Source organism: Neolamprologus multifasciatus, chromosome 13, assembly GCF_963576455.1.
Source record: "Neolamprologus multifasciatus chromosome 13, fNeoMul1.2, whole genome shotgun sequence".
NCBI lineage: Eukaryota > Metazoa > Chordata > Actinopteri > Cichliformes > Cichlidae > Neolamprologus > Neolamprologus multifasciatus.
Window position 1 is genome coordinate 13,540,883 of NC_140451.1, and position 143,583 is coordinate 13,684,465.

General features: G+C 41.7%; 5 protein-coding genes and 2 long non-coding RNA genes across 17 annotated transcripts; 4 read left to right on the forward strand and 3 right to left on the reverse strand.

The window, feature by feature from the left end:
- Positions 1 to 1,271: 1,271 nt before the first annotated feature.
- On the reverse strand, positions 1,272 to 2,852 carry LOC146505190 (uncharacterized). Its single transcript, XM_085183623.1, has 2 exons — positions 2,676 to 2,852; positions 1,272 to 2,603 (listed from the first exon to the last, which is right to left on the reverse strand). Exon 2 carries the CDS (start codon positions 2,424 to 2,426, stop codon positions 1,272 to 1,274), a length of 1,155 nt encoding a protein of 384 aa, XP_085039749.1. The 5' UTR covers positions 2,427 to 2,603; positions 2,676 to 2,852.
- Positions 2,853 to 10,616: 7,764 nt separating this feature from the next.
- LOC146505191 (filamin-A-like) lies at positions 10,617 to 16,735 on the reverse strand. Of its 7 annotated transcripts, XM_085182273.1 has the most exons (7): positions 14,460 to 16,724; positions 14,286 to 14,339; positions 13,420 to 13,543; positions 12,614 to 12,757; positions 12,408 to 12,510; positions 12,278 to 12,373; positions 11,540 to 12,077 (listed from the first exon to the last, which is right to left on the reverse strand). In XM_085182273.1, exons 4-7 carry the CDS (start codon positions 12,656 to 12,658, stop codon positions 11,911 to 11,913), a joined length of 411 nt encoding a protein of 136 aa, XP_085038399.1. In that variant the 5' UTR covers positions 12,659 to 12,757; positions 13,420 to 13,543; positions 14,286 to 14,339; positions 14,460 to 16,724; the 3' UTR covers positions 11,540 to 11,910. The 7 variants fall into 7 exon arrangements, 2 of the variants coding, with proteins under 2 accessions (XP_085038399.1, XP_085038400.1); XM_085182274.1 differs by having other exon boundaries at positions 12,614 to 13,543; positions 14,460 to 16,725; XR_014877500.1 differs by adding an exon at positions 10,617 to 10,773 and having other exon boundaries at positions 11,892 to 13,543; positions 14,460 to 16,735.
- On the forward strand, positions 10,661 to 11,422 carry LOC146505192 (uncharacterized). The gene is made up of 2 exons (XR_014877505.1): positions 10,661 to 10,776; positions 11,200 to 11,422. It is a non-coding gene; the product is annotated as an uncharacterized LOC146505192 (long non-coding RNA).
- A 33-nt stretch (positions 16,736 to 16,768) lies between the features above and the next one.
- On the forward strand, positions 16,769 to 22,677 carry nsmce4a (NSE4A component of SMC5/6 complex). Of its 3 annotated transcripts, none has more exons than XM_085182269.1 (11): positions 16,769 to 16,901; positions 17,512 to 17,763; positions 17,868 to 17,948; positions 18,035 to 18,165; positions 18,867 to 19,012; positions 20,361 to 20,460; positions 21,713 to 21,803; positions 21,895 to 21,989; positions 22,075 to 22,123; positions 22,221 to 22,306; positions 22,418 to 22,677. In XM_085182269.1, exons 1-11 carry the CDS (start codon positions 16,784 to 16,786, stop codon positions 22,481 to 22,483), a joined length of 1,215 nt encoding a protein of 404 aa, XP_085038395.1. In that variant the 5' UTR covers positions 16,769 to 16,783; the 3' UTR covers positions 22,484 to 22,677. The 3 variants fall into 3 exon arrangements, with proteins under 3 accessions (XP_085038395.1, XP_085038396.1, XP_085038397.1); XM_085182270.1 differs by having other exon boundaries at positions 16,791 to 16,901; positions 17,537 to 17,763; XM_085182271.1 differs by lacking the exon at positions 16,769 to 16,901 and adding an exon at positions 16,938 to 17,447 and having other exon boundaries at positions 17,537 to 17,763.
- A 1,693-nt stretch (positions 22,678 to 24,370) lies between these two features.
- Positions 24,371 to 71,913, forward strand: tacc2 (transforming, acidic coiled-coil containing protein 2). 3 transcript variants are annotated; one of them, XM_085182265.1, is made up of 24 exons: positions 24,371 to 24,828; positions 32,003 to 32,247; positions 33,571 to 33,678; positions 35,011 to 41,070; positions 41,730 to 42,368; positions 45,954 to 46,232; positions 57,508 to 57,614; positions 58,616 to 60,029; positions 61,616 to 61,673; positions 61,779 to 61,986; positions 62,347 to 62,396; positions 62,561 to 62,670; positions 62,946 to 63,099; positions 63,518 to 63,664; positions 63,989 to 64,030; positions 64,863 to 64,922; positions 66,492 to 66,521; positions 67,170 to 67,310; positions 67,408 to 67,484; positions 68,428 to 68,471; positions 69,758 to 69,918; positions 70,015 to 70,121; positions 70,802 to 70,922; positions 71,010 to 71,913. In XM_085182265.1, exons 1-24 carry the CDS (start codon positions 24,718 to 24,720, stop codon positions 71,073 to 71,075), a joined length of 10,539 nt encoding a protein of 3,512 aa, XP_085038391.1. In that variant the 5' UTR covers positions 24,371 to 24,717; the 3' UTR covers positions 71,076 to 71,913. The 3 variants fall into 3 exon arrangements, with proteins under 3 accessions (XP_085038391.1, XP_085038392.1, XP_085038394.1); XM_085182268.1 differs by lacking the exons at positions 33,571 to 33,678; positions 35,011 to 41,070; positions 63,989 to 64,030 and having other exon boundaries at positions 24,401 to 24,828; XM_085182266.1 differs by lacking the exons at positions 63,518 to 63,664; positions 63,989 to 64,030; positions 64,863 to 64,922; positions 66,492 to 66,521 and having other exon boundaries at positions 24,373 to 24,828.
- Positions 28,247 to 32,071, reverse strand: LOC146505195 (uncharacterized). Its single transcript, XR_014877506.1, has 2 exons — positions 31,979 to 32,071; positions 28,247 to 30,445 (listed from the first exon to the last, which is right to left on the reverse strand). It is a non-coding gene; the product is annotated as an uncharacterized LOC146505195 (long non-coding RNA).
- A 5,274-nt stretch (positions 71,914 to 77,187) lies between the features above and the next one.
- ly6pge (lymphocyte antigen 6 family member pge) lies at positions 77,188 to 81,388 on the forward strand. The gene is made up of 3 exons (XM_085182276.1): positions 77,188 to 77,766; positions 79,184 to 79,300; positions 79,925 to 81,388. Exons 1-3 carry the CDS (start codon positions 77,706 to 77,708, stop codon positions 80,110 to 80,112), a joined length of 366 nt encoding a protein of 121 aa, XP_085038402.1. The 5' UTR covers positions 77,188 to 77,705; the 3' UTR covers positions 80,113 to 81,388.
- The last annotated feature ends 62,195 nt before the right edge of the window (positions 81,389 to 143,583 follow it).

Genomic DNA, 143,583 nt, shown 5'->3' on the forward strand with positions numbered 1-143,583 from the left:
CTCCCTGGTCCTGTGTAAAAACAAATTGCCCCTCTTGTTAAATCACGAGTTAACTGTGATTAACCAATTTTGGAAACCTCAGTTCAGTGTTACTAAACACACTCAGGCCTGATTAATTGCAGACTTGTGAATCAAGAAATCAGTTAAATAGAACCTGTCTGACAAAGTGAAACAGGCTAAAAGACCTCAAAAAGCAACACATCGTGTCACCAGCCATCCTCCTGGTCCTCAGTGTTAATGCCCACTTAACTGGGTCCTTCAGTGGAAAGGCTCAAGCAGATGAAGCCTAATATAACAAGACGAGACTGACAAATATTCTATTTGAATGTTTAAAAAGAAAAATATCACAGTATCTGTGCTTTCACTGAGCATATACCTGCATCAATGATGAACTCTCAAGGCTGAAAAGTCCTGGCCTCGGTCAGCCACGGTCCACTCACACGGCTCACATCACCAATCCCTGACTGCTTGATCATAGCAATTGGGCTGCTGGGAACATGACGGCCGTTCTTCTTGATGTTAACAAGGTTCTCACCAATCTCTCTGGGAACAAACGAGATTCCTAAGACAGACAAAACAGATGTTAACAACGCTTATTCTTGTGTGTGCATGCAGCCCGTTTCAGTTGCTCCTGCTTCTTTCTCCGCGCTTTAACTTTTATTACTTTCTGGGATGATCCAGACACATTTATTGTTTCTTTAATCACCACAATAGTTTCAGTTTGTGCTAAAATCTCTTAAAAAGCTGTTTTGAGTGATAAGTTTGGCTTTAATGTGTTAAGTTTGCATTAGATAAGACAATGTACCACTGAACACAGGAGGGATTATTGCTGAAAATGGGTCTCTGAACACCTCTGTAGATATTCTATTAAAAATCATTCATGATTTGTGATCAGTGTTAATATTAAGCATTTATGATTATTTTGATAAATTGCTGTGATTCAATCTGAAACCTAATTTGAGTCTATTCAGAAAACAAGACATTTCTAATTCACCTCAGACTTTTGAGCTGTAGTCTACATTGTAATGATAGTGTATGGTTATTGATTAGAGCAGATGATATGAGACCATCAGGAGAGACTGTTAAAAAGTTATGAGCTGTCTTGATGCAGAGAAAGTGGAGTTTGTCATCCTGGAGCTGCTGCCAAGATTGAATGATGCTCTGCCTCTGTGGTCAAGTTCAGACATAGGCTTTAAGCAACCATGAGCCACTGATAAGCGTGATAGATTAATGTTATGGAGGAAGGAAGGTTCAGGGTTGAGTAGTCATCATCATGGGCTCATCCGAGTAGTCCGACCATCACCTGCTCTGATAGGAGGAAGCTCCAGTATATTACGTAGCTCTTTCGATGCTAGCTGTCTTGGTTGCCCATAACGCTCATCAAGGGCTTTGATGGCTTGAGTGTATGGGTCAGGAGCGTAGGAAAAGGAAATAGCTAACCGTTTAGCTTGATCTACTTTCAGATGATCGAGAAGGACATGATATTTAAAGTGCTCTGTCTCATGAGGGTCAAGCAGGTTAGTAAGGGCCATTCGTAACAATCTATACTGGATTTCATCTTCTCTGGTAAGGTCTGGGAAAGAAGGACCCTCAAGCTTATACACATGTGTTCTAGTGCTAACAGGGTGACTAGAACTAGCAGTAATGGGTACCAAAGGTTTTTGTGCATGCAAACCATCAGATGTAGCTGGTTGCTGCTTTACAGGAGGGTGCTGCCTTGGTTCTTGAATGCAAACAAGAGGTTGAGCGGGGTCTTCATCTAGATGAACAGAAGGTTGAACACAGGAAATCTGGTATGGACCTTGCAGTGGCGTGGCCAGGAAATTAAAAGGAGTCTCATCTGGTGTAGGAAAAACTGGTCTAGGCAAACCACTTGAAGGAACTGCAGCATCTAATATTGTTGAATTAGGGACAGGAGGGCTAGCAGACGGAACTGCACCAGAGTGACGGCTAACCTGTGGGGGCTGAGAGGGTGATTGACATGTTGCTGGATCAATCACTGGGAACTGCTCATGTTGCTGATGCGTTTGGGGAATGGCTTGTAAACCGCATATAGAGGATTTGCTTTCATCAGATGAGACAGTGTGAATTGAAGATCTGGAGGAACTGCGAGAATGGGGAGGAGATAATTGAATCATAAGTTGCCTAATCTCCCTCATCGTCATCAGGAGTTCCCTCATCACCTCATCTTGATTTGTGGGTAAAGGAGCAGGGGATGTCTCTGGCTGACTTTCTGACTCCCCGTCAGGATCCTGCAGCCCATGTGTGTCTGTGTCACTATGCTGGCATTCTGTTTGACTCTCTGTATCGCATCTAGCACTTCTACTTCCAGGATACTGAACGTCATACTGCTGCAGGTGGGCAGGAGGTCGCCTTTCACGACCGGAACATCTCAAATCTTCAGTCAATGGCTGCTGTGAATCCATGATGCTAACACTACTCCGGCTTGGAGGACCATGTTATGGAGGAAGGAAGGTTCAGGGTTGAGTAGTCATCATCATGGGCTCATCCGAGTAGAATGAGAATAAGCAGTCAATTTACAGGTTTTGCCGTTTTATTGAATAATGGGTAAAGGAAGGAAAGACACACATGGACTGCTATCTCTAAAAAGGACAAAGTATGATTTAAGTAACTTGAAACAATACATGAACTCAGGAGACTCAAAGAGTACTCACCTCAGCTGCCGCCCCATGTGGGAGTGAAGAAAGAGTGAGGGGTAGGTGAGTGCAGTCCTTATATAACGAGTGACAGGTGAGTGCAATTAAGGCCAAGCACCACACCCAATCAAAGGTGAGGAAAAGAAACAAGGTGCATTTGGTGAAGTGAATGTGCTGAAAGGTGAGCCTTTACAACAATTAATAAGCATGTATAAAGTGGACTTGTTAAACAGCTCTGGTTGGAGAAAGTCAATGAGCACGCAATAAAGTGGACTTGTTAGGGACAGTTTACCATCAGCCTTGATAAAGTTTAACTTCATTTGTATTTAAAGACAGACTTTAAAGAAGATTATTTGAAAGAGAGTTGAAAAGTACTTTGCTAAGCAAAATTCAATGAGGTTAGGCTGGAGATTGAGACGTTAGTATAACAGGTTCAGTTGGTGATGCATGAAAGAAAATAATTTTCTTCTACAAATCTATTGGAGAATTCTGATTGTAAGAAGTGAAAAATTTGTGTGAAACTGTTTCACACAGTAGAAATTTGTATTCATCGTTTATATTGTTTTTTTTTCTGATTTTAGTATCTATTTGTGAGAGTAGTTTTTATTTGCATGATTTTATTCTGGTTGTATCACATTGTTTCAGTGTGTTATTTTACATTGTTTTAATCCACTGTGGAGTGGCTGGCAATGGGACAAATTAGCTGATAGTGATCACATGTTGAGGCATAGGTGTGTCCAGAGGTGTCCTTTCAGCTGTTTTATAGGTCATATTAAAAGGAAGCAAGCTGAGCACTGGAAGGAGAGAGGCCCTAGATTGGAAAAGGAACGCATGAAGGCCAGGTGGAAAAGAGGGAGCCGCTGCGTGATCGTGGGTCGTGCGACGCCTCGTCTGGAGACCGGTCAGCGTGATGTGGTGACCCAGTCCCGACAGCAGGAACGGCGACAGTAGGAGACAACGTGTGTGATTGACATCAGGGCAGATGTATACCACTGCCTGCATTTGTCAGTAGCGTCTCACTGTTGTTCACTGGGTGCAGCCGTGTTGGGAGAGGGTTGCCATGGCTATAAGCCAGGGCAGCTTCCGGGATGATGGTTCTGGCTCCTATTTGTTTTTACTTACAGGTGATGACGTGAGGGGAGCCGCGGTGGTATCGAGCGACGGACTCCAATGCCGAATGCGAACAGGGCTGGGATTTGATATGCCCAGTGGACGGACGAGACTGGGACAGGAGGCTCCTCGTCTGCCTGACACGAGGCTGGCGTGGACCCCGCTCAGCAAGAGGAATTTCTGTCCAGCTCAAGAACACACAAGAAATATTCGTCCTGGGTTGTGGGACTGGGTGGGATTTCTGTACATGAAGAGAATTGTACTTTGACCAGTTTTAGAATAATCTTATCCAGTCTCAGTGGGAATTTTAGCATATCGAGAAAATTTCATTGTATACTTTATTTCTTAGTATCTGGTTTGTTTTATTCCTGCTGTCCACCTCGTGGAATAAACATGAATGAAACAATACTTTCCTGTCAAAAACAATATTTTAGTCAAGGCTAGCGGAAAGTTTCATATATATCATGAACATCTTTCCTCTTTGTCTTCCTATAGTTTAGTTTCATTTTCTTACCCCAACCGGTGGAGGCAGATGGCCCCTCCCTGATTCTGGTTCTGCCGAAAATGGAGTTTTTCCTTCCCACTGTTGCCAAGTTCTTGCTCATAGGGGGTCATTTGATTGTTGGGGCTTTCTCTGTATTATTGCACAACCTTTATCTTACCATATATTTCAAGTTTATATGTTGTGAATTGGCTTGATTTAAATCAAATTGAATTCATTCAATTAAAACCAAATATAACTTGTAATCCAATCTATTCAAATGTAAAGTCATCTCACTCAATTTGGACTAGCACTGAAAAATACACTGACATCTTCTGTTTCCCAATTAACAGATCAGAGGTTGATGTTTTATTCATGACTCAATACTTGAATGGTTTTATTCTGTTTATAAATAAACATTTAAAAAGGACATTGCTTCATTGTCTGATTCATTCTTTGTCTGTGTCAGTCCTTAATACACACACATGTATACAATAATTCTAGTTGCCACAGTCTCCGGAGATCCTATGCTCTGTTTTCTTATACTTTTCTTCACTGTTTACCTCATTTTGCCCAATAAAATGTACATTTTTGTAAACAATGACTTGTTTTGGCCTATTAAAAAAACTGTCTCCATATGAGGACGTACTTGAAGAGAAAAAGTCACCACTTTGCATTTTACAAATCAAGTAAACAAACACGGGGCTGTTTATCATATAACTAACTTTTAGGTCTGTGGGATGGAAGGATGGGAGCTTTAAATGTTGTGCCTCCATAATTATTCTAGAGTCTTTACAATGTTCAGCCCCTGCTGTGATTTGGTACTACATACATAAACTTGAAATGAATTAATCCACCTGTTCACAGGAGATCACAGGAAGATGACACCAAACATCAGAAGATCTTATTGTGCGCCACAGTAAAAGGGTGGTTTCTTGGGGCTAAAGCACATAATAAACTACAGCAGAAGCTCAAATAAAGCAGGAAATAAGCAGGCAGCACTTGATCTGCTAATGCACGTTTCCCACTTTTATTGTTGCCTCATTCACTAACAGTTCAATGGTGCAAGATTACCATACACAGAATTAGGATATCTGCATGACACATCTATGCTGTACAGCGAATGGATTATAATTATTACAAATACAGTAAACATATTTACATTTTAGTTCAAGCTCCATACAACATAGATATTTACAAAGTATGAAAATGAAACCGGTCTGACAAATAATAAACAGCGTTAATGACGTTTTTTTTTTTCTTTTCTTTTGGTGAACAAATCTGAAAGGGGGCGTGATTAACTGATATTAATTGTCTGAGGTGGAAAATATCATGGCTAGTTTTGCTTGAAAGGCATCAACAGAAAAACACACACAGATGTATATGAGGTACATTTGAGACTTGATCTGTGCATAGGTGCATCTTTGATGTGCAGCTCAGAGATCCACAATCCAACACGTTTCTGTTTCTCTGACCGTCAGGCTGGCTGACCCGAGGTCACGTCAGAGCTTTATTTTTCATCTATATGTAACAGACAGTTGGTACCTCTCCTTCCACGCATTTCATACGACACAGCAGACAGACTGCTGGTTGGTTGACCAGAGTTTTTCAATACCTTTCTGCATTAACACATCTCGAGAGGCGTAGGCGCCAAAAAGTGAATCCGAAGCCAAATGTAGCAGCTGCAGCACGGCACACAGAGCAAATATTTTCATGGGGTAGTATCAGAAATAAGACCTTTGAATATGTAGTCCCTTTAACTTCTTTCCTTCTATTAAACCATTCATTCATTCTTTTTCCTTACGTCCTTCTAACCTTTTCACTGTGTTTTCTTTGCGTCTTTACAACAAGAGTGTAAATTTAATAGCAGTAAATGTCAAGGCTTTCTGATTCTCAGTGAGATAGAGCGAGCTAGAGGAGCAGAGAGGGATGTGTTAAATGAGGGTTAACTACCACACTCATCCCAGAACAGACTAACCCTGTGAGTGAGTCAGTATTTTACTCACTCACTAACTGACACTGGCACTATCGGGGGTTTAGAGGCGGCGTATGTACACAGATTGAGGAGGATCTAAGTATGACGTGGATGACAGAGGAAATCGGGCGTGGCCCTCCTGTCAAAGTTCCATAAAGCCTTTGAATGAAATCAAACGTCGTTGTGACAGTGATGTACACTGTCTTGTTGGTACATATGTATCAATCTAATAAACTTAAACCTACACCATCCTCCCTATTCTGGTATTCTAAACAGTACTTAGCCGAAACCCAAAGACTGCTTGGTTGAGTTAACTTCCTGAACGATCTACAACATATGGTGGAAACCTGAAATTTCTAACATGGCAACCGTCCAAAGACATGCAGCTTGTGGGGATAGGTTAATTGGATAATCCAAATTGTCACTAGGTGCGAATGGTTGTTTGTTCCTGTGTGTTGGCCCTGCGACAGACTGGCGACCTGTCCAGGGTGTACCTTGCCTCTCGCCCTATGATAGCTGGGATAGGCTCCAGTGCCCCCCGTGACCCTGGAAAGGATAAGCGGAAGTGAATGAATGAATGGATGGCAACCTTTTAAAAGTGAAAGGAGACAGAAAGACAGGTGAGAAAGAATAAAACTTAACTGACTTTTTGATGGCATTTTACACAAAGTACTAGTACAGTATCTAGAAAATGTGGGAAAATACTGGCATCATGTACAGTACTTTCTTCTGAAGAAATTATGTTGGGACCCTGAAAAAAAACTTACTATGTACAATAATGGATTTCTATACATTTGACATCAGATGAAAACTTTGGTTGTAAGATTTGGATAATTATTTATTAAAAGCTAGAAATTTTAAATGAGAATAAGAAAGAAAAGTATTTCTTTGTGCCCCCCTTTCCCTGTTAATGCTCTACCTGGCCTTTTTATGTTTCCCTCTCACCAGATAACCAGCAGCTTTTATGGCTCCAACAAACATCAGCTGATACTAGAAAGTAATATTAAATCAATTCTAACAACAGCTTATCAAGTTTAAAGGCGCTTCTGCTGTTTAACACGACCTCCGCTAGTTTCCTCTTTCTGGCGCAAAGCGGGAGATAAACAAGCAAGAAAGACGGGACTTGCGGCAGAAACGCTGATCAGCTGATCATTGATCAGTTTCATGATTGAAGTAGCAGCAGGAGAGGGAGGGGGGAGAATGAGAGAAGAAGAGGCAGCTGACAGCGTAAAGACACAGAATAACTCCAGCTTTTTGTCTTTTTTTTAATTGTAGCTGAAGTATGGGACAAATCCGTGTATTTTCAGCTCAATACGAAACATGTAATATTAACTCTGAATACCAGAGGATTCCGTTTTTTACAGGATGGTAGGCAACTCTACTAACTAACCATATGAATAAAATAAAGTTCACCAGTAACATATAGCACCCACCCAACTGTATAGAAACTCCATCATGCTAGCTAGTACACAGTACGAGTTATTGTAACTGACTGTAAAAAGTTAGCACAACGAAAATAAACTACACCTAAACTTGGTTTGACCCAGATAGACTGCAGGTCATAACTTCTTACCTGAAGCTCATTTCACCTGACAGTCGGACCCGCGGCCGCCTTGGGTCTCTCCACCTCCGCCTCCCCTTTCCCCCATCCACCTGCTGGCTTCCACCACTTGCTAATTTTACTGAAGCTGTGAAAGCTCCACCACAGCCACTACCGAACAATTGAGTTATTTTTACACGTCTGCCAGCATCTGTCCAATCCGCCACCTTTCACTGTTTACACGGTTAAGAAAAAAAGACAACAACAACAAAACATCGGCCCATTTAAAATGAAAAATTACCATCGGCCCACCCAGCAAATACCCAGTATGCCCGATGGCCAGTCCAGCTATGCCCCACAGACAGACTGAGGCCCCGCAGCTAATTTTCGGTAAGTTAAATGTGTTTGTGGCCACTGTCCTTAGCTAGGTCCTGAAATCTAGGCAGCTAAGATGAGAAGTGGGCTCTTCGGGGAAACTTGTTTTGTAAAGTTGGTTTAGCTAATCCGTAGAGGCGAATGACTTGAGCGTGACTAAAGAAATGATGAGAAAAGCACTGTGTTGCTCTTTTGTCCAGTCATTGATGCTAGCTAAGAGGATGTAATAAATATGTAATAAAGGCAAGATAACAGAGATGAAAAAGGAGTGGTTGTTGAGAAATAAGTGGTGTGCAGGCAAAAAAAAAAACAGGTGTGAGTGTGTAAAATTTGGTGAGTATTTGAGTGCAAAAATGTGTGGTCTGCAAATAGGCTGGTCAGGTGATGTGCACGTAGTGTTCTTTAAATAGAAGAATTTTTCCCGTTCTCTTAGCCCGTCATGTGGCGACATGTGGCGGGCTAGCAGGTTAGTAACATACAGGCCCGGGTTCGAGCCCTGGGTTCACCTGGCTCTGTATGTTCCCCTGCTAGGGGGAGGTCCAGGCAGGTGATCTTGGAGTGAAAATTCTAAGGGATGAACCTTGTTCAGCCTGGGCTTCCCCTGACTTTTTTGTTTTGTTTCTTTTTTTTCTTTTACCTGCCAGAAACAAACAGACCTCCTTGTTGTCATGGCTACCAAGGACCACTCTTCTTGTGCCAACAAGTCATTGCCTCACAAAACATTATTTCCTATGTTTCCCTGTTTTTTTTTTTTTTTAATCTCTTGTGTTTTAGACAACAAAAATAAAAGAAAAAGATCTACTGTCACGGACCCGGCTCTGGGGACTCGGGGTCCGTGGGCAGTGGGGACTAGGATTATTGTTGTTATTGTTGTTATCATTATCGTTATCATTATTATTTGGTGTGTTGTCTGCACTGCCCCTGTGCCCATCTGTATGTAGGCAGGTGGCTGTGTTGCCTGTCTTCTGGGGCCAAGTTACAGGCACCTTCAGCCCTGGGGGCGTGGCCTGACTTGAGGGCTGGCCACACCCGAAGTCCTTGCCGCACACCTGCTCCTCATCTGGGCTCGTCGGTGGAGCTATTTAGAAGAGTGATGGAGCTTCCACCGACGCTGGATTATTGAGTTTGACTCCACGTTAATGTCATTAGTACCAAGTCCAGTGAGTACATGCCCGCGGTAGTCGAGTGTCCTGACAAGTTGCTTCTTTGTTTTTTTTCTCCAGGAAGGAGCAGGGAAGACAAGAGCAGCGAGCACGGGGTGCGGGGACACACTGGAGCGAAGAGCACGGAGCACAAACTTGTGGGTGAAGACACGACACGGAAGTCAAGGGGAAAACATGGGGTTTATTCTGTGAACTATTTACACCACAGTAAATAAACGCACTGCCTTCATCACAAAGTCCTGCATCTTGGGTCCTCATTCCCCTCATCCCCACGGTCTGCCCCACAGAACGTGACATCTACAGATTCAGGCTTTTCTTTACCTGTGGTAGTCGCGTAGAATGACGTCATGACAGGCTGCTAGTAACAAAGTGCTTAAAGATTTAAAATTGGTTCTTTCCCAAGTTTTCTGTTATGTGCACACACATTCCTCGACTTAGGTGCTTTTTAGTTCTCCAATAATGGTCAGTGCAAAGTGTTTACACAAACAAAAAACAAACAAACAAAAACATTACTCAGAAAATGGTCAGGTACAAGAACTGGACTAAAAAGGAGTGGAAAAACCAGATAATGTCCAAAGAAACACTTCAGCGTGTGGCTCACGACTTTTGCACAGTACTGTAAATGTTATTAATAATGAAAGATGTCAAAATGTAGCTTTCTCATTTTTAAAAAATTCCTGTACACATTATTCTTTTCTTCTAGTGAAGGTGCCTCCTCCTTCTGACCTTAGGGTAACTAATTTCTCAGACAGTCAATGCTAATGTGCTAAGTCACATTAGCAGCAGTGTTCAGCCTAAAAAATACACAAGTTAAAAGTCATGCATTTGAGTCATGCATCCATATTATTTGTTTATTTATTAAATTATTTTTGAGACACTGTTAGTTGTTAGAAGCCAGTGTTTTAATGATAGGACATATACGACAGTAATGAGATAACCTAAGATATCCAAGATTACCACAAAAACACAAATAGAATCACAGAAAGCGTGTTTCTCTCCCGTTAGTCTTTAGGCCCAGTTACCTTTTACTTTTCTGTGGTCAGTAGCCCTTCATGTCATATTCTGTCTCTATGTGCAATATAGCATTACTAATACAATAACCTGTACGTAAATGAACTTCATTGTGTAATTGATGGCAGTTGTCAAAGTACTAGTCACTTAAAGGTTAAATTTCACATCTAAATTCTCATCTTTGAATAACTAGAACTCTGAGCTATGAAATAAATGTAGTGAGGTTAAAGTATCAAATCAAAGTATCAAATTCTCTGTTATACTTTACATTTATTTTCCCAAAACTTTAAATGAGTTCTGACTGTGTTGGGATGATAGTGTTTGTTGTCTACAGGTGCTGGTCCCTGGTGGAGAGGAGCAGGTGACGCTGGAGTCATTGCAGCCAGATACACGTTACAACATGTTGGTCACCGCTGAGTACCACAACAGAGAAGGAGGCAGCGATTCAGCTCAGGGCAAAACTGGTGAGTCAAACAAGGAAAGATGCCAAGACAGCTCAAGTGCAACTTCCAGTTAAGACCGACAGGCTTACATGCAAAAAGTGCAAATGTCCCATTACTTTACCCTTACAGGAGGACATGCATACTTTAAGGTTTCCACATATAGAAACATCAAGGTTTTTGGGCAGTATTGTTTCTCCAGCAGTACACGTACAGTCATTTTGGTCCAGAGACACAGATTCCTTTCTCTGCATAATGATGGGTTCTCTGAACAATGAGACAGCAGCCAGCACCGGTACAATGACAGTACTGCTCTTGATACTTGGTTGGAAGTTCAAAAATTACTGGGTGCACTGTGTCTGCATTTATTGTCCATGCTAGTGAGCAGATGACATTCTTTGGCTTTGTGTTTTTTGTTTGTTTTCTGGCCTTTTTCTGTCTCTCTAGACACTTTGTGGGTAAGCAGTGCGAGTGTGGTCAGGTCAGACCACTCCAGTATCTGTGTGTCATGGAGACCAGTATCTGCCGTTGATGGATATCCTATTGTAATCCGGGATGTAAAAGGTATTCTGTAATCACGTCTACAGTGATGTGAAAAGGTGTTTGTCCCCTTCCTGATTTCCTAGTGGTTTGCATATTTATCACACTTACATGTTTCAGATCATCAAACTCATTTTAATATTAGACACAGATAAGACAAGTTAATACAAAATGCAGTTTTTAAATGATGATTTCATAGATTAGGGAGAAAGATTATCCAAACCTCCCTGGTCCTGTGTAAAAACAAATTGCCCCTCTTGTTAAATCACGAGTTAACTGTGATTAACCAATTTTGGAAACCTCAGTTCAGTGTTACTAAACACACTCAGGCCTGATTAATTGCAGACTTGTGAATCAAGAAATCAGTTAAATAGAACCTGTCTGACAAAGTGAAACAGGCTAAAAGACCTCAAAAAGCAACACATCGTGTCACCAGCCATCCTCCTGGTCCTCAGTGTTAATGCCCACTTAACTGGGTCCTTCAGTGGAAAGGCTCAAGCAGATGAAGCCTAATATAACAAGACGAGACTGACAAATATTCTATTTGAATGTTTAAAAAGAAAAATATCACAGTATCTAAGCTTTCACTGAGCATATACCTGCATCAATGATGAACTCTCAAGGCTGAAAAGTCCTGGCCTCGGTCAGCCACGGTCCACTCACACGGCTCACATCACCAATCCCTGACTGCTTGATCATAGCAATTGGGCTGCTGGGAACATGACGGCCGTTCTTCTTGATGTTAACAAGGTTCTCACCAATCTCTCTGGGAACAAACGAGATTCCTAAGACAGACAAAACAGATGTTAACAACGCTTATTCTTGTGTGTGCATGCAGCCCGTTTCAGTTGCTCCTGCTTCTTTCTCCGCGCTTTAACTTTTATTACTTTCCCCCTCTGTCTTTTACTTAGGGGTTAATAAAGTATTTGGATTCTGATGAGTCTCATTGTTTAGCAAACTTCTCACTTATCAGACGGACGCTCACCAATGTGAGCGTTACGCAGCATCTTCAGCAGGCAGGGCTCCTCTGGGCCTGAGGGTGTTGTAAGAGGGGCTGTCAGCTGGCTGAGGTCAAGCTCTCCTATGTCCAGTGGAATATCTGCAGCAGAGCCCGCCTTCAGTGAAGTATGTTGGCTGGAAGGCTTTGAGGCCCGTCTTTGCCACTGCAGGGTCAGAGACCTTCACCTTGTTTGGATGACAGCCTGCTCCGACATTCATCTGTGGGCACAAACACCAAAAGTCAAGAGACTTTTCAGTGAGAAGAAAAGGCAAACCTTGCATGCCAGAGTGAAAGTGAGAGAGTGTGTGAGTGCATACTCACCCTGAATGGACTCTCAGGGATGTTAACGTCTCCCCTGGAGACCATCACAATGTGCTTCACAGGCTTACGTGGGGTGTAGGTGCAGGTGTATGTGCTGTTGCTATTATCCTTAACCTGGACATCCACAGAATTGACTTCACCATCCTGTGCAGAAGACGAGGGATTATAGTTCAATCAGATTTAACACACCGTATTTTTCGGACCATAAGGCGCACTGTTGATGAACAGGTCTGGTTTCATACTCGAGGCGCACTGGACTATAAAACGCATTAAGCGAAACAAAACAGCCAGATAAGATAAGTCAAACTTTACTCAACTCTTTCTTCTTGCTTCCTCCACTTCTGTACCATTGATTCATTGATGTTGAAATCTCTCGCAGCTGCTTTATTCTCATGTTCTACTGCGTGACTGACAGCCTTGACTTTGAAATCCGCTTCGTCAGCATGTCTCTTAACAGGTGGCATTTTGGGGTCATTATCCACACACAATACAGTAATATTATGTTGAAGCACAGTACGTATCCGCGAGGCTCCTGACTACGTAGCCGTAATGCTCCGACAATCCATCAAGCGGTGCGACTTCGTGGCTTACCAAAGTCGTACTAAAACATTTTTTGACAGATTTTTGAGCGCCGTGTATTACATAAAATCGGTTCAAGGTCAGTAAGCACAACCAGAATTCATACATAAGGCGCCCTGTCGATTTTTGAGATAATTAAAGGATTTTAAGTACGACTCATATTCTAAAAAATACGGTACATACAATATATTTAACATATTTGTGATCATATACAAAGCCAGATATACCTGGGCTATAATTTTCAGAGGAGCTTTTCCTCCTTGCTTGGCATCAACTGTGAATTCAGTGGGTTTTCCAACAGCCAGACCACTGCTCTGAAGGCCTGGACCGTACGCCTTAACCTAGAGAAAACTATTTTAAACAAACAATTAAAAAAGGAACAAGTCAAAGATCTACTATAGCCAAAAGATCATTTACAGACTATAGCGCTGTGAAAAAATATTTGCCTCCTTTCTGATTTCGTATCTTATTCCATATTTGTCACACTTACACGTTTCAGATCAATCCATTTTTAATATTAAACAAGAATGTCTAATATTAAACGGCAGTTTTCAAGGGGAAAAAGCTATCCAAACATACTTGGTCCTATATGAAAAAGTAATTGCACCGAAAACCCGATACCTTGTGTGTCACCTCTGACACCAAGAACTGAAGCAAGCGTTTGGTGCTAGAGGTCACATTTTGAGTTTGTGAAGATATGTAAGGTAGACACACGTAGTTAGCGGCAGGTGTGTTGTTGATCGGGAGGAAGCAAACAGTTTGTGACCTCTGTGCTGCTATGTTCAATCCTGGAAATAAAGAATCTGAAGGACAAGATGAGTAAGGCTGGAGTTATTGGACTGTATCAAGTTTAATAAGTTCATGCATACCAGTGACATCGCGTCACCCCCGCCAACGAACACCCCAGTGGCTTCAAGCCTAGGCTTAGCCTCTACAGGAGAGCTTTCAGCCATGAAAAGTGTGTCCATCACAAGCCCACCACCATGATCTTGAGGCAACAATCGAGGTCTTGAGGCAACAATCGTGAAAACTGATCTTAACTGAGAGTGTTGGATGTCCTCATTGTTGCAGAGCACATGGACAACATACTCACCTGGTTCTGTGGGCCAGCAGCTTGTCATCACATTCAATCCTGGTCTGAGAGAAACTTGAAGAGAAATAGAGCAACTTCAGAGAAGAAACTGAAGCTAATCAGCACATGCTTTCAGGATCCCCCTTGTACCAACATTGTCTCCAACAGCCTCCACCACAAAGTCAGCAGATTTACCAACAACGCCTCCTTCCAGTCCAGGACCCCAGGCCCTCACCTTCTGCTGGCCAGCCTCAGTGCCAATCTTAACCTCCATGGGACTAAACAGAGCATAGAATGATCAGTCACAATGGCAAGTTGGAGTATTCCAGTCATTGTACTGTTTGCATGCCCATGTGTAGCTGCGTGGAATATGTTCCAGGTGTGGTGGGGTAATACTCAAATCCATACACACCATTGCCAACTTTTACCGTTTACACAGACCCTCAAGACCCTCTGTGAACACAGCAAAATGCCTTTGCATTATTTCTTTTAATCAAATCTTATCTGATCATTTTAGGAAGAAAGAAAACACAAGCGTCCCCGGTCTGTTTATAGTAAAACCAGAAACGATAAATTAATAATTCACTTTAATCATGCATTAACAATTTGTTGGCTGCTTAAACAACATAAAAAAAAAACATAGAGTATAAATCCCTTTGAGGCAATAATAATTTTAGGTTACTTTACAAAAGGAAAAAGGAAAAAAAAAAGGTAGATTTTAAAATCCTTTGTTAATGGACATAATTCTGGGATATTGCATTTCCTCATTTCGAGCTGATTGGAGACCAGAACAGCCAATCAGATTTTTTTTGCATCCAAGTCTGTGATTGGCTGGTTTTGTGGCACAAATATAACGGTGTACAGAAAGGGTTTAGCGCGCACAGGCATTTAATCCTAATGGGCAGCTTATGTCCTATTCAGAATTCTTAAACACCTATAAATTTCCAGCCACACCCAAAGAATATGCCATTTTATTTGATGCAATACCTACGGGTATTATAATGCTTTTTAAAGGTATTCAACCTTGCATATCACCTGTTTCTTTCCCCAACCCTTTAGATTCATACATAGGAAGAATCTGTCTAACAAACCATAGTAAAAGTAATAAGAATATTCATGCTTTGTTCCAGACAGAATCTCTAACTATTCCACATGTGGTATCTTATTGGAATTTCTTTGTAAGTGACATTAACTGGAAAAGAGTATGGACAATTCCTAACAAGTATTTGGTAACGAATAAAGTGAAGGAAGTCTCATTTAAAATACTGCATAAATTTTATCCTGCTAATCATTATATGACAAAGTTCAAAAGGGACATAAATGTGAACTGTGGATTTTGTGGAAGCCATCCTGAGACTGTGCAACACCTCTTCTGGATCTGTTCATACGCTAGAACATTTTGGAAAGACTTCAGTAGATTCATTGCTGGACATCTCTATAAAGACTTTACTGTGAAATGGGGAAATGTTGTATTTTGTTTCTTTCGAAGGCAAAAAAAAGAAGATGTTTACTTTATAATAAACTTGTTAGTTATCTTAGCTAAATTTTATTTTCACAAATGCAAATACAGTAACAAAAAGCCTAATTTTAAACATTACTATAATGATGTTTTATGTTACATAAAATTGATTAGTGGATCCCTTAACAAAAAGGCTATGAAAACTATTACTATTTGTAGTAATTACAAATTATTTGAATGTTTGTAATTCTTTGTATTACACTCCCTGGCATATGTTAATTTTGTTCTGGTTGTATACATGTTCTGTATACTGTTTTGTAATAAAGTTTAATATTTAAAAAAAAAGCGTGCACAGGCAGAAATGTTGAGAGCGCAAGCAACACAATTCGAGCAAGCGCAATTAACTGAGCGACAGGGGCTGCTATTGTGTGTGTGTGTGTGTGTATGGATAATAGCAAACACTGAAATACATTTTTTGCAGCAGCAAGGAATTTTGTTCACTCAAATTTAGCTTTTCTTCGCTCAAAATAAATTTCTCCTCAAAATGCAACACTTGCACCTGCAATTTCTTTTTTACGTGTGCTCAGAATAGTGGCACAAAAATAACGCCATAGAAAGGAGGGGGCAGTGTTTGTACAAAATTCAAAGGAGGGTAGGAGAAATAAGGAGGTGGTCATATCGAGAATAGGATTTGGACATGCTGGTGTGAACACTACACTTTTCATGATAAGGAAAGATAAAACAGGGAAATGTGACAACTGTGGAGAAGACGAAACGATAGAACATGTCATCTTACACTGTCAGAAGTGCAGGTGGAGAGAAGATAACTGACCCAAAACCTCAGTAAGATAAAAATGAAACTAGATCTTATTTATTTACTGCAAAAGGACTCTAGAAGTAAAGGTTATCAGGCCTTATTCCAGTTTTTAAAAGAGGGTAAATTGTTTGGGAGGATTTTAGTTGTTGTTGGTGTCTTGTTTTTGTTTTTTTTGTTTTTTTTTTTTGGGGGGGGGGGGGGGGGGGGGGGGACGTTCACACTCCATACCAGTTGGTGGCGGTAATGCACCATTCAGTTGTTTACCAACTGTCAATAAAATATAGAAGAATAAGAAATCTAGACGTTCATGACGATTTCGCTGACACCCAATTGGCGCGCCTTGTGTCTGTTTGCCTCACAGGTACGTTGAAGCAATTATAATAAAAAACACGGGTGGATTCCTGACACTCACAACGGGCTGTGTATTTGCTTTTAACCAAGACGTTATTTGGCCGTGACAGTCAAACGTCCAACAGTTTAGCTAAGCTAAGCGGCTATTGCTTTTGCTAGCTAACGTCGGCTAACGTTGAACACCAAAGATGTACACGAGTAACGCGAGATATTTAACTTTGCAGGACTTCCGCGTTCGCGTATACAGGCTTGAGAGGGTTCTGTTTTGTTAACTGACCTGTTAAAGCTAACATGACATAGTAGTCTTTTTCAAAAAGCAACTGTATGGTAAGATTTGCTAATCCGCATTTTATATTATATTTGGGCTGGGTTTACCACGTGTAAGCACTAGCGTATGCGGATTTTTATCTTGATTTTTTTTGTGTCTTTGGCTAAACTTTGAGAAAACCGGTGTGGCTACGTTAGGTATATGTACCAATAAAACATCGAGCATCTTGACAACCGAAGCCATAAACAGACCGTTTCTGTACCCTGTCTCCAAGACTTGTTTTAGAAGGTAATAATTAGTCCTGTTCATCGATAGAAACGCGCTTTGTTTATGTTTATTTGATTTCCGTCAGCCTGCTTCCCTTTCACAAAACACAGCCGATCTAGTGCGAGAGTGAAGATGAAGAGATCCAAAGGCGGTGGTGACGAGGAAGCTCCCCGGCATAATGGCTCAGCGGGCCGAAGGAAAGCAGACCAGCAGCAAAGTGACGGGGACGAGGGTGGCAGTGACATCGGCCCAGCCGACCTGCAAGACGACGACAATGACCAGGGCCTGAGGAGAGAAATAAGGAGCAAATACAGAGACCTCATCAGCTCAGTGCAACGTGAGTGACTACAGGCCAGCAGGTTTGGGGATGGCCAAAGTTGTTGATTTGTATGTATTACAAACAAATCCTTGATGTGCTTTTCTTCTTGTTTTGTTGTTCAGAGAACAGGGAAGATATGCTGAGCCCTTCAAACAACAAACTAACAGAGGTTTTAGAGGAAGCAAACAAACTTTTTAAAGATGGTAGGTCTGATACATGTAAATGAATAACACATGCCAGCAGATCAATCCTTTAGACTTTACAGTTTTTTGGGGGGGTTTTGTGGCAGTTCGACAGGCGAGAGAAGCAGCCTTGGATGCACAGCTCCTTGTTGTGGCTACAGACCTGGGGAAGGAGAAAGCCAGCCAGCTGTTCTCCGAGGGAACCGCTTTCGATCCCACTGCTTTTGCTGAGCATCTCGTGAGTATGATTACTGTATCATGTCTGTCCTTCAGTCACCTTGCACGAGTGGTCCATACAGACCTTGCAGTTTTGTACAGTTGCAGTATTTCTGTCTGGATTTGAAACTCAAGCTGCACATGCTTTTCTTTTATCTTAAGTTATGTATAGTTTAAAAAAAGGCAAGGAGGGCAAAACAAAGCTGACAGGAGTTTGTTTAGTGGACTCATTTGATGGCCAGACACAAACCCCAGTAATCATGAATTGTTAAATATCTGTCTGTAGGGCTGTGTGATGTGATTGAAATATATCTGATGATGAAATTAAAACATCTATTGTTTCATATTGTACGCTATCATTTGTTTCGTGGTATCACAAAATACACTGTTTATGGCAATATTTTCTTCTTATTTTTGTCATCGTGTGGATGCAGGCACAGAGAATACCAGCAGAAAGAGTATGGAGAGAGTTTACGGATGAGAAGCAAAAAAATAAACCTTAGACTCAAACATTAGAACAGGCTTTTACCACCACACGGCTTGTAAGAAATACAAAGGAACGCGGTAGCTATAGCAGCTTTGTACTAGTTTTTTTCCTGCTCATTTAAGTGAGTTATACAGACACAAATGCTAATAAATGTAGGAAAATGTGTGATTTTAACACAACTTCCAAAGCATCACATACTGCAGTGGTCATGTGGTGATGTCTATGTTTCTCTACAGTTGTCTTTCATGGGTCTGAACCGACTAGAAGATGATGAAGACGAGCAGCAGAACGCCGCTAATGGCTACCTGCCACAGGACGCCTGGCACCGATTGGCCAGGAGAGCAGAGTGCTGCTTTAGGACAGCACCCTCTTTCCACTACATGTGAGTGATTTAGCAAGTCTGTTTACTAGCTGGGACTGCAGTGCCAGGGTCTTTGCCTGCCAACTAAAAATAGACTGATGTTCTGTGAAGAAGCAAATTAATAACACAGAAATTTTCTTGGGACAAGCGCACGTGGTCTTCTGCCAGTCCATACAAGTAGAATAAGTGGTTCCAGATTTGCTGCCAGCAATCAAAGCATCCTTGAACAGCTCTTTGTCGTTTCCTAAAAACCTTCCTTTCTCTTAATTCTTTTTCTCTTCCACCGTTTGCTCCTCCTGTCTCATGGAGTGCAAATAACAAGTGCTTCAGTGATGCCAGGTTGTGTCATTTGCTGTCATAGCCTGGTTATACTCAGCTTTGTACTTTTGTCTCAAATGGCAAAACAAGTTTGTTGTTTCTACCTTTAACAGGAGGAGATTTCTTGCATATTTTACAAACTATTTTGTGGTGTTGGAATTTCTTGGCTGTTGTTTACGCAGTCTGGGATTGTGTCATTGTTGTGCCTGCTGGGGAATGTAAACACATGACACTGTCCTACCACTCATATCAGGTTGCGGCACTTTTATATCGCATAAAAATTTATGCTGGTATATTATGGATGGTATGATGTGGCACCGAAATTTTACTGCAGCAGGGTAATGCTTACTCAGTCATACTCAGGCTTTTGCAGTCATGTGATGCTATTTTGTCTGCTATTTTGAGAATTTGATGCTGTACGGTGACGTGAATAAGGTCCCAGTCACACAGTCAGCAACCCCCTGGCAACCAGCAGTCGTGATGGAGAGAGATGTGTATTTCCTGACCAGCTGGTGAATGGTTGCTGCCCGTCACATGGTGAAATTGGACACAAAGAGGTCGGCTGTTCTGCTCAAATATCCTTCTTTTAATTGTTTTTCACTGGCAGATTGCTCCAGCTGCCTGTAGATTGCATGCAGGATAGCTTTTCTGTAGACACTTGCCAGCAACTCTCCGAGTGGTCATTTTTTTACTATCACAATGGAGTTAGTTGGTGAGTGTTTGCAGACAAGCTGGTGTCTTCCATGGAAACTACAAAGCAATCTGCAGGACTAAAATGATCACAAGGAGGCTTTTGGTGTGGCAACCTCTTTATGGCTGATTCAACCTACCACTCACCAATCAGTCAGGTGTCCAATATGGTGGACAACTCTCAACAATGTGAGCATAATGTCATCAACGCAACCTCACCTGTGGATTTTACATATGAGAAGTTCTAAACAGAAGGCGCATTGTCAAATTATGGCGTAAGATGGAATAACACAGTGGTTTTATGTGGATACGTTTTCTGATTTTCGTTTTTTTTGTATCTCATCCCTCTGGTTCTTTGCAGGATGGGCTCGTTCTATGCAGAACCACCTCCCCCGAAACAAAGGATAGAACGGCAAAGAAAAGCACCCAGCAAAGAAGCCAAAAGGATAATGCCTACTCAGGTAACTGAAATGACACTTCCATGGCTGCTGTTACCTACATGTAGTTTAAGATAAATGTAGTAGCCACCCGTCCCTGTTTCCATTTTCCACACATACACAAAGTTTCACCACATTATCCACCACATTGTTGGTATTTGGACCAAATGATCCCTGTGAATCTTCTTCTGTTGATTTGGAACCCCTGGAAGTTTATTTTAAAGCTATTATTAGTGATCTTGATTTAAAGTTGGACAGTGATGTTAAATTAGATGGTCAAATCAGAGCGGTGGTTAAGTCTAGTTTTCATCATTTAAGGCGATTGGCAACAGTCAATTTTTTTTCTTTCTAGGCAGCACTTTGAAACAGTGATCCATGCTTTTATTTCATCCCATCTGGATTACTGCAACTCTCTTTATGTGGGAGTCAGTGAGTCGCTACTCTTGGGCCTGCAGCTGGTTCAAAATGCGGCTGCACGAATGTTAACAGGAACTTGTAAAACAGAGCATATAACCCCTCTCCTGGCCTTACTCACTGGCTGGCCGTATATTTTAAAGTTCAACTTAAAATTCTTATGTTCATTTAAAAATCTTTTCACAATCTCTCCCCACCGTACCTCTCTGAGCTTCTTCACCCCTACACACCCTGTCCGTCTCTCAAGTCAGCTGACCAGCTGCTCCTGGAATTACTGAGATCCAGAAGGAATGTTAGGGGGACAGGGCCTTTTCTGTCGCTGCTTTAAATTATGGAATAACTTTCCCTTACATGTTAGAGAGGCCCCTTCACTGTCTGCTTTTAAAATACGTCTTTAAACGTTTTTGTTTTGGCTCTCAGCTCCAGCAAGAGAGTTTTTCTTTTAGTTATCTGACCTTTTTGATTGGTTTTTATTTCTATCTTATGTATTTTCATTATCTGACTCTACTCTGCAACAGTCCATGTCAGCTATGGTCGTTTTAAATTCCTTTATAAATAAAGATGGATGGATGTTTGCATATAACACACCGAGCATTTTAAGGAGTGAGAATAAACCTGAATAACCCATCTCCTTGTCCTGTGTAGTATGTATGAGAGCATGCATTGAATAAGTATTATTTTCCGGAGGTCATCTGTTTAAAATAAATGGCATGATTCTGTAATCTTCATCTTTCAGAGCATATCTTGACTTTTTATTATCTAATTGTATTTCTTACAAATGAAATCAACAGATTTTTAAATTTATTTTTTTAATTTTGTGGACCTATCCCACTTATTCGGTGTGTCATTAAATGTCTTTTAGCTGAAGAAAATGGAAGAGTCGCAACAAGAAGCGACAGAAAAAGAAGTGGAAAGGATTCTGGGGTACCTGAAGGGTTATTACCAAGATGATCGTGAGTTTGAAGTCGACCTCAGAGACATCGCATGGCTGTGTAAACTATTAGTTGCTCACGTGTACTTTTTTCCCCTCTCCTTCTATCACAGCAACCTCATCAATATCATATTACGAGTTCGTCATTGACCCCAGCTCCTTTTCCCGGACAGTGGAGAACATCTTCCACACTTCTTTTCTGATCAGAGTAAGGCATTTACTAAAGATTTAAAGTGAACTCCAGTGCCTCCTGGTGACCATAAGCAGGCATGACAGTTTCATTTGTGTTTCAGGATGGACTGGCAAGAATGTATCTTGATGAGGAGAAATTGCCATGTATAGGTGGGATGATGTGACACTTGTACTGTTCTGACTGGGGGATAGCATAGAAAATGCCTTGAGGTAAATAATGAAATAAAACAATGTTTTCATGTTTCAGCTCCTGTAGAGGAGGGGGAGGTGGAAGCCGGAGGTTCCACCAGCCGTAAACAGTGTATCCTCTCTATCAGCCCAAAGATATGGAAGGTTAGCAGGTTTTGGCCTGAAGTGCACATTAATAAAAAGCATGGTAGCTACAATCATGATTTTGTTTTGTGGCTGTGATATTAATTGTAAAGTTTGCTTTGTCCTTCTCAGGAGCTCATAGATGCCTTCGACATCAGAGATTCAATTATTCGGCCTCCAAACACACAGAATGACTGACAGACTACACCATCTTCCCCACTTAAAAACCTAAACATTGTTCTTAAACGTTTTACTTAATAAAATTCAAGTGACGTGTTATAGTTTTATCAGTTGAGGTCAATGTATAATAATCGTTCTATTGCACATTTGTTTATTTTTTACTGCTTTTTAAGTTTGAATAATAAAAAAGAAATAAATAAAAGTTTTTAAAATTATTTTATTGCAACTCTTGAATATTGATACACAAAAGCCTTAACATAATATGCTTCTGATAATCTGAGCTTTGACATAACACATTGGTAGAAAAAGGTTCAGCTATTTAAGCTGCAGTTTGCAGGAGAAGGCTTCTCTCTGAAAAGATCTTGGCAGCACAGCTTACATTTACAAAGTTGCTTCTGAATCATGGTTAGCAGACACATGACTTAGGTACCTTGCATTTACTCAGTTGACCTTGAACTTCAGTGTGAGGGCATCTGTACAACAGGTAAGATTTAACCAACATGGGTAATGTAACAGGACAATGATCCCAAGAAAGCAGCAAGTATGCAACAGAAAGGCTGAAAAAGAGAAGAATGGTAGTGTGGCAATGATTGAGTCAAAATCCAGACCTCAAACTGACTGAAATGCTGTGGCGAGACCTTAAAAAAAGCAGTGCAAATGCCCGCAAACCTCAATAAAGTGAAGCAACATAAAGACAAATGGGCTAAAGTTGTTCCATAACAATGTGAAAGACTGATGAAGTCACATAGACAGTGATTGCTTTAAGTTGCTGCTGACAGCAGTTCTGCTTGCGGCTAATTTATTTTTCACAGAACTGTATATCATTAGTGCAAGAATGTTTGCAGTAAGGATTGTTTTGATATTTTGTTCATATCCCATAATTTTCTATGACGGATTAGTCTGTCCATGACATAGGAGTCTTAAGTCTTGCGCGAATCAAGGGAAAGGGAAAGTCAGGTTTCTTTTTCCAGTGGTTTTCTTCATGTAAACCTACTATGAAGCATGATCACTGGAGTGCCGGTTTCTGCAGCTGGTCTGATCCCTGGACCATGTCAGAATCATTTATCTGCCTGTATTTATGATGCATGGTTGTCTCAACTGGAAATTTTGTGAGTTGCTCATTTTTAAGCAGCCAAAATGTTATCTTAGTGATATTAGACTGCAGAGTCCGTGCATACTGATGTTTTGGCCAACCTACCCTTACATATTTTTTAACCTTAGAGGTTCTATATCACTTCACGGTGTATTTATACACATACTCATGCACAAGCAGCCATTCAAAGCCCTGGCCTGGCACCGGGAACAATTTAGGCTTCAGTATGTCTTCCAAGACCAGTCTGTTTTTTGCTTGTTTGTATAATTGGATTCCTTACAGTGGAAAGTCATGCTACATTAGACACAAAACAGGCCAGACACAGTGCTTTTCTATTGATCCTCCAAGTTTGGAGAGGAGGTTTTCATCACAGAAGAGACCACTCCCTTCAGGAGAAGAATGATTCATCATAAGATAAAGGTGATCTCTCAAAACAACTTTGTAGAATCTGCCTTTATGCCTCTTTCTAAGGAGAAAAGGGACCCAAACAATGCCTGCAAAATACCTCCAGCATAACAGGGAGCAGCCACTGACCTCCTGTCTGTAGGTGTCAGGAACTCATCAGGTATAGATATATCCCTGTTACTATGCTACAAAAATGTAACAAAAAGGTTGAGTTAAACAATGAACAGCTAAAAGATAAAAGTTCTTTATTCTGTTTTGCTATTGGGTTTCTTTGTTATTCCATATTGGCTGAGTGAATATCAGTATGATCAAATTCATTTGGCTGAATGCACTGATACTATCAAACATACCCATCATGATGATGTACCAGCATCATCTTGGTTCTTTTAAAGAGACAGGCACACTTTGTGCTGCCTCCCATCTCTTCCTCTCTCCCAGCTTTTTTCCCTCCAAAGCAGCGCTTCAATCTGCTCACCCTGTGCACTGATGTAGAGCGAGGCTGCATTAAGACTGGAAAGAGTGGCTTCCTTTTTTCACTCTGATTTGATTTAGGTTGGACTCCTTATGTAATGTAGATTTTATATAACAATGGCTTGAAAATATATGTCAGAGGGACACCATGGGCAATGCAATGCAGAGCGTTTATTAGTCGTTGAGGGACACACTCACACAGACACAGAGGCGTGCACACCCTCACTCTGTAGCTCCTGCAGAGATCTTCCTGCTTTGGCAATGCTGAGTCTGACTAACAACGATGCAGTTCTGCAGAAAGGTGCTTTGCCAGCCGTGTAGTGCCAGAGTCACTTCACCAGAGGAGGACATGGAATACAAGATGGGGAGCTGCATCGGAATCCCACACGGCAAGGTAAACAGAGGAGAGGTGGAAAACTGTGGGGCTGTCAGAGAGTGGCTGCAGCATTGCATCCATGTCTGTGGGACTGAGCAGGGGATAGCATGGGAGAAGAAACATAGCAGGTTTTACTGGTCAAGTGCTGAGTCTTTACTGAGGAGAAAGCGGGGAGAGGGAAGGTGCATTCAAGTGTTGGAGGAGGGGCGATGTCAGCAGTAAAAAAGGAGCTGCGGAGACAGATCAGGGAGTAGGGAAAGGAGGAGCTGAGTATAAACGTGAGAGTGTGAGGCTGATCGTAGACGAGGAAAGATGGGAGACAGACTGACAAGAGAAGGGATTGTTTACGTCTGCAGATTCATTTAGTCCACAGCCTACAAATAAGGAAAATCTATAACAAGTGTGTTTGGTGAACAATGCGTGTACTGTTATTTATAGGGATGATGCTATCAGCACACACTGGGGCGCTTGGCTGAAAATAGCCTTTGAAGATGGCAGATAAGAGGATCCAAAAAACATTTAAAGCCTCTCTGTTGTCAAATCTGTAACTTGAGCTCCTGTTTGTTATTCTTCCCATCTGTCAGGTTGCTGTGTGAGTGTGTTGGTGTTGTCCTTACACGTCAGTCACAGGGAAATCTGTGATAGCTGAGGTGTTGGACTTAAAAGAGGACCACCAGACTGAAATCGAGGGGATCAGTAGATGTTAAGGTGTAGATATTAAGGGATGCTACAGGTGGTTTGGACACTTTAACGCCATCTGCAGCCTCTTACGTGACAAGTGAGGTCTGACATGCCGTCCTCCTCTCCATAACGTGCGTCTTTGTTTACAATCCCTCGGCCCACTGACTCCCTGAGCAGACATGGCTTCCCCAGCTCCAGTTCGGTCTCCTCCCCTCCCTCCCTTGATCCTGTCCCAACTTCTGTCCCTGTCCTGCGTCCAGTGCAAAAAATAGCAACAGAGGAACCGGGGCTCCTCAGAAGACAGGACAGAAACACTGGCCTTGAGTCTGACAGTAAACACAGGTTGGAGGGGTTTGTCAAAGCTGGGGGGCACACACTGTAGCAGAAAAAAGACTTTTGTTTGGCGTGGTGAGTAGTTTTTTGGTGAGTTGCAGCTGTGTTAAAACTTTGGATTATATTACGGTGACATTGTTAAAACCGGTTCTGAGATTAGTGTGACTGTATTCGATTAAGTGTGAGTGTTTACGGTTACTGGTGGGCATGATGGTGAATATGGGTTTAATCACAAATGTATCAACTTTATATGCACATCAATGCTTTGCAAATTTATGAGAAATTATGTGTTGTGTTGTTTAGTTTGGCGGTTTGTTTACCCGCTGATGGACAAACTCATATTTGTCTGACCAAAGACATTCATGGCACTGAGCCAAACCCGTGAACTTAAAAGATTACTCACGTTGAGTGATGGTCAGGCCGTGATGAGGTGAGAAGAGACCTGGCATCAGCCTAATCACATGATTTCCCCTCAGTGCTTTCTGGGCTGCCAAAAAGCCCCGAAACACTGCTGACACTTAAAGTGCACACGTGTCACTATAGGGGCTGAAATTACACCCCAATCACACAAATAGCAAGCAGGCGAGCAGGGCCGATAAGCTGCCACAGCACAGAATAGGTGTGATTTAATATGTGAGGATAGGATGTCCATTTTGTCTTTTATTTTAATGTAAAAATGTGAGACAAAAAATGATTTCAGGCCATGCTTTCACTGCACGGATGGACTATACGGCCTCTGCGTTCTTTTGGAAATCTAGTTTGTGTGACAAAATTGTGCATAAGACTGTAATAAATGCCAACAGCAGTGAACAGGGCAAATATCTATTTATAAAGTCTTGCATATTCAGGTCAGTGCTTTCTGACTAAACACAGAGCTACCATGCAGTCCCTGCAGTCATACAGGGAATGCATGAACGGCCTTTCCCTTTCATGGCTCAGCTGCATTACAGACAACGCAAAAGTATCCTCACGAGACAGGGAGATGATTGTGAGAGAATATTTCTGCATCTGATGTATCCTCCAATGTGCTGATGCATGGATGCTCTGATGCTGGGAGTCCGTTTGTTTCATGTCTTTTAGACATGAGGTTATACAAAGTTACTGCAGCTGGAGATTAATCTGACTAATACACATTTTTAGAACAATTAAAAAATAATTAAACTGTCCTTCTACCAACGAAGCTCCAGCTTTCCCACATTTAAGGCCACATCAGCAGACTTGAAACCTGCACTTTGGTCTTGGTGTAAGGTTCTTGCATCAGACGTCCCTAATCTCTAAAACAACACGCACTAACAATTACCCCTCACTCCACGGAAGTTTAACCTCATACCAAAGACTTTTAATCCTGTGATGCAGGAGTCTGTGACTACTGAGGGACGGCTGTTCAGACTCCAGGTCTCCTTGTTGACCACAGGGGGGTAGCTGTACGCTGATGGTGTCTCTGTTGCTAGTGTCTTACAGCCAGCTGATGTGAGAGGCTGTTGCTCTGGGCAGTTGTGGCCCTGCAGCTGGGTAAGCCATGGGGAACGAGAGCAGCACGACTAAGACATTGGTAAGGGCAAGCTTGCAGACGTTGGATAGCTAGGATCTCTACTTGCTGCTATGCACACCTTGAGCTCTTTTAACTAACACAGTCGCATGATTACTAACTTTTTGCTTTGGTGAAATTCACGGGCTTTGCTGAGGCTTGTCTAATGAGCATTTAGATAAGATAACGTGGCTTGTCTTATTTTGTGATTTACCCTCGTAAAGCTGCGATTTATCTAACGATAAAGATCAGATGTGTTATTTAATGACTCACAGCATGTGTCTTAATCTATGCCCATTGCTACACACCCTAATAATAATTCATGCCTTTATGATGTTTAGAAGGCCGTTGCGTGTCTCATTATTGCAATGTTGCTGTTCTGCACTTCTAATAACAAAGACAAACATACCAGAAAAAGGACACCTATAGAAAAACGGGAATTTAAAATGTGACTGAAGGACTTCAGAAGTGGAATTCTGGATTAACCTAATAGGATTAAATTAAACATTTGACTCATGAGCTATATGCTCCAGCACTAAGTACTCACAGACTGACTGAGCTTAACATGCTACTCCCCTTAAAAAAATAGTGGCGAGTTGTTTTCAGTGCACTCTGCATGCAACTGCTTCTATCTAATGTAAAGTTGTTCCTTTAAAAATCTCTTTGTGAACCATTTCATTCCCTCGTTACAGCCAGAAGAGGGCGCTGCAGAAAATGTTGTTCTGTTGCCACCAAAGGAAAGTCAAAATGACTCCGTGCAGGTACAATGTGTGTGTGTGCGTGCGACTGTGATAATATTAGCTTGTGTGTGGGTACGATATTTGTAGTGCTCACAGGTACGGATGGCTGTGGTTTTTGTTTTTGTTTGTTTTTGTTTCTTTTGGGGGGGGGGGGGGGGGGGGGGTATCACCAGTCAAACTTTCATCATGATCAAGTCACCATAACCATTCATGCCGTGTGAAAGGTGAAAGTTGTTTTTTTCATGGTAAAACCTTTAAAAACAGTGAACTTTCATATCAGTATGTTTAATCATGTTGTGATGACGCACTTGAACCTCATCGAAAGGTCATATTTAAAGCAGGAAGCTGCGGTCAATGCAGGAAGAAATTGTGGCGCACATTCACAAGTTTTTTTTAAACTACTCAACTATTATTGTACGATGTGCAATGAACGTTTATGCATATAAACATTATTTAACATGGTTTCAATGGAGTGTAATATTAGAAGAAAAAGACAGAGAAAAGGAAAAAAAAAGAAAAGCAAGAATATCATAGCATTTATCATTTTAAAGATTTGATGTAAAATTTAAATTTGTTCACGATCATTTGAGGCATGGTTTCATAATTCTGCTTTGCATAAGAAATGTGGCTATACACAAAATAACATTACAGCACAATTAGTCATTTTTGTTTTATAAAATCAGGCCAAATCAGATTCTTCTTGGTTGTTATTTTTATATTTTCATTATTATTAAACTCTAGTCTTATGTCAGTCAGAATTTTAAAATGAGTCTGTTGATTGAGTTTTTATTAAATTCTTGTTTTGTCTTCTGTGGAATAGTTTATCGAATAGGAGCTGTTGTTAAGTTTCTTATCTAGAATTGACATCCCTTGATTGACAGCGGGGTGAGCTGTGGCTCTAAAGGGCATACATGCCCACCTTTACGTGTAACCACAGCTTCCTAGAGCGTAACCTGATCCTCTCTTTGGGGATCACTGCAGGCCTGACTCTTGGCCCAATTCCCAGCCTTCACCTGCAGAGGCACTGTCAATGCTACCAACCACAAGACACAGCAGCAAGAGAAAGGGGGAGGAGGTGAATAGGGAAGGAAGGAAAAGAAAAGAGGGAAAGTTCTTAGACTAGGAGGAGGAGACAGAAGGAGAGCTGAGTGGAAAGAGTTTACAGTAGAGGGGGAGGAGAATGCTCAGCACTTCCACGAGGCCAGCGCAAGTCAAGTTAGTCAGTCTCAGCAGCAGCAGCAGCAGGTTTGGTAGTGTAGTGTTTCTAGAGACCACACACGCACATACACACACTGGAAGAAACAGAGGAGGCTCATGGAAATTTAAAGGGGGAGCGGCAGTGACTCTACAAAGAGGACAGGGCTGTGGAGAGGAGGAGAAGGAAGTACAGGAGAGGAGGAGCGGGAGCGTCAGCAGCATGTGTTGCAGCATGTTTGTGTTCTTGACTGCCCTCCTTCAAAACACAGAGCCCTGCAGAGCCTGCCTGCACAGTGTGAGCATAGTATAAGGGTAGCAGAGGAGCTGCACTGCACTGTAGAGTCACCTTCAGGACAGTGAAGCACACTGCTGGGTAAGTGCAAGAGAGATGAATTGAGATAAAGCTCGTAGGACGTGCAATCAAAGGTGTGTTTTATACAGGAGGGTGGATGGGGTGGATATGTTGAGTCGGTTTTGTGTGTCTGTGGGTGAAGAGGGGACCTGTTCCTTCTTCAGCATTCCTCTTTCATGTTTACAACAGTCATGTGTGAAGCATTAAGGCGTTTTTTCCAGGGCTCGAGCATTGACGTTTTGAATAGAGAGTATTTGCTGCACAGGCAGTAACAGCCAGTCAGCCTCGCAGTCTCTCACTGTTGCTTTTCGTTTAGTTTCTGTGGGTTAAATATTAACAAAAGGTGCTTTCTGCGTAGGGATTGAACAAACGAAAAGAGTAGGTTTGATTTTCCACCTTCTTGACTTTCCACATGTGACCCCCACTCATGACCTTTTAAGAAATGTTGAATGAGTGTTTGCTGTAAACTTTGGCGTGCTTTTCCTCGTCATTCTCTCATTTGAGAAAAGGTACGGGTTGTATGTTTTCTGTCTTGTGCTTGACAGGCAGGAAACAGGAAACTCGACACATGGCAACATACAGTTTTCTCATGACTGTGCTGATCCCAGTGTACATCACTTTTAAGGTGTGAAGGAAGTGTTTTAACACCTGATTATATAAGATTAATCCAGAAAATAGGAGCAGCAGGGAGATCACAGACATTCAGAGTGACACTCATACCTGCAGCAGGTCTTTTTTTTGCATCCAGTTTCTTTTAATGTTTTAGCTTCTCTTCTGCAGCCAGTTGTGTAGCTGAGTTTCTTGCTACAACAAGAAAAAAAGAGTCTAAATTAGAACATTTAAAAATAAACTAAGACGGCATGACACCATTCTTGTGCAAATGCCTTTTAAAAGCCTAGCACACAATTTTTGTGTGTGTGTTTGCGTCTTCATACAAGCACATTCTGTGCTTAATATGTCCCACAAAGGAGGCTCTTTGTGGTCACACAGGTGAGGCCAGTGACTCAGAGCCTGCAGCACAAATTTATTTGTTAATGCGTCTCCAGTTTCCACATTAAGGAAATACAGCACTAAAGCGAAGCTCGAGCGTAAGTTGGTGTTTTTCTAGTCGGTCTTGAATATATTTTTTTGTTTCTGGCTTGAAATAGTTTGCAGCATTACTGTAATCACATCATATGAGTGAAGACGCTAAAGCAAGTGTATATAAGGTAAAACTTGCTCTCGTATAAGTGCTACATTGAATTGATTTAACCTTCGTTTCTGCTTGCAATGACTGCACGCCGGCTATGAGTGATTCATAAATAATCAATGTGCTTTAATACTGAATCTCAGCAGATCCTCAAAGGATAGCATTACCACTGTGTGGCTGTATCCATACTCACACGTAAAATCAACTCACTGGCTAAAATCAGGATCTCTGTGTAAAAAAGGAAACACTAAATATAACAGGCAGGGTTGTGTTACATCTCTACATCTGGACACACGAAACAAATGAAAAGAAATAAGAAAAATAACCTCCAACTCTCCACCTCCATCCACAGACAAGAGCACCACAGCTCTATTGCATTGCAGCTTAGCTGAGTGTTGTGCACCGTGAGGCTGTTATTGTCCTCATGGTGAGTGCTGTGGCTGTGGCTATATCCTTTCCAACTGACTGTTGAACAATCAGGAAATAAAAAGCAGATGAGAGTTCAGATTATTTCATTTACTGTATTTCAGGTTGCTTGGAAAAGTGATTGGCTCAGATAAAGACACATCTGAAGCACTTAGTCGCTGAAGGTGTCATCCAAAATACCTGCTCTTGTCTGTGCTGCTTAATTACGCTTGTCACCATCCAGCAAAACTGGTTTGGCTTTAATGATTATTATTTCAACACCTTGGGAAAAAAATACATTTGTATTTCCTCAGAGGTGTTTGTGAGGTGGAAAATACTTCAGATGACAATATTTTTCAATTCATTAGTTGTTTTTTTGTCCCATTCAGAGGACATGCTCAAATGTGGGGTGTAAACAAAGCTGCAGAGATTAAACTGCAGTGAGCCGGGTTAAATGCTAGGATTTAATACTGGAAATAATCTTTTAATAGCATAAGAAAAGCAAGTTGAGAGACGTATCAGATAAGACGTCTGAGTGGAAGGACGTAGTTCAGCCAGTGTGGCCTTTACATTATAATTCAAACAGAGTTAACAGAGCAGATAACAGAGTTATCTGCTCATGTGATGTCTGGCTTTGAGCATTAATTTGTGGGTGTTCCCGTGTTTGCCCGCGACATGATCACACTTGCTTAAGTATACACGTGTGTGTATGTTGTGTGGCAGAGACTCCTCGTGTAGCTCACTGGTATCCTTCACCGTTCCTGCAGGCTGAAGCTCGAGCCGAGAGTTCGACCCAGAGGGACGACGAAGCGCTACTGACCAAGGTTTCCACCAGCCAGCACAGCCTGCTGTCTCAGCCCGTGCTGCCAGAGATCCCAGTCATCACCGGGGTGGAGGAGAGCCGAGGCACGACCGCAGACCAGGAGGACAAGGAGGAGCTTGAGTTTCCTCACGACCTGCTGCCCAGTTTAGATTTCAGCAGCGAGTTCAACATCTGGGAGTCCTCACTGGGGTGAGTGGAGGGGTTACACACACATACACACAGACTTTTACACTTCAGAAAACATAACTTCCTGGATACTTACTCCAACTCTAACCATAATCACTACTCCTCTAACCTGAAGCCCTGCACTCACCCTAAACAAAATCCTCCCCCTTAAATTGAATCCTTTATATAATTGGTGACATCTGGTGGCGTTACATAACAGATCTGCACCCAAACACAGACTGTACTTGTAACACCGCAACCATTTTGGGATGGTTCCAAGTTATGCCGATTTACAGAAGTCCTTTTAACTACTCTGACTTAAGAATTGAGGTAATGCTTTGGCAATTTGTTTTGCTTTATCACGCATAATCAGATGAGGATTATCAGGTTTGATTTGCTGCTACAAGTGGCAAAAAATCATTGAGACAGAGCTTATTCTCAGTGTTGGTGGCAGAATTGACAGTGCAAGATTAAACCTGGCAGTTTTGTTAATGTCATCATAAACATCAGTGACGATCACAAAATGAAGAAAGACTCATTCTAGAAAGACTCTTTAGTACTGAGGAATGTAAACGGCTACAATTGTTTGGTTTCTTTGTCTACTCGCTGATAAAAGTAAGTATTCTTCTTTTTCCATTAGTGACAAATAGGCCTCATAAATTACTACCCACGCATTCTTTTGCTGACTTTGTGTACCGCAGGTGATTTTAAAGGCCTGAAAAATGAATTTTCCTTTTTCTCCTTCTCACGACTTGAACAGATTCGTGTGTTTGGGATATTTTTTTGTCATGACTTTCTGGTTTTTCTCAAGTTTCTCTTTTTCTAGCTTAAAGTGAGCAATACTGAAAACATATATCTCCGAAAAAAAGAATAGAAATTTGGGGAAAATATCAAAATAAGCTGACATGTTAACATATTTTCTTATATTGCCAGAACTGTCCATCAGTTGTTCCTAATACTTCTCATAATAAATATTAAATGTAGATTCAGTTTGCCCTTAGAGCTTTAATTGTCTGTGTAATAATAGACAATCCAATATATACCCGATATGCTCTGTTAGCTGGAACATCTGCAGTTTCCATGTATTTCCTTCATCGTTACATTTTTTTACATTTAAAGGGAAAAGGGGTCCAACCCTGGACTAGCAAGGAGTAACTAATAAAGTGGCCAGTATGTGCATACACTAATAATACTGTATAATACGTTAAATATTACGTTTTCTTAATTTATGGCTGTGAGGAAACACACTTGTAACAGTTTATTTAATCAGAGTGAAAGCAAACCTGTTGTTGATTTGCTTCATATGTGAATATGTCTGCATATGTGTGTGTGGGTTTGTGTTAGCAGAGCTAAAACCAGCTCAGGTGACAGGAAATGTGAACAGGTGAACCCCCTGCTGGCGGGTCTGCAGCATCACGTAGAAGTCAGTCAACCATTGCTGTTTCAAGATACAAGGTACCTCATAGGTTCAGCATGATGATGGCTAGACGGCTGTCCTCTGTGCTGTCAGCAGAAGACGTGGTGATAAAGAGTGAAATTAGGGAGCATGGAGAGGAACAAGAAGATGGCAGGGTGATCTAATGTTTCTAACTTATGCTCGAGCGTGATGGGTATGATTGCTGTGGCTCTGCAGCAAACACGCCTTAACATGGTCTGATGTGTCAGTGTTGCCTGACGCCTGCTTTTATCTAAAGTTAAATGCACTAATTCTTCTGATGCTTTGATGTCTTCTGTCAACCAGAAGTATAAGTATCATTGCTTGATGTGAATTTGTAAAAATGTACAGGTAAAACAAGTGAAAAGCTTTGAATAACTAGACATATCAAAAGTTCAGAAAGGACCAATCATTTGAAAAAGCAGAGTTCCTGCTAAAACTGGACACCTGCGCACAGTTTAGTCTGTTTTGCTTCTCCACCCTTTAGCAGAGACTGCCAAGTGAACATGTGAGGACAGACGCTGTGTTTACAAGGATTTGGCAGAGTCCTTATGCAGATGTCATGTGTGACTGTGTTAACCAATCCCTCGTAGTGATCCTCGGTGATATTCCTACTCGCTTTATCGGAACTTCTTTAGAAAAGAATGCGTTAAAATAACGAAACTTGAATGCACCATGCTATGACGATTATAGCTTAATAATGATGGTTATTCTCTGTAGTCAGACAGCATGAAAGATTAAAATGGTCCCTCATTTTCCTTTAATGCAGGTAATGTTTTCGCAGTGACTCAGCAAGTGCGGATGAATGGCATTAAAGTAGCACGAATGCTAAATTATAGGCTATAAAACTGTTTCCAATAACCCAGAAACTACCCATCACTGTAATCAGGATGAATGACTTGACACTATTTCTCATTATATATAATCAAACTAATGTATGATGAGACTACAGTAAATAATTTATAGTTCCAATAAGAAATTAAATCATTTTAATTAGATGATAAATTACGCTAGGCTTTTAAGCTTTTGATACACACTGAAAATAACAAAATCATACCAAAATACTGAGATGCTGAAGGCTCGTAGCAGCAGGGTTTGAAATAGGTGAGTAAAACTGCACAAATGCTACTTATTGCAATGTGTTTTGGAGTGCATGTCTATTAACAACCGTCTTGTATTCTTAGAAATGGCTGATATTATTTATTGTAAGAGAATCTGTATGTTAGAAAAGGCATCCCGGGTGCAGTTGTGTGTCATCTGTGCATGTCACAGAGTGCTGTGTCAGAGCATGGCCTTCTACTGGGCAGCTGTTTCTGTGTACTCCTAACTCTGTCACCCTACCCTTGCCTCAGGCCTCACGGCTGCGACCCACTTGTCGCAGATGTACAGCTCTTAACTCAGCCTGCTGCCACACCTTATCCGGGTAACAGACCCCTGGCCCCTTCCCCATCCACATTCTTAGACCGGGAACTCCAAGAGGCCTTCCAAGAATGTGAAGAACAACTGGTGTCACTGGGCATAGTCACTCCCACTCAGCCTTGCAGCCCCGAGCCCGGGACGTGGTGCAATGAAGGGAATACAACCGGAAAAGTGATGGTTAACAAGTCCAGTGAGTCATCGTCTCCACCTCCAATCGTTGTCCAGCTAGGACATAGCAACGGGGGCCATGGAAACAGGAATGCACATGGAAACAGTGAGACAGCAGACAGTCAGAAGGATACAGTTGTGTTTAGTTTTAGGGATTACATACTAGGCACTGAGAATAATGATAGGACAGCAGAGACTGAAAACCTGAAAGCAGAAAAAGAAATTAAGACAGATGAAGAGAAGGAAGCACCCACGCAAATACAATTAGAAATGCCAACAGATTCAGCTGGAGAACAACCAAAACAGGCTGTGTTTAGTGATCATACAAACGATCTAAGACAGGGAAATGCTAATTCCAGTGCGTCTGTGGGGGGGAGTAGCACTGTAGACTCTGATGTAGTGATTAGGAAGAAAGACACGGAGGCAAAGACAGACAAAGAAGAAAATTTAAGTGATGATTTCAGTGCTGGTGTTTGTTTTGAAACAAAGGTAGGTAATTCAGCTATGGAAACATCAGAGCGTAGCCCTCGTTTAAGGGATAGAGACGCATTACCAGAGCTGCAATCAAAAGGACAGACAGGAGCAGGCAAGCACACTGTGGAGCAGGAATCAGACACATACAAGCAGAGTTCAGCTGGTGATAAACAGGCTGCCCAGAACAAAGAGGCAAAGAAAAAGAGACACAGGAAAAAGAAAAAGATGGAGAAAAGCCCGGAAACTGGGCAGGAGGCACGCACAGCAGTGCAATCTGAAAATGAAGTCATAAATGCTGGAAATCCCACAGATTCACCTTCAGGCCCTGTGATTTGTGGGCAACACCCTGACAACAGGCTTGATTACAAGGAGCAGCTTGAAGGAAAACCCACATCCAGCTCCCTACTATCATCTCCTCATAGCAGTCAGGATCATCTTACTGCCTCAGCCTGTTCACCTGCGCCCATGCGGGCTCTTTTGCAGAAGCCTCATCAATCAGACAACCATAATGATGCCCTAAGCAGCATAAATCAAAGCTCCAATGAAAGCCTGCAGTGGGGGCAACATGTAACCGGAGGTGAAACCAGCAACCAAAATATACCCGTGACACATGTCCAAAATACAGCAATCAATCAAGCTGCTTCTAGTGATAAGAGATCAGATACACAAACATGCCAGGCTTCAGTTACAGAAGCAAAAATACTCACACCCGAGAATCACGTCCCACTCTCCAACAGCCGAACTTGTGTGGGAGAGAGTTGCATGGAGAGCGTCCTTGAAGATTTAGCGGTGGTTACTGCGTTGCCACTGACAACACCCACACTGCCAGAAGTGATAGAAAGCGAGGGAGAGGGAGAAAGCGTGAGGTGTGATTTAGTGGAGAGAGTAGCTGCTGGAGCAGTTGCAGAGAGTGAGGAAGGAGTAGGGGAGAGAGGGACAGAAAAGTGCCTCATTTCTGCAGACGGAGAGAGGGACGAAGTCCTGGGCAGCCCTTCTCGGCTCGCATTAATCTGTTCCCAGGCAAAATGCTCACTTGCATTGTCAGCCAAAGAGGGACAGGCTGCAGCTGAGGAAAGCTGCACCAGCAAAATGCCACACAACTCGGCCGAGAGCGAAATCAAGGCACCGAGAGAGGCGACCGTTCGGAGTTCACGCAGAGAGTTGTCACCAGCCGAAGAGGGAGATGCAGAAAAGGAGCCACAGTGCTTAGAGGCTTTTATCAATACTTCTCCCCTTGGGCTACTTACTGGTTCTGATTGTCAGGATCACATTGCTGCGGGATCAAAGAGAGAAGGAGAGGGAGGAGGAGAGGAGGTGGTAGAGAAAGGAGGGCTGGTGAGAGAGCACAGTTCATTCAGCCAGCCAGAAGGCTCTGCTAGTGGGCTGTCATCTGCTCAGACTGAAAGGTGTCCGCCCACTGATGTTGCCGAGTCACAGCTGAAATCACAGAGCTGGAGGGAGTCGATCGCTACCATCACTGAGAGCATATGCACCGAAGAGGAGCGTCTCTGTGGACCCCGCCGGGAGCACCGTGGCGCATCAATTTCACCTCTCCTCCCTGACGCTGAGCAGAGCTACAGTAAAACAAACGGAGGCAGACGGGCCGATCTCGATCAGAAGTTAGTATCAGAGGAAGGGCTGGCTCTGGGACGCACTTTGGAGGAGTCATCCGTCACAGAGACAAACTACAGTCGAGTCTTCCCGTCTTTAACCTCACGCCAGCATTTGATCACTTCAGAGCAAATCCCAGTTAAGCAACAAGCGAGCAACAATCAACAGGTTCAGCCTAGTAGCACAACAGAAGCAGGGACAGTCGAAAGTGCAGCCAAGCTTCAAGTCAAAGCCTATAGCCAGAGCAACAGTGGTAGCACCGCTATGTCTGAAGTCGGTGTGTATCTATGTGACAGGAGTGGAGGTAACAGAGTTCACTTTGTGGATGCAGAGAAGGAAATGGGCAGTTCCTCCGTGGATCTCAAGACCATGCCGGTGCCAGCTCTGGACTGTGCGTCTTTACCCCCGCTGACTGTTCACGAGCAGTTGCGTCATCCTGTTTTTGAGGCCAGCTATACTTTCACAGACTTTCTCAACTCAAAGAAGCCAGACATCCCTATAAATCCAGCTCCTACCAAGGATGAAGCAGCTGCGTTTTCAGAGGCGCAGAAAGATGTCTGTTTGGCTAAAGGGGACACGAGGACTAAAGAAACAAAGGAGAACATTGCCACAGATCAATCACATAGCGACAATTTGAAGACAAACACTGTAGATTCACAGTCGGTGAACAGCTCACAACAGCCTCCACGTCCTGCTGAGGCGACTCAGACTGGTAATAAAGGGTGCTTTGATGTTTTACAACCACCAGGAAGTGCCAGCTCTGAGTCAAATCATCTGACATTTGAACTGGTCACAGCAAAGGCAGAGGCAGAGACAGATGCTGCAATTGTGTGTTTGCCCAAGGAGGAGGAGGAGATTAAGAAGGTGGTGGCAGAGTCTAAAGGTACAGCTGACATTGACCAGCCTCAGGAATCACCTTTAAGTGCTACTCCTGTCATTCGTGAAGAAAACAAAGGGAACCAGCATAACTGTGCACCTTTAAGTGGTGTTGACACAAGTTCAACATCTGAACCTGTGACCTTGACCTGCGCAGCTCCTCTGCAGATGAAGCATTGTGACCCAGCTGATCAGCCTGTTATGCAATTAGGTGAAAAACCTCCTAACGAGCCAGTTAACCCAGATATTACGAAGGCTGGGGAAGGGCCCAAGTCCCCCACAAAGGACGCGTGGGTGACTTCAGAAGTGACGGCGTCTGACGAGTCAAGCACGTTTATCGGGCAGTGTGTCAGTAATCCGGCTTTTGAGCTGCAGCCTCCTGGCCCAATGTTGAGTCACCTGGAGTTCGTTACCGACTCTGATGCATCTGTCTCTGAAAAGGCATATAACTGCAGTGCTGATGGTGACAGCAGCAGTGTCTCCAGAGAGGTGGATGCCCATAAGAGCCGAGAAGTGACACACACTTCATTAGCACAGCATGCTGAGATCGGCGATGTCTATGTTAACGCTAATGAGGTCTTGCCAAAATTGGAGAATTTAAATTTTGATACTATGGAGTCTGCTGCTACCAGTAGTGTAAATAGTCAGTTATCACAAGAGGAAAATCTGATTCCACCTCAGCCTCCCAGCGATGCACTGACAAGAAATAAACCTGCTAATGTAATTCCTCTATCTCAAACAGTGCCAGACTCTGCTGGCATTAAACCTATTATTTGTGAAGCCTCCATTAGGGATGACATCACAAATGTCAGCTACCCATTTAACTCCGACCTGCCCGCCAACGAGGTTTATGATACAATTAAAGGGGACAATGTGAAAGAAAAAAACATAATGGGAGATCAGACCGCCATGTTGTTTGAAGAGCAAAAGAAACAAGCTAAAAAAGCAGCAATGGATAATCAAAAGGAAGCAGCAGACAGCAGCAAGCAGCAGACAGGAAAGACAGGCACAATGCCACAACAGAATAATGAAGCAAATAAAGAGACTATCAAAGAAATTGGAGCCCTGCAGCCACCACACGCACATATTGGACAAAAGAGTGAATCGTCATTAAAGGATGTGAAGAAGGAAAAAGAAATAAAGAACACTTTTGAATCCAAAAGCGAGACAGAAACTTGTTCCTCATCTCCCAGCAGATTTCCAGGGTCATCCGAGGACGTGCTGCGTGCTGACTTAGAGTCTAGTAGCGAACCTCTGACTGTTTATGATTCCAGTTTGCGCCAAATTCCGACAGCAGCGCTGGAATGCAGCTCTGACTCTGCACCAGATTTGGGTGCAGCTCTTGGCCAATCACAGTCCACACCAGATCCAAATTGTTTTGCTCAGCAACAGGAGCACCATCACCAGTATCTGGGATCCAGACATCCCACAGAGGCAATGTCAGGTGGCTGTCTAGAGGGGAGAGAAAAGGCTAACGATCAGACCCAGACACTGGTTAAGGGAGTAAAAGGAGGCCCAGAGGAAGGAGACAGCTCTGCTGGGGATATTTGTCAGTCAGGAAGCAAGGATGAGTTAGCAGGTGATGCCAGTCTGAGCAATGAAGGGGTGATAAAGTCAGTGAAAGGCGAGGATGCTTCACTAGAGGTTCATAGGTTGCCATCTTCCCTTGATTCAAATGAAATTGATGGGAGAAATGCTTCACCTGATGCAGGGATAGCAGCAGGTCACTCTCGTGTAAGTGAGACAAGTCAGGAGACAGATGAGAATGAAAGCCCAGGGTTAGAGGGGTCAGGTAGAGATTTAATGCCAGACACTGGGTTTGTGAGTGATCTGAGTGATAAAGATCAGCAAAAATGTGATCGAACAGCTGTCTGTCAAGAGCAGAGTAGAAAATCCGAGCTGTCAGAGAATCTGGCTGTATCTGTTGAGCCTGTTTCACAGGAACACGAAAGCTCATCTTTTCATATTCCCATTTTAACTAAAGACAGCACAGCTAGTGATGCTATTCATGCAGATTTTTCACCAAGTACAAATCAGGCTGGTGAAATTTCTATGCACACATGCAGCTCTCTGCCAGATCCTGCCGTGCATCCAGAAACTGGAGGAGAGGATTTCAGTGCTGCCGTGGTTCTAAAAAGCACCGGTAGTGAAAGCGTTGCGTGTGAAAGTCAGGATACAGTGTCCAGGCCTCATGAGCTGCAAAGGCCCAATAAAACCTCAGCCACACAAAACAGCCCAATAGAACAAACACCCATAAAAGGGCCTGATGTTGAGGAGATGACAAATGAAGATAAAGAAGCCTTGGGTGAAGGGAATGTTAGCGAGCAGGGTGAGGAACAAAATCGGATAAAAGTCATAGATGGTGGGGCTTTGGGAAAGCAGGGGGTGGTGCATTTAGCAGGAAGTGATAAAGAAATGGGCTCGGGATCAATCCCCATTTTATGCAACTCCCAAAGTGGGGAGGCACAGATTAGCACGGAGGTTGCTGTTTGTCACTCTGATGGCAACACCGGTCCTTGTAAGGCAAGAGAAAGTGACAGTGATGCAACAGAAAAAATGACTGCGGATGTTGACACAGGCCCATCTGTTGTTTCATCAAAACGCCTAGAAGATTTCGAAACTCTGACCCACTCAGAGAAACCACAAGATGTGGTGCCACTGTCAAAGCCCCCAGATGACACTGTGGTTAAACCCACTGCTGCTGCCTCTCGGTGTGAATCAGAATCACTCGATAGAGCTCCGGCTCGCCGCCCTCCTGCTGAACAAGTAGAAGCTGCTGAAGCAGACACAAACTGGATAAAAGCGCTCAGGGAAGCTGCATCCCATTCTCAAAGCGAACAAGTGAACCCAGTGGATGCCTTAAGGTAAACGAAAGAGCGTGTGCTTATTTAAAATGATCATATGAGCCAAATATGTTAAGAACTGCAGATCAGAGCAGCACAGTGAGAACCTCACAGTGATACAGATGTGTCATGTTGCATGTTAAAGCTCAGCGTGAAAAGGCAAAGAAAATAGAAAGAGGAAAGGAACGAATTATGAACTGGACAAAAAGCCACATTTTTTTTCTTTTTGTGTCTTTTACCAAAGATTTCTGGCATTTTGTTCCCCTAACTTAGCATTCAAGTAGCACCATGTTCACGGCTTGTTTGAAGGGATATTACAGAGAGCAGTGTGACAATGAATATGAATGAGGAGGTAAACACAGAGCTGCACTTTGTATTAACTCGAGCTCGGGTCAGATGACTGTGCCTGTTGAAGTCTAATGGAAGTAATGCAGCCCTTTATATTCAAAGAGTGACATCAGCCGTGACATCGTCCCTGGTCCCCGGGGCAAGAATGAGCCTTTTCTTACACAAAACACACTGCTCAACACAATACAACAACATACCTAGAGCACTTCACCCACACACATCCTCTTGCTCACACACACATTTTTGATTTGCGAGTAATTCCTTGAGCATGTGCTATAAACTAAACAACAAACCCCCCACCCTCTTCTCTTCTTCTGTCGTTTTTTTCTCAGACCCTTTCCATCTCTGGAGTCTCCTGAACAAGAGTTTCTCACTCCGACTGAGGAGATAGCAGCTCCCGTGAGACAGGAGAAGACCCCATCACCAGAACTAGCAGCGGAGGAGACAGCAGAGATCCCACCTGTGAATCTTGTGAAGAAGCCAGTAGACCTTCCCAGACCTTTAAAAAAGGCAGGAGATCTCCTAGAATCAGCACATGAGATAGCAGAGCTTTCCAAACCACCCCAGGGTATAAAAGTAGAAGAAGAAGAAACGACAAAGGCTGAGCTTCCAGAAGCAGCCAAGAAAGAAGAAGAAGAGCATCCAGATGAGGTTCAAGAACCAAATAGGAAGCAAGTTACTTTAACAGAAGTAGTGAATGAGGAACAGGCAAGAGAAAGGACAGATGAGATCCCAGAACCAACAGCTAATGATAGTGAGCTCGTAGAACCAACAAAGTATGAAGAACCAGAAACAACAAAGCCGACTACAGAGTCCCCACAGTCAGAGGAGAAGCCGGTCAGCGAGCTGCCAGTGGAGCTAGTGGAAAAACCTTTAGACATCCAGCCCGTGGAGCCAGCTGAAGTCCTACCTGAGGAAACTGCAGCGACAGAGGCTGTTCAGGATCCGGCTGCAGAGCTACGGGACAGTGGGTGAGTGTTTTTGCTGTCTGTATCACATGCTTGTCATATTTTTGAATTGATGCCCACAGTTTCCAGTGGAAACACATTTCACCGCTTTAAGTAAAACAGCCAACTAATGTTTCCTTAGAAACTCCTTTAACCAACAGACTCGCTCTTCTTCACACCGCATTCGGGGTCTGGATTGAAGAAAAGACGTCCATTTAACCCCCAGCTGAACTGACGTTTTTGTGGTTTAGTGATTTCCCAACTGGAGATCATTTATAATTCAAACAAAGGAGATTTTGTCATAACATTTCCTTTGTACTGATCTATCAGATGCATTTCATTGGAGCGAACATGTGTGTAAAATAGGGAGCTTTGGGGGACATGTGCTTTACAGGTCAGCTGTGCATGGCGCACATTTAAAACTGATTTCCGTGTGCTTGGAAAACAACCTTGGTGCATTTGTTTTGGCTTTCAGACACTTCAAGGGTGTCTGGGTGACTGTTCTGTCTACAGAGGTTTAACAGTGCCTACGAACTAATAAGAATCTCAGATGTATACTGGTTTATATGTAGTTGTTGAAATTTCCAAGTTAAATAAGTGCTGTAAAGCAGTGTATCAGTCAGTGTTAATGTAAGCATTTCAGCAGCACAAGTTGGACTGACTAATTCCTTTAGCGAAAAGCCCGATTTCTCACTAGAATTAGGTAAAAGCACAATGCTTTTCCATTTACCTCCCCGTGGGATCCATCCCTTTCGGCCTATCTTCATTAACTCAAATTCCCTTATTTGTCACTGTCTCCGACCACATGCCGTGGAGCCATCCCACATGCCAGATTAGCACTTGCTGTCTGTCAGTCTCAACACTTGTCCCATCACTGCTGTTGGATCCACACAGCATTGTTCGGAGCAGGAAAAAGGAAGAATGTTATTTCCCTGAGGTTTCATCAAAAGATACAGTTACTGTTGCGTACATGTGCCACAGAAACAAATGTGACAGCATATGATATACGATATGATACGCGGGTGTGTGTGTCTGTGTGTGTCTGTGTGTACATTGTGTTTTTTTCTCTCCGCCCCCGAAGGCTGTCCGAGCTGTCAGTCCTACTCAGTCTGTGCGGCTTTGTGAACTGAAGCTTGTAGTGGGAGGAATTTGGGCAGGCACTCAGCCCCACTGAAGTCATTTGCACAGACCAGACAGAGTGGAACAAAAGCCAGGGTTCAGAGAAACACTCGAGCATGTGCTGCGGTGCAAGTTTGTTTGACAGAGTTAGTCCGAGAGTCAAAGAGAGAGGAGAGGAGGACTGGGACGTGCGGTCATCGGCTCCGCTGTTTTGGAGTTCAGGTCATTTCCATCGCTTGCTGTAATTACTGTAACCTCTGAAGTCGTGTGATGGCTGAAATCTGGGTGAGTTGACAAACAGTAGCTCTGGTAGTTTTATGTGTGCATGTGTGTGCGTGTTTGCGTACGTCCTTCCAGGTGGATGCAGCAGATGGTCTGTAGGTAACTAGTTCTAATTATGCTCTGCCTCTGCTGACCTCACCAGATGGGTGGAGGGGAGGGAAGAGCAGAGAGAGACGAAGGGAAGAGAAGGCTTTTCCAGAACTAAGTTGTGAAATGAAAGGTGCACCTCTTCCCATGTTAAAAGAAAAAACTCTAACAGGTTAGAACACGTTATGCTTCCTCGGAAATCTCCTCAGTAATGGTAAAGATCAACACTAACAATCAAAGTTGTCCATAAATCCAGTCTAAATCATAGCTTTTTGATTTAATAAATGTTTTTGGGTCTTCCAGGAAACATTGAGGGCTCGTGACTGCATTACATAAAAGTATCATATAATTTTTTTTTTCTAAAAAGCAGCACAGCTAGTTTTTTTCTGTTGAGGAACGCAGGAAAACAGCTGTGACTCTTTAGCCCAGAATGTGGGATATTTCTCAAAACAGAGGTAGGATGTCCTATAACCCACATTGTACTGTAAATAGATGTGTTGCCATGGTAATAGTAGGTTCATTTGCCTGTGCCGGCACAAGTGGAGTAAAAAAACCCACTTTCATGCCTGCCTAATAATACTTTAATCTCAGCATTGGCTAATGATTATGAAACGCGCATTCGTGTGTTCTTAAACAGTCATCCTTATAAACACTCATTAAACACACTCTCTGGACTTTGTGTCTTGTTATTTCTTGTTGGTTGCTTTCAACTTGTGTGCGTGTGTTTGGCTTGAATGCTGTATTTAGCAAAGTCATGAGCATGGGCGTTAGAGGGTCGGTGCTTTTTTTCTGAGAATTGTCATATCTGTGCTCTCTTTGAACTGCCCGTGAGGTGCCTTTGAGTAATGCGCACAGCTGAATTACTTACAGTAAACTCTGTATTGAGCAGACTCCATGTGTTAATGCCAACAGTAGAACTAAACTGTTTGATGTCTGGCTGTAAATGAGCACATGTGCTCCATCTAATTTGTTCATCACACTCTGGAAGGAGAAGCCTCTGTTACTTCATGCATGTTGGATCTGGAGGCAGAACCCGGCTGGAAATCTCCAGCTGTTAACCTGAGCGGGTCAGCTGATATTAGCTACATTAGAAGGCAGCGAGTCAGAAAATACCCCCCAGGACCGCTTTTGTCCATCTTCGGAGGCAGCAGTGAGCTTTATGACACTTCTATGCTTCTATTTTCAAACTGCATGTGCCAAGTTGGCTGCAGATGCTGGCACATGTATAGCTTTGGCCTTCTGGTGTAAGTTTCTAATTGTGGGTAAAAAAAAAGAGGAATGGGACCAAATTAAAAACAGAAAAAAATCTGATTTGAACTCAGAGAACATTAAAAATCATGTATGCAGTGGCCTTGCATCAATTAGAAAATTCCCTGCTTTGTAGTGGAATGATAATAACCACACTGTTAAATGTAACCTGTAACTTGCTGCGCCCTTAAGAAAAGCACACACCCTCATTAAATGTTATTAAGTTCAGGCTTTGCTACGGAGAGAGAGGGCGAATAACTGAGCTCTGTTTCAGTCTGACACGAGCTGGCAGGGGCATTTAAAAAGTGCAGCTCAGCAGATGGTTGAGCGTAAGCACACGATACATGTGCTTTACTTTATGGAGGCATTGTGAAGCTCTATTTTCCAGAAGCGACTACTGGGATATTTTTAGCACTAAACAGGAGGCATGCCCCAAGTGGGGAACAGCTGCAAGGGCGTCCATCGCCTTGCCTGTCAGATTAGAAGAGCCTACCACTCCTGATAAGCAGGGCCTGGATCAGTGCCAAATCCACTCCACCAGGTGGCCGATGATGACAGAGCCGCACTCCCTCAAATGGGCTACTTCTCCGTAGGGCAAGCATGGACTATCGTGTAAGGGGAGCAATGAGAGAGGTGACAAAACGTTCTTAGGATGGTTGGAGCGAGTCTTCTGTTTTTCAAGTCGCTGCTAGGTTTAAGTGATGGCACAGAACAGAGCGATCCTCCTTACATTTACTCTGCTCTGTGGTGAGTTTACTTCATGGGCCATTTGGATGGGATTTTGGAGAAAAACTGAGTGGGAACTCCAAATTTCCAAACTTGGCTTTCTTGTTTTGGTCTGTTTGTTGATGTTTTGTGTTCCCTTCCATGCAGGCCCTCCCTCGGTGACAAAGTAGACAGCGGTCACCTGGCCCCCGCCTCTCCTCAACCACTACCCTCTGATCACCACCTCCTTCCTACTCACTTCCGAGACACCGCAGAGTTCCCTACCTCCGTCCCCACACTTCCAGAGGGTCACACACTTGAAGCCCTACCAACCCCGCCTGCGTCCCCCTGTCCTCCTCACCCAGCCCCTGCCTCCCCTCCTGCATCTTCTGCTGACCCCTGTGAGGATGTTTACCCTGCTTCTGCACCCTGCCATATCCCTTTAAGGTATGAACATGTGGCTGCTCCTGAACGTCTTCATCTTTTTGGCACTTGTAAAAAGGTGATGTGACTGTGTGTTCTCATTCAGTCCTTGACGTAGATTTGCTGACACTTGTCTCTTTAGCATGCTTCACAAAAAGTAGTCTTCTCCTTATCCTGTTAACTGTCATTAGGTTCAGGTCAAATTACAGCATTAAACTGACATCTGGCACACTTGATTAACAAGTCTTGATTCTTAGAGGTACTAAACAGAAAACTAGTCAAAATCAATCATCTATCCTGTTCAAATATTCAAAGCTAAAGGACTATTTTAGCATTGTGGTTAATATTCTTATTTAGTTTCTAGTTGATTGTATAGAGACATCTGTTCAAGTAAACAGCAGGCAGGTGGTTTTGTTACTTTAGCATAAAGACGCGAGATGGGGGAAAGAAGCTACCTGTCCAAATATAAAAATCTGTCTTCGTATATCTTTGTGTGCTTGAATATGTCTTTGCTGGCTGCACACTTTTTTCCAGTGAGAAGTAGACGCACATTAAAAAAGACACTATTATACTTTGTGCAAACCAAGAAAAAAAAAGATAAAATGTGTTGTTTTTTCTTGTGATTGGGGAGAACTGGGTTATATTTTGTGTCTTTGGGCTAAGTTAAGCTAACTAGCTACAAGCACCTGCTTCATATTTACTATCAAGGTGGCATCAGTCATATCTAATTGTCTGCAAGAAAGCATTAGGTGTGTTTGCTTAAATATTGATTTATTCCTCTATGAAAAATTGTGACATATATTTCCTGACAGTGCTGACCATATATAGATAAAGGATACACAGCATTGTTGACATTTTCTATATAAAGAACCACAGCTATGTGAACACCCAGTCTCATTACACCACTGACAAAATTACAGTATACCATTGCTATGCATGTCCACCACATGGACTCAAAGAAAATAAGATTTGCAAAATGTGAACTTAGTGGTCATGGAAAGCCAAATGCATACTGTATAATTGTGGCTTGTTAATGGTGAAAATAGCAGAAACCCCAAGACAAAATGTACCTATTGATGCTTAAACATTCTGCAGTTTTTACTATTGCAGTGCAGTCTGACCAAGTAGTCACTTAATGTGGTATAGCACATATCTTGACCTTTAACTGGCTGTTTCAACTTAAGAAACATTATTTTTCTCACTGAATTACTTGACACTGTGATTATTATTTCATTGTTTCAAGTATAGTTTATTCATTTAAACATTCTCCTGCAGCCGCTTTTGGCCTTTGCAACTGTATCATAGACTTTATTGTATTAGAAGGAATGACTCAGCCACTTTGCCTGTTGCAGTGTCATTTACCACCAGCAGAGGGTTTGCAGAGTTCAGTCTTCATGTTGTGTTGCCAGACTGTGTCTGCACTCTGCCGTCTGGATGCTGCAGTAACCTGGAGCACACATGAATATACCTCAGCTCTCCTGTGCAAGATTATGCACATATGCTCAATTAGAGCAAATGACCAAACCTGTTTTCTGCACATTTGGCTGTGGCAGATGTAAACTGTGTGACTGTTCAGCTTTGTGGGCATACCCCTCACTAAGAGTTGATTTTGAGAATGCAAGGCGAGCATATTGATGCTACATTATTTATATCTGAGAGGCCTGCTAGATAGAACTGGAGAGGAGTGGAGCACCAGTGCGGTAACATTGACTGAATATTCTGATTGGATGCTTGAATTTCTCATTTATCTGCACGCACAGCAACAGTGCCAGTGCGGCTGCATATATACATTTAATCTGTAGATTGCGTTTTGAGTTATGTGCACTGCAAAAACACCTCTTAAACACAGATTATTATAGTATTAGAGTGCATGTGCCACACCCTCTCTGCTCCTAGACATTAATTTGACTTATACACTGGGCAGTATTAAAACTATCCTGGAATTGAAAATGGACCTTTATCGCTATGAGGTAATGAAAATGCCAATACGTCAAAAAACAAAAACAAACGTATATTTTGTCCTTTTTTTAAATAAATGACTCATTGATTTTCATGAGTAATAATTATATCACTTTGAGATGAATGCAACAGAGCCAAAATAAATATTCTCAATAATTAATCTGTTAAAGACTCCCACACATCTTAGAGACATGCTTTTTTGTGTGAAGTAAGTTCCTGACAGCTGACGGGATTCTGGCAAAAGCCCTAAAAAAAAGCTCCTCCCATGCCGTTACATTAATTGGCAATTCATGTATTTCAGAATATGGACAAAGCAAGATTATAGGATTTAAACAACTCACGCTCTTCTTTGAAATGTGTTTGTGGCAAATGTGTTCTCGCCGCTATTTTACGTGACCACATGACTGCAATCAGGATACTAGACTGATGGCTGTCTCAGCTCCAATTTAACAGCTTCTTTTTCATTTTGAGGTGCTCCACTTACTCGCCTGCGCTCGTCTTTTACTTAAAGAAAAAGAAATCCCACTGAATCTCAAGGTGTGGTGGAGGAGTGTACTGTAAGTGCCAACTCGTCAGGAGTCAGTCCCACAAGTGATTAATGGGAGGGATGCAGGTTTTTCTTGGCATATAAGAATTAAAGCTTGAGACTACTCTGCTCAGTCAGCAGCTCTAAGGCAGGAGGATCAGAGGAGCATGTGTCGTCATCTAAAGTCAAGATTCCTGTAAGATGTATCCTAGAACTTCTTGATTTAATGGAACGAAAGCAAAGCTATTCCAGTCTCCCTGTACTTAGGAGTTACACTACAAACATGAACAAATGCGGAGTTAGTGTCCCATTTTCCATTATTGCCACAGCTTTGTCACTGGTAACATATTTGTCGGTGACCCCTCGTGCCCCGTGGATGGGAGCGTTGTGACCTGGAGGTGAACACTCCGATCAGGAAGTGAACTCTCAGTACAGCTTTGATTTTCAGTGACCCTTCCCTCAAAGGGCAAAAGTGGGCCATGGAAGCAAAAAGGCCCCTACTGCTGACAGAGCCATGGATCGTTCTACAGCTCACTGCTGAGGGGTGTCTATAATTTGCCGAATTTTTGTGGTCTCATGAAGTTTTTTTTTTTTTGGTGCCACATTATTTGATATCTAATTGGTTTTGTTTGTTTTTTAACTTTGAGACTTTACGTGCTCTCAATGTGGACCCGCTACACTGAAGTTCCTTTCATAATGAAGCTTTCTACATCATAAAATTCTAGTTATGCTTTAAATGATTATTTTCCAACATGTCCTGCATTCTGCTATTCATATTTAACGCAGACAAAGCTGTGTGTTGTGGATTTTTAATACACCTAAAGTCCATTTCGAAAGGACTTCAACAGGGCTTTTTGCTGCCAAATATATAAATATATGTATATTGTATACATATATATATGTATATATGGATTGTGAGGACCCTGATTCTTCTTGAGTGGCGTTATGAATTTTTCAGATAAATCTGCCAGAGCTATATCTTCCAGTGCCTGAGTCTGCTGAATTTTTTATTTCTTCATTTTATTCAGCGTGCAGTCGAAGCTCAAGCTTAAGGCCAGGCCCTTAAAGCTGCGACAAAAGGTGGATGTTTATGTCAGACATTCAATATGACAGGAACATGTACTCCACAAACAGCACTGCCCTAGATACTACAGCCTGTACATGGAATCATCTAGAACTTGTATGTGCTGAAGTCTCAAAAGGAGTAGAAAAAGAATAGAAATAACGTCTTCTTTTGTTTTTTTTACCTAATTTCTCTGCACAGAGATTAGTTTCCATTTTCCAGATGTGCTAGGCTCTCTCCTCTTTTTTTGGTTTTACCTTGTGTGTCAACCATGTTCACCATGCTTCTTTCTTTGTGTAAAGCCTCTCCACTCTTCAGATGAATCATCACATATTATTCTAAGTGCAATAAAAGACCTAGTGAAGGTTCCACATAATGCCAGATGGGGAGACTTGTCTATACATGCCCCCACCCAGCACACCCAGTCTCCACCCACTTTCGTGTTGCCCCCCTTCCAAAGCATCCAATCTTAGGGGAACACTGGGCGATCAATATTTTTTAGAAGGGGTCTGTGTTGTGAGTTGTGGGTTTTGAGTTTGCTTGTCCCCTCGGGTCGTGGAATATCGATTGTCATGCCCATCAGAGTCTCAGATCACATCAATATTCTTTGTGAAAATCAGGGTTAATGGACTCCCATGTTTACATGCAAACACTTCCCCCTTTCAAATGCTGTGTTAGGTTTTGGGGGCGGAATTGGAGATTCCCCATTTCATTGTGTTTTTTTTGTCCTCCCAGGCAAAGATAAGATACCTGATACCTCGATACAGCAACTCACTGTGACTACCAGTCCCTCGGGCTCATGTTATTGTAGTGAGTCCTCAATTCCTCACTTTCCCATGAGTCTACAATGGATTTATTCTTCTCATATTTCCAGTGCCTCTCTTTCCTATTGCTCATTGACAGTCAGTAGGAAATATATTGTTTCTACTCTTATTTCCAGGGCACTGAACATTCTTTGTATGTCACACAGAAATGCATTAAAAAACATTTTCTTTATTTTTATAATTTGTGTTTTTTTTCATAGAGGCACTGTTTGACTGTCTTCAAGGGAAGACTATAGTGGAGTTGAAGTTGAATAACACACATTCACACTCACGCTCAGTTTCTCAGAGTCTATTGTTTACCCCGTGCATCACTCTGGTTGGCTAAGCCGAGTGCTGGAAGCTTCCATTGTGTGAAAAGGAGGCACAAAAATGACATTTTCACTATGCAGCTCATTGCACGAGTCAGAGGGACCCTGGCGGGAGAGAGGCAAATTTGCAAGGTGCTGGTAATGCGGGAGTGAGGGACGAACAGAGTGAAGGGGAAAGCGTCTCTTAATCAGACTGGATTTGGGGGGAGAAACGGCTATTGTTTGGCTCCCCATAGTTGCAGTAGCAGATGAAAAAAGAAAAAAAAGAAAAGCTGCTTGTCTTTTTAAAGGCACAGGAGGCTGGTGTCAGGGGAGAGAGGGAAGGAAAGAGGGGGGAGGAGGCAGCGAGAGCAGCAACACCGCTCAGCGATATCAGCAACCAAAGAGACAAGAGGCACCTCTGAGAGACTTGCATGAAAACGGGATTACACTTACATCCTTTTTGTTTTGGCTCATTCCCTCTTTTACATCCTGCTCTTGGATATTTTGTTCTCTCCTGTAGCTTATTTTAACGCCAGATGTGAAGCAGGAACATTCCCCGTCTGTAGAGGTGTAGAGGATCGGGGATGATGTGCATAAAGTGAGGAGCCCTTAATCATCCCGTGTTTTGCTCCTGATGCGAGAAGCTCTCTCATCCTCTGCACTGCAGCACTGTACGCTCAGCCAGCCTCCGATACAGGCTGCCTGCCCGCCTGCTCTGCAAGGATCACCATCAAAAGGAGGAAGGAGTTTTGGGGGTAGCAGGTGGATGTGGAGGGTGGCCGGAGAACAGGAAGAGGCAGGGGGGGGCAGGGGTGCTGAGCTAGTTGAGGATGGGAGCCAACGAGTCCATGGAGCAAGGACAGAGTCCCTGTCCCTCTCAAGAACACATGTGAGTGAACTTAACTTTAACTCCTGCATCGCTGCTCAGTGTGGCGTCTGAAGATGTTCAGTGGTGTGATCAAACCCATTAACAAGGAGAACAACATCATAGATCCATTGAGAACTGATGTGTACTGACATGTGGTGTGTTTTTTTTTCTATGAATTCATGGCTTTGCCTTAGTCTTTCATGCTGCACGAATGCTCAGTGTGGCGTCACTTGTGACTATAGGTGCATACAGGGCTGATTGTTGGTTATGTCACCGATACGGCTGAGAGATGAAGGCTGAAGACAATCCCTGTGGCTCACTTTTTTGTTTCCCTCCTCTGTTGTTGTTGTTTTTGAAACCTTCCAACTTCAGCCTATTAGCTCTTCCCTCTGCATTCTGCCCACAAAACCTTTCCAGCCTGTAACGCTCCAGTGTAGCCAGCTGAGGATGCCAGTATTGTTTTGTTGTTTGCTATGGAGCACGTGTGCATGCAAATGCACATCGTTTTGCCTGCGACTACAGCACGGATGAGACCTGGCTCAGCGGAGCCAGAATACAGTGCAGCAAGTACTGCTGGGAAGCTGGTGGGGTGATGTTTCGTTCTCTGGGAAGGAGGACGCGTCTGACGCGCTGGGAGTGGGACGTGGTGACTGTGTTGAAATAGAACACGCTGCATGTGTGTGTGGCTGCATGTGTGGGGTGGGAGGGAGTTACCACGGGAATATCAGTGGATGAGAGGAAGGGAATTAGAGAGAGCGAGACGGAGCAAGAGTGCTCCACTTTGCTTTGTTTTATTTATAACTCAGACACACTACTGCGCCCGGGGAGCAACAGAGGAGAGAGATCAGGGAAATGGATGAACGCTGGTGTTTGTGTGCTGTAGAAATTAAAGATTAATGGCATAATAAAGTCATTTTTCATCTTAAAGTCCTACAAAGTCTAGGCCTCGGAGGACTGGATACTTTTGTATTAATATTCACAACTCACTGCTGTGAGCTTTTACCACAGGCTAGCTGTAATAAAAGTCAGCAGCTATTTTTCTTAAAGGTGTGCAGAGCTGTCCCAACCATTAATAGTACAAGTTCTACTTTACTCCATCAGTTGTGGAACACTGTTTAAGGCACTAATAAGAAGCTTCCACACATCAAAACATTATATGTTACTAATCGGAGTGTAAGAAAAAAGACCAAAGTACTGACTTTTAGTTCTTTTCAGTCTCAGTTTATTTTAAAATGTAAAACAAGAGTCCAAGCTCCTTAATCATTAGTTATTATTAATCTCTGGTTCTCATGTCCTGTCTTTCTCCCTTCATCCTTAACTGGTTATACCAGATGGCTGCTTCTTCCTGAGCCTGGTTCTGCTGGAGGTTTCTTCCTATTAAAAGGGAGTTTTTTCTTTCCACTGTCTCCAAGTACTTGCTCATAGGGTGCCGTCTGATTTTGGGGGTTTTCTGTCTATTACTGTAGTGTCTTTACCTTACAGTATAAATCATCTAGAGGTGACAGTTTTTGTGATTTGCTGCTATGTAAATAAAATTGAATTAAACTGAATGAGGACTGGGGCATTGTCTCTCGCCTACCGTTGCTTTCCAAGGTAGGAGAACGACCCAAGCATCTGATCTCATAATCCAAATGGAGAAAGATGTTGCAGCCCCGTACTTGCCGATCTCCTGCTTTACTGCCGTCAGCCTGGCCTGTTGCCTTTTAATGCGCCATCTGCTTACAGTCATTGGTCAGATTAGGCTAAGTGCGGTATTACTCATAAAGATAATCTTAGCCTGACATTCTATCTTAATGGCTTCCTTGTTCTGAGACTTTGGGCAAATGACCCCAGATTACAGGTGATCGCTGATCAGAGTTGACGTCAGAGTTGATGGAGATGAGAGATGAAAACTTCAAACCATCTGCTGTTTGAGAGATTATTTTGATAGTGCAGGTTCAGTAATCAACTGCAGATGTCATAGTTATTTGTGTTTTTTTCCACTGTAAATCCTCTGTAGGCTGCTGCCTGTTAATCCCATCCTAGAAACTGTGCACGTGCTTTTGTAAAATGAAAATAGGTTGTAGCGTACAGTGGCTATGATGCAATATTTCATATTCAGACTCATTCATCAGTAGGATAAATGTGTCGGAGCTCCCTCTGTTGGCCTCTGTAGTTAAACTAGGACAGGCATAGTATGCCTCTATATTTCATTATGATGCCATATTTTCCTCTTCCTTCTCTGTTCCTAGTATAGATCAAAACACAGCGTTACCTTATTAGAAAAGACACTTTGTAAAAGTTGTGCCTTTTTCATTATCTATTTTCTTTGGTGATAATTAGTTTGTCACTCATAATTGCTATGAAGCATCCATCAGATTAAGATAAAGATTATTGCTACTGCTACTTTACGCTGTTCTTTCCCTTTTTGTTGGGGGGGGGGGGGGGGCAGTAGGTTGTTTGTTGGCCAAAATGCTAAAAGCAAATCACAAATCTGCCCGATGTGCAGAGCTGAGAGTGGGAAAAAAAATCACTGGATCAGGAGCAGAAAACAAAGATGTAATGAATTGTGGAGGTTTAGCTTTGGGGGTGTATGACAGTCAAGATTTGATGGAGGGAGTGTGCAGCAGCTAATCCTTTAAGGCTAATCAAACAGCAGCTTGGAGACCATCAGCCTGCCTCTAGTCCTCCCTCCCTTCTTCTTTTCCCCCCATCTCATTCCACGTCTCCTTATTTCTCTTTTTAGTGACGATGCCAGATTTACTCTTTTTGCAAAAAACGGACGATTGCTCATCTCAATTTACAATTTAAAATTTATTCTTTTGAGCCGGATTTTGTTTTTGTGTCGGTTTTAACCCTGCCTCCCATTTCTCCCGGCGGCTCTCCCTCCAGCGCTCTGAAAGCTGTTTAGACAGACTGCGTTGGATTCGGTTGGAAGCAGCGACACAGCTGGCTGTCTGAAAAGCAGCATCTTCCTGCCTCACGCTGCAGAGTTTCTGTCTCCAGGCAGTCATCTCAGCCTGCGAGAGGCTGCTATTAACTGCTGCTCTCTTTGTCTCCGCTCGTCCCCATACCCCGACTGCTCTCCCACACCCTGCTCATCTTCTTTCTACGTTTCATCAGCTGCTATGTAGCACAGGAGCTGCTGCTGATGTGGTTGCATTAACACAGTGTGCATTCCCTGGTCATTATTATTCATCTTATTAATTTCCATGATATCCACATTTAATTATATAATTTCTGCCGGTGTTTGATCGAATAGATGCCAGTGGAATAAATTAGAATGATGATGGCCAATAAGGACATTTACTGGAATAAATAATAGAGCAAAAATAAATAGAAAGTGATCATGTTTTTCTTAATGAGCTTTGAACAAAAGGATGCTGATGCAACAGCTTCGTACCTCTGTGTAGATCTACAGTGTGCATTTATAGCATTTCACGTATCATAATATACTTCACTCAGTCAGCTGTGGGGGCCTTTTTAGGTTGTGTGTGTATTTTCAACAGCGTGGATCCAGACAGCTTTTCTTCTTCCGTATTCGTGGAACATATGGCGCGAGCAACCTCTAGTTACCATAGCAACACTGTGTTTGCAGTTGCATGAAAAATGCTATCCACAAGGACATAAACAGAGCTCTGAAATGCGCCCTAATTACTTTGTTATTGCCTTTTTGCTTTATTTGCATACATCTGGAAAGTAGAAGCTTTTGAGAGTTGATTTTTTAAAAAATTTAAAAACATTAACTAGGCGGCTAAATTTCTTATCGATGAATTTTTTATCAATGAATTAACTGAGTGGCTTTATTTTGTACAGTAAACCTAGATCGGTGGTCTGTAAGCTTATTTGCTCTTTGCATATTACTCCCTGTAAGTGGGTCCTTGTCCTTGAAGCTGTCTGTGTCACTGCCTGCCTGACCACCTGAATGTACAAAGCAGTTACTAGTGACTGATCCAGATGGATTTGTAGGCATACCCGTCTTATCCTGCTGGGACACACTAGGCCCTCACAGAGATTACAGCTCTGTCTCACATCTAGACCATGTGCTGTCTCATCTGGCATCGCAGCACCTTTGCAGAGTTAAGCTAAAAAAACAAGTATTAATTACGCCCCCCTAATATTTGATATGCTGTTGGTGTATTAACATTCATGTTTTAGATGCATGCGATACTGTTAGTTTAAATCTCTGCTGTTGCTGTAATGTAATGCTACATTACTGCTAGCTTGCTTGGTTTCTATTATTGACCACATTGAAGGCTTAAGTGGTGTCCCATGTGCCCTTCTCATTCATGGTACACATTTATTTGAGCCATTGAAAGCTTTGGAATTTGCCTGGGGGGGAAATCTCTGTGTGTCTCTGCTTGAAGAAAAGCAAAATTTGTTGAATTCAGACAGGAATGGACAGTATGAATAGAAAAAGATTAAAGGGTGCTGTAACACAGTACAGTATAATATACAATCCAAGACAATGAGGTTTAACTGGCTGGTGTCTTTTAGACCTGTGCAGTGTGGATATAGCAAAGATTTTCAGGAAAAAAGGAGGCAGGGGTAGAGGGATGGAGGAGTGAGAGAGCGAGAGAGCGAGAGAGAATATAGTGTACTGCTGGAGGTGGGCTTCTGCAGGCGGTCGCATTTAGATTGGGAGACAGCATTTCCTACTGAACAGGAATGGAGACAAACTGATATGGCTACAGATGACAAAGAAGAGCAGCATGAAAGGACTGTAGATTAGAGACAAAGAGATCCGGATACTAGACGACAGAGAGAAGGAGACAAGGCAGAGGGAAGGCTGCATCCAGGATCCTATCTGTGGGCTCCTACCTGTGTGTCAGGCAGTAGCTCTGTGGTGCGGAGAGGTGCAGCCCACCAGCAACCATGGCAGTGAGTGCGTGGCAGGCTCTGTCTCCACTGCAGTGGGCTCGATGGGGCTGGGACACTCTGCTGGGTGGGGCAGGAGACGGGAACAGCCCAGACGCTGATCCGGCTCTGGGGCTCCTTCGCCGTCTCTCCTGGGGCTCACGTCATGACAGCATGATCAGGGCTGCCGGGGAACCGGTCAGACAGAGGTGAGACAGGATGGGGGACCGGAATCATATACCGTCAGATAATCCATTGATCAGCATAGCATTAAGCTGGGTAGCCAAGCTGTGTTTCCAGCTTCGCTGCCACTTGTGTACTTGAGTGTGTTTTGCTGAGAATGATAAGATGTACCGACTTTATTTGCACGCAGAAAGCTTTAATTTCTCATTGTTTTAATTCAGGTGTTTCCGTATTTCCTGTGTATTTCCTGTATTTTATAGCTGTCATATCTCATCAAGGCTCTTGAGGCTTTCTGGTATATTTGAGTCTTAGTGTGTGCTATGTAAGGTAATGCTTTGTCTGAGGCGTGTCGTTATCTGTCACCTCACTGCAGATTCAGCATTCTCATTGGAGCACCTAGAAATGAAAACATAAACGCATCATAGCCTGGAGCTTTTTAAAATTTTTTAAACCATCACACATGACAGGAAATACTCTTACTGCCATTCCCACATGATGTACTGCAAGCGTGTAATAAAATGTGTAGCCTCTGATTAAAAATACCTCCAACATACCGTGACATAAAGAATAACATTAGAGCTGCACGACTGGAAAATAATTCTGTCCTTCGTGATGATATTATCTTTCACCTTTTTCTTGAGATGGATGGATATTTATGTTAATGAGCCTGATACGGGTCGTTATAGTCCAGTGGGTATCGGCCTGCTTCACAGCACCTTTCACTTAATGTTTCCTCATCTTTTATTGTAGGAGCTCAGACTCTGATGGCGCTTTTGAGACCCCTGAATCTACAACTCCAGTGAAGGCTGTTTCTCCAGCTGAGCCTCAGATAAAGCAAACAACATCTGATGAGAAAGGTACAGCAGGACAATTATTTCATGATCTTTGCTTAGTTTTCTACCGATTTAAGCTGTTTCACTATTGAAAAAGTGTTGTTACTGGATGGATTGTTACACCACCTAGTGGAATGAAGTTGTAATTTAAATCTGCCTTTTTTTTTTTTTTTGCCGTGTCAGCCTACAGCGCTCAGAGCTACATCTCTGGGGACACTTTATTCTCTCTTTTATGTGTTTTTTTCATGCCTTTTTGTCCAGTTGAGACATTCATTGAGTTATTTATAACTAAGTGTCACACAAAGACACTCACAGAGCAGTTAAATTCTACCATAATCTACAGTATTGTGCAAAACTTTGGAGCCACACCTCATTTCTTTATATTTTTCAGAAAAGCAGGAAATAGGTGCAGCAGTTTATTAAAATATGTACAAATACAGATGGGAATAAATAAAGTTTTTACAAATCTACTGAGCTTAGTCAATATTTGGTATGACCATCTTTATTTTTCAACACAGCCTGAACTATCTTAGCAAATCTTTCGTGCTGAAAAATGAAGCTGTTGCCATTCAGATGCTTACCAGATGGTACTGTATGGTGGATCAAAAATCTGACCATATTTTTCTGTATTCATAAATCCCATCAATTTTGACAAGATTATCAAGAAAAGGCTAAAACGCCTCCCCATAAAATGATAGGGTCTTCACTGTACTTTACAAATGTAGAATATAGACACTCATTTTAGACACTTAAATGAATGTAGACAGTCTGTGCACCTAAATTTTTTTCTTTGGTGTCTGACACACAATACTGAGATTTCTGTTTTTGGCTAATAATTCTTTGGCAATCACCTTGCAAAAATATGATTTCATGCCTGTCTAACTGTATCTTTGTTATTTTTCACTGATTCGAAAAAAAAAACCAAGCAAGAAAAAAAACATGTTTTGTTCGACTTAATGGTTGGATTAGTAAAGATTCTAGAAATCTTTGTCTTATGTTCCACATCTTTCAATCTCCTTTTGCAGTAGAAGACACCTCAATCACTGATCCTACATCTGACTTCACTGCAGCTGAACTACCATGCCATTCTGCGTCAAATACTTTTGATGAAAACAAGCCCATCGCTGCCAGTGGTACATATAACATTGACTTTTTTGCTGCAGAATCAACGACTCACACTCTAACCCGTTCTCTGAGCCTCCAGGGAGGAGAACTAGATAGTTCTGCTCTGTTGGATGGATCAGCTTCAGGAGGTTTCCGTCCACACTCCGAGTCTTTCAGTGTAGGGACTGAGAGTGCCCCAGGGACACTCCGCAGGCCCAAGAAAGGTCGTCCTGGGTCTGTAAAGAAAAAGCCTCTTCTCAGACAGAACTCTAACCCAGAGAGCCCAAGGCCAGACTCATCCAGCAGCACCCCAGAAATTAAGAAGCGGGCAAAACCTCGAACAGCCAGCCCTCTCCAGGCTCAGGAGGAAACAGAGGGAGGCTCTGCAACACCGAGTCCTGGAGGAACGCAGCGAAAAGCCAGAAAGACCCGTGTTGAGACTCCTCCTCCCCTGCCAGAGGAGACCAATCATACCACCCAAGAGGAGAGCCTTATTGTTCCTGCCTTACCTTTATGCCAGGAGGAGATACCCCTCCCTGAAAGTCAAGCAGACAAAGAAGAATCCCCCATCCCTCCGGGTGGCTCCTACAAATGGGATCCAGATAACTTTGAGAACATCAACCCCTTTAAGACCGGAGGTAGTAAAATTGCCAATTCCCCTGTTTTGGGTCGTAAGGAGCCTGTGTGTGCCCCCATTTCCACCCCTCTAGAGAGTCCCCCCGTCCCATCTGAGGAACCACATCACCCCAGTCCACCCGCTCCTATTAGAGAGCCAGTCACGAATCCTGAGGAGCAGCCCATTATACCCAAGCGTCAGTCACTAAGACTGGAGTTTGACTACTCCGAGGAGAGTGGTGAGGCATCACATCAGGCCTCTCCTCCACCTAAGAAGCTAGGCAAGAAGCCAGGTGCCAAGATGCCTCTGAGGAAACCAAAGCTGGGGCTGAAAAAGGCGCCTCCAGCACAGACAGAGCAGCTGGACAACATTCCTCCGGCAACTCACAACAGCAACGAGGATGAAATCCCGGCAACTAAAGCATCTTACACCTTTGAACTCGACAAGTATGAAGATCCAAACTTGAATCCGTTTACTTCAAGGAAAAGTATCACCAACTCCCCCAAACTATCCAGGCCGCCTTATAACTTTGATGACTCCATAGACCCTTTCAAAACCTCCAACAAGTTGGCCAATTCCCCTCCTAAGACTTCTGCCTCATTTGAACTGTCATCCAATGACAATGATAATGAAAATGACAATGACAATGACAACCTCGGGGAATTAGAGGACCAGAACCAGAACAAACCTGCCAAGAAGAAGAAAACTCCCATCAAATCGTAAGTTCACTCTGTATTACCAGAGGATTGTCTATTCACAGAAAAGTCTGCATCAGTCTGTGAGGATTTTAGGTTAGTCTGTGTTTGTATGTGGTTCTCTAGTCAGTTTTGCCAGTGTCCTCTGTCTGTCTGTCTGTCACCTGTGTCTGTGTATTCTCATATGTCACAGGAAGTCCAGGGGTGTGTCTTCTCTATGTTGTTTTTTGTAAGTACAGGGACAACACAGCCATCCACCCTTTTGCCCTCTAATTCAATCTGGCCCTCTTTGAACCAGCATGTTGCCCTGTTGTCCCTATTAACAGAAACATCAAAATCATTTGCGCTCGCTATTAAATCACTGAAACTCGTTTGAAACGTACCCATTTTAACTGGAGTATCCATGCCGGTTTAAATCACCCATAATCCCTCCAATAGAAGATCCAGTTAGTAAATTAATGCTATATTTCTATTGACTTATGGATGGATAGTGGTGAAAAACTCTTTTGTTTTTTGCTTTCCTTTTTTACACTGAAGTATCTGCAATAATTTTGTTCATCTGTATCCAGTTGTAAGTGTTTAACAAAGGCGGTGCTGGTGCCCCCTCTGGTGTTCATTGTTTGCTATTGATGAATGAACGAAAGCTACAGTGTATCAGTGTGTGCCAAGATCACATACAGTTTGAAACAGGCTGGACCAGTAAGAAGCTACCTTTCTTTTAATGCAGTGAACTACAACTTAGTGATAATATTTAATGAAGGACCCAGATATCATAAAAAAACATGTACAATGTCAACAGTATGTTTTATTACATGTGAATTACAGCAAATTTGGCTCAGGCCACATATCTGATACTACTGCTATTTAATATATTTTTACAGGGATACATAACCCTTTTATTAATTTAGGCATGCATTACACATTAAACACTGAGCATAAAAACAACAGGGTCTATGCAGTCCTGTGGAAAAACTAAGTACATCATTACTGCTTTGATAGGAATTAAGGGGGTAAGTAGTAGCCAGGTGCTGCTAATGCACCTGATTAACCGATCATGAGCAAGTGAGAGCACTGAAGCAGCACTGTGAGAGACTGATAAAGTCTGAGAAAAAAGAAAACTGCATAGAGCCGTGTGAAAACTTGTTTTTGCACATGACTGTATGTGTTTACAGTGTCAGTAAGTGTAAAATTGGATAATTCCTTCTAAAGGTTGTTGCAAAGTTCTAATAATTAAGCTACAGTATTGTTTACCTCATCATCATGATCACTAAACTTAGAAAACCAAGCTGCTCATAACATAATATTAATTTTCCATTACTCTTCACTGTCCAGTTACTAACTATAGATTCAGCCCTCTTCAGAAGCATTTCACTGTTCAATCCATTTCAGCCACACACAGTAAGCAGCACTGTTGCACATGTGGAAATGAACTATGCAAATTATTATTTTTTGCAATGATGATTTTATGCAAAATCCAGTCTTTCCAACTAGCTCATATTTTAGCATCTACGACTACACAAATGCTATATAAATGTGCAGCAAATGCAGAATTAAATACAGATAATGATTGACTCTAGAGTTTGACGGTGGATCTTTTTATATCCCCTCAGTAATACTTTCAGAGTGAAGAGGTCGCCAAAGAAATCACCCTTATCTGACCCATCACAGGTATGTATCTGATATGCAATCTCGCTCGGCTCTCCCGCTTTATCTATGTGCATTTCTCCCTCTTTCATGTGTCATCACTCTCTGCCGCCTTTTTTCGTGTCGCAGGATCTTATACCCGCAGATGAACCTTCCTCCCTTCACCAGCAGGATGACCATGCCACAGATGAGGAGAAACTAGCCTCCTCCACCAGTCATAAGTGGGCAGCCCTGCACGACATGGATGGAGATTTAAACTCTGACCAGCAAGACTTTCCTCAACCGTGCGACCTTACATCCTTTGTTAATGAGAACAGCCTTCCTAAGGAGACTCCAGGTGAGGCGTAACTGTCTGACTCTCTGTAACTCTCGGTAATTCAGAGCTTGTGTCTGGATAGACCCTTACATACTGTATATGAATTAGAAACTTTACCTTTTATTCATACTGCTGTGTTATTGATTTTTCTTGTGGCAGCAATATAAGTCTGCTGGCCCAATTCTGTACTACCCTCTGACTTTACGCAAGAGCCAGCGCTTCCCAGAGGCTATCTGGTTCACCCCATCTGGGTCAGAGATGGGAAAACAAACAGCCCTGCTTCGTTCTCTGAACTCGTCAAACCAGAGCTCAGCACACCACTGATGCATCTCGTCATTTTGTTTACTGTATCTAATGCTTTGTTTTGCCTTTCCCTCTCAGTACAAGACTATGAAATTGAGTACATGGAGAAGATTGGCTCCTCTTCCCCAGTGAGTATTTAATATTACAGAGAGATTGTATTTGAGCTTGTCTTATGGTCACTACTTTTAGTATTTATAGCATTTATTTTACATTGTTTGTGTGCTATATGATATTTTAGCCTTTAAAAGTAGATAGTCTTCGTTCTTTTTTTTTAACCTTGTGTGTCTTTTAGCCTCCGTCTGCAAAGAAGCCATCTTTGTACTTGAAGTTGGACTCAGTATCTGACAACTTAACCAAAAATACATGTGCGCATGGATCTGAACCCAGCTCCCCCTGCACAGGGTAAAATAGTTTACTTGTTACGCTTGCAACTTTGTTTCTTTGCTGTATTACATAATGGTTTTGTTAACGTATACTACGTGAGTTTTACACTGCCTTTTTAAGTCCCTTTCTTAGTCTCGTGTGTGCTAAGTGTACATCACAAATAATGTATAATGCATTCGTTTCAGCTCCTTCAGCAATGTTTTCATTAATGCCGCCGTCAATCATCTACGATGGATTACATGCCGTGCCTTTCCCCGCCTCATCTCCTGTTGGGTTTTTCTCATTCTGTGCAGGAGTTTTGAAGAGATGGAGGCCCAGATTACAGCAGGTATGAAGACACCGGTGCTCAGCTCCCGGCCTGGCCCCGAGGGCTCTGCTGCAGACAAGGGCAGGAAGAGAGAAAGCGAGGTGCTCAGTCGAACACAGAGCACCGAGATGGAGGAGCAGGTAAGTCAAGTGCCTTTGTGGACATTTAATTACAGTTAATTTGTTGTGCATAAATGTAATTTACACTCATGTCTAGTCATTACCATTTAAGGGGAAACTGTCATGTTTTTTGATTTCGGAGCATTTGCACCATGCTATTGTTTAGTCACAAGGGGGAGACAGTGCCACGCTGTAAATGCTTTGTCATAGGCTGTGACTCAGCCCTCCAAAGTGAAAACCATCAGTCACAGGGATTCTTATTAAATCCTTGTCACTGATAATGAAAAGCCAGTCAGTCACACTAGGTTCCCAGCTCAGATTCAGCAAACCACCTCCCAATGCTGCCACTCAAAAAAAAATCTCAGCGCTTGCTTTGCCATGCTGTCCCCCTGCCCCCCCCCCCCCCCCCTTCTGCCTACTCCTCCTGGTGCCCTTGAAGCCCCCTAGCCAGGGCCCCGTGGAGGCACTTGCGCCAGCCCTGGCCATGCCCCTGTTAGACAGGCTGTCTGAGTGTGACGACCCCCTGCAGTACCTGGAGCCTGACCTGGCTGAGACCAACCCCACAGCATTCGCCCAAAAACTGCAGGTGTGTTGAGAAACCACACAAGACCCTACTTGATAAATTTGGGCCTTGATATTTGTCTCTGTGTGTGTTTTTGTACAAAACATTATTCCCCATTGTGTCACTGTGTTACATCCTGCCTTTTCATTTTCCCATTTTTTCCTCCTCCTCCTCCATAAGTTGCAGTTTTTTTTTTAGCTTGCTGGGTAAAATAGATTACTGGTGCATAAAATGTAGATGGCAGATCAACTCAAATTTCATGTGTTTCCCTCTTACTCTGTCGTTCTTGGGCTGCAACCTCTCCTCCCTTACCACTGAAATTCGGCCCTCCCAATGTGTGCGGCCAAGGAGGAGCTGGTGCTTGCTGCCCTGAGGATAGAGGCTCTGCAGGTAGCCAAAAACATCTCTCAGTGCCCCTCCCTCTCCACTGTAACCCCCCAGGTACTGTGCTGAGTCAGCCTGCACCTGCTGTATGCAAGTGTGTGTGTGTGGGTGAACAAGTGTGTTTGCAAGAGCAAAAGATGCATCTTGAATGAGGGATTAGCGAAACGCAGGTGTGTGAAATGCACATGCGCGTGACTGTGTGTGTGTGTGTGCGTGTGTGTGTGTGTGTGTGTGTGTGTGTGTGCATGAGTGTGTCTCAGCCTGCCTCTCCCTCCCCTTAAACACACCATTTTGAGTGTGACTGTGAATCCATGGCCTTATCAACATGGTGGCTGTACAGCTGCATCCACAGTCCCGCCACCTTCCGCGTTCCCCACATTGGACTCTAACATGGCTTGATGCGTCCCAGCTCCCACCCTGACTACCAGCGAGCTCCATTAAGCCTTAGGAACCAAGTGCTGTGTCTTAGTCCCTTGCCTTTGTGATGCATGTTGGGCAACATGCATGTTGCCTGTTTCATGAGAAACTTAAACTGGGAATGTCTCACATTAGACTCGGCAGCTAAGGAGTTACATATTACGGTGCAGATCTGTTGACGTTTCATGATCACCTCCCCAAATCCCAGGTCACATTCTTGTTTTGTGATTTGGTCCATCTATTTGACTAACAGTACTAACAAAACAGCGTTAGGCAGGGTAAGTAGTACCTGGGAATTTGCTGGTCCAAATTCTGAGGCAGGTGCTGAACTTAAACTCTTGCAAGAGTTGGAGCAGGGCACGCACTTCCCACCTACGTCTTTCCTTCCATGTCTCATACTGTTGTCCCACGCATTTTACAGTCTCGTCTCAAGAAACCCAGTACTCGGCGGTGGAATATCAACGGTTCACCCTTACTCAAAGTAAGAGCAACATAGTTCCCCCTGTGATGTGTTCACGTCCACCCATAGCGCAGTCCAAGTACTTCATCATAAACACATAGTTTTTAATGGCTCAGTATGCCAGCAGACCAGATTAATGTCCTGAATATAAGCTTTAAAGGTGATTAAAGGTGTTCACGTCTACACTGGTTAAGAATTATAGCTTACTTTTTTGTAAAACCAAGATAAGGGCTATAAACGCTATTTTTCATAGAGTTTGAAGGTAATTGCACTCCAATTAAAGCTGAAATTCAGCACTTTAGCCTCCTAGTACTGGACTGTGAAGCCAAAACTGTCATCCAAATTCTTGCAGACTCCACTAGATCGTCTAGTCTAATAGATCCATAAATTACAGAGAGTCCATTAATTTGCTGCCTACCAAAAGCTCTTTGTGAGCTGTTTTGTGCAGTTACAGCTATGTATTATGTCTGTTGTAGCCTTTGTGCATCTAATAATCAGTCCTCTCTGTCTTTGGGGGATGTGGCTTCGACTTGTGTTTTTGGCTCTTTTTTGTTAGCATTAAATCTACAATTAAGGCATTTTGTGTAAAGAGAGGTTAGATTTCAGTGTGCTCACCTTGTCTGTGTCTGAAATTGCGTACTAATGTGTTATTTATTATGCTGAAATCATGTGTGTGTTTTTTAGCCAGTCCCACACATCTCTGCATTACCTGTGTAGTACCTGATGTGCAGACTATTTCTGGAGGATTATTATAGTGTGCCAGCAGAAAACATATCTCACAACATAACAGACATTGCTCAGTGATGAGTAAGGTAGCAGAAATGAAACAAATCCAGTTTATTTTGCTTTTTCTATTTTTTAGTCATTACTTTGTGCATCTCAGATGAGGTTGGGTTACCATGGTAACTCATCTCCAACTTGAAACCTGGCTCTCACTTCAGTAGTTAAACAACAGTGAACATTTTGAGTGTTTAGTGCATGGTATTTCAGGTGCATCGTTGAGGTTTTATAAACGTGAGTCTTTCCTCGCAAAACAAATACAAAGCAGGTTATCGTTAAAAATCTGAATCCTGCATGTTTTGTCCCATGCAGTACAGTCAGTGCTGTTAATGAAAAGTCTGTGACATTTGCCTGAAGTACTACTAAACGAAAAAAGCTCTTTATTTAACATGTGATTCAGGATGATTTACTAAAAGGGGCTTTTTGTTAGCGGATTCTTGCTGCAGCTTTACCAAAGAACCACAGGTTTGATTTGTTTCCTTAAAGTCTCTGAACCTGAAACTTTCTGTATTGGTAGATAAAAACCTAATCAGTATCTGACTGATGTTTGTTGTTATATGTACTTGACCGTTTCTGTCCAGAGAAGTAATGCAATTAGCTGTACAGCCGGACCAAACACTAAACTCTTTCCAAAGTAGTGGTAGACCTCTCCATGTCTCCTGTGACCCCCCATCATCAAATCCTCCTGTAATCCCTATCTACCAAGGATAGCTAAATCCTTTTCAGAGTTTTCAGGGAACCAAACGTGGTACTAGAACAACTGTATTTTAATATGATAAAGTGAGGAGGCTTTTATTTATTTTGTCATAGGTTGCAACGGACACTTGGAGATGCATTTGGGTTTGTAGTGTCTATACTGTAGATCCAAAGTCTGACTCTTTCTAATGATTAACTCTGAAGATTTTCTGATTCACCTTAGCCCTCATCACATTACAGTCTCTGTAGCTGTAAAAAAAAAAAAAAAAGAGTTAAATCCTCTGATTCTAGGAACAACGGGTAAGACCTGTTAACTATGCTCTAACATGCTTTAACATTAGACTAACATATCTATCCCTTGCTGCCCAATCTGCCCCCCCCCCCCCCCCCCAACCTCCCTCTCCTGTATACTAAAAGCTGCTGCCCACCTTCCCCTCTGTTTTGCTTGGACCCAATCACATTCAAGCTATTTCAATGAGCAGTTGACCAGGACTGCTCGGCTGGGGCCAGCATCAGCCAATAACACGGCTAATACTGTGGCAATGAAGACTGTTTCATCCAATCATGTAGCGGCTGACCAAGTCTTCAAGAACATCCCTGGCTTGCCTCATTTTGTATTGTTTTTGCTGTGTGGCACATTTTGATATAGTTTGAGGCGGCCTAGCAGTTTGGTTCAGTCCAGAATGTGCGAGTGACCCTGAGGGCGAGGGTGTCCCGCGGTTGCCACAGCCTCGTTGGTAACAGGTTATGCTTGCGTTCCTTTCTCTCCTCTCCTTTGCTTTCCGGAAGCAGCACAGAGACGTGTCATCTTCACTAGAGAGTGGCGTGTCCAAGAACTCGCTGTACTCCAGGACCACGGCCAGCTACATCGAAGGGGAGAGTCCCCACTTGCCCAGAGAGCTGGACCACTCTTTGGGAATTGCACGAGAGGAGGTGCCCTGAAAATATTTCTTGTTCCTCCGTAAGTCATTGTTTGTTCCTTTAAGTCTGCATCTCACATTTAATGAAATGATTTTGTCTCCATCCTCAGATTGTGACAAAGGAGAAAGAAGTGCTGGAGTGGCAGAGGAAGTATGAAGACAGTCGACAGGAAGTGGTGGAGATGAGGTAAGAAGAGACACCTTTGGTTGTTATCGCTTTCATACACCAGGGTCCCACACGCAGACACTGAAGCATGAATCTAACACCTAGCTGTGTTTCGGACTCCGCCCATTATCAACTGCTGAATATCTCAAGTGGTTTATCTCGCTTAAGGTTTCAGACAAGGCAATGATTAATGGGAGACTGGATAGCCATTTAAAAAAAATCAACACCTCGTCCTGTTAGGAAGGAGTAGAGATGTAAATGTAAATGTAGAGGTTTTACTGTTAAAAAGTTATATGTGAGAAAATATCCTAGGTTATGCTCAACTAACTGAGCTCGTAACTAGCAGTAGCTACACTTGTTTCATGATGATCAGTCTAGGTTAAACTCATGGCTTCCAATTGGGGTTTTGGGAAAGATGTACAGTAAAGAAACTTTACTGTGTGTCAGCAGGTGGCGGGTGTCAGCTGTCTGCTGCTCAGTTAGTGTGGATAAGTCGAAGCTTACTTCATTTGAATGATTAGACTTTGGATAAGGAGAGGCTAAGAGGCTAAGGGGAAGGCATGGCTAATCTATCCTCTTACCTCTGGGAACTTGCTTTTAAAAAGACGAAGCTTCATACTGGTTCCTGTTGCTTTTCTACTAGTTGTGTCGAGACACCTCAAACAACAGAAATTCAATTTGATTTTGAAAAGTTGTGCAGTAAATTTTGGAGCTAATTCAAAGCAAATTCTCCATTTCCTCTAAATACGGCGCGTTTACTGTAAGACTGGACCGCGATAAGTAGCTTACAGGTGTTTGCTGGAAGGGTTCGAACAACAGGCGGGTGGTGCAGGGCTGCACATGTCAGAGGGAGAGATGGGAATTTTTGCAAAAAATAGACTTCTTGGTATTCAATGTGAGGAGAGTCTTCTTTTTTTACTTTTTATGTGACATATTCTGAAGATTTGCAACTTCTCATCCATAGGAGAATTGTAGCTGAGTATGAGAAGACGATTGCCCAGATGATAGGTGAGTTCACGTAACCATAAGCACGCAAATTTTATTTTAAAGCAGCTATTTTTGTTTCCCGTACTCTTCCACTTTATTTTACTCTTGTTCATTTGCAAACTGATCTGCTATAAGGTTCTTGTGAGGCCTTATCCAGTGCTACTGATCACAGATATTTGAATCTTATTTGAATTTTTTTTCTATCCTTTGCAAAATTTCGCTTTTCTCTGTGTTTGCTTTCATATTTGAATGACGTGAACTGAATCCTCATGTCAGTGGAGGGGACAGCACTCTCCTTTGCCCGCTCTTGTTCAGCTTCTCTGGACTCATTAAATTTCACCGCAGGCTCACACCCCTGCATTATTCCTGCTCTCACCCACATCTTCCTTTCCACCTTTGAACATCCCTGAAGATTTGATTTTTTTTTTCTTTCACTGCGACCGGCTTTTTCTTTTTCCTACTCTCATTAAAGCACTGTCGCACACAGGAACAGTCTGCCTCTGCTAATGTCTAACACTCGGCTCTGTCACGTGTCTTGCCCTCCCAGCTTGACTTAACACAGTCCCTTCTTTTCTGTTCTGCTCCCATCTTTGCCCCCCTTACTATTTGATAACCCTGACAGGCATGCCAGGTGAGTAACGAGGAATTGTCTTTCATTTGTTTGTGTCAGCTCGCATCCATCCGTCCATCAGAGAGGGGAGCAGCTGTGCTCACTTTCTTCATCTCATTCAGAGCCATTCATTCATTTGTTTGGTTTTTGGGGGAGGTTTGGCTTTCACCCTGTAGGCTGAGACTAGTTTTTAAAAGAGAGACAGGACTGAATCTAATGAGTTTTAAAAACGACTTTGTTGTTGTTATTGTTCATGTAAAGTACAATATTATATATATTCAGTCAGATGTAAAACACACTGTAAATCTGTACATGAACACATGCACTTCACCCATGACTGGCGATGACTGTGAAGTCATTCACGCAGATTTGGTGAGTTAACCGAGTTGCTCATCGATGGGAAATGAAAGGGATATTTGTAGGCTGAAATAGTGTAGGTTTCTTTTCTCATTGTTCAGTGGCTTTTTGTGTTTTGCATGCTACACTGATCAGAAATCCTCATATAGTGTAGTAAAACATCTTGTTGAATCATACCACAAATACATTTAGATATATTGTGAAAAATGTCAGAGAAGTCTTTTGTGTGTATGTGTGTTTGTGTGCTGATTGGGGTCTTTTAACAGTATTTTTACCCATAACAGCAGTTTCTTCACCTAGTAGACTCTTTATCTGCATCCTCTCTATGTGTGTCCATCAGAGGATGACCAGAAAGAGAAATCTCTTTCCCATCACACCATCCAGCAGCTCATCATGGAGAAGGACCAGGCGCTGGCCGACCTTAACTCTGTGGAGAAGTCTCTAGCCGATCTCTTCCGTCGTTATGAGAAGATGAAAGATGTGCTGGAGGGCTTTCGCAAAGTAACACAATTTATTCCCAGGTTTTTATCAATATGAACATCTCGGTTGGTCATCTCAGATTTTTCTTACTTGCCCCCTTGTGTCACCCACATACAGAATGAAGAGGTATTGAAGAAATGCGCTCAGGAGTATCTTTCAAGGGTTCGCAAGGAGGAACAGCGATATCAAGCCCTAAAAATTCATGCAGAGGAGAAACTAGACCGGTGAGTCTGTACATATTCTTATTATGTCACATTTTCTGCAATAACTGTGTTATTTTCGCCACCACACTATCTACACTGTAACAAATGCAGTAAATGTAGTACAGTAATGCAGTGTCATATGTGAATGCAAGTAAATGCTAACTGTAAGCTGCTAATTTTTTCACTATGTACATTTCAGTTTTTCTTACTTCCTGAGCACAAAAGCTCATGAACAATATAAATTTTTGACTTCAAATACTTTGGTTTTAATGCTTATTTCAGTTCTTTGTAGTCATATTTTATTTTATTTTTTTCTCGATATGTGATGTGATTTCTAGTGTCTGTGGGACTGAGAACAGTGTTGAAGTTTAGCTAGCAGTGAGTCTCCATAACATTGGTACTTTCCTGTACCAAAAACTGTTCTTTAAGTGTACAGCATAACTTATTGTCTGAGCTGAAATATGTTTGTATATGAGTCAGTGTAATTGGAAACAAGTCTAGCTAACTAGCTAGCAATGAGTCTAGCTAACATTGCTAGCTGAAGCTAAACCAGTATTTACAATGGCTCATATCGAAACATATTTCTATAGATTATATATGATCCACATTAACTCTTTGTTGACTTTTATTTGCTTTTTAGATTTTATAGGCTTTTGTGAGTTGCATAGAGGTGATTTCTTGTATCATTTCTGTGCCTCCAGGGCCAACGCAGAGATAGCTCAGGTGCGGGCCAAGGCCAAGCAGGAGCAAGCTGCCTCTCAGGCCAGTCTGAGGAAGGAGCAGATGAAGGTGGACTCTCTGGAACGCACTTTAGAGCAGAAGGTCAGTTTTAGGATATAAGAAGATATTAAATTAAAATTTTCTAAAGTTATCCAAGTGTATAAATTTTTGTTGCTAACTGTTTTACAGAATAAAGAGATCGAGGAGTTAACAAAGATCTGTGATGAACTAATTGCTAAGATGGGGAAGAGTTAGCAGGCCACATCACAATGAAGCCAAGCAGAAGATGAAGAGAAGCACTCCTTCTCAAATTGATGGACCTCTAAGACCAAAGTGGTCTTGGGGTTGTATTTCCTACTGACCATGTGTATACATCATCCACATGATTGGCTTCCTCCTAATTACTCTGTATATTTTTGATGTTTCAGTGTATCGTACTGTATCAGGGGGTCTGCTTTCAAGTTTTATCATATCACTAATGAGTATGCCTGTGTGCGCGAGTGCGTGTATGATAATGAGAAAGTGCAAGCATTGTTTGTGGGTTAAATTATCTATTATGATGTTGCCATGACAGCCACTGAGGGAGAAGACTGTTTACCCACTCCTGTTATTGTCTCCTCTTAATAAAGAGAAAGATAGACTTTGAAGATGAGAACCAGATTGTTAGAGTTATCCATAAAATGGTGATGCACCACTAAGAGAATACAAGCGATCACTATAGATTCTTGCATGTGAGAGATAAAGAAGAACTTGTAATGTTAATGTTTGTATATACTGTAGGAAACAACAAGACTTGTGCATTTTTGATAGTTATTCTGTTGTCTTCAGCCACTTCCCTCACATAACATTGTAGATATTTGTCATACTTGTCATAGCTTTTTTGATGAAATTGTGGAACTTTATTTTTGGGATTTTATTTTGATAAAAAGCAAACTAATTGTGACTGTGTTCAGTTGTGACCAGAAGTAATTTAATTTTGGATGAACCTGTCCTAGTCCTGCAATGGTTGTTTGTCACACTGAGGAATAACTTCTCTGCACAGCTACTGTACAGCATCTGCTTACAAAGTGCAATAAAAGATGGCAATACAGCATGCTGAGTTTAATTTGGTTCTTTTTTTCTCATTCCCCCCCCCCCCCCCCCCCCCCCCCCCCATTTTTACATCTTTTATATTCCTCTATGTGATATCCACCCATCTTAATAGTACCATGTTGTACCCCTTCTTTCCCTTTAGAGATTTTGGCCCATATTGACATGACAACATCACACAGTTGCCTCAGATTTGGTGGCTGCACATCCATGATGTGCTTCCAATAACACCACATCCCAAAGGTGCCCTACTGATTTAGATCTAGTGACTAGAGGCCATTTAGGGACAAATGGTACATTATCATGTTGGGAACGGGAGAAGAAGGTTACACTGTGCTCATAAACATGGTCATAAACATGATCTACATGGTAAGCATGAAGTAGTCAGGCTCAAGTGTTTAGTAAGGTGGTAGGTAAGCAGACACAGCAGAGATTTTGGGTTCCCAGTGAGCTCTGTTATACGTGAAACATAGCTGGACTGGCCATCGGGCATACCGGGTGATTTTTCGTTTTTATGGGCTGATGATTTTTTTTTTTTTAATTTGTAACAGTATAAACAATGAGAGGTGGTGGATTGGCCAGATGTTGGTCGATGTGTAAAAATAACTCAGTTGTTTGGTGGTGGCTATGGCGGAGCTTCCAGAGGCCAGCAGGTGGATGAGGCAAAGGGGAGGCAGGAGGAGGAGAGACCCGAGGCGGCCGTTGGTCCGAGTGTCAGGTGAACTGAACTTCAGGTAAGAAGTTATGACCTGCAGTCTATCTGGGTCAGATATAAATCAAGGTTCTCCTCCAATTTCCTCAAACTCAACAGTAATAAAACTGAAGTTTTACTTGTTGGCACACCATGTATCTTAACCAAATCCCACAGCTTTTCCATTAACATTGAAAATTCTCCCACCCTTCCCTCCCCTCAGGTTAAGAGTTTGGGTGTCATACTTGATAATACTCTTTCATTCCAGTCTCACATTAATTACATATCCCGGTCTGCTTACTTCCATTTACGTAATATTAACCGACTCCGTCCCTTCCTTACTCCCCATGCTGCTGCCATCCTTGTCCATAGTCTTATTACGTCCCGTACTGATTACTGTAATTCCCTCCTATTTGGTCTCCCTAAAAGGTCCCTTCATAAACTCCAACTTCTTCAAAATTCTGCAGCTCGGATCATAACCCGTACTCCATTAAGTGCTCATATTACCCCAGTTCTTCAGCAGCTTCACTGGTTGCCCATAGAAGCCAGGATAAACTTTAAAATCTTACTTCTCACGTTCAAATGTATCCATAAATCTGCTCCTTCATATTTGTGTGACCTGCTCCATATCACCACTGTTTCCCGCCCTATCAGATCATCATCTGCTACTCATCTTACTGTTCTGTCCTCACACCTTATCACTATGGGGAGCAGAGCTTTCAGTCGCTCTGCTCCCCGGCTCTGGAACTCTCTGCCTCCTGCACTAAGAATATTGACTCCCTCTCTGTATTTAAGACACAGCTCAAAACACACCTGTTTAAACTGGCTTACTCGCTTTAATGCTGATTTTATCTGTTGTCACGCTCTGTTTTGTAATTTTAACTTATTTTATGTATTTTATGACTACTGTTCCTTTTATTAATTGTGTTTTTTGTAAGGTGACCTTGGGTTTCTGAAAGGCGCCCTCAAATAAAATGTATTATTATTATTATTATTAAGTTTAGGTGTAGTTTATTTTCGTTGTGCTGACTTTTTACAGTCAGTTACAATAACGCGTACTAGCTAGCATGACTGAGTTTCTATACAGCTGGGTGGGTGCTATGATGTTACTGATAGTGAACTTTATTTTATTCATAAGTTTAGTTAGTAGAGTTGCCTGTAAAAAATGGAATCGTCTGGCATTCAGAGAAAATATTACGCGTTTCGTATTGAGGTGAAAAAGAACACAGTTTGTCCCGTACTTCAGCTAGAATAGAAAAAGACACAAAGCTGGAGTTATTCTGTGTCTTTACGCTGTCAGCTGTTTCTTCTTCTGTCATTCTCCCCCCTCCCTCTCCTGTTGCTACTTCAATCATGAAACTGATCAATGATCAGCTGATCGGCTTTTCTCTTGTTTGTTTATCGCCCACTTTGCGCCAGAAAGAGGAAACCAGCAGATGTCGCGCTAAACAACAGCAGCACGTTTAAACTTGATAAGCTGTTGTTAGAATTTATTTAATATTAATTTCTAGTATCAGCTGATGTTTGCTGGAGCCACGGCTGTAAAAGCTGCTGGTCATGATATCGGTTTGTATATCTGGTGAGAGGGAAACATGAAGATGAAACCAGGAGATGTCCTTACTGAATCATCAGAGCTGAACAGGTGATGGAGAAACAGGTTTGCCTTTTAGGTGACATGAATGAGTTGAAGGGAAGTTATGAACTGTTTCTGAGAGACAAATAACACCGGGATCCTTTTCTATGTAGCTGACAGCTGGTAACTGTGCAGGGGCGGGTCTAGCAAAGTTTTGCCAGGGGGGCCAGGTAGAGCATTAACAGGGAAAGGGGGGCACAAAGAAATACTTTTCTTTCTTATTCTCATTTAAAATTTCTAGCTTTTAACAAATAATTATCCGAATCTTACAACCAAAGTTTTTATCTGACGTAAAATGTATAGAAATCATACATATACCAACAAGACAGTGTACATCACTGTCACAACAGCATTTGTTTTCATTCAAAGGCTTTATGGCTTTAATACCTGGTGGACCGGTCTCTAGTCAAAATGCCCTGGCCGATTTTTTGAAGCAAGCTGGTAAGAGAGCTGCTTTTACATCAAGCTTTTCCACTTTATACAAACCCTCGGTTTGTGCAGGCTTATCACAGGGCATCAATTACACCAGCTTCAAGTGGTGAAATAGATTTTACTATTTCCTAGAAGTTTTTTTGTGATTTTAATTTCGCTAAACTTTAGTTTTTCTCCTAACTTCTGGCAATCTGCTCACTTTGTTCTTCTCTCAGTCGTCACTCTCTTCACGCTCCTCTTTTGCACCTAAAATCACATATAAACATATTATATTTAACAATAAATTGCCATGAAAATAATTTAAGTTAAATTATTCTAATTGCAGGCTGGGGATGTGTGTTTGATGACCGTCACTTTGACTTATTACCTTGACTTTAACTGCATCCACTGTCCATACGTCCATTGTGTTTCATTTTGCTGTGTCTCCTTCTCTTCCTGTCTCTGTCTTTGTATTGTAATCCAAAAGGTCAAAGTAAAAGTGAAACCGAATTTATAACCTCAATAACGTTTAGAACTACACTCAAACTGAATGTGGTGTGCTGCTGGCCATTTACAGGAACATCCATCTAAGTTGCTCTCACCTGGATCTGAAGCTGTACTGTAATCAAACACAGAAGCCTAATTCGACCAGAATAGGCAACTTTAACAAAACTAGACAGTAAAATACATCGGCTCCTTGGCTGGCAACTAGTGATAGTGCCAGCAGACTAAGAAAGCTAAAATTAGCTAATAATCTCTGGTGAGCTAGCTGATGTTAGCTAACGTTTTGGGTGCTATTTAGAGAGCAAATATATACAAACAGGCACTTTTTAAAGTCACATCAGTGACCCTGTGTTATCAGAAGAAGTTTCCCTTTTGCTTCCTAATGTTTCAGTAACCTGTGTTTTGAGCATATGTCACTGATTTGTGTCAGGAAATTGTCTCTTCATCTTCTTCTTTCTGCTGCAGCACCACAAATCTTCTCTAATAATGATACGCCACTGCTAGTGAAGCACACAGATGATGTAAACAAAAAAAATAATACTAACATGTAATGCTATTGCTACTGTTATGGTTATTTTTAGTGGTGCTTGAGCACTCCTGAAATGGGTTTAAACTTACCAGTGGTGGCCATTCTCATATGATCTATGGACTCAACAGGGCACTTTCAACCAAATAAGTTTCGCTCACAGGATATTTTCTCATTTTTGGACCATTCTCTGTAAACTCTAGAGACGGCTGTGTGGGAATTCTGAAATGCTCAGACCCGGCAAATATGGCAGGAGCAGTCATCCTCTGGTCAAAGTCACTTAAATCAACTTTCTTTTGATGCTCATTTGTAACTGCAACAGCTTTTTCCTCACATGAGAAATGCGAGTTTAGACCAGGCAAAAAAAAAGAAAAAAGTATTATGATGAAATACACTTGCACAGCACTTCTTGTTTTTGAAACTTTTAATTTTTCAAAGATGTAAAATGAGGGATACATATAACTCAGGGTTTGTTTTTGCAATCAGTAAAAGGTATGTGAAGACATGCTGATTAAATATGCTATGATTAAATAAAATAGACACATTTCTTTTTAAATTTGGGTTCTGCAATAACACAATATCACAAAAATAGAGAAGGGTGAAACCATTAGAACTTAAAAACAACCAACAAGAAACATCACAGGGTGGAATATTGAGCACACCAGGAAGTGATAAGAACTGCAGGGCATTTGAGTTGTCCAAAATTTAGAACAAGCTTGAAGGTGCTGATTTTGGAGCAAGGGCTTTTTTTTTATTGTTCAACACCCTCTTAAATCCATGGTGAAAACTCACCTAATTGTGGGCAGTGGTGCAGGTGTCCCAGCAGTTTCGAACCTTTGTTGTTCTTCAGTTGTTCATGAACATCCTTCTTATCTGAGGTTGACAGTTTGGGGCTTCTCCCAGACTTTGACAAAGCGAATATACATCCAAAAAAACTTTGATACAATTGTTTGAACTGATTATCTTGGAAGATTATCTTAGAAATGGTTCCAAGAGACCTTCAAAGGTTGTCTAGATCTGCAATTCTCCTTCTCAGATCTTCACTTGGACTTTCCCATTGTTCTGAGTATTGGTCAGTTTAATGAGTGCTGTGAAACAAATCCTTGCTTTGCTGGCAAAGATGAACTACCACTCTTCACTCTGGCACAGCTGGCTGCCGGCAGAGCCCGCAGGCACACCACTGCAACCCCCCCTGGCTTCTTCTCTGTGGCTGCTGGGTGACCCCTCGTCTGGGGCTCTCCTCAGCTCTTACCGGGAGGGTGGTAAGGATGCACCTCCGATGGTCCTCCTTGGGCTCTCGCACTCTGGGTCCTCTGGATGTCTGGGGCCTGGATCTCCTACATGCGTGCTTCATGCCCTGGGGGACAGGCCTATGGCTCCCTACACCCTCTAGCAGATCATTACATGGAGAAACCTTTTGAATACAAGCGCGCTCATCCACACAGGTGTTCACGCAGGTGTACACACAGGTGTTCACTGTTCTGACACAAACTACACCTTTCTTGGCTGCTACCTCAAAGCACATTGAGCGCTGTCAGTCCTGCGTGTTGCACAACAACATTCATTATTTAGTATTTACTGTTATTTACACTTAGCTGGATTAATGCAATGGTGTTGTGTTTATTATGCTGCTTTCTTTTTTTGCTTGTTTTCTCTTGATCCGGGAGATTTTTTTTCTTTTTTGTTGTTGCCCCCACCCAACACCTGCCATACGTAAGTACTTTGGCACGACAACCAGCAGGGACAAGAAAGCAAAGAGCCAAACTCAGGATGGGTGTGGCCTCAGCAAACTGTTAATGCGAGAGATTCAGAATGAAATCCATTATGTGTCCTCTGTCCATCCAGGCTGCAGAAGCAACTGTTGTTGTTTAAGACAGAGTGGTGGGCCCCACTTGAGGGGCTAGTAATCTCCTGGCTAGTACAGGAAGGAATATCAGCTCATCTGATAGCTCAGATTAAGCTCAGGGGGCTTTAGGAGCAAACAACCTGCTTTTCATTGTGTAGTCGGGACAAGTGAGGACCATCAGCGCCATGAGAGCTGTCCACTATTGTCTGCTGCTTCTGTTTTCCCTGGTCCTGCTAGCAAACACCTGTAAGAACGTTTTCTTCTTTATGCACCTCTGTTTGCTGGTTAACTGTTTGTCCATCTTTCATTTCATCTTGCCTCCTTTCAGATACTGTACGTTTCAACACTTGCATTATAAATAATAGTTTGTGTTTAGCGTTTAGTGTATTTAATGTGTTCCTGAAGAGTAAGACCGTGTTAAACAAATAACTAAAATGAATGGCTCCACTGTACATTCTGACTTAAGGAGCGTAGATGCTGGACATGATGGACCTACAGTTATTTCTCGGGAAAAACCTGACATGTTTCATAACTTCAGTAGGACCATTAAACATTAAGTCCTTTTACTGACCTTATACTTTATTTATGTCATGTTCACTAATTGCTGTCTGCAGTGATTCTGATGGGTTTCGTGTCCCTTCAGTCCATCACGCTCCACTATACACCCAAGAAGCACACACTCTCTGCAAATAATCTCTTAATAGGCCTGGAGGCTAATACTTACAGCATGTGTGTAGAGCGACAATGCCGTGGGGATAGATTGGGGCCAACTGCAAACAACAGAAAGTATTTATATACCAACTCAGTATACGTGACAGCACATGTGCAGAAAACGGGCCGATTATGCAATGTCTTTGTTTCACACGGTGCTTTTGTAGCTTCGCTGTTTATTTGTGGTTTGGTTTTGGTAAGTTATTTGATAATTTAGCATGTTTACATTTAAAAAACGCCACATCTTGTTGTATATATGGAAAAAAAACTTCTCTTTTTAATATCTGTTTCTATCAAAACTTAATGATGACAGACCTATCCGGAGTTGAAGGAGGTTATTTTGATGGCCAGTACAGGAGATATGCTGCTGCAAAGTATGTTTGAAGCTTTTGGTGACTCCAGTTCTGATCCTCTTAGGAAGCAGCCTTAAGTTTGTCTGGAATTTAGGAGATGGATGGAGAGTTTCAAAAGGAAGCCTTTAAGTATTTCAAAGGTCAGTTAGTTTTCAAATAACAGCTCCCTCCTCGGGAGAGCTTTAGAAAGACATTTAAGTGTTTTATGTGCTGAAGTGGGCTCTGAGGCATTAGCTAAAGTTTATAAAGATGTATTTTTTTTTTTAATGTGTGGGCACTGGTGAAACACTTTGGTTGATTTGGGAAAATTCATATGAAGGAGGTTAATGAATTAGTGCTGTTTCTCTTCATATTCCCTCTGGACCCAGGGAAAGTCACTCATTTATAAGCCCTTCATGTACTTGCCAACCTATAGATCCTGTGTAAATATGAATTAGAAATATCCAAGCTTGGGAAACTTGTTGGCACTTTCCCACGCAATCATCTTCAGTTATCTAAAGCAAACATTTGTGTCCTATGCTGTAGAGGTTTTTCACCCTGACAAGATATGCATGTACAGCTGACTCTTTGTTATATAGTAGCGCTCTGTTTCCTTTCAGGTGAGACTATACGATGTTATACATGCATGGGCTCCAATAACGATGACTGCAACCGACAAGGCTCCAAAGCTTGTCCTGGCTACTCTGATGCCTGTGCTGTAGTGGTGGGCCATGACAGTGAGTCCAACAGTGACGGCGTAGTAGCCTTTCTTTTTACTAGTTTAATTCCAACCTTCTACCATAAAACTCCATTTGTTTCTCTTGTATGTGTGCGTGTCTTTTTTGTGTGTTAAATAGACGACAGCCTGCTGTCTGTAGACACATCTCGGGCAGCAGGGGGTCTGAGGCTTTTGAGGGAATGAAGAGATTTGCTACTCCTACTCAATGAATATCCTTAATTAGGACACCATGTGTTCATGGCACCAAGACAGATTTACCAAATCTCAGCCAGCAGATCTTTTTTTTTTTTTTTTTTGGCTGTAGATATGATATTTTTATTTTAATATTTTATAATCAATAAAAATCATTTGGACTAAATTCATAAAAGGTGGTAGGTTTAGCATTAAACCTGCAACTTGTAATATTTCAGCTGGGAGTTGTTTACTCTAATGCTGTGTTTAAACCTGCATTAAGTGTTTCAGTGGTCTGCTGTGATGAAAACAACAACAACAAAGAAATCACTGAAAGCAAGACTAGCCAGGAGAGTTTCTTAAAGCAACAATTTAGCATTGACTTACATTGATTGGACGATGGCGGACAGCTTCTAAATGAGAGTAACTGGCTTCATTTTCTGTTTGTTAGGTGGTGTGATGAAGTCATGCTCTTACAAGTCCTTCTGCAGCCAGGCCAACAGTCAGGGCTACAGAGCACCAGGTGTCAGAGTTCACTGCTGCTACAGCAATGACTGCAACGTAACAAGCTTCGCCAACCAACTGCCTGGATTTACCTACTTACTGCTGTTTTCTTCCATTTTCTCACTGCTTTTTTAAGTAGACGACTCAATCAAGCCCGCATGTATCCGACTGCCAAATAACACTGCCAAATTCCACATTCCATGCCATCCTTGTTACCATTTCACTTTGATTTACCTTATTTATCTGCTAGATGTGACTGTGTGGATTATATTCACTGTTCCACTGAATCCATTAAAAAGTACTCAAGTGAATGTGTCTTTCAGTGGATTTCACTAAGCCAATAAGTAGAAGATCCTAAGGGAAGCGCTGAAATAACAGGCAGAGATATATATTTTCTCCTGCATTGAAGGGGAAGAAATAGCATTTGAAGTTTGAATTTCTCATGTTACTCATCCTGGTTCCATGCAAACCCTATAATTTTTGAAAGTGCAGTAAAAAAAAAAGAACTAGAGTAAGTTTTTACCAATCATCTGTCAAGATATTACTCCGTGCATCTTTCAGGCTTCACATACCGATACAACCATGAATGTCAATGTAGTGTGTCACGTACAAATGCAGCACTAAGAGTTCATGCCACTGGTGTGTTGTTACATTATTAGTCTTACCTCTCAATCTCATGGCTGAGCTGTGTGAAATATGATGATAATAATAATGGATTGGATTTATATAGCGCTTTCACACACTGGTGGAGGCAAGCTACGGTTGTAGCCGTTGTAGCCTGGGGCAGACTGACAGAAGCGAGGCTGCCATATTGCTGGCCAACACCAGTAGGCGGTAGGGTAAGTGTCTTGCCCAAGGACACAACGACCAGGACAGAGAGTACGGGGATCGAACCGGCAACCTTCCAGTTACAGATGCGCTTCCCAACCCCCTGAGCCACGGTCGCCCCATGGTGATGAAAGAATGCTACTCATACACTGAAAATCCATATAATCCTTTTATGTGGCGGTGGCCAGATGTGTTGCTCTGATGAGGTTAATCCATGTCAGAGAAAGGAAGTATGGCCACACTTTAACAGTGTTGTGTCATTGTTTTTAATTTTATTACCAGCTTCTTTCCGATTTCATTGTGATGTACATTAAACTGGGCTGTTGATATCTTTATGTATTTTATTTCGATCATTTATTTTAATATAGTTCCTGTGTCTTTCTTTCTTTTTTTTACATTTAAAAAATACTATTTAATCCTCTTTGAAAAAGGGGATTCTTATCCTTTCTGTGTGGTGTATATACTATGTTGTAAATAAATATATATTCAACTACTAAGTGGTGCAAATGTCAAATGTAAAGACACATTTATCTTGCAGTAATTCTATAACTACAACCATTAAAAGAAATCTTTTGTGAACGTCGCTGGGTTAATGTCGTTTTTCTGTTCCCAAATATCAAAACAGAATGAAAACTATCATCTTTAATCAAGTTGATTTATGTTTTTGTGTTTTTCTAAAAATCCTACTGATTTCAGCTTCAGACTGAATAACTTAACCTGATTGCTGTGTTTTTGCCTTCATATATTTTTTAAAAGGGTTATTAACTGGCTGGCTTAAGCTCTGTTTCTGACACAACGCTGGTCAAATAATGGATTGTTTGTTGTAAAGCACCTTTTTACTCACTTGCACACTCAAAGGGCTTCCTACTGCAAGTCTCATTCACCCAATCAAACACAAACACTCACTTTCATACAGCCCCTTTATTTATGCCTGAGCACTTTCTAACATTTGTGCACACACTTGCACTCCGATGGATACATCAGGGGTAACTCTGGGTTCAGTATCATGCCCTCAGATGCTTCGGCATGCAAAATGGAAGTGTCGGGACTGAGCCACTGACCTTCCGGTTGGTACACCTGAGCCACAGCTGCCATCATTATTCTTCCATTATTATAACATCACTGAGTGTATAATCTCACGCACAGTACCCGAGGAGAAATATGACTTCCTTTTTCAAAGAGCAAAAATATATTAAACATATGACTGTGTTAATACTGAGAGATCTTTTATTTGACCGAGACTTATTTTGTACAGGAATAACATTCCAGCACTCCAAGGTTCTATGTGAATTTGGCACTAATGCACCATTTACGTGAGGTATTGCATTTAAATGTGTGCTGACACATTTAAATGCACCAAATATTTGCAAACCAAACAGTTGGACACAACAGCTGCTGTAAGATTGATGCTAACACTCTGCATTATGTTCATACGTGGAGAAGCTATAACACTGAAACCTGTTGGACTGATGATACCCGCTGGTTATAGCAGAGCTTGTTGAAATATAAAGAAACTGCTTGTGTGTTAATATGAATACTCGTTTATTTCCTAGCTTTGACCACACAGTGAGGGTCACTAGGAGGACAACATGATATAAATCTCTGTATTCATTTGTGTGTGTGCTCACCATAAGTTCCTGCTCTGGTACTTCTCAGTTTCTCCACTGTGGGGCAGTCTGGCCACACTTGTGACTGCAGCTGAAGCCATCGAATATTACTGCAATTCATATTGACCAACCACGCCTCATGGGTACTGCTGAATCAATAGTGTTAATAATTATACTGTTTTATTGCTGTCTGATGGGGACTGTGCTTTATTTAAATGTGAAAACACCCCACACCCCCCTCACGCTTCCTGCTTTCAAAGACTCGCTCTCTTTTTCCGTTATGTTTTTTTCTCTCGTGATGTCCTGCTGCTCTCTCCTTTGACAGGTAGGTGTGAGAGTGTGAATGGATTGCCCCGGTGGGGGATAGACACTGACCCCAAACCGTGAGTCTCCAGGACTGCTCAGCCATAGCATGTTTTGGGTATTCACGTCCACAGAAGGCTAAAAGAGCGGCCCCACGTCAGCCCCCATCAGCTTCATTTGAAAGGCCTCTTTCACCTTAATTAGGATGGGAGGTGAGGGTTTGCCTAAACATGGAGGGCCGATGGAGGGTCAAGAGGTCACGGTGCAGGCGGGCTGGGTGTCCAGTGTTTGTCTTTTCGGACTCATAGTTCACTTCAGAGTGTTCAACATTGTTAAAGTCATGCTTGCAAGTTCGTATCTCGGTTGCACGACTGCCATGACTGAAATGTCACCTGCACTTTTCTCCAACAGACATATTCTAGGACAGAGTTTCTAATTTGATGGAGGATTTGAAAGTGCAATCATGGACAAAGCCTCCGCTGAATAGGAGCGTCTCCGGACAATAACACCATGCCCTATTCCCCACATGTCTGAGTTAAAACTGAAGGTCATTGCCATGGTAACTTTGCTGTTTAAATTGGAGTATGTTTAATCCCAATCCTCTGGCACCTGAAGACATTATCACTGCAAATCCCGCCGTCAGTCATCAAAAGGATGAGCCGGCTGCCCTTTAAGGGAGGCTGTGCGAAAGTAACAAGGCTGAAGAAAAGCCGTGTCTACAGTGGTTTCTAAAGTAAACCAGACAGGTTTCACTCCTTGAGAATGCCACCAAATGTCCCACATACTGACATATCTGTGATTATTATTATTATTTTTTTTTGGATGTGTGGGTTTGTGTGTGTTCTGTCTTTTTGTTAGAGGTTTTATCAGCTGTGTGAGTGTGTTTTGATTCAACTGCCTTGGAAAAAACTGACATCTTCCAAGGAAACTCATCTGCTGTCGCACATATCATGCTTCAGTATTTTTGCTCTAAGTCTGTCTGTTATGGTTATGGTCTTGTGATATTTATTAGGCTGTTGCGCTGATTGTATGACCTGTAATGATGGCAGAAAGTAGCAAAATTCATTAAATTGGAGAATGCAAATCGTTTTTTATTTTTTAAAGGTATCGTAGCAAAAATGTGTTTTTCAGTAATGATCTGTTTTTTTCCAGCATGCAAATAGCTTGTTGGATAAATTAGGTTGATGACATCAGGCAGATGGTATGGTTAGAGGCTCCTCCCAATCAGTGAAATGAACTTATGAACCACTGGTGGAATCCAGGTCCTGTCCGCATAATCAAACCTGTTCATCTAGGACAGAAAAGGCTTTTCTTTTTTTATTATTTGTTCTAGGATAGATTAGACTGTCTTGGGAACACTGAATTTTGGATGCAAGCCACCCAAATAGCTATAACAGAGATAGCAAAACAAAGATGTGTGTCGAGGCCAGCAATCTAGCTTTAAATCATTGATCAGTCACTGTCAGAGTAATGACGGTCAAAATCACTTACGTGGTAGACACAATGACCAGGGGTTTCAAAAAACAAGCAAACACATCCCAGATGAAAGCACACACTCTGCTTAACATCAAATGCTTGTGCTTTTTGTGGAGAGAGCAACAAAAGCACTCAGGGGGAATGAGAATGGGTGAGACGATGACTGTGTTTACATGTGCCCAAGCCCTGGCTGGTTGGCCCGGGTTCACCCAGCGGTCACTGGTTCTGAGGTCTCTGGGTCTCGGGTCTTTTTGAAAAAGATCCGTGAAGCAGAATTAAAGTGATCTACCTCCGGACTCTGGACAGAGGACCATAAGGTCTCCTGGTCTATGAAACAGGGAGAGGAACGATACAGAGGGAGTGAAAGGGGGAGAGTGGGGTGACTGAAGAGGGAGCCAAATAAAAGAGGAGAGGAATTATGTGTAATGAGTGTGTTCCCCTGCCAAAGCTACTTTGAAATGTGACTAAATAGCCCACCTTCCGTGAGGCTGGTCTACGGCTTACGGGCAGCGAAGCCGCCCACTGAGAGAACCTGAAGCTGACACATTATTGCAAAGACTCAGGCAGTGTACAGCTTAGACGTTTGGATAATATTTTGCATTATAAAGCTTTTCAAGAAACATAAAGCCAAAACGATTTGCATGGACGTAATGTGCTTGAGATGAAAAATAGTAAGTCTTTCCATTAAAGTTAATCCCTACTGCCTAAATTTCCTCCAGATGAAAGAACTAGTTTCTCTGTTTTTGCCTTAAAGTTTCTACGGTAATTAACTTACATGCTCAAGCATTGCCTTTTATTACATCTATCATACTGGGAAGATGTGTATGATAATTGTTCCAACCTCTAAAGGAATATTTTAATTGAAAGAAAAGCAGGCTGTTTTGAAATCATGAGCAACTTTCATGAAATATAAGCATTTTTTCTGCCTCATAAACAACAGATTTCAGATTTCACAGCTGTTCATTAGTGAATGCATCCCATTTAATACGCTTTGAGATAAAACATATACAGAATCGCCACTATATGTCCTCTGTAGTTTTTATATCCTGTCTTTGTCTTCTTATATGAGGAGACACTGTTTGCACTGCTTGTGTTTCAGCTATAGCTGCGTTACAAGCTGACTTATTTGTGTTATTCCCCACAGAATGAGCAAAGCAGCAGGATTATATGGAGCGAGGGTACCTATGATGAGCTTTTTGTAGAATTAACACAGCTTTGCTATTTTTGTCTTTACAGGAGGAACAAGATCCAGACTCTGAGTTTTTACTTTCTTTTCCTTTGTACTGGGAAATTTTAAAACTATGACAATTTATTATGAACAATTTACAAAATGCAAAGAGTGTCAATTATATCATGGAGAGTTCTGGAGAAGGACTGTGTAACTGTGTTGAATGAGCGCAGAGGGAAAAGGGTAACAAAAGAGAAGACAGGAAAGCAGACCTTGGAGCCAAAACCAAATCACATCAGTAATCGCTGCGACCCGGGGTGAGGGCAGACTCAGTCAGCCGTACCATGCAACTAGGATAATTAGTTTTGGAAAGGAATATCAACTGATATAATTGAACACTCCCCACTAATGAAGATCCTCTGTGTTGTCGCTATTGAGGCGCTAATTGACGGGAGAGGAATGGATGGGATGGGTGCAGGTCGGGGGGTGAAGGGCTGTGCAGGATATGATGGTGGAAGTGCTGTCAACGCTGGCAACCAGAAGTTTTTAGGTTTGCTGATCTCTATTAGACAGGTTTTATTTAGTAGTGGGTGACTCACTATCTGCTTTCGCTCACATAAAGGTCTGTTAGTGTGTGCATGGCGGGCTAACTGTTTACTGTGTTTCCTCCTAAGGCTTGCATGGGGATGAAAGAACATGCCACAGCATTTAGACTGTTTAGAGCGGTAGAGAAAAAGGTGGTTTCTTAAAAAAAAATATTCACAGGAGGCCGCCGGTTGAAGGCGGTGGGAGCATAGGGGTTGCACAGGTCGTGTTGGGAGTTTCGATTGAGGGAAGCAGAGGGTCGAGGATTTGTGGAGGGAGGGCGGCGAGGAGGGGTCTTGGCGAAATCAGTTCAGGGAGTAATAGGAAAGCAAATTGGTTTTGACAAGTTTGGGGAACTGGAAGTAATGCCGTCTTTTTAAAGGGGAGTTGAGGGAATATCCAGCAAACCTATGAGATAATCAGGGGTACTATTCAGAAAGCGAGTGAGCGGAAGGACTCAATCCAGAACACAGGGCCTGCTGATGACCCTAAAGGGACAGAGGAACCGGGTCAGGACTCATGCACGGCCAACAGGGGGCGACAGGTGGAAAGCAGAGTGATATATTTATGAAAAAGGGAAAGGTATGTCAAGACAGTCACAGTTTTTGTGTTTCAAATTTTCAAAACGCATAAATTTTCACTTCTTTTCAGTCACAAATAACTAAATAATTAAAAGTTTGATGACCGAGGACCCCGTTCAATGTTTTTATTGGATAGAAGACATACAATGACTGAAAGAAGCCGTGTACCAATGACTAGATGTCTTAGAAATACAGATGCAGCCATAATAAATCAAAGGAGCCAATGAAATCAGTTTGCGGGCTGCATCTAATTTGTAAGTGATGGTGATGGGGAATAAGATTTCACCATAAAATCTACATAAAAACATACACATAACCACTGTGAACCCATTAATTTATGTTTTAAAGTCTTGATTAAAGTTTTGGGTCCCCATCCCATGTTTTCCTGGAGTTAGATGTTATGAGTTATGACACAGGCACTAAAACTAAATCACAAAGTAAAATATAAGAAATAACATCACTCACTGAGAAAAGGCAAAAACATCTTGTATGGAACACAGCTAACCATATCAGCATTAAGAATACTTTGAAAGGACCAACACTTTGAACATGCTCAAGAGGTTGCTCTCAGTGACTCAGATTACCTGAGGTGACACCAGCTGCATCCTATCAAAGGTTAGTGCACACAGGACATGCGGCCTGAGAGACAGAAGGCCACCAAAACAACCTTTGTAAAAAGGTGACAGTACGATTCCTACCCGGATGGCAGGTAAACCGTGCGGTGTGTGCCCAGTGGATAACCTTACCCAGGTGAGGGTCCCCACAATGCACGAGGCCGGCAGAATGGGCCTCTCCTTCTCCTCAGGGTCTGTGTCTGGCGCGAACTGGCGTGACAAGGCGTCAGGTTTCGTATTCCGGGACCCGGGCCTGTAGTTAATGGTTAGGCTAAACCGTGCAAAAAACAATGCCCACCCGGCCTGTCGGGCGTTCAGGCGCTTAGCCGCTTAGCCGCTTGGAGGTAGGCAAGGTTCTTGTGGTCCGTCCAAACGACAACAGGATGTTCGCTCCCCTCCAGCCAGTGCCGCCACTCCTCCAGCGCCAACTTGATGGCAAGAAGCTCCCGGTCGCCCCGTCATAATTCCTTTCGGCCTGAGAGAGACGACGGGAGAAAAAGGGGTGTAATTTACCTTCCTTGCGCTGAGAGAGAACCGCCCCAACTCCCGAATCAGAAGCGTCCACTTCCACCACGAACGGCAGGGCGAGGTCAGCCTGGGCCAGGATGGGGTCTGAGGCGAACAGGCTTTTGAGATGGTCGAATGCTTGTTGAGCTGCTGGAGACCACAGGAACGGCTGTTTGGGTGATGTAAGTTGTGTGAGAGGCAATGCTACCTTACTGAAGTTCCGGATGAAACGTCTGTAGAAGTTGGCGAATCCAAGAAAACTTTGCAACTTCTTCCGGGTGCCGGGCACAGGCCACTCCAACACAGCTTTGACCTTAGCCGGGTCAGCTCGCAACCGGCCCTGTTCAATGATGAAACCCAGAAAAGAGACAGTTGAGGCATGAAACTCACATTTCTCCGCTTTGCAAAACAGCCGATTCTCCAGCAGACGGCGCAACACCAGTCTTACATGCTTAACGTGCTCAGCTCTGGATCTGGAGAAAATCAGAATGTCATCAAGATAAACAAACACGAAGTGGTTCAAAAAGTCTCGTAGAACATCAGAACACATTACCAGGGCCTGGAAGACAGCAGGGGCGTTTGTGAGTCCGAATGGCATTACCAGGTACTCGATGTGACCCAGATGGGTGTTGAAGGCTGTCTTCCACTTGTCCCCCTTGCGGATGCGGACCAGGTGATAAGCATTGCGGAGATCAAGTTTGGTGAAAAGGGTGGCTCCTTGAAGGAGTTCAAAAGCTGAGGCGAGCAGAGGTAGAGGATATTTGTTTTTGATCGTGATTTTATTTAGTCCCCGATAGTCAATGCAGGGGCGTCGGGTCTTATCCTTCTTGTCAACAAAAAAGAAGCCTGCGCCCAAGGGAGAGGTGGAGGGGCGGATGATGCCAGCTGCCAGGGAGTCCGTAATATAGCGCTCCACAGACTCGCGCTCGGGTTTCGAGATACCATAGAGTCTGCTAGTGGGCAAGGGGGAGCCTGGAAGCAAATCAATCCCGCAGTCGTACGGACGATGGGGAGGCAGTGATTGGGCCCCGTCTTTGCTAAAGACTTGACCTAGGTCGTGATATTCGGTGGAGCACGGTTGACAAGTCCGGGCGAGTGGGCGGCCCCGCAGGATCGTCAGACATGCAACCCGGCACCGCAGAGCGTAAACACTGCTCATGGCAATGGGTGCTCCACCCCACGATGCATCCCTTGGCCCAATCAATCTGTGGATTGTGTTGCTGGAGCCAGGGGAATCCCAAAAAAAGGTGTGTCAGGTGCCTTGAAGAGAAACAGGGACATCTGCTCAGTGTGATTGCCGGAGAGAGTGAGTGTGATTTAGGAAGCTCTTTAGTAGCCAACTCACGTTTGACGTTCTCATTTAAGCTGTTTAGGAAGGTTCCTCGTAGCGCCTTCTCCTCCCAGCCAGTCTCCTCAGCCAGGATCCAAAAATCCACGGAGAAGTCTGCCACGCTCCGCCGGCCCTGCTTTAATGTAAACATGCGATGAGCAGCACTGTCAGGGTTAGATCCTTTGTCAAACACACAAAACGCTCAAAAAAATCACTATATGAGATGGAAGGCTGGGCGGTCAGGACTGCTTGAGCCCACAGCAGAGCTCGTCCGGTCATGAGCTCAACCATGAGGGTGATCTTGGCAATATCAGAGGCATAAGCTCAACTCTGCTGCCTAAAAATCAGAGAGCATTGAGTCAAAAATCCCTGGCTTTTGTCCAAATCTCCACTGAATTTTTCAGGTACAGGTAACGTGTGTTCTCGCTGTGGCGGAGGTGGAGAAGGAGGAAGAGGACAGACCGCCGCTACATTTAGAAGCTCTACTGGTGGTTGTGGTTGTGCAGGGAGCACTGGTGGTTGAATAGGTGCTCTGGGTGACACCCCCATTCAGTGTGTCAGGGTGAAACAAACATGCTTGTGTTACCCATTTGACAGCAACTCATTATTTTAAGTGCAATAAAAGCTTCCCAACAAGTGTTAATCCATCTAAATTGTTTGTTTGTGATGATAGTTTTGTGTTGTTTCTGGGCTGCCCACAGCAAAGGAAATGTTTGCAAGGGGCAGCAGATGTGTGCGGTTTCTGTGTTCCCAGTCAGAGCTGTGTGCCTGAGATAACCACTAAAATCCTTTTTTATTAATTCAGATCATATTTGGATCAAGGTGGGGACCATCAGTCGACACCTTGGACAACTAAAAACTGACCCAAAGCAATTTGCTACAAATGTGGATCATTTTTTCAGTCAACATCTCAATTGAGATGTCAAAAATCTATTCCAGTCTTATTACGTACAGATTAGAAATACTACAAACATCAAGACGCTGCTTCCAAATAATATAATTGAACTTCTTATCCACACCCCCACTGCCTTAGATTACTGCAAGTCATTGTATGACTAAACGATGCTGCAGTTTCTCATCTATTGTTAGCACACAAAGGCAGCTGCAAGACTACACTGCACACCACAAACACTTGACACAGGGAACGCATCCAGCATTATACTGGCTTCCCATTTGCTACAGAATCCAATTTAAGATTTTACTGATTACTTTTAAATCACTACATGGTATGGCTCCACTTTATATCTCACAGCTCCTAACACCTTATACCGCCCCCGGATCTCTCAGAGAGAGAATCAATTACTGTTACAGGTTCCACAGTTCGGGCTTAAAACCGTGCTTTCACTGTTTCAGCTCAGCGCTGTTGAAGAGACTTCCTCCTGCAATTAGATCAGCACATTTAAAAGAAAAAAACCCTTTGTATATTAGGGATATCCCATCTCTTTGACATCATATAGATACAAGAGTTAAAACCAAACGTGTAAAGCAGTTTAAGCCTAAGCTTTTGATGATTGTGGTTACTTGTGGAGATTACTGAGCTCATTCTTGAAACTTTGGCTGTATTGAGTATACACTTTTAAAGCATGATAAATCCAAAACACACTCATCAGCCAGTGTTGTGTCTCCCTTCAGCTTCACTGAAACAGAGAGCAAGTGGGGCAAAATTGCAGTTATTGTTGAAGCACTGGTCACGTCTTGCGTGAAGTGACGTCAGCACAGAGCAATAACCGTTTACACTTGCACTTGAGGAGCACTCCACTAGCTGCAGTCTTTGCCTAAATAATAGGTGTTACTGCTCAGAAAAAGAAAAAAAAACAGGACAAGTCAGAAAAAAGAACAAAAGCAGTTGGAGACATTTTTGAAAGTTTTCAGCAGAATCTCTCACCTTTTCCAAGAATTTCAGCAATTCCCCTTTGTGCCATCTAGGATTTTGTCTATTCCCCTGCAGTGATGTGTCATAGATGTGCTTGCACCCAGGTCCAAAAATTGTGAGGTCCACAACAAGCTGAAATGATGCTCAAGTGCACCAGTTGACAGCAGTAATGACGTCACTGACAGTGAAGCACAAACCATACTTCAGCTGGCGAGGGGGCAAAAGGGTGAGGATTAATTTACACAGTGTCTTTTTGACATGTTGGGAACCGTACAGCTGTTTAATTACAATTATAAGTCATGAATCACTAATAAGCATAGCATGATGCATTTTTGGTACAAGGGTTTGTTCATACCAGGTTTTACTTTAACTGCAAAAAAAAAAAGAAAAAAAAAGGGGGGGAGTAATCTTATAGCTGATATTGAAACTGTGTGAAATTAAAGGTCAAAGCAAGGCGTAGTTTGCTTTTGACTTATCCAGCCACCTTCATGAGCACAATGTGACATGGTCCAAATACAGTACCCATGCAGACTGTTTGGTATTCAGGTGACTGTGCCACTCATGCACAGATGCCATTACAAAAGCTAAAACTGATGATTTCTTTACCTACACTTCAAACAATTTCAATACTCCTTTGAAATTTTTGAAGGTTGTTCTGAAGACTTAGTTGGACACTGGCATAAAGCTTCTCCCATACAATATTAAGGACTTGCACCAAATTTCTGACAAGGCCGACATGCTTGGTTGCTTTAACAAGCATTTATTACCTCTGGTCCATTGTTTGAGTCTCTAAATATCACTTGTGAGGACTGCTGCTTTTTTCGTTTTATTCCTGTGACAATGTCAGAGGTGCATAAAGCCCCCAAGCTTTTAGATATTAGATAATCAGCATTTCTTTACCTTTATTTTTGAGCATCATAGGCCCATGTCCAAATCAGCTCTGGTAAGCTTTGTTAGTGAAAGAGTTTCTTTATCTATTTATAACTTTTGACTGACTTGTAGAAAAACCACTGTACAGCTTTAAAGTGATAACTGTGTAGATTCAATAGACAAAAAGTAAAATGCCTACATCTCTACACACCTTTACTGGATCATAATAATTAAAGCAAAGACTTTTCCATACAAGTCTGTCAGAAACATTCAATTTGAAAAAGACACATCACGTCAGTAGAATAAGGCTGTAGTGTAGTGATCAGTGATTGCTTCTATTGATTTCACTCAGGAATTTCAATTGATCTTTATAACCTGACATCCAGAAACTGGTGAAAAAATTGAAGTTGAAACTTGTGTCTGTGTTTGTTTTTTTGTGTCTTCATCATTACTTACACATGCTGGATATTGTCTACTGTGGTTTGCTTGGATTAATCTGAACCTTAAAACATTTACTTAGCACGTTATGTGCTCGAGTTGGATGATCTGGTTTGAAGACACAACCACTGAGACATTCATGTTCTGCTCTAGCCTGCTCCCAGCTTACTTACTTCCATCCATCAAAAAAGTTTTCATTTTCAATCCCAAGACTTCTTTTTATTATTCCTAAAGCCTAGACTCTCTCGTCTTGGAAATTTACTAAGAAATAACTAAACAAACAAAGCTGGTTGCACAAATGTTGGGTGTTCGTTTTAAATGACCTGGAGACATTTGAGGCTGTAGATATTATGCCTGAACATTATTCCCTGAGACATTTAGTTATTCTCATGTTAGGTTTCCTCGGCTTTGAAGTTTATAATTTTAATTTTCAGTTTTCCTGTTGTAAATAAATAAACTAGATACTTTTTGTTTATTTTGCTGTTTTGTGAGCATTACTAGTCTATATAATTAATTGGGCCAAGACACTTCTGCACAAGAGATTTTCACTATCACATTTTCCGAGTGGGGTGGTCAATCCCCCATTTAAGAAGGGGAACAGGAAGGAGCTCCAACTATTGTGGGATCATACTCCCCAGGAGAGTCGGTGCCACGGTGCTGGAGAGGAAAGTTAATTCGTTAGTCAAATCTACGAAGAACAATTGTGATTTTCATTTCAAAACCCTGGACCAGCTCTTTATCCTCTCAAGGATATTTAAGGGTGCTTAACAATTTGCCCAACCAGCCTATATGTTTCTGGAGAAACATATGACTGCTTCCTTTGGGGTATCCTGTGGTAGGTGCTTTGGGATTGCTGGGTGTCTGGCCTGTTGTTCAACAGTAGCAAGAGCTTGGTTCATACTGCTGTCAGTTACTCAGACTTGTGTCCAGTGGACAGTTGGACCCAACCAGGGCTGCCCTTTGTCTGCTCAAAGTTTATTTATCGACAGTATATGTAGACATAGCTGGGTGGTGGAGGGTCTCCTCTTTGATGACCTCAGGATTTCATCTTCACTTTTTGCAGATGATGTAGTTCTGTTGGCTTCATTAAGCTTTCACTGTAGTGTTTTGCAGCCAAGTGTGAAGTGGAAGGAATAGGAATCAGCATGGTAGCATGGTCCTCAGCATGGAGGATCATGGTCTCTCTAAGTCTGAGACCACGGTCCTAAGCCAGAAAAGGGATCGAGTGCCCGCTTCGAGTTACTACCTCAGGTGGAGGTGTTTAATTATCTCAGGATCTTTTTCAAGAGTGAGGGGAGAGTGAAGTGTCAGATCGACAGACGTGCCGTTGCGGTGAAGAGAGAGCTGAGCATAAAAGTGATGCTGTCGATTTACTGATCAGTCTATGCTCCTACCCTCCCTTTTGGTTCCAAGCTCTGTGGTGGAATAGAAAGAGTGAGGACATGGATACAAGTAAAGGAAATAAGTTTCCTTCAAAGAGTGGCTGGCCTCTCCCATAGAGATAGGGTGATGAGCTTGTTCAATGGAGAGGGACAGAGTAGAACTGCTCCCGCTGAATATTGAAAAGACCCAGTAAAGATGTTTTAGGTATCTGAGTAGGATGCCCCCTGGATGCCTCCTAGATGAGGTGTTTTGGGGATGTTCTACTGGGAGCAGGCCCTGGGGCAGACCCAGGACTCGCTTGAGAGATTATCTCTCGGCTGGCTTAGGAACACCTCGATGTACCTCCCTGATGAGCTGGAAGAGGTGACTAGAGAAAAGGAAGTCAAAGCTTCTCTGGTCAGACTGCTGCCCCCATGACCCAAACCTGGATAAGCGGTAGAAAAGTGGTAGAAAATGGGTGGATGGATGGATGGATGCACACTTGTATTAACTTTCCTAGTTTAAAAAAATGTAATTGCCAAATGAGACAAGATAAGTAAGACGCAGAGGTACATCTAAGTTATTTTAGGAATGACGGGCTCATTTTCATGAAAAATTTTGCTACTCACTGCTAGATATTTTCACTTTAGATTTTTTTTACGGGTTCAATCAATGTCTGTAGAGGAAGGTTTTTGACAGACTAACTAGCAGACAGACAGAATGAAAGACAGAAAGGAAGATGTGAACAGTGACAGACAAACAGATATCCTGAGAGACACAAAGGCAGGAGGGCAGGCAGGCAGACGATATCAAACTACCGTCCGCTGTCACACATCTCTGAAATCAGTCATCGTCCCTAACAGCAGGCTGCCAGCCAGATCAGCTCCACTGGCAGCCGACTAAACAGACTGCTCACAGCAGCCAGCATAGAGATGGACTGATGCAGAACAACCAGCTAAGGTGTTTGAACACAAACAGAGGATTAACAGAGTTCTGGGCACTGAGGTGACAGTAAATAAAACACCAAACAGGTCCACTCCACGGGACGGCAGGTCCAAGCAGGCGTATGATTTCACACTCATTTCAAATTACTGTTGGAAGATAATGGAGTCATGTTTATCCTTCGTGCTGTCCAGTTTGCTGGAACTGATTTAAATTGGAAAGAGGGAAGGAAGGCGTCCGTTTATAAAATCCACTTTCCCCAGTTAGACCAGAAAGGCAGAGGATGATCTTTTGTTGGGCTGAAATTGAATTCCTGATGGTGTCAACACAGAAGTAAATGGTTGAGATAATGTCAAATATTCTTCCTGTGCCTGCTGATACCTGCGTGACTTGATCCCTTTCTTCAGATAACCACTTATATAATGCGGCAAGAGAAGACACACAGGTCTGATGCAAGGATGCTACCGCAACCCTTCAACCCGTAAGAGTCTCACTCAGAATGTAATTTGCTGTTATTGTCAACTTGACAATTCCCAGCTGGAGAGAAAACATACACACACCTGTATACATGCACACATACGTTAGCTGATGTTTCACAACGTGGCAAAAACGTAATCAGATTTGTGAAGTGTTCAGCACTTGGATATCGCACTGTCAGATAACTCTATTTGGTGAGACCAAAATCTAAGGGTACTTTAAAATTATTCTAGTCAGGCCAGCATGTCATCTTACCACTAACACTAAATTCATGCTTTTCATATTCACTAGGTTGCACCTAAGATTATTATGTCTCTTAAAAATGCATCACCTGACCAAGTTTTGGGGATTTTATTAGTTAAATCTGAGAAGTAGAATTTCTTAAGGAAGCATTTTAATACATTCATAGTGATAACAGGTTATACCAAGGAGTCTTGATTCAGGACTGATTTGCTCCTCATTGTTAACAGCCTCCTTCGCCATGTTTTCCATGTGACTCCATATCGCTTCACATTAGTGCAGCTCGCCACAAAGTAGCTGCAAGAATCAGCACGCGGTCAGAGAAAAAAGACGGGTAAAAAGAGAAAATATTCAAGGCCTTGCTCCCACTGTCAGCTTTCACCTCCTTTCCCTTCTTGTTCTTGTTTTCACAGCCCTTAATCCTGGCGGCTCCAACGTGAAGCGGTCACAGGTTTTGACAGCAGACTGTAATGACCTAAGCTGTTCTCTGCAGGAGGCGAGGAGGGTAGCTGGGGTAAGTAATTGGGAGGGGTATGGCCGGATAGAGGAATGTTGTTGGGGAGGCATTTATTTGTAGGTGTGATGCAGTTTCACATCTTGCCCATAAGGGCCTGTGTGGATAAAAAAAACTCTGGCTGTCTAGGAAAAATAAAGAAATGCCATCTTATAAGGCAGATCATCAGCATCTATTTGTGTTTTCGACCAAGATTGTTGAGTGATGATGAGTATATTCACAGTTTGATCATCATGCATGCATGAGATCACAAAGCATGAGCTCCGTTGTACATTTATAATATTTCTAGTCAAAGCAACAAATTAAATGTACCAGTGGCATCAGAATCCAGTCTCTGCATCTTGCGTATGATGTGGTTTTGTTGGCTTCGTCTGGTGGTGGTCTCCAGCTCGCTCTGGGGCAGTTTGTAGTCGAGTGTCGAAGAGTGCGAATGAGAGTGGCCTGAAACCATGGTCCTCAGCTGGGAAAGGATGGAGTGCCTGCTGCAGATCAGGGACAAATTGACACAGGAAATGCCAGAGTTTAAGTACCTTCATGAGGACGAGAGACTGACAGATGGATTGGGGCTGCATCTGCAGTGATGTGGACACTGTGCCAGTCCATTATCGTTAAGTGAAAGCTGATCATAAAAATGAAGCTCTCAACTTGCATGTCAAAATACGCCCCTACATTCACCTATGGTCAAGAGCTATATGTAGTGGCCGAAAGAATAAGGCTACAAGCAGCTGGCCTCTCCCTTAGAGAAAGTTCAGTCATTCAAGAGAGGCTCAGAGCAGAGTTGCTATTCCTTCAATAGAAAGGAACCAGAGACAAGGTGGTGTTCTAGGCATATGATACTAGAAGCAGGCCCCGGGGTAGACCTAGGACCTGGGTCACAATGCAGCAATTCAGTTGATTTAGGTATGAAGACGTGCTCAAACCAAGTATGGCGATTTAAGTGACATGAATGCGGCATGGTTGTTGTTATCATGCTTGTTGGTCTGAGTATTTCAGAAACTGCTGATCTAACAGAATTTTCCCACACAATCATTACTGGGGTTTACAGAGAATGATCTGAAAGAGAGAAAAGGTCCAGTTCTCTGAGCAAAAATACCATGTCGATCTCAGAGGTCAGAGGAGGACTACTCCAAACTCATAGAAAGGCAACAATACCTCAGATTACCACTCATTGAAACCAAGGTGTGCAGAAGAGCATCTCTAAATGCTCAACATGTTAAGCCTTGAAGCAGATGGGCTACAGCAGCAGAAGACCACACCATGTGGAAGTCCTGTCAGATAAGAACAGGAAGCAGAGGCAGCAATTCACACAGGCTCACCTAAGTTGGACAAACTTTCTGCCAAAACATTCAGCTGGTAGCATCAGAAACCAGTATTAACCAGTATTAAAGCATGGCTCCATCAAGCCTCATATCAATGGTTCAAGATTCGGATGCCTTAGTGCCAGCTGAGGATTGTTTAAATACCACAGCTTACCTGATTAATGTTGCTGACCATGTTCATCTCTTTAGGTAGCGCACTGAAATGGCCTCCATAGTCCCTAAGTCTCAATCCAACAGAGCATCTTTGGTCTGTGGTGGAATGGGAGGGTTACATAAAAACAAGAAAAAGCAACTGTGTGATGCTGTCATATCAATATGGACCAAAACGTCTGTGGAATGTTTCCAGCATCTCGTTGAATCCATGTCACAAAGGGTTAAGGCAGTTCTGCGGCCAACAGGGGGTCAAATTGGGTCCAAGTATGCTGTGTAGGCTTTTGTCAATAAATAAGAAGTCACTTTGGTCTCTGAAAAATAAATCTGATAATTTAATTAATTCTATTTACTTTGAAGTTTGAATTTGCGACCCTAAATGCGCCACTGTTCATTCATGAAAGGGATTCTAGAGGCAGTCTACCTCTGACAAGGTAATTTGCTTCCTCTTGCTGCTCTTGGTTTTATGTTTATGAGTTCAGTTTGGGCAGCTTCTGTATAAAATTTTCATTCCTCTGTAAAGTGTGAGAGAAGCTGTGACCCACGAATGATGGTCAAGCACATCAGTCAAGCTGAAATGAAACAAAACTAGGGAGCGGCAATGTGTGCAGCCCAGTTACGGTCTGCATAATTTTTTGAACCAACAATTCCTAAAAACCGAGCCAATAAACGCTGATGCTTGATGCATATTTCATTGTAGTGCTAAAAGTTTTAAATGGAAAACCACATCCCAGATACCAGGCCCTGAACACATATTCCAATATTGAAATTCAGTGTTGTTCACCTTCAAAAGATTTTTTCTTCACTGCTGTTAGTGTAATTGCTTTCTACCCCCAGCCACTGAAATAAAATGTCCAAGGTAATAAGGCTTGCTTTTCTTCCACAGTGTTCTAGTCTGATGGTAGTGTGTTTCAGCCCCAGACAGATCCATTTTTGCATTATTCCATACAACAGGCAAAAATATGAGAATCTTTATCAGGCGTGAATTGCTCTCTTTTTGTTTATTATTTTCATTCCAGGGTCTGTTCCTCAGTTCTATCTTTATTTCTTCCACTGTTTTACAAACCTCATCTCATTACTTTTTATCCCTCCACAGGACCACTAGCTGCCTCACCTTCCCATTATTAAGCCTCTAGCTTGCACACCTATGCAAACTATAGCACTCAAAGGGCCCGATGTTCAAATTATAAAGGCCTATTCCCTCAGGGCCGGGCCACTCAAGTCCCAATATGAGATAGAGAATTGCAGAGTGTCCCTTCTTATATACCAATCAAGTAGATAAATAAAGGTTTAATTAAGAAATGCTCCTCAAAAGGGATGTAAGGTTTGGGGGTTGGTAAAGGAATGGAGGAGGGGGTTTGAAAGGCACTTTGAACATGAGAGGCAATACTCGAGCTTAACCAGTGGAGTAAAGCACAATAAAGGGATATTTATTAAATATCTTAGAGCCCACAGGTTATTGAACATCCCAGACAGCACAGACCATTTATAATGGGAAAAAACTCCATTAAAAAGAGAACCATTACAGCTTGGTCATTACAAAACATAAATTAATCAATTCAATTATTTTGCATTTTATCACCTCTACCAAAGAGCGGAATGCATCTTATAGGTGACGCATCAAGATTAATTGCTGTGAAAATTAATTTGGAGAGTAATTCTAATCATAAACAAAATTACATTTTGCTTTATCAGGATGAGTCACAGCAGCGGTATATGCTGTGCGGATGTCCTCTCCCCACGGTGGAGTTACTCTATGAATCCAATCTGTTATAAGCTTGCTATTAATTTGAACGTATTGAAATGCCCGGTGAAAAAAATTCAGTCATACATTTAATGAAAACTGCAAAACAAAATAGTCTTGTGTTTACAGGTGGACAAAAAACAAAACTGGGGTATCCGAAGAGAGGGGGTGGTGGGTGATTCTTTGGAAATTCAGTTTTTGTATCTTGTATCATGTGAATAAAATTCGATGAATGAAATGAATGCAATCATATCTGGCAGCACGGCGGTTAGCACTGTTGCCTCACAATGCGAAGTTCCATTACCGTCAGGTCAGCGTCTTTCTGTGTGGAGTTTGCAAGTTCTCCCTGAGTTTTCGTGGGTTTTCTCCGGGTACTCTGGCTTCCTCCCACAGTCCAAAGACGTGCAGTGGGGATAAGTCAAAAACTGCCCATAGGAGTGACTGCAAATAGTTGTCTATGTGTTAACCCTGCGACAGACTGACGACCTGTCCAGGGTGTACCCTGCCTCTCACCCTAAGACAGCTAGGATAGGCTCCTGTGACCCTGGAAATGGATAAGTGAATGGATGGATGGATGAAACCATATCACTTAAAATCTTGGTTATACACTTCAAAGAAGAAAAAACATTTTCTTCTTTTTACAGATTTTCAAGAAATTTTGAATTCTTAGTAATTTTGAAATTACTATTGTGCAAAAGATAAATACATTTTCACCAACAAAACGCCTCTAACCAAAACGACTCCCCCTGAGGTCATTGTTTTGCTGAGCCTCTGTGACCACCAGTAAACACCAGTTCTGGTTTCTCACACACTTGTGATGCCCATCTTTTGGAAATTCCTAATTTTCTTACTTAGATTCTGTTTTCTGCTGGCACTTGGTCTCTATAAGCACAGGGACATTTTTGGAGTTGTTTTTCGCAATATATAATTACTCTTGGCGAAGTTGTGCCCATTCTTCAAATCCAAGAAAGGTTTGTTTAGTAGTGTCTTCTCTTTGTTTTGCCATGTTTACTTCTCAAACTCAAACTGAAGCAAATCACAGTCAATACAGTCTTCAAACACTTACAAGTACATTTTCTGCAAAAATGTACTTGTCTTTGGAGAATAGAAATAGGAGCAATAGGTAAGGGTTTTATAACCGTACTATAACCATAAGGTTAAACTCAGAAAAACTGTATTCAAACTGGAATGAGATGTGTGGCAAAATGGAAATGGGTTAAGGAGAGACTGAATAACAGAAAATAACAGAAAGAAATTTTTGCATGCAACACCAAAATTGTGGCACAGTGGCTCACGTTACCCTTTGCTAAAGGCAAGTTAAACAACAACTGGGTGAACAGTTATTTACTTTGTAAACAGATGATAAAGTATGACTCTAGCCATAATTATTAGTAATCAAATTTCTCATCCCACTAATTTCATTGGTATTCATGAAAAAATGCTACAGCTAAGTTGTTTACACTTCTAAAACCAGAAGCTTCTCTGCAACTTTCAGAAGGAATATGCACGGGGTCTTAAACTGAATGAAACATTTTTAAGCATCACAAAAATATAAAACAAACCCCCGAAAAAACAAGCTCAGTCTAGCAACTCTGAGTTACACTTTTGCTAATTCATGAAAACAAGCATCTATCCATTTTTTTCCACTTATCCATTTCGGGGTTAAAGCTGTCACGGGGCGAGAGGCAGAGTACACCCTGGAAAGGTCACCAATCTATCACAGGGTTAACACATGGAGAGAGACAACCATTCACACCTTCGGTCAATTTAGAATTGCCAATTAACTTCATGAATGTTTTTGGACTGTCGGAGGAAACCGGAGTACTCAGAGAAAACCTACACAGAGACGGGGAGAAGATGGAAATTCCACACCGAAAGTCTTCAACTTTTTTGAAGTTGTACTTAAGCTACTTAAGTTATTCTTTAGCAAGATGGAAATGAAAATTGCGAATAAATTTTGAGTAAAATGACAAAAATTGTGTCTGGTTGCCAAGATACGGTGGTGGGTCATCCTACCTGCTATAGTTCATTTGTCAGTATCAGTTTCAGAAAACACGTGCTAACTTTTATATACTCAGCAGGTTCGTCTTTCTGTTTGTACAGACTATATCTGTAACATAACTTGACCAGATAAAAATGTATTTTCTCCATAAATCTCCATAAGGGTTCGCATGGCAACCATGTTATGAAAACTTAATGGTAGACTTCACCAACCTCTTTGCCATTATACAGTACTTTCCATAAGTGGAGGCTTTCTGCTCCATTGTGCTCAGTGATTACAGGCCTGTGCGGTGGTGTGCACTTGAAAAAATGCTGCTCCTTTCTTCTTCCCCCCCCCACTGGCTTAAGTATTGACAACTGCTCTAAATTGCAACAGGGAAAAACATGTTTGTGCAGTTTTGTTTTTTTTGTTTTTCTGGGAATACGGTCCAAAAACCTGAGATTAGAACACGCATGTCAGAAGACTGGTTTTGGATCTCTCTGTGTATCTGAGGTGAGAATCATTTTTCTTGCATCATCACACATTTGCACCTTTTTCCAATCTGGTAGGTTTTGGAAAAAATACCCAGAGGTGACAATACAAGAGTGAAATGGTGTAGCCATGCTTGCAGATGTGCTCACACCTTATCCTGTCTGTCTCGTTCTGTCACTCTGGATATCTCCAGCATCAACACACACACGCACACATACGCACAGAGAGCATATGCCTTCAGTCGCTCAAATGAGTATTGTGTGGTCAGATCCCACTGCTGCGTGTCACAGTTTATGGGCCTGCTAGCTTTTAAGTGGCCTTTTAAGATGTTCTGCTGAGCCATTAGTAGCACTTCACCATAAAACTACATCATTTAGGGAGCTGACTCATTGGATTGTGCCTGTGCCCTTAAAGACTGAGGTTGCCCAGAAGGACTAAGCACAGTTCTGTCCTTTGTGAAGTGAGTCTGTGCCAGCGCATGCTATTTTGTTTCTGCACTCACTGCACATATATATATATGTACCACATCTATGTCTGCAAGTAAGCAAATGTTTAACAGAGTCACTGAAATAAATTGTAATCAGTCCCCCACATCTCCACCAGGGACCTACAGGGTCCAACTGACCCACGTCCATCCTCCATCCCTCCCTTTCTGTCCACAGCCACACTACACACATCACACTCCTGCCTGAGGCCATGACTGACTTTCTCTGGAGTTTGCCATGATGTAGCATGCAGTGTAGACAAGCTCTCTCCACGGTCCCCTCAGAGAGGGGTGTGTGTGCTAAGGTTGACCAATTTAACAGCTGCTGGGTAATACACAGAAAGTCATTTGTTAAAATCTAATTGATTGCTCCATTTCCACCTCTGCACTCAGTGGACGTTGTATCAGCTGTGTGAGTGTGGCTGAACAACAAATGTCGTATGTCCAGTGTAAGACAGCCCTTTTATGTCAAACATTGAAGGACTTCTATTGAAGTCTATCAGACTACCCTTCACTTTGAAAAATGGAAAAGGGGTTACGCAGTGCATTAACATGTGATGCCAACAGCTCCTGACCAGTTTTCAGCCTTTGGATGACTGTGCGTGTGACAAATAGGGGAAGATAAAAAAACACTTTGCACTGTCATGTTGTCTTCATATATCTGGAAAAATATGAGTGTTTAATACCCCTTGTGTCGTATCCCTTAGCTATAGATACTTTGTTTGCACATGCAGGTATCTGTTTATAGTTAAATAAGTGCAATATAGTGACACAAGCCTCTGAAGTTTGCACTTTTATTGCATGCTACTTCTTGCACCATTTATTTTTACGTCTAATCAGCAGTCCTTCTTCTAGCTATTCGCCGACATTGGAGGGATGTTTCAGGGATCAAAGCAGTGCCCTTGCTATCCCATGCCAGAGAGACCTTTCTTCCCGTTTCATTTTCACCTCCTTGCAAGTACCAGACCCTTTTATCTGGACACATTACCCAGAGATGCAGCCGGCAGCTGTGTTCTCACTCCTCATAACACATTTGTATACCAACAGTTGGATCTAACCCCCCCATCCCTTTGGACTCTTGGGGAGCAACTGGGATTGAGTATGGGCTAACTTAAGCCTGTCTGACCATGTGACAATGACACCAGGGCCATGCCTGTGGTCCGTGCACCTCAGAGCCACTTAAAACGCAATCATTTCACATCAAAGCAATCAGCCACCACCTCCAGGCACAATTCTCACCTGCTGAGCAATGACCTGGCGAGCACTGTGTGCACACTTTCCCAAGCCTTCCCGCCTCCCTTCCTCACCTCGCTCCAGCATGTTTCTGTGACCTCAGCAGGCATATACCACCATACGCCTACATATTATCATCAGCGGTGCCTTGCCCATGTTGAGTGCCCGCCAACCATACATATGTGCTCAGAAGGAGGCTCTTGTTCTCTGTGCATTGATGGCATAGAGCAGGCAGCTAATTATAAAACCCACTCCGGGTCCCTGGCTGTTCGTAGACGTTGCTACTGTGCTGCTTCCTGCAGAGTGGGGAAAATGAGCCTGTCAGCTCAGTCCCAAGTTGCTGTGTCGAGTGCAAATGAAGTACGACCCCGGAATCCTCATGGGGAGCTCCACGAGGGAAGGTGGCGCTGGAGGCTGCGTAAATACACACAGACACGCATACGCACTCTAGGCTGATGGCTCTGATTTGTGAGCTGTCAGCCAAAGTGGGTCAATATGTGACAAACAAGAGGGACTTTCAGATCCTCCTGCCAGCCAGAGCAGTGTGATCGACCAGCAGGTCTGTGCCACTCTGGGGCTCAGTTTAGACAGCCCAAATACCCACAGAAAATGAAGTCGCATTAGGGCGTAATGAGATTTTTCCCGTTCTTTATGTATACAATGTGTGATTAACCTCCTCCCTGAATGCCACCTTTGTGCTACTGTTGATAAAAAAGAAAGAATGTCTGGGGGACCCGATTCAAATAAAAAGCCAGCACTTTGCCTGAGTTCTTGTGTGATCAGTGCAGTGTAATGATGGCCAGGTGCAGCTTGTCATTATGGAAACTCAAAGAAAGGCACAATACTTTCTCAAGTAAGAAAATGGGTGACGAGAGACAGCAACATGTCACTGAATATTAGAAGTGTCCTGGCACCCCCAGACCTTCCTGTCATTAAGTCCCATCAGTGTCTGAGCTAATTTCGTACTGAGCGCCTGCCATGATCACAGTCTCACATGTGCACAGACCAGCCAGCTTTGATTCCAGACTGCTTTCATTTATCCATCTCTGTGCTTCCCTTTTTCCTGGCTCTCTTCATCTACGCTCCTGCGTTCCCTTTCTGTAGCGCGGTATTATTAGCGGCCGTACAGAGTTTTTTATTTCATTTAAGTGATTGACAGCCAAGGTGATACCTTCCTTTCATTTGCATATTGTGCCGTTTACTCTCCGTATCTACCACTAATGGTGGTGATTCCCAGACTGCTGTTCCTGAATTAGTATGCTCTGGCCTGGGAGTCACGGCTGCTAATCAGAGGCTGTGGTGAGAGGAGAAGGATGGCTTCAAATTATATCCTTCACAGTCAACAGGAGGTGCACATGAAAGTGTGACGTCCCGCCGTTTTTCTCCGAGCTGAGGAAGTTTGCAGATCGACAGTGACAGCACCCCGCTTACCTCTGAGACACCCACTAGAGCATCTCCAATTAAAAGCCTCCTATGATTTCCTCTATTAATAATAAATGGTTCTGAGCTTGGCAGAGCTGTGATTGGTACGTGTCTGCGAGGCTTTTTAATACATGTACACATTTCTGTCAGCAGCATATTTGCTCGCTGCTGTGCTCCTAAGCATGCCTGTCTATCTTTCTTTTTTTTTTTTTTTGAATAGTGCACATGTGCAGTGGCTTTTCACGTACTTTCACTGCGGTGTTCAGTTTCATGCGGTCTCCACCTCCTGTCTGTGGTGGTTGTTACCTCGTAATCACAACTGAAAGGCCATAACGCGCCTCTCTGGAAACTGAAGATGCCACATCGAATTTCAGCAGGAAATCCAAAGAGGTGCCACTGTCTTCACCGCCGAGGTAGATGCCGGGAAGACAGAGACAGTTTTCCAGGAAAAAATGTGTTAATGCAGACAGTGCGTGTCCCTGTGACTTTTGGACAAACATTGATCAGGTTCCCAAACACCTGGAGTGATGCAGCTTTTTATGAAAGGCATGGCTGCTCTGTTGTTAGCGTGATTGCAGATTAAGGGCTTCATAATCACCTCAAACCCAGATAAAAAGCCGGTCGTACAGTTGGTTGAAGCATGCTGACAGCTGCACCGCACCACCTCTCATCATTATAACGATAATTGAAGACACACTGGTGTGGAAGTAGAGGGCAAACCATTGTTTTTGTTTTTGTTTTCAGGGCAATTTGTACAAATGAAGCTAGTCAATGTAGTGGATAAAAAAACTTCCCCATAAATAAGCCGGGAAAATGTTTTCTCAGAGGACAATGAGGCTGTCTGGCGAGGGCATGACTTCAAAATGACACATGCACCTGGTTGCACTGTTTCTCATTTAGCAAACACAGTCCATCACAGTGGTGTATCGTAGCAGTGCAGGCTGAAGCTAATGCATCCTGATTGCAGGTTTATTTACATCTCCTATCTCTACAGAGCAGCCCTTTGTATTAAACTGTCTTTAAATGCCTTTCACTCACTGTTGCAGCAGTATTCCCTCAATGTCTCCTTCCTGCAGTTTCAACTGATTTTGCTAATGCCTCCGGGACTTAATCAATATGCATGACTTAAGGTGTCAGTTATCAACTCAAGGGTGGGTTTTCAGGAAACATTATCCTTCTCCTCTGCCTGATTTCTACCTGAATAATGACGTCCTTTGTGAATGCATACAGTGGGTGATCAACTCAAAATTCACTGTGGCTGTCATGCTAACCAAGACCTTTTCCAGAGCATGTCGGCAGGATACAGTTTAATGACCACAGAGCATACTACAGGACCTAAGGAGAACTATGAAAAACACACAATGACAGGAGAGGGTATGGTTTTGGAGGAGGTATTTCTCTTTTTGCCCTCCTCCTCACCTCCTCTCATTTGACTCGTTTTTTTTCTCCGGTCGCTTTTCACTCTAAATCGCCAGACAAAAACATATCCCTTGTGTCATTCTTATTCTCCTGCTTTTTCATGTTCTTGAATTTCTATTTGCTTTTTTCTTCAAATCAAATGAAAACCTTACTCTCACACTGAATAGTCATAATCAGTTTTTGTTAGCAATCCAATTTCAAGAAACGTGACTTCCCAGACCTCCATTACAAGCAAAGAAAAGTACAGACAATTTAAACTGTAGATTACGATATTATTGCATGTGTTTATCACCTGATCATGTTTATAGATGTATTCCTGTGTGTGTCATTATTAATCTATGTTAATGGTGGTGTAATGTCACAGTCGGTTGAGCCTGTGCTGCTCAGGTCCCAGATTTTTTTTTTCATTCTCTTTTTTTTTTTTTTTTTTTGGTTCCCGTTAGATTGGTCAGCTTTGTTCTCCTGCCTTTGACATCTTTGGGCCCATTAGTACCTAATGAGTATTGTCTAAATGACACAGTTTACTTGCATATTGTTGCTGACCCGTCTTATAACATTTCGTTAGAACGTTCGAAATTATCTCAGACTGGTTTGTTAAACATGACGGTGAGTTCAGTGAACTCAAATGGAGCACTTTTAGAGCACTTTTTAGGTTTGAGAGATTTGCATTATGGATGTGCAGTCAACAAACCTGCAGCTGCAGTGATGTTTTCATGTTAATACCGACCTAAATTCTTGAGGAATGTTTCCAGCACCTTGTTGGATTTATGTCATGAAAAAAAGGGTACTAGCAAGATGTACCTAACAAAGTGTCTTCTCTTTTGTCACGTAGCCTGTTCCTGGTGATGTTTTCCTAGTTTTGCACCCGGTTTAAGTTTTTCATATTTCCACATGTCCAGTTTAGTTTGAGTTGTGTCTCCAGGTCTTGTTTTTTCAGCCAATAAGGTCACATTTCTGTTAGTTATCTTGTCTTCCTCCTCTTGCCACATATTTCACCATCACTATGCAACAAAGGTAGGTCAAACTGCAATACGAGGAAGCAGAGGATGCTGAAGTAGCTGCAAAGTCACAATATGACAGCTACATTATAAAATCTTATTTTATGAGCGATCAAAAGTAACCGAATTCATTTACATGATTACGCTTATGGCAAAATGACATACATATCTGATTAGGGCATTATTCATTGGTGTCACTCCTGACATTTCCTTTTCACTGATGACAAATGTCCTGCTGCAGATGTCAGCAACTCACTAATCACTCCACACTCAAAACATTAGCTAGGCAAGCGAGCTTGAAGTCTTCATGGTTCTGTAATAGCAGGTAAGACAAAGCAAATTCTCTGAGGTCATGTGTCCATTTTTGCATGCTTATGTGCTTATCTCACTGCTGGAGATTCTCACTGAGGTTTTCATGGGATTTTTCCCACCCCAAAAGCGTGATCACTTTATATGTTTTTTTTTTTCAGTTTATAGAATACGTAATAGGTTAATCAAATCCGCCTTTGCTCTCTGAGCCTTAAATATCTATTCATCACAGAGTCTTTGATAAACTGCATAAATGATGTAGCTTCACTTCAAGACATTTGCTAAATTCTGTAGTGCAAAGTTAAGTGTTACAGGCTTGTTGCACACACTGCATGCTTAGAGGAGTGTGAGTGACAAAGTTGGTGCAATTTTGCAGGAAGAAATGATTTAAGGTAGAAAAGGTAGTAATGCATTTTCTGAGGGGGCACAATCACAATAGGACACGACCGGTCCAACACTCTCACAGCTGCTCTTAAAATGGAAAAATTTTCTTTTCACTTACCGCAGTTTTGCTGACAGCATCAGGCTCACAGTTGATGGTTCTGGAGTAACTGAATTCACTTCATCTAATACTAGTGTGAGGGGAAGAGGGTAATCTAAAGAAGTAAATCCCAACAGAGATCAGAAAATATCTGCTGGCGTGCACCGAATTAAAGAAACAGATAGTTAGGGCTTCTGTAAGGTTTCCCCAATGATGTGCAACTCCATAGTAAATACATAGCAATTAAATGTGTTTTTTTTTCTTTCATAGTACAACAAAGAAAAAAAACAGTCACCCAGGGGAATTACAGAGGTCAGTTCCCAGCTCTAAGTGTTGGACAAAACAAATATATCACCACATACATAGACTGCATTTGGTTCGCTGAGCCTTCGCAGTCCTTTGCCACAAGCCATAACAGATTAATTAAATCCATTTCAGTCGCTGATTGGCTTCATTTTTCTCTCTGCCCAGATAAAGTGGAACGTAAATGCCAAAAAATTAAAGCTTTCTAATCTAAAAGCAATGCAGTGCAGCAGTGGATTAATCTCTTCAACCAGTGTATAATGTTTCAGACAAGTTTTATTAGACTGGTTTTAATATGTCACTGATAGGATAAAAAGGTAGCACAGTCATGTGGTGGTCACCCCATGAATCCAACTGATTTGAATCCACCTGGCAGCTGGGACGTTTCTTTGTGGAGCTTGCATGCTCTCCCCGTGGCCTTCCTCTGTACAAAAACATGCACGTTACGTTAACTGTTAATTCTAAACTGGTTGTAGGTGTGAATTCTTGTTCTCTCATTCGATCCCAGCTGGAATAGGTCAAAGCCCCACCCACCCATGACCCTGACTTGGATAAGCACAAGAAAATGAATGGATGGGAGACCTAACTGAGAGTAAAAAAAAAAAGGTAACAATTATACTATATTATTGCTTTACTTTACTTTTTAATAATGCCATGATCAAATATAGGCATATAATACATAACTTTCTATTCTGCTTTTGCAAGTTGCACTGCACTGATTAAATGTATAGAAAGCTGCTTCCAGCTGCTCCTTTGTCACACAGGGTCACCGTGGGGGGGGGGGGGGGGGGGGGGGGGTGTAGCTCCACATGTTTGATTTGGCAGACCTTTATGCTGAATGGCCTTCCTGACCCAACCCCAAACGGGATTAATGTCTCTGGCAGGAATCAAAGCAATAGTCATTTGCCAAGCAACTGTGTTAACCACTACACTATGGAGGCACTATATTAATTCAATGTATGTACACTAGTATTGGTAACATTATATGTAACATAGTTTATTATTTATTAATTAAAAAAATGTGTATTGCTTGTTCAAAATGGGACAGATTTCCATCTTGAGTCACAGCTTTTGTTTCATATTTATGTGTTTCTTTAAAGCACTTAAACTGAACATTCCAGTAATGATTTTCAATTATTTTTATTGAACAAAACTGAGGTGAAAACTTATCTTTTAAAAGATTGGTTGTCACTCACGAGTAAGAAACATGAAAGAAAGCCAAAACATAATCATTCAAATTAGAAATAATTGCCAGTGAGTGACACTATGAGACATTCGGCTCTGTGCACTTATGGCCACAGTCTCTTGTATACAACAGGTATTTATTGTCATTATTGCTGCTGTCATTTGCTTTCAAAAAAAAAAAAATACTGGTAAGATTTAAAAGCACTGCTGTGGTTTGTGATCGTTTTGTGAAACACTACAGAGGAACTGAAGACGCTTTCCCATTTCAGTGGCTGTAGGACAAACCTTTGTATCTGCAGCGTTGAAAGAGCTTGCTATGAATTTTTGCTCTGACAGCGTGTAGTACAATATGACTGTCCGTTGTTGTGGCCCTTGTTAGATGAAGAATGGCCCCCTCTACGCAGAGCCTTTTGCCATCTTTTTGTCTGCAGGAGAGTAGTATGATGTGACCTTTAATGGCTGGCAGGCCAAAGGAGAGCACAGGACTTATAAGAAATGGCAGATCTGCAGCTGACCTTTAAAAAACCTTCATATTGCATTAAGACTCTTTGATCACTCGGATTATCCACTGCTGTCTGAGACCTCACTGGATCATTTTGAGCAGCCAGTCTGCGTCAAGGTACTGAAGAAAAGAAAATTACAAGCATCATAAACAAGGGTCAAACTTTAACTTAAAAACATAGTTTATAATTTATACTGGTGTGTTTTTGAGGCAATACACCTTTTAAACACGACAGCACATAATCGCCAAGACACACAATGTAGCACACATCAGCGATACCGTATGTATGTATGATGACAGTTAAAAAGCTTGTGGAATTTCTCTTTAAACTGTGGACAGTTCTCAGGATTAAAGCTGGCTATTTCAAGATGTTTTTTTACCCTCTGTGTCTGTTCGTGTGAGTCATTTGAAGTTGTGACAGTCGACAGACGAGCCCGTATGATCACGCTATAACAGCTGTACGAGTCTTGTCAGAGCCACTGAGAAGATGATAGACTATTATATAAAAACAATGTTAAAGGTCGCTCTCAATAACGTTTAAGTCGACCACTCAGCTTTCATATAACTGAATCAATTAACTTGAAATCTGCCCAGTCTCCTTTCATTAGAAGAAAATATGTCAAGCTCGTCACTCCATTTGGCGTACAGAAATGCTTCACATAGATTTTAATTAAAGACCTACACAAGTTCTTTGCAGAAAAATGTCATATTCTGAGGGCTACAGCAGAGCAAATGACCTTTAACCTGATAATTACCATATTTGAGCTCTTCCAAGTCTGTGATCTAATGCGATGTATATTTTAAACTATTACTTCTCACTATATAAATGCCAATTCACTTATTTAAAATGGGATGCATAAGTGGAGGAAAAAGCTTTTCATCTCTTTACCAGCTCATTGTGATGAATACTGAGTTTCCACTTCAATGTAGATAATATTCATTGAATTGCCACTTTGTCAAAGTCTTCAAGTTTCTGCAGCCCTGACATCGAGTGGACCAGCCGCAACATTAAAACCACTGACAAGTAGACTGAATAACAAGCATGCGTCCTTCTCCAACAGAACAATGGCTGCTTTAGTAAACATGACGAAGAGCTCATACGAGATGACCAGGTCATCCCAGATGGCAACCTGATCATGCATCCCCACATCCAATAAAGGATGTGTTGGAACAAGTCAATCTAGGTCACCACAGGAACCCCAGAGGCCCCGTGTGTATTGTTGGCAATGAGGAGCTGCACAAAATTAAGCAGGTAAATTATTGCAGTAGCTGCACTTGTTCTTGTATAGTGCTATTCTACTCCACAACATGCTTCACTCACCCATTCACATGCATTGATACAAGCACTTCATTTTCTATACCTAACATTCACACAGTCACACTCAGATGAACACAACCTGGTGTTCAGTATATTGCCACCATCCTTCCTTCCACCATCCCTAGTTATCAGATCACCATGTCAAGCTTCAACTCATTTGCCTTTTTACGTTCACAAGCTCTCCGTGTCTGTTTTGTATTCTCTGTGTTCTTCTGGTCCTGACCACCGAGCTGTTTACCTTGTGGTTCTATGTTTTGTGTGTGTCAGTCCTGCAAAATGTGATTCTAGACATCCACCATTGCAGGAATTAAAGCAAAAGTCTCGAGCACGTGGCTTTTGTCAACTTGATAGCATCTGAGCATTTGATGATGCATTTCAGTTTCAGCCTGCAAAATTAAAACAAACGAACTTACAGAAGCTGAAATGCTGAAGATGACAGACAGGAACTGCAAAGTCTGATAATAGATTGGGTTTATCACTGTTAGTGGATGCTTTCAGATCTATCCATCTATGCATTGCTATAAAAAATATAATGAGTTGCTTTCAATAAATACTATGAAGATATTTCCTTTTATCTAAAGAAATCTTTTCAGCAGTTTATCCGTCATACTGTAATTATAATATATGTAAATGTCCTGCACACAAAATGAGAACATGCAAACTGCACACTGAGTCTCAACAAATCACAAAATGAAAAACAGCTCATGGATCCTTCAGCACATCCCTCCACACCAATGCCTGTTGCTGCAGTTATTCTGCAAATTTACAGAAATACAAAGTGAGTCTACAGACGTCTTCACCGACTGTTTTAAGATACTTTGTGATAACCATTGTTTATGACGTACAGCTTACTAAAAATAAACGTTAAACCTCTGTCTCAAGCATAATGTTTAGATGACAATCTGGCACATAAAAATATATTTAAAAACATCAGGCGCAGGTGTTGATGAGGTGCCAGACACATTGTGTTTTCAGAGGTGCTAGAATGTGAATGTGATGCTAATTATTGAAGTCCCTGGAGATGCTAGCAGTTGCTCCTGGACCAGGTGCTCCATCTTCCACCTCATCTCAACTTGCTATTGCTGCCAAAGCTATCACAACCAGCACAGCCGCGAATCAGAGTCAGTGAGGTGTTCATAAGTATAGCCTTGAGGGGCAAGGCACAGCTAAGAGAGACTCCTTTGATACAGCCCCTTTATGCTCAACTCCACCCATCTCAGATATCCAAATCACCGCTGTCCCATATGGACAAGGTAATTGACTTAGTGATTTAAAGGGAGCCTGACCGTCTCAATTCTCTGCATGAGTCTTGGAGATAAAATGTAAAAGATTGTCTTGTTAATCTGCTCACAGACCTCTTCCATTTTGCCGCAGAAATGCAGCGACCCATCAGCAATGCTAGGTTTTTTAGGAATAACAGCTTTGTGCATGAAGAATTGTGTCTGCATCTAGATACTTCTGTGTTTCTAAGCCCTCACATGTAAAATAAATAAATAAATCTATATATACATATATATACATATAGATATATATGTACTCAGAACAATGTCTTAACTACGCAAGTTTCAAATAACTATTAAAGGTGTTTATTTAATAGCATTTAGAGAGCTAAAGGCCACTACACAAGCGACACGAAATAGAGAATATTTTGGATTCGAGCTTGTTGTGTAATGCATATACACACTGAAAATGTTATGGTTTTTTTTGTGGGAAATACATCCTCAAAAAGCTCACAGGGGAAAAAAATGGAGTCAACGTCAAGCAATGATGAGCCGATCCTGATGTTTCTAAACAAGAAAAGGAAGAAAGAGAAATTCTGGATTCATCAAATTCTCATGAGAAGGCAGCTGCAGGGAGATTTTCATGGTTTGATCCAGGAGTGGATGCTGTATAGAGACGACTTTTGTTGTATTTCAGTGGGGACTATTTTCTGTCAGTGGGGTAGTTTGAGCTCTTGTCAGCAGAGTTTGGATAACATCTGAGGAGGCAGAGAAATAATTTCAGAAAACTGATTGACCCGAAACAACGTCTAGCTGTGGGTCTGAGGTAAAATAAGACAATTTTATTATTTTTTTAACAATGAAAGCACTTGTTGCAGTGGTCTGATTGGCTACTTCTGTTTATTTCAATTGTATTCATCAGAATAGTCACAGAAAATAAAACGTAATTTACTGGTGCAATAAAACTATGTACACGCTCAGCGCAATCATGATACAATTTCAAATGTAATTTTAGAAATATTACTGCTTGAAGACTGTTGCCAGGTCAAGGTTTGTGATGGGTAAATTAACAGAAAAGTGAAGAGATGATGAGCTAATATACAACTGTCCATTTAAGCAATGGAGGGGACAATAAAGCTGATCACTTATGACATACTAAAAACACATAAAGCTCAGACAGCTTTGTGTGTCATTACAAACTGTGCTTTTTAACCAAAAACAAATGTCACATGCCACTCACGTCCGTTTAATTCTAATAAAAATGAATTCCTCCGCAGCTCACTGGCTGCGATTAGAAAGTCCCTGTCTGTCAACCATGTTTCTCCAATGATTTATGTGCTCTCTGTTTAATTGCTGGTTTGGGAAATGCTCAAGCTTGTGGCAATTGGCACATTCTGACCTGGACACAAATGACATCCATTCAAAAGCAATGAATTTCCATCACCTTTCTTGTCCGTACTCTAGATTGGTTCTGCGTCAAACTGTCATTAGGATCACTCACATAATTCACAAAATGTGGCTGATGACATCATTCGTGTGGACTCTCAATTAATCAATCATTTCATGCATGCTGAAGCAGAACAGGAGCACTGGCAAAAACTTGGACTAAGACAGCAACCATAACTCGATATATTACATTAAACGTGTGGGTACAGTGTGCTTTTATTTGCCTGTTAGCAAAAATGCATCCAATTAAAAACAACTCTTTTTGGATTAAGCAGGAATACTGTTTCATGAAGCAAGCTTCTGAAGTGACTGCAACTTTCTCTGGTAAATGCTAAAGTGTGATAAATGATCAAGCAGTGTTATTTTACAGTTGGTGTGTGTTGTCCCATTTTAAAGTTGAAATCTAGGAAATTTGTCCTGTAGTGGTTTTTGGAAAAGCTATTGACAGCGTGCTTGCTTTATACTGTATCGTGTAAGAGTCGAGGAAAAAACATCAAAAGCTTCAAATGTGTGTCCATTGTGCTTCCGTCTGGTGTCAAGCCTCGGGAAGAAAAAGGACAGTCTAACAGCTTCAGACTTTTTGTTTTTGCTGACCCCCACCTGTGAGATTCTACCAAACATGGCAGAATAAAGCTACCTCTAAGCTCTTAATATGTACCTCCTGCTCACAAATCTGTCTGGAAAGAATGACCCCTGGTGCACGGTGGGCAGTAAAGCCAGGAGGAGCTCTCTGCCTTGACTGTTAATGTCACTGCTCAGCTCAAACCTCTATGGATTTCTGTGTTTTTCACCATTATTTTCTCAATCTGTGTTGCTTGTCTTTTTCTTCCGTTTCACCTGTTTGTTGTCTGTCTGTAACACATTACAAAAAATGTGTTTCAACTGAAAATGTCCTGTTGACCTGCGCTGTTCTTTTTGCTGTTTGCAGTTCCTTACAATTACACCGGGTCTGTCTCTAGACAAATCGAAGAGGCCAGCTTTGTCTCGGTGACTGTGCGCAGCGCTGACCGATCAATGGGCATCATAGTTAATACCCTCTCTTGTTTTTGTTGAGTTCTGGAATGTTTGTTGCTGATGGATACGCCCACAGGCTGCTTTCCTCTTTGTCAGATCAAGGCCTTGCACTGCCTGGGGACGGCTTGTCGATCCCAGCCTGTTTAAAGTGATCAGAGTCACTGTCCACAGAATCAATAGGCATCTACTTCTCTCCCTCTTCCTTCCTTGTTTACTGGCTCCTTACAAGACTGACCAAAATACCCCTGTATATCCCAGCCGTCACAGGGCGAGACGCAGAGTACATCCTGAACAGCTGACCAATCCTGAGCAGGGCTAACACATAGAGACAATCATTCACTCTCCCATTAACACCTACTGTCAGTTTAGAATCACATTAACACAACCCCATGCATCTCTTTGGATTGTGGGAGGAACCAGGACCTATGAGGTGACAGTGAAACCATGCAACCCCATTTGTTTCAATGCTGCGTTACTGTCTAATGTGCAGAAGATGCATGTGTGATAGACAACTGCAATCCTCACTCACTACTGACTTCCTCGTCAGATTTGCCTCCTTGCATCTTCATCCTCCTTGCACCGGCACCCATCACACTTAGACAAGTACAAGGAACAATAGCAGAACTTGCACTGCGAGATCTTGTTATGGTCCTGGCAGGTTTGGGGTTGTCTCTTTATTCTCTTTCTTTCAGTCTCCCTTTTCTCTTGAGTCCATCTCTCAGTATCGGGTAGATTTGTGGGCAGGTGCTTCCTCATCGGCTGCCTACAGGTGAAGCTTCTCCCGCTCGAGCTGTCTTTCCCACACCTGTTTCCAGTCATCACATCAAGCTCTTAGTATTTAAAGGAGGGATGGTGATGCCGTTTTTCACTAGGTCTTTAAAACCAATATGGTGGTAACCAGGCCCTCTTTGATACCTGGAAGTTAACCCTGTTTTTCTATCTACACCTTGGCCACTCCAAGCATTGCTTTCAGTTACGTTCCAGCTCATTCCTCCTTTTTAATGAACACTATGTTGCTATATACACTATGCTGCTGAGACTGTGTTGAGTTTGATTCTTAAATTGTGCTTCAAACATAGTCCAGAGGTGTATGAGAAGACCCTGAATGTGAGCTTTAAATCAAGTAAAATTTAGATTTCCATGGGCTGTTCTTGGAATTTTTTGATCACATTTCCTGTGTGGTGGGATACACCGAAGGTATGATGCTGCAAACTGCTAAAAAACATGAAAAGGAAGCGGGGAATAAGAGCTTGCAGTGGCTTTGTCGTGCAAGGCTCATCCTGCAATGCTTTGTGATGTGAGAAATTACTTTTTTGGGGGGGGGATGTTTAATTCCACTCACCTAGAATATTTGATTCCTATACCAATTCATTCATTTGATTTATGTTTAAAATAATATCACACAGTCTTACAGCTTGACTTTTAGGAATGAAGATCTCTACTGCTACTAAAGCTGCCAGAATAACTGTCTACATTGTTTAAGGATTGTGCAAGTAACCTGTAAGCAGGATTGGTACCGGCTCAAAGAGATACAGACAGGTTGTGATATGGCCAACTCCAACAGATTATTCTCTTTCCTACTGTCCAAGGAGCCTTTTTTTTTTTTACTTTCACACTTCTGGTAGTGCAATTATTTTAATCTACAGTTTTGTTTTTAATATGCAGTGGACGTTGCATTTTATAAAATTCAACTGTGTTTTTATAGCAACTTACGAGGCTTTTAATAATTTAACACAAAAGTACACATCAACTGCTTAATATGTGGGTAAAAGACACAGGGGTTACTTGTTTCATTTGTGTTGAGAAAGAAAGTTTTAGTTGACTGAACTTTATAATTTTTAATGGATGGAGTTAAAAAATTGTGCAATTAAAGAACTTAATAGGCCAAAAATATTTTGCAAAGCACTTGTAAAAAAAACCCCATTAGGAACTGAAAACCTTCCAATCAATAGGTCAACACATTTATGTCTTTGGTGAAGCACTCAGTAGTCATCACGGGGGGGCAGTGACAACTCAGCAGAGAAAACAAAAGCTATTTTTACTCTGAGGAAAGAAAGTATTGTTTTACACAGAAACTGTCAATGGAGTTAAATTATCTTTGTGCACTACGACTCAGGAAAATAAAAGGCATCTGAAAAAGTGGGGCGAACGAAGATCAAAAACTGTCTTACGAACCTACTGTATGTCAAGACTGCAAGTGTACAGCAAACAAGAAGCTGTAGTGTTTTTATAGGTCATAGAAAGTTTGACCTTAAGACAGTTATAAAACATCCTGCAGACTTCAGATTTAATAGGTTCGCAGAGGGGTTGGGAATGCCTTCAGTTATTTTTATGGGATAGGGGCCATTTATCCAAAAGTAATTATTTATAGTGGACACTTTGGCTTAATGATTATGCAGGCAAAAAAAAGCATCAAATTAACATCTTATTTTTATTTACAGCTCTTGCCAATATTATAATATAGATAAAATATATAATAGCTAATACTAGAAATAACTTTAAAGCAATTACATGGGATGCTGTCTGCTTCATGAGCCTCATTAGTAAGGAATCAATATCTAGGCCATTTCCATATGCCATAAAACAGACAGTCCTCAAATCTTCCACAGACTGCACTGGCTCTGGCTGTTCTCCATTTGGCTGTGCTAGTGTACGGCACATTATGTAGAATCAAGGCTGATGATACCCAGTTCATTAAAGTGCATGTGGCATCCGATAGACAGCAGCAGGTGGTGGGGATGCTCTAAACTTTAATTTGAACATTTCAGGGCTTGTGTTGCAGATTCCTGCGACACCACACAACATTTCCTATTTGGAGTCAGTTATATTAACCCCAGTTTGTGCCCTTCATGTCTCTCCCTGTTTTTATTGTCATGATCTAAAACATATGACAGGAATATCACATTCATATTATGTGAGTGACGCAAGATCCTATCCTCGGTTTGCCAGAATAGCGGAAGTAAAGCTTCACTACCTGGGAAATAATTGTCTTTTTTCTTAATGCACAATATGGGATTGGTTTTTTTTCTTTTTCTTTTTAAATCCAGTTGTTTAGAGGAGTCTTTGAAGATTCTGGAAACAGCTTCTGAATCGATGTTGTCAAATGACCTTTTTGTTTTTGAAAGATTATGGAACTGAAAATGGGATGCTTAGCTCTGTGACTTGAATTTATTACACAAACTGAGGATATTGTAATGTAGTCTGTGTGCTTTACAATGCTCTTGGCTGGTATTTTGTCTAATGCTTTCCAATGACATATTACACATGCTTTCACCTTTGACATTAGAGCTTTTGTGTTACTGGTCCCGACATGAAAAATGATACGTCACCAAATGCACGAGTTAATTATTCATCAGTACATTTGTAGTGCAGTCTAAGTATCTTGGAAGCTGTGCTGTGCACATTGTGTGAGGATTAAATTTAGAGAATTGAGCTGCAGTAATGCAAAAGACTGGATTCAAAAACTTTTATAAGTCTGAGAGGGTTGACAGCAACACAGGACCTCTGCTTCCTTATTAGGATGAAGTGAGGATCACTAATGTATCAGATTAAAGAAACTGCTGCTGCTCGTGAACGCTCGGGGATTTAAGGCACACACTGAAGTTCAATCTGGAAAGAAAAAGCATTTTACCTCTGCGAACAAACATCGAAATAACATCATCCGCACAAGTCTTTCCCGGAGGATTTTCTACGGTGATTCTCTCATCTCTTTATGGGACTTTCACATCTGAGCAACTTTATTCATAGCCCAAAGAGGAAAAAATAGGGAATCCATCTTACGGTGTTTTGGATGTGAAAAGCAACGTGGCTCATGCTCATTCGCCTTACCTTGCCGCTACCTTTCCAACAATAAAACATTACTCACGCTAAAAGCAGCTTAGAGAAATTAAATCACCATGTGTCCTGGCGGCTCAATAGATTTGCGTCTTCACTTGGATACACAAGAAGATACGATTAATCCTCTGGTGTTTGGGCACAGCGCAGAACTCTACATCACAGTAATTACTATCATCTATGCCAATTTACGCCACATGATAATAGAAACCTAAAAAAAACCAAAAAGAAAACTAAACAAGTCAGGTAATTACACAACAGTGCTATCACAATAGTCTTGTTGCATTAGTATTTATAAGTGCACGGGCCTGTGTTTGAGCCAGTCTCTAGGTCCCACTGGAGTCTGTGATATATTTATGTGTTTATGCAAGTGTGTCACCCTCCCTTAGTGCCATTCTCAGTGTCAGTGTTGTAGTCATTCTGGCTACAGTTATCCCATCGCTGCGGTGGATTTACTGGCAACATGCCCCCCCTCTCAACACTCCCCTCTCTCCCCGGCCAGCTCTTTAATTACCCTGGCCTATTGATCCTCCCAGGGACATGGCACTCTGCAGCTGAACCTTGGCCTGCACCAGTTAATGACTGATTATTCCTCCTTAGGCCCTTGGGAATGAGCATGCAGTGTGGGGACAGAGGGAGCCTGAGAGCGCCGTGCTCTGCAGAAGCATACCCACTTTCCACCGGCTCACCTGATTGCACGAGTGGCTCAAAATAGCATTTTGTACCTCTTGTTCTGCTAGCTCGAGGTTTTTGCCAAAGTGGACGACGAGTTTAAAAGTTTACACCATTGGGCTTTTGTTACTTATTGCAACTGCTCCTGTATATGAGACATGTCTGTTTCTCCTAAGCAGGTAAAAAGACAAAAACATTTAAGTGAAATTGTGTTGTGTTGTACTTTTATAGCAGAGGCCCCAGGGGACACAAGTGCGACAGAACAGCGTGGAATCCAGCAATGACATAATGATGTGCGAGGAAGTAGAGAAGGTCGTGAGACAGCAAAGTGTTGATGTAAATGCACAGAGTCCTTTGGGGTCACAGTGTTAATCTATTTTTTCCTATAATCATTTCACACTGTGCTCACACCTTGACGTCTTCTTCAAACTTGTCGGCCTACTCAAAGCAGACGGGTAGCTTTTGAAGTCAGAGCGGGTGCTAATCATCGGCAGAAACTTTAATGCTCCACGCTATTAAAGTCCTCCACTTTAAGTTTGCTTACATGCCCATTTTCTGCCCTTCTCAATCAATGGGAATAAGCTGGAGTAGTAAATTGAAAGGACTGAAGAGTTCCTGGCTCTCTTTAATGAGAGCTGATGATGAGTAGTCAGTGGGGGTCCACACCGTGTCACTTTGACTGATGTTCTCAGAGGGGAGACATATTGGTTGAAGTTCATCCTTTATGAAAGAAAAAAAACATTGAATGGCATGCTTTTCTTACTGTTCTCTCTCCCTTTCATCCACCTTTTTTTTCTTCTGAGAGCAACAGCTATGTCTGTTTGGAAACTGCAACTTTTTCCCCCTCAGGGATCGCCTGAGGGGAAAAAAGATAGTGCTCATGATGAGTGATCTTTAACAGTCACTCCTCTGGAACTGACATAAGTCAGAAAGATTAAGGGGAAAGTGCTGAATATTTCAAAGGAGAAGAAAGACAAAGATATAAATGCAGAAGGTAAAACGAGCCTGCGAGTTGATCTTATTCTTTGTATCACTGGTATAATATCAGGGACTTATAATCCTGAATGATGAAGCAGCTTCTTTAAAGAGGCTATATCATGTATAACTTTTTAATGTATTCATTGTTTTTCATTAAAGCCTTGCAGTTAAACTGAAATTAAATTAATTTTTACTTCTTTATCTTAAGTGTTTGATTTTGTCCAGGGTGTAATTAATGGTAATGATTTTCCTGCAATGCTAACACACTGTTGATCGTGCACTGATCTGGGAAGCTTAATTGTTGCTTATAGAATGAAATCGATACTGTAAAGACAGTTTGGTGACTAGCAAGAGGCCAGAGGAGGAGCCAGAGTTTTATATTAGCCCACGTTTTTGTTTTGATTTAATGAAGCTACATTTCAGTTATTTCTGTTGTGGAGGTTTTATTATTGGCATCTTCCTCATTGTTCTCCTCAGTGGCACCACTCTGGGGAACCTTCTGTTCACTCCCTGGTTGTCTGTCTGCGTCCCTTGCACTTTTTGTCGTCTCTCAGCATCAGACTTTTCTCCATTAAGTGGCATTAAAAAGTCAGAAGGCCAAGCAACCATTGATTCAGCAACCCACATCTATTATTTAATAATGTAATTTTGACATACTTTAAAATGCTGTACATTTCAAAAGGGAAGTATTTTACTGTGCACAAGGTCCTGCTTCAAAGATGTATTTATGGGAAATTCTTTCTGATATTAATCTATTCAAATGAGCTACTTGCAATAGCTGCATGTTCATTTACCCTCTATAAGTATTATTGATGCAAAAACTAAAAAGGAAACAAAAAAGGCTAACGCTGAGCTGTTTGGGGCCATACCAACTTTGACTATATAGAAAGGGAATTCCCTCAGTTTTTAATATCCACCTGATGGACTGTGACCCACGGGCTGTGGTGTCACCGCTGTAGAACGTGTCATCTACTTTTAGCGCAGATTAATCAAAGTGGTGATTGAATTCAATTGGCCTGTTTTATGTATGACCAGCACACCAGTCCAGCGTAACAGTTTTTTTTCTTGTTTGGAAGTGATTTCCCGCGGCCACTCTGGCACAGCAGCAGGTATAGCATGCACACTGTGTGATACACTGGTGAGCAACAGAAAACAGAAAATGCCATTTATCTTGACATTTTAAACTTTCAAGTGCAAATTTCTCCCTCGTCTCACTAGAAAAAAATGTGTTATTTATGCAATGTCTATGTCATAAAAGCTGTTGAGTATACACATGCTGCTCTGAGGAAACGATATGCCCTGGGTATGTACACAGCTGACAACAGTTTTGTGGATGACATGTGTTTAATTGTAAAGCTGTGATTTTAATTAACTTCAATTTACTCTAACACGGGAACTTGTTACTACTTTAGATCACAGGGACATGTGATTGATACACGCTGTTTGATGACCATTTTTTTACAGCAAGTTTTGTGTTTCCATAAATTTACTGAACATGTATATTTTCACTGTTGATCCATATTAAACCACATCTGGACAACAATTAAAAGCATAGCTTCAGTTTCCTCTTGTTTGGAATTGATTTTATATACATGCAATCTAATAAGTGACTCAAAGCATCTAAAGAAAGAGTCATGGTCCTAAAACCGTTCACAGATTCCACACTGCTAAATGGAAAAACGTTATTAGACTGAATATCTGCACTTAGTCTAGTCTAGTATGTTTCCTCTGTAGAGGTCCTCTGCTACGCCTTTACTGCAGCCTACTTCAGTTCCTGCTTGTTTGTGGGTGTCTGCCTTCAGTTTTGTCTTCAGTAACTGAAAAGCATGCTTTATTGGGTTGAGATCAGGTGACTCACTTGGGAAATTCTTTGCCTTGAAAAACTCTTGTGTTGCTTACAGTAAAGGACACCTTGAGCATATTCCTGTGACACTGGTGGTATCAGAGTATTTCAGAGCCTGGGATGAGGATTTTGAGTCCTCCTTTTGCTACTCCTTGCTTACTTCTCTCATTTCATGGCCTTCAGCTTCACAGTCCAAAGACACTGTCCAAAATAAACATGTCTAGAAATTCTGTCTACATCTGCTGCCGTTTCATCAATGAAGCCAAATTCAAATTGGCAGTTCAATCTCGTTTAGTTCTTTAAACAGTATTATCAGTTCACCCAGCAGCTTTATCCTGTGAAGTTTTAAAGCCGAGATTGAAAATGACATATCCTGTTAGTTCAGTTACTGTTTGTTTCACTTTGTCAAAAAATGTGTGGGGAGCACAGTGTGGGTCTGGATAGCACACAGAGTAGTTTGAGGGGGGCTGATTGATGCAACTCGGAAAGTTAAGGCAACATTTAAAATCACCCTTGACCAAAATGAGCACACTGTCATTTGGTTGCCATGCCAAAGGTTCACCAATTTAGGACCCGATCATTATCTCAGAGGGAGACCTGATGTATTATCCCCATCTTATGCTTCATTGATATGTGTGACTGTGTGTGGCTTTCTTAAATCAACTTGTGGTGAAATCTTAATGCCCCTATTTTGAATAATGAGTAAAGTCAACATACGTTAAACAGCCACAAAAATTTGTATCCAATTTTGTTTGACTCTCTAATAAATATGTAATGAAAAATATAAATTTAAGTCCTTAAATATCATATAGACATTAGCAAATTTTATTAAAACCGAAGATGTTTTTGATGGCTGTGTGAATCATATGGCAAATATTGCTATATTTTACGGGCAGCTTATTTTTATTTGAAATGTTTTGTTGGTGGTTTTAATCATTGAACCTTAAGGCTAACTCCGAGTTGTTTAATACAGGCTCATACCAGGAGTTTTTGAGTGAAACAAATATAACCTCCACGCTTGTTTAGCAACTTCAATGCAAATCTAATCAATGAAAATCACATATTCAGACAATAAACTCAGCTCAAAATTCAATGGCTCACCTGTTAACAATCACACAAAATATCTTAATTTCTTGGTAAAATTAGTTTTCTCCCTGGATTGTATTTTCAGGAGGAAACATAATTGTCTGCCATCTAGCTCCATGCTGGATCAGTTAAATTAATACTTTGACAAAAACGTAATAGAAATTTAGTTCACTGTTATGATTTAATTAGCTTGACCATGTCCCTACAATTGGATTTTAATATTATACTGGAGTTAACTGAAACAAATGACAGTCTGGATGATAGGAAGAAAAAAACAACTCTAATATTTGCTGCCCCAGTAGGATTGTTTTTTTTTTTCTTTAGAAAATTGTTGTCATTTACCAAGCCAAACATGCAAAATCACTGTTATGATCATTTGTAGAGAGCAGAGCTCCCTATGAACACAAGGTTAGCAGCAGTGAGTTTGCTTATTGTGTGTGGAGGAAAAAGACAACGCCTGAGAGAGGCTACCTTCGCTTCTTTGGTGTTTTCTTCATTCTGATTACTCTCCATCTGTTTCTTAAGTACTGTAATCATGTCTCAACCATGTCTCCAGACTCAAGATTCTATTACATTTATTGAGGTTTTCATCATTGACCATGCAATAATGACTTTACTTTAATTTAATAGAAATATGCCACACCTAAGAAAAAGAATAAAAAGAACCAGTGGTTGCTTTTAATCTCTCTGCCTTTTTATTATCATCATGTGTAGCATGTTGTTAAAAGGGTAAGGTGTACACTACAGCACAGGGATGAATAATGTTTGAACACCGGAGTAAATTTGGAATTAGTCCATTACATACAAGAGTCCATACATAAAAGCGGTTTGTGGAAGCCACCACGTTTAGAGCAGCAGTGAGTTTGCTTAGAGTGGTCAATGTTCCCTCTAAACTGCGCGCATGCGCAATTGCGCACTGCTGGCACGGTCTCTGCGCACAGAAAGTCTGCGTTGCGCACAAAACAAAAAATCTAACCTGAATAGAAATGAAAATGAATACTTTTAATTTTAATTCTGTTTTGCAGTGTTGGTCAGTAAGTGACTGGCTGCTCCAGTATGGGATTAGAATGATGTCACCTTATCCCATAGTCCAGCCAATTACGCGATTCACATTCGTATATAGGCAGCTAATCAACGCCGTCTATGACAGCGTCCTTACGTGCCGACACCGGTGCTTTAGCTAGCAAAGCGGCGTGGCTGATGTGGAGTGAAGACACGTTAATGACAACGTGTACAACCATTGGAGATGTGAGCAGGACAGATGGAACGACTGACGGAAAAAGTGTGGACTTTATACCAGCTTTTAAATTGTGTTGATAGGCCACATAATGAGTTATGATAAAAATATATGCAATATTTGGTTTTCTTCCTGAATACTATCGTTGTTTATAATGTTATGTTATAATGTTATAAAATGTTATGGCAACATGGCACTTTAGGGAGGGGGAAGTTTTAGGAGTGTTTAGAGATGTGAGAGATTTGCGACATTTAGCGCAAATCTTGTGTAGTTAGTGTGTAGTGTAGTAAATAGTTTTGTTGTGTGTGTCAGAACAATGAGGCGACTGTTGAATGTTACAGGTGTTACAGGAGTGCTACATCTCCTGTTGTCAGGCCTGCAGGTATCAGGCTGTTGATGTTCTCCTTTATCTCATAGTGGACAGAAATTATTTTTGGAGTGGCACAAATAATTTGTGTGGCATCAAATTTGATGCAGAACAGCTGATTGTTCTGTAAATAGTTTAAAATGTTTATTTTAAAAAACGCCTTGGCTGCAGTTTTAGGTAAAGTGCTGCAAAAAACTTTGTTGTTTGCCTTACTCAGTTACTTTTTTGAAGAAGTAACTATATAATTAATTGCCCAGCATTGCTCATTATATACTGTATTTTGCAGACAGAGAGTTACAGGACTCTCTCCTAGACCACAGACTCATAATACAAGTCAGAGCTGTATAAAAAAAAAGAAAGAAAGAAAGTTTTGTTTTCAAAATTGGAGTTCAAGTTATTTTTACTTCCAATAGTGTTAACATACTACACAGGTCATGAACATTTTTTTTAAATTTTCATTGTAAGTGGGCTAAAGCAGTTCATTAAAAGTAGTCTAACATAAATGTAAATGCTGTAACTTGATTATTTTAATAAACCATGTAACTTGGATGGATTTGATGCTGGTGTGACCACAGCGCACACGTCTACCGTTGCTCACAGTGGTACAAGGGACCGCTCAGGGAGTTTGTGTGTTCGCTCAGACACATAAAAAATTAGAGGGAACATTGTTTAGGTCCCATAAATATTTTTTAAAATCCCATTTTTGGTGTCTTCTTCCTGCCTAACGATGCTGTTGATTTCTGCCCATCACAAAATTTTAACCCTTTTCCTACCTTCCCTTTGGTGTTGTTTTTATAATAGCCTATAGCAATGTTGCTCTTCGCTGTGAAAAGTAGCCCAGCTTCAGTAAACCACCAAATCTCAGTGCTGTTTAGTTTTACATCTTTGTTTGCATACAAAGTTATAGCAAAGCTGTATGTTTTATGTTTTTTTTTTTAGAGAGAACATGATATATCATCTTTAAATGTAAACTAGATGGCTAACTCCCTGCTAATTTCTAGCTTTGCTAAACCTTGTGAAACCTCCTTTTTTATAGGTGCATACTATGAGCAAAGTTCAACACAGTCAAGCTTCCTTTTTGAGATGGTTTGACAGGGTGCATCTGGGTGTATCTGATATCCTAATGTGGGTGAGCATAATAATATTGGTGTAGGATCAACATTCAATTCACCAATCATGTTGTTTTGATGCCATAGCTTTGCAATGTGGGGAAAATTAAATTCATTTATTTATACAAAACTTTCTTCTAGAACAAATGGTAAGCATTTCATTAAAAATGAATTTATACAATAAAATCAAATATTATCAAGTCAAGTTTACTGTTAACCAAATTTAGGTTACTCATGCTGGTTGATAGATTTTAACAGCATGAGCTAAATTATTTGCTACTGCTAACTAAAGAATCAAGTATAACAATATTTCTTCTTCACCAAAATAATACAAGAACATTCCTGTGACTCTGCAACACACAGCGGCTGTGCTTCACTTTGTAGTTTCAGTCTATATAATGTACAGAGTACTTTGCTTGCCTGTTTATTTGGGCTGACACTGCCATTGCCTTAACAGGTTAAAAATTAAAATTGGGAAAAAGTAATATCCTGTCGGTATCACTGCTGATATTAACAAGTTAGGCTCAATCACCTTCTGAATAGAAACTTGACTTACGTGCTATCTTTCAACACAACATTGGGTCAAAATACAGGTATGTTATAAAGAACAGATGGTTTTAAACACCTTTATTATATATTTCCTTACACAAAAATATTCCCAGTCTATTATTTAGGTTAACATGTCTAAATAGCAGGACTTCAGGCAATGCAGGTTCAAATCCACCAGTTTGTCTCTGGGAGAAACTGAAGGACTGAAACATCGAGATATAAACAATGTATTGATCATGAGTCCCCCTTACAGTGAGGTGACAGTACTAGCACATGAGAGATCACAACTGATGGTCTCCTGGGGTTTAGTTACCCTGAAGATGATGAAATTACCCAAGGTCAAGAACCCGAAGATTACAGAAAATGTTCTCTGGACACACTGAAAAGACAGCTTTAACGTTTTAGAGAATCACTTCTCTTGTTTTTGTATATCCAAAGACTAGCAGTCTCAACTACAAACATATATATATATATATATATATATATATATATATATATATATACTATATTTCCTATGTTTTTTTGGTTTGGGGATGAGTTATCACTTTGAGACATTTTCATTTGCTTAAATTGTTTTTATTCATTTAATTTTGGGAAATGGTGCTGTGTGTATTTGACAGCGGAATATATATTTTGCTACCTAGTTGCTGACTTTGGCCGATGCTGCCCTTGTTCTGTTGCGCCTCTGTTGCATAGCAGCCTGGCAGCAAAGGAACATTTTGCAAACACATGCATATGATTAATGTTCCAACACATACCATCCATCCCTGCCTCCCACCGCTGTATTACCAAAAAAAAGGTCTCACAAGATTGAACATTCTGTGTAAGAAACACATCTTTGACTCTGAGAGAGAATAACCTTAAAGTAAAGAATTAACAAGCTTTAATAATTGCTTAACTTTTTTCATTTGGTTATAAATCACCACTCTGTGAAGTGCATGTTATTTTCGTCAGCAAGCACAGTTTGTTACCAGTGTGTTTGGTAGACATGAGAATTATGTGATAAGCAAGCAGTGGTTTGCTGTGCTGTTAATTGTTGATTACAAGATATATACTGCTGTGGTAATACAGTTTGTTTCCGCCCATGTCTGTGAATTTGCAATTATTGCGTGCTATTTCTAATTATCATTAGTCACAAACAACAATAGAGATTAAGTAATTGGCAGTCTAATCTTGCTTTTCTTCTTCATCGCCTGCCTGTAATACCCCTTGTTTATCACCCACTCTCTTGTCTTTGCCTTGTCACTGTAAAAACTACTACTTCAAATGCCTGTTTTTGCTACTACTGTAATATGAACGCTGCTTTGTTTAGCGCTTTGAACAAAAGGAATAAAAGAGTTGCTGAATGAAAAAGCTGTGGATAAACCTGTCGTGACATCTTTCCTAAATGACTCATTTGCAAGCAGAATAGGTGTAATAACAGTATAATACTGGGGGGGGGGCTTTATAAATTTAACATGTCTAAAAAAATTGGAATGTTTAATCAATAAAATAAATGTGTAACAGTCATATTTATATTGAATATAAAATAAATACAAAATCACAGTTAAGTAATTATTTAAAATCAGAAGATTTAAAAAAAAAAAAGACGTGGAAATGACACAATATATACCTTAACACTAACATACTGTTTTTAGACTGCTGTACTCAGAAGTGTAAAGAATGGATTCGTTTCCTGCAGTTTTATTTCCTGTAATTGGATGTTTTTAATTTGTGTCACTTGTCACTTTGTCACATTCCTTTGACACCCCTCCCTTTTCCCTAATTAAAGAAAAGAAACTTAAAGAAATAAAATCTTATTTTGTCATTAATTTAATTGAGTCTAGGGAAAAGAAGCTCACTTTTACATGTGGCACCCTTGATGTTTACACATGAGAGGAGAACATGCATTATAACACATTCCCTGCTGTTTGCTGTTTGGTCAAAATAGCAACTAAAGGTTTACAGCAAAGAATAGCAAGCATACATCAAAATGCATCGATAGAGAATTCCGCCTTTATATATTTTATTACTATTAGTAGGTAATTCATAATAATAATAATAATAATTTATAACATTTGATCTGGCTTGTAATGATTCATCATTCTGCAAAAATGTTTTTAAATATTAAAGTTCCACCATTTATTAACTAAGCTTAACCTTGGTCTTTCTGTTAATATATTAATAATACAGTATAAATAAGGACGGATGCAACAGATAAGAACAGAATTTGTTTTGGATAAACTGCTGAAAAAGTGAAAAAAAAACACTGAACACTGACAAGAAATTACATGAAGAGATGGAAAAGAAGGAGGCAGGGAAGAGACACATGGAGCAGAAGAGATCTGAAATTTTGAAATCACAAGATGAAAGTGTACCGGTTAAGTTAAAACTGAAAGAAAAAGAAAAGTGTGCCAGACAAAGGGCAGTGTGGGATGGTTTGAGGCTGAAATTAAGTATATATTACAATAAAAGGAAGGAAGAAGTTCAGAAGAGGTGGGGAAAAGGTATCTAATTTCAGAATATAAACCTTGCCCTGACAGCAGAAAAAGATGATCTAAACTGGAGAGGAGGGCAGAAGATCCTTCTCTCAAGGCTACAGACCTGACTGCTGAGAAGGAGCAACTTTCTAGATATTTTAGAAACATATATAAATGTATAAGTATATATGGGGCACCAGGCCAATCCAGAGATTTCACCTCTCTATAATGTCCTAGGTCCCCCACAATGCTTCCTCTCAGTTGGGCATGCCCAAAACACCACACCTAGGCGACCAACCACTAGGCATCCTAATCCGAGGCCCAAACCACCTTAACTGGCTCTTTTCAGCTCCAGTGTGAGTTCCTCCAAAATGAAGGGGAGCCCAGACACCTTACAGTGGAAACTTATTTCCACCACTTGTATCCGTGATTTCATTCTTTCGGTCAGTACCCAGAGCGCGTAACCAGAGCTCTGCTTCAGTGGAGTCATTTTCATTATAAATATTTACATTTCAGGACATAAGACAGATGAAAGAGATGCAAGGCTACACAGATTACACATAATCACAGAGATACCACATGAATAATCAAATTATCATTTCAAAGACGAGGCTGAACCAAATTACAGTCTGTTGAATGCAATTTAGCCATGAACGCTACTTTAAAAGAAGAATAAGTTATTAATAAGCTCATCTGCAAATAAAGAGACAGATTTAAAGCAGCATAATAACTATGTCAAGGAAAATGACTTTAAAGACAAAACAAGACAGAAAAAAACACAACACACAAATAGGCATTTATGTAACACTATAGATGTTAACCAGTCTTTCAGTCTCAGCTGTTACCACAGTATTAAGTGATGAGTACTGTGCAGTCAACTATACAAAGCTGATATTTTGTTGGTGAAGTTCCTGTTTGAAAACACACTGTCCAAAGGATACAAATGAATGTATACAACCTGCCTTAAACCGAGACCTAGAAATCAGTGAGAGACATATCATCTCATGACTCATCTTTCATCCTCTCTAGATTCTGAAGAACGCTAAATGATGCTTTCAACCCACAGTGTCTGTTACTGACGGTTAAACATTGCAGCCTAGCTGTAATAGTAGGGGCAGCCTCCACTGGGGATCATTAGGTCTGATGATTGCTCTGCATGATTGTGTAACAGCCAAGGAACACGAAGGTATTTTACACGAGCAAGTGCACCCCGTGGCGTAAATTTTGTACTCTTTCGATGGGCCCGTAAACCAAGATGATAACACCGTGGCGCCTGCTGCTAAATAAATTAAAAAGTGGTTCTGCGAACAACAGGAAGAAGTCACAGATCTTTTAATTTAAAAATACCTAAGAGGAAATTTTAACCTGTTTTCCTCCATTAAAGAATGCATACTTTCTTTCTTGAAGAACTTTTAATAGCACACTGTACATAGCATGACACAGTTTCACAGGGATTTGAAGCTACTCAGAAGGTTAGCTTCACAGCTTTAAAGGTGATGCATGCTCATATTACAGAAAAGGTTTGATTTATTGCTTTTCTACCTTATATATGTCAAAGGTGTGTTGTAGGTTTTACTCTGTTATTGAATGTTACTCTACAGTCCTCCGGTTCTACAGTCTATGCCTGCCTCGAGGTCTTAATAGGAGAAGGTACCTGTCTCCTATAGGTGCATGATTTATGATGGTGAAGTCTCATTTGTGCTCTCTATGCAGAACAGGTGCATTTTGTTTGTAGCTCTATACTTTGCGGACTTGTCACTTGGCAGCTCTGTCCTTTCCTTTATTTTCAATTATGCTGCCATTCTGCCCATGGAAAGCTGCAAGTCACTGATCATTGATTCATATTTCTGTCCTAGTCGCTCTGGAAGAAGGTTTGGCTTTCATAAGCAAGAACACTCACTTTCATCTTTAGGCTGAGAAACTGGTAGTAACTAATCTTTATAGATACATACATACAAGTGACTAAATGTGGAAAATGTATTCACTTCCCAGAAAAGGTTGTCCGACATCATATCCTTTCAGTGACAAATTATATGAAAATAACAGTTTGTGAGCTACGTTGTATCTGGTTATTTTCACTTCCATTTCTACCTTTTTCTAATTTACACAGAGTTGTCTTCTTAGACCTTATTCAGAAACTTGCAACAAACTTGCCATAGCCAAGTTTTTTTTTGCTAATCTGTGTCTGTTAAAATGATTTTCTTCTTTTGAAAAAGAAAAGAAGAGAAAAGAAATCATTCTTGGTCTTTTCTCTCAGCTCATTTAGTTTGTTTATCCAGTTAGTTTACAAAGCTGTCCTTAGCAGAGCTACTACACATGTTGTTTATCCAATTAACAATTCACCACTAAGACATGCTAAACTTCTTTTCATGTCAAAACGTTGTCATTAAAAGTACAAACAAAAATTTTCTATATTTATGTGAGAAAACATAGTTTTGAGTAGAGTGTCTGTGTTGCTAAGACACAGTTCTCAAAACTCCTAATACAAAACCCAGTTTTAAAATAACATTTAGAAAACGTCTCATCATAATGTCACTGCATCAGAAAAACTTTATCTCCAAATATCACAGTATTTTACCATTTTTCCCCCAAGAAAACATTTGAACTTGTATTTAAATTTAAATTTCCAAAAACTGTGCCTCACATTCTTGAAACCTCTAAATGACAGCTGAAAAGAGCCGACTGCTTTTTCATAAAGTCACACATCTCTTGCAAAATGAAACAAGGCAATTCAAAATGGATTCGGTTTGCCAAACAATACACACAGCTATTATCTGCTCATGTCTTACAGAGCATCAAATAAACACTGATGTGATCAATTTAAAACGCTGCCATTAAAGTGTTCATTTATGTTTTGGCCTCATGATGCACATCACGTATTAAAATATATAGAAGTTTACAGAATATAAGTAAAGTTTTGGTTAATACAAGCTTTTTTTCCCTTTTGTTATTGCCAAATTCTGTTATAGCTGCTACATGTGGGCTGACACATTAAAGCCTATAGATTAGACATGGGATGTGAAGTTCCTATGCATGTGAAGGCAGATGTACAAATACTGCAACAGAGTGCATATGCATCCATTTATCTCATATCATGTTTCATGAACGTTTTATTGTACAAATTATTTGCTAATATTAAAGCAAATAATTTTCAAGACATATATTTTTGAAAAAATGGTTGTCAGCCAACATTCAGGCCTTTTTAAAAAAAAATCTGTGTCATTGTTTGAACATGAATACATGAAAAACTATTAAATTTAAAAGCTTGAAATATCCCCTGGTCTTTTGTAGCATCATAATGATGATGCTGTTATTGCAGACAGATATAGCATTTTCTTCGTTTTTGTGACTAATTATTTCATTGTGAAAACTATTCTATGTGTTTTATGTTATGACAGCGTTTTATGTTATTATTTATTATTAATATATTATTGTGTGTTTTATTAGCGTGTGTTTAAATAGGGGACTTTACAGTAGTGCTGGACTTTTTTTTTATATTTTAACAATACACAAACATTTTTTCAGTTTGGGAGATTTTCACGTTCAAATATAGCCTCAGATTTTCATCTGTTCTATAACCATTCTCTTCTGCTAATGCTCAGATGTCATTAGACAAGAGGTAGGGTACATTACAGACAGATCAAAGTCTGTTGTAGGGCGAAAACTTAGAGAGACAGACAACCATTCACACCAATGGGCAATTTAGAATCACCAATTAACTTAACTGCACTAATTGCATGTCTTTGGACTGTGGGAGGAAACCGGAGTACCTGAACAGAACCCACCCAGACACAGGGAGAGCATGAAAACTCCACACAGAAAGGCCAAGAGATGGAATGACCTATATGCAACACAAATGCAACTTATTTTGCTTAGTATTTGGCAAAACTCTGTGATTTCCCCACTACAAACACTAGAAAGAAAATCGGCACACAGATACAAAAAGGTAACAAAAGGAATATATATATGTGTGTTACTGCATTACAAAGTCTTCCGCAGAATGGTCCAAAAAAAAACTGTAAATTGCTTTTTGCTGCCTGCTAGGCTTCTTCTTATCCTTATCCTCACTCATCCTCTTCTTTTGTGTTCTTGCTGCTCCGTCTTTTTGCACAACTATGTAAGTCACTCGAGATCTCTTGTATACTCTGGCACATAACACAGTTGTTCTTCCAATTGAAGTTGAACAGGTGCAACAGGAGTGAGACTAATTGGTAATCATTGTGTTGCATTTTCAAGGCCAGTGTTCCTAGGCGAACAAAGTGTGCTAAATGATTCAATTTATACTCAGAGACTTACGAGTCGGGTATTTGGAAAGACATGTGAGGCCAATGAAATTGTGCTTAGAGTTTAGCAGTTTAAAGTCATTTTGTTGATACATGAGCTTCATGTTTTCAGAATTTTGTGCACATGTGGGGTTTTTTTTTGCATTTCTACAAAAATCCAAAAAGGTTAAAATAGGTCTGAAAATTGTGCCTAAATAGGTTAAAGCTGCTTAACCCTCAAGCATCCAAAAGCTATCATAACCAGGTGCACATAAGTGGTCCCCAGGTGTGCATGGGCTGTCAAAATAAAAGACACGCACCAGATGAGAAGTTGCAACGCATGTTTGCGTACATATAAAAGGCACTGTTTCTATCCGCTAGAGTGGGATTTTTACGGCATATTTTGCACCACATCTCTGTGCGTTCATCATTTGTTTGAAGCCAGCTCTCCTCCTGCAACCACTTTTCCAAGAATACGCGATTCTTTTGTGGTTCAGACTCCTTCTGACATTTCTTTGGAGGTGGTGCTTAAAGGAGCTTGCTTCTTCGACATCTTTAAGAGTTCTAAACAAATGTCTGTCCTCCTGCAGAAAATCTAATGTAACCAAATGTGCGTTGCAATTTCTTATCTGGTGCGCGTCTTTTATTTTGACAGCCCATGCGCACCTGCAGGCCACTTATGTGCACCCCTGATCATAACAACTAAAGTCACAGAAGGGGCTCCTTTGTGAGCCAATTATATTTATAAATTTAGGAATACATTTTTAATGACTCTGTGTGTTTATCAGACATATACTGTTCCCTTTCTCTAATCTTAAATGGAAGTTCTGGTGATTATCTGCTTGAGAGATGTGTTGAAAGCCAGATATAGGCTTTCCTGTGACTGTCCCTGTGGCAGCACACTTAAATCAGTCTGTCAGAGAAAATGTTTCCCCCGGCAGAGCATGACAAAGTCATGATGGGAAACTGTTGAATGAAAAGAATCTCACAAAAGCACATATAAAATATATACAAATATCTCCAGTCTTTTAAAGGTTAGAGAATTTGTCAAAAAAGTGACTGATTCCAGGCAGGCATTGAAAATTAAGTTTTATAAATATAGTATAAAGAATTTTCCACTTTCCTCTTTAAGTGGCCAGTTTCCTCATGCAGTTTACTGAACAAAAGTCAAACTTTAGGTATTTTATGGTGTTGTATGGTTTCCATGTCTTGAGCACCAAAGCACAGTTGGAAGCTCCTGTGCTGAATTTTGAATGTTGAATAATAATTTTCCAGCTTGTTTTCTGTAAGCGTTGTGATGACTGTTCTTAAATGGTAAATGCTGCCACACCGTTGCCATCCAGACACCTGAGGCTGCTCTAAAAATGGGTCTATTTTACCGAGGTTTCTGCACCTGCCCGTTGCAGGAGGGGTGTTTGCTCTAACATCGCATCACTGCCTCTTAACAAGAACACATCATGTTCAGACAAAGTGCTGCTGACAGGCAGTTCAGGGTTTAGCAGCAGCCGTGCTGTGCCAGGTCTCCCCTGGGGTATTTCCTCAATGCCTCCCATAGAGACACCCAGCGTCACGTAGCCAATCCCATACTCCAATGATTCCATACACTGCTCTCTGATTGGCTTTAAGGAGGCTGAGGTGAGCTCACTGAGGTTCAAGATAGAGCAGCGTGGGCGCAGGATGGATTGGGAGGAGGGTGATGTTGGGAGTGGGCATAATTAGACTGTTGGGAGCCATGGTGATAATGGCCATGCTCAGAGCACGGGAGCTCAGGGAAAGCACTTTAATTGAGATATAAAAGACTTACCTCCAAGAGTACTTCACAGGAAAGGGGGATGCCAGCTACAAATGCTTGCTCTGTGTAAACATTAAAACAATGTCACAGATCCCTTTGGTCTGTATTTAGAACACTGTTTATAACACACTATGTAATTAATTCCTAATTGACATTAACAGCTAACACTAACTGTCTTACAGTCAATGGTCTTAATGTTTCAATAAGCAAAGGAAGTAAACAAGATTCATCAGAGATTGTTTGCATGAGCACATTTGGCATCCTTTTTAGTCAAAACGACCGTTGCCAATTGCGCACAATGACACTCTCAGAGTGCTATTTTGGAGTATAATGAGCCCTAAATATGTAGAATGAGAATGAACCAATCAAAAGTAACATCACTCTGTTTTCCAGTGTAGGTGTTGCGATAGCAGATGGAAAGTGCCTGGGAGAGCAGGATAGCAGGTAGGGTGTGGCACATAGCAGGATACATGTGCTCTTTATTCTTCTTTCTGCCTACACACTGCTGTAGTCAGTGACAGTCAGCCACGACTGCGTGCAACTTCAGGCAGGTACGTCTTCAAGTTCAGTTAATCTCTAATTCAAAACACATTCAAATCAAATGACTTCTGCAAATACTAATGATAAATATTTTCTTGTTTAGTTAGAGAATTTTGCATTTGTCTTTAGCCTCAATGAGAAGAATCATCATTATGAGCCCTATTTAGCATTTTCAACCAGTGTAGCTTTGTTTTTCTGCATTTGCATACAAATATTGTCTTGTCCTGCCTGGGCACAATTTTTAGTAATCAAAGCCTAATAGTGCTTAATTCCTCAAATACATGTGTGTAGTCTAATGTGTTCCAACTGACTTCATTTGTATATCAAAACACAACAAACACAGCTGAATATAATGTTGACGTGAATTTACATAAAGTGTGCATGTTGCTTAGAGACAAACACAGAGGTTTTGGTACATTTCCAAGCTAATATTAAGAAGATCTAATCCAGTCATTCCCAGTTTCTTTCTGCAGCTGTGCTTCTTGCTATGCACACTCTGAACACCCCAAACTCACATGCAATCAAAAGCTCTCTCTTCCTATCTGTTTGCCTCTTGTCTTTAACTGACACACGCACAGAAACACTTACCCTCACTTTTGTCTGAGTCACTTTAGTTCAGGACTTTGTTATTCCATTGATTGAACAAGGCCATCAATAGCTTTCAAATTCAGCTACATGTCTGAAGAGGAGCTGTGGAGCATGAACAGAGGCACCTCAAAAGATTTCCTGCTAATGCTCTCCTTCCCTGGGCACTGAAGGCGCTCTGCTATTATTTCCAGCCTTTTGCCTTTGGCCATTTCTCTCTGTTCTGAGGTGAGAGGGCTTTGTCGCCACACGAACGCAGAGCCACCAAGACACCTTTCAAAGTCAAGGTAGGAATGTTTCCATGGTACCCAGCTCAAGGTCATCTGGACAACAATATAAAATTAGCCCTCCTGGGAGCAAACCTCCTCTGACACCTCTGCTTACGAGTCCCATTTTGCCACCAGTGCTCTTTCAAATCTCTGTCCCACTCACACACACAAAAACGAGGTTGACTGGATGGATTTCTTTCTCTCTTTTTTCAGTGTGCTCCACTGGGATCTCGCTGAGCAGAAGAGCTGGCACCTGCAGGGGTAAGAGAGGCGAGGGGTAGTGCTGGTTGTGGTAGCTGAGGTGGGCAGAGTAGTCTGAAGCTTGAAGGAGAGTGGAGCAACTTGGCAATAGTGGCTACACAGGTCTCCCAGGTTTGGTCGGATGGCCCCTCATGGCCCAACCTACTGCTGGTGGTCAGATGGTCTGCTCTACTACCAGGTGACAAGGCCAGGGGTACACTTTCACATTTACTTCAGGCCGTCTTTGTCAAAGACTCTCAATGACTTTCCAAAAATAGGCAAGTGGGAATTCAACACAGAAGGTGTAGCGTGTGCGAAGGAGGGAAAAAAAGACGTGAAATAAAAGCCAGTCTTAAATCGAGAGGTGTAAGGGAGTACCATATGTTGCTTTAGTGCTCTCATTACAGGTCCTCTTTCTCTTCCCCCGTCCTCAGATGGGTCCTTCGATTTAAAACAGGTTCCAAAATGACAAAGAGGCCTGCTTATGTGTGGATGGTGAAAAGGGAGCATTTATACATCTGTACCTACACTTTCAGCAGCATCAGTGACCGATGTTGTGGCCAAGGATGCAAAACAAAACAAAAGGAGCTAAGCAGCAGGATATTCTTAAGCCAGTCACATGAAACAAAACAGTCAATGGCACGTCTCATGCAGGGCTTTTTAACAGTGCCTTTGAGACATCTGATGTTTTGTAATAAATTTGCCTGGTGGGCACCGTTTATCTCAATGTGACAGACCAGCATTAAAGATGGGGGTTTTATCTGTACCACATCCAAAAGCCTGACTGCCCCCTCCTCTGCATCTAGATGCCCCGTTCCCCCACATCAGTCCCACATCCCTGGAGTGCAAGGCTGATAATTGTTAGAATTCCCAGCAGGCGATGCCAGTGGTTTAATCTAGTGATGGTGTAATCCCGTGCCCTGTCTGGTGCCGAAAGCCCATCGCGATACCTGCTGCACCCCTGAGCTTTAACAAAGGAGCACAGGTGGGACAGAGCTTTTAAATAAGACTCAAGTGTGGCACGTATGCCAAGTCCAACAGAGAAAAATATGGTGATAAGTATCATAATTTTTAAAAATGAGTTGCCAGTGTGGAATTGCTGAACACGAGGATGCATGTTTTGCCTGAGGATATGAAAGATGGGATTTGACCTGTGTTAACTCTTTATTCCTGTAGGCTTAGAGCCAAGCTCCCACCCCTCAGGCTCTGCCCTTAGGGTTGGATAAATGTTGTCTTTTGTGGGCTCACTGGATAAATCCTGGGTATCAACAGATAATAAATGACTTGTTAGAATAGCTGCATTTTCCCCCCTAATCTGTAAATAAAATAAATTGACTGTTGGCATGGAAATCACAGATACTTCACTTGGATCCACATGCATGAATAACAACCTCCATCAACGTGCCCATTTCCTTGTACAGTCGAATTCAGTTAACGTTAACAAGCATGGGAGAACACGACTTCACTCTCCCTAATCTCCCTCCTCAGCAGCCCTACTCTACTTAAATGGCTGGGTTTCCACTGGCCGCAATTCTATATCTGTTACAACCTGTTTTTCTTGTTGACCTTCAAATCTCCTGTGGAGACCCTGCGCCATCATTGTGACAGTGTGGGCAAGAATGAGTTGGACTCTTTCCTGGATTCTGCTTTTCTAATGAGGGATATCAGCACTTTGGCACAGCTTACTGGCAGCCTGCATAGAAATGGATGGGGATGGGGTGCAGCTCGTCAGAACTGTCCCGCAGTCTTGGTCCAAGAAACTGGTGCCCAGAAGGATTTTGTTGCATTATCAAATTTTAAAATATGCCCATTATTTTCGCAGTTATATTTAATCCAAAAGCACCTTCGGGATTGTGGTTATTTGCAGATAATAGGAGCCACATTGTTTGCAGAGAGGTTTTTTTTTTTTCTTCCAATGTCACGGTATGCTGTAGGTATCATTTTCTGCTCATTTTTCTCCCCTTGAGTTAGGTGCAGCATATCCACAAATAGCCTCTCTTGATTTTGGACATCATTGCATCTAAAATAGAGGTGCCTTTGAATGGACTTCTTGGTGAATCTGAAGAAAAAAAGAATACACTAACAGTCCTTCATAGAAAAGATACACAAGGAAAGTGCACCCACGAGAGATGTTTCGAGGGGTGCTGTAGACTCATTATCCTGTCACGTATCGTGAAAAAGGTAGCAATAGCCTACATCAGGGGGCTTCTATGAATGTGTCCATACTCCCTTGGCTCTTGCTCAGCCAGACTCAGCAGCAGCCTCCCTTGTGGCACATAATGAGAGAGGGCTGTAGCCACGCAGCTCGGTGAGGAGTATTGATTGTCTCCCCAGAACCTTCTGCTGAGAGGTCTCATTCTGTCTATCACACTCCCACACAGGTGAGGAGCACACACAAAAACACACACACACACAAACAGACACGGGCACACTCTGCCAAACACACACGCGCACAACATATGTCACCCTAGAGAGCCTTGCTGTTTGACATCTCGCTCACTGGTTGCTCAATTAAAGTTTGAAAGTGTGACGTTAATGTCTTAAACCATTAATAACGTAAAATTCTGTCAAGTGAAGACTCACTTTGCAAACCTCCACTCTCTGTCCTCCATGACTTTGTGACTTTCCTGCAGGCCCCTCTGGTGCCCAATCTTTGTCAACAGCGAGTTGGGAGGCCGTAAAACACCATGGCTTTACTGGTCTCTGCCACTCAGAGCGAGAGCAAAATATCCCCCTGTTAATAAGAAAGAATGGAGATGATGGAAAGTTTACCACCCATTTTCTCTCACTCTCGTTTTATTGGTCACGGGTCTGTGCATATGCGTAGGGGTGCTCTCAACTGATGACAACTGAATCACTGGGAATATATTTTTTTTTATTAAATCCTCATTTCACCATTGAGCTTTCTTATAGCTTTCGGTCGGGAACAGTGTAACCTCTCAAATTAAGCTTTTACTGCCTTTGTGGCCTCATAATTCCAAAGCGTGTCATGCTGAATAAGTAAGAAACACACACACACAGGTCCTTTTGTCTTATATACTAATGTTGTGCATGCAGTCTGTTTCTCTAACGCACACTGACTCGCTCGCAGAAAAGGCATGAAATCAACACCTTTCTGATTCACTATATAAAGGCACAAAATAAACATGTCCATGCAAATTTAGTGTGTGAGTGGGGGGGAAGTGGGGGTGTTAATTGACCAACCTGCTAAGCAATTATTGTTAGTTGACCTCATAACCAAAACTTGTTTCTGATTCTCATGCTTCAGCAGGTCTGTTGTCAAGAAAGCCTGTTCAGACAGCACCTTTCACAGTCCCCAGAGGACTGTTCTCAATCAGGCGAGAATGTAATCTACGCCACAAACTAATGAAAAATGAAAATGAATATTTTTTTAATGCTTTCTTTTTCTCTTAGTATTTGAATTTGATTACCATATTCTAATTATACAAAGCTCTCGGAATGAAAAGAAGATTTGCATGTAACCAAATCATCTGCCTACTGGACCACGGACGTCTTTAGGACTCAAAGATATTAACTCCAGGTTCTTATGCACGGCTCGCCCCTGACTGCAAACCGATTATTGAATTTTTCACACACCTGTGTAAATGTCTGTGCAGCAGCATGAGATATGACACAATTAAGAAGTAAAATTCAATTTTTTTTTTCTTTTCGGAAATTACTGAGGTCATTTATTCCAGGTGAAAAAATGCTTTTTAGGGTGGTGGCTCCACAGCATGAGCAGAAATGTCAGCGGCCAGACAGGCAAGGGTGCTGAGCCTTGTGCGATGAAGATAGCTCTAGCAGAAAGAGGGGGTGAAGTTACAGTGTGTTTGTCCAGGAGATTAATATCCACACACACACATACACACAAACACCCTGGGGATAAACACCGCAGTGACAGCGGTCGAATACTGTTTCCCTTTTATCAGGAAGCAGTTCCTGATAAAGGCGCACTTTGTGTCTGTTTGCTTTCCAAAGCGCAAGTCATACCACAAATGAAGACAAACATCAAGTGGTGCAGTAAATTAGAAATTCTTTTTTCCCCGTATCTAAATCCTTTGAATTCTCCAGGTCCCCAAAGTAATTAGAGTCTCAGCAGAGTGGGGCTCACAGGGGCGCCCACAGTCCCTTTACTCAAATAGAGGGAATGCCCTACGCCTGACCAAAAGAAAATGATGTCCCAACCCTTCTCCATCAATTACCCCCCTCACAACTCAAATTTACATTAGGTCCTACTTACTGCTGCAAAAAAAAATAATTAAAAATTGCGCTCCTGTACTTGCCTTCAGGCGTTCTACTAACTCAACAGAAAACCCATAGTTATATATTTTAGGATCAACCTCAGTTTGCTTATAGGTATATATATATATATATATATTTCCTGTGAGCAATATTATCTTTGTGTACGTACATGCACCACTGATAAGCCTCACTCATCTGCAGGCTCACGGAGGGTGATCTGACCAGACAAGGGGAGACGGTACCCCAAACCAGCATGCCCACAGGCTGAGTGTTATCAGCCGGGCAGTAAGCGGGTGTTTAGCAGGACCCCGATAGCTTGTCCTCACCTAGCCTCGGGCACAGAATCAAACTCGCTGTCAAAGAAAGATGAAGTCAACACAGGCAGTCTGCCTTGGGTTAACGGCACTAAAAATGAGGGTCAGGACTTCTATTATGGACCAGCGCCTTATCAAACTCAGAACAGTCATCTGTCAGTCACCTGACTTACCTGCTATCCATCTGAGCAAGTCTTTAATTACGAATGACATGTGTGGACTAAGGAGCACTATATCTTTGAAGTGCAGCTGTGCAGTCTTTTTTTTTTTTTATCATTTTTTTTAGGGGTGGTGGTGGAAAATAATACAGATGCAGTGGTGCAGGTCAAAGCTGACAGATGTCTAAAGGGGAGAGATGTTTGCCCAACCTTGTCTGAGCAGATATCTTTAAAAAAGTAGCTTGTTTTATTTTTATTTTTCTCTGGAGCAGCTGCTCTTTTCTCGGGCCTCAGCCACTTCACCTCTCTCTTTAGCCCCTTGTTTCTCTATAGATCAGCCAGCTATTAGCTCTTTGTTACCTCCTTTTGGTCTCTCACATCCTTATGCATCCTATTATCTCCAGCTGCTTTTCTTTCTATACGAAAAGCTCAATGTACACTCGAGTGGGCCGTGAGTAGTTTTCCTTTTTTTCCCCTGCCCCTTTCATCCATCCTCCAGTCTCTAAACCCACCTCTCGCTGCCTTTGCCTCTTTGTTCTTGTTTTCAATTCTTTCCTGGCCCCATCCCTCTTTTCCTATTTTTTCTGCCAATGGACTGATTTCTTTTTATCCAGGAGCGGAGCAGATTAACAGATATTGTATCATGGCCAAGACAGGCAAAGCCCCTCTCTGTCCCTGACATCTAATTAATGGTAATCCTTTAATCTGCTGCTTGTAGTGCAGACCCCTTGGTTGCTGTCCCATTTGCAGCAACAGAAACAAGTATGAAGAAGAGAAGGAGAAAGAGTGGAGAGGGTGGGTTTGCTCACTCAGCAGGTCGACCTGGGCTGCTCCGGACAAAAACACAATGAGAGATAAAGTCCTTTTCATTTCTAGGGATTACACGTATTTCATTTGTACCCTATACCTGTATGCAAAAGCTGCTGCCGTGTAAAGTAAGAAGAATAAAATAGGTTTTTGCGTGTTATATATGCGAAGTGTATGCAAATTTACCATTTATTGGCAACACGAATTATGTTTACACACCTGCATACAAACACGCGCGTGCAAACAGAGCTTAATCCCTAGCAATGCCGGCGCACAGATGACATCTGTATTTATGGCACCGGCCCTGTGCTGTACACACAAACACAATGTAATTAGCAACAGGGAAGAGAGAAGCAAATCCTGTCATCTTGATTAACTTAATTAATAGATATAAATAATCACCTTCAGACTGTCTTCATTTGTTAAGCAATAAAACCGGGTATTAAAACCTCATCTTGGCTCTGTCATAAACAATATGCACCCTCTCTCACGCTCTCTCTCACGGTGACACCCCAGATGGTGTTTGGATGTCATCTAACGAGTTTGTAGCATAGGCTTAATATGGCAGCACTGTCTTGGACTTCTCAGAAAAAAACAAAAAGAAAGACGCAGGAGCTCCTAACAGCCAAGTTCATGAGACAAACTTATGTATGACCAGACTGCAATGAGTAATCAGCTGCAGAAAAGTCTCTTACAAAAACAAATGATCACACTTGTACCATCTGCATTATATTATCCATTTGCTGAGCAGACAGGACGGTCCCTTCCAAGATGGAACACATTTTTAGTTTTGGGCATTCGCTCATTATCGTACAGGTCCAATTAATCAACACCAAAAATGTAATAATGAGAAGAGGACTGGCTTCTTGTATCTGTGCAAACTTTGAAAAGAGCGATTTTAATTGAAAGAGCTACAAAGATAGATCAAGTTGCACATACATGGGCAAACACAGGAAGAACATGCATTGCAGCTATTAGTCTAACATTGTATCCGAACATAACCACCGCTCTGTGGGCGTGTCTGTATGCACAAATGCACCACATTCAGTTTGTGTACATCACCCGTGTTGGCACACATTCGCACAAAGCAACAGAAACGGTTCAGATACCCGCAGACAAAAGCTGTGATTAATGCATTAGGCACACCGCCCTGCTGTAGTAGGTGTCTGTGTCTTAATCACTCTCTCAGCGTGTTTCATTAGCTCTCGGAGGTCTCTGATGAATGGACTGGCCCTGAGTCTCCCAGCATCTCTGGCGGTGCTGTCACCCAACAGACTCTGCTTCTGAGGTGCTAATCGATCCCACCCCCTCTTCACCCCACATGCAGAGAGCCCCACCACAGATTGGCAGGTGTGTCTGTCAGGTTGTTAAAGATATGATGTTCATGACTGTCAGTCTGCTCCTGAATTCATTAACCTACATTTGAAGGATAATTCAAGCACCGGTTGTTGGCCATATGTGCTTTGATTGCTGGATTCTTTCCCACTGCTGGGATTTAGTGCCAGGCGATGGGCAGTTTAATAACACA

Excerpts from the sequence above, each read along its gene's own strand:
- LOC146505190 (XM_085183623.1), bottom strand. The coding sequence starts at position 2,426 with ATGGATTCACAGCAGCCATTGACTGAAGATTTGAGATGTTCCGGTCGT.
- LOC146505191 (XM_085182274.1), bottom strand. The coding sequence starts at position 12,658 with ATGGTCTCCAGGGGAGACGTTAACATCCCTGAGAGTCCATTCAGG. Across the intron at positions 12,511-12,613 it reads TCCCTGAGAGTCCATTCAGG|ATGAATGTCGGAGCAGGCTG; the intron begins GTGAGTATGCAC and ends TTGTGCCCACAG. Across the intron at positions 12,374-12,407 it reads GCCAACATACTTCACTGAAG|GAGAGCTTGACCTCAGCCAG; the intron begins GCGGGCTCTGCT and ends CACTGGACATAG.
- nsmce4a (XM_085182269.1), top strand. The coding sequence starts at position 16,784 with ATGCACCATTCAGTTGTTTACCAACTGTCAATAAAATATAGAAGAATA. Across the intron at positions 16,902-17,511 it reads TGTGTCTGTTTGCCTCACAG|CCTGCTTCCCTTTCACAAAA; the intron begins GTACGTTGAAGC and ends GATTTCCGTCAG. Across the intron at positions 17,764-17,867 it reads CCTCATCAGCTCAGTGCAAC|AGAACAGGGAAGATATGCTG; the intron begins GTGAGTGACTAC and ends TTTGTTGTTCAG.
- tacc2 (XM_085182265.1), top strand. The coding sequence starts at position 24,718 with ATGCAGTTCTGCAGAAAGGTGCTTTGCCAGCCGTGTAGTGCCAGAGTC. Across the intron at positions 32,248-33,570 it reads ATCTGGGAGTCCTCACTGGG|AGCTAAAACCAGCTCAGGTG; the intron begins GTGAGTGGAGGG and ends TTGTGTTAGCAG. Across the intron at positions 33,679-35,010 it reads TTGCTGTTTCAAGATACAAG|GCCTCACGGCTGCGACCCAC; the intron begins GTACCTCATAGG and ends CCCTTGCCTCAG.
- ly6pge (XM_085182276.1), top strand. The coding sequence starts at position 77,706 with ATGAGAGCTGTCCACTATTGTCTGCTGCTTCTGTTTTCCCTGGTCCTG. Across the intron at positions 77,767-79,183 it reads GGTCCTGCTAGCAAACACCT|GTGAGACTATACGATGTTAT; the intron begins GTAAGAACGTTT and ends GTTTCCTTTCAG. Across the intron at positions 79,301-79,924 it reads TGTAGTGGTGGGCCATGACA|GTGGTGTGATGAAGTCATGC; the intron begins GTGAGTCCAACA and ends TCTGTTTGTTAG.